General features: G+C 43.2%; 4 protein-coding genes, 2 long non-coding RNA genes and 1 pseudogene across 14 annotated transcripts; 2 read left to right on the top strand and 5 right to left on the bottom strand.

The window, feature by feature from the left end:
* The first annotated feature begins 4,652 nt into the window (after positions 1-4,652).
* Positions 4,653-6,564, top strand: LOC135520496 (putative nuclease HARBI1). The gene is made up of 3 exons (XM_064946100.1): positions 4,653-5,302; positions 5,584-5,695; positions 5,790-6,564. Exons 1-3 carry the CDS (start codon positions 5,234-5,236, stop codon positions 6,158-6,160), a joined length of 552 nt encoding a protein of 183 aa, XP_064802172.1. The 5' UTR covers positions 4,653-5,233; the 3' UTR covers positions 6,161-6,564.
* A 2,677-nt stretch (positions 6,565-9,241) lies between these two features.
* Positions 9,242-14,624, bottom strand: LOC135520497 (uncharacterized). 2 transcript variants are annotated; one of them, XR_010452395.1, is made up of 6 exons: positions 11,257-14,624; positions 10,790-10,930; positions 10,574-10,696; positions 10,422-10,485; positions 9,804-9,986; positions 9,242-9,445 (listed from the first exon to the last, which is right to left on the bottom strand). It is a non-coding gene; the product is annotated as an uncharacterized LOC135520497 (long non-coding RNA). The 2 variants fall into 2 exon arrangements; XR_010452394.1 differs by having other exon boundaries at positions 10,422-10,696.
* Positions 14,625-17,749: 3,125 nt separating this feature from the next.
* Positions 17,750-35,409, bottom strand: LOC135520494 (nonsense-mediated mRNA decay factor SMG9-like; annotated as a pseudogene).
* On the top strand, positions 34,670-43,192 carry si:dkey-79d12.4 (zinc finger protein 521). Of its 3 annotated transcripts, none has more exons than XM_064946090.1 (3): positions 34,670-35,017; positions 37,772-37,896; positions 39,229-43,192. In XM_064946090.1, the coding sequence occupies exons 1-3, from the start codon at positions 34,948-34,950 to the stop codon at positions 42,769-42,771; spliced, it is 3,738 nt and encodes a 1,245-aa protein (XP_064802162.1). In that variant the 5' UTR covers positions 34,670-34,947; the 3' UTR covers positions 42,772-43,192. The 3 variants fall into 3 exon arrangements, with proteins under 3 accessions (XP_064802162.1, XP_064802163.1, XP_064802164.1); XM_064946091.1 differs by lacking the exon at positions 34,670-35,017 and adding an exon at positions 36,698-36,781; XM_064946092.1 differs by lacking the exons at positions 34,670-35,017; positions 37,772-37,896 and adding an exon at positions 37,908-38,275.
* On the bottom strand, positions 43,171-94,869 carry kcnn4 (potassium intermediate/small conductance calcium-activated channel, subfamily N, member 4). 5 transcript variants are annotated; one of them, XM_064946093.1, is made up of 9 exons: positions 94,223-94,868; positions 87,227-87,322; positions 79,933-80,396; positions 78,483-78,618; positions 71,312-71,422; positions 68,498-68,619; positions 57,520-57,589; positions 56,513-56,679; positions 43,171-45,269 (listed from the first exon to the last, which is right to left on the bottom strand). In XM_064946093.1, the coding sequence occupies exons 1-9, from the start codon at positions 94,502-94,504 to the stop codon at positions 45,266-45,268; spliced, it is 1,452 nt and encodes a 483-aa protein (XP_064802165.1). In that variant the 5' UTR covers positions 94,505-94,868; the 3' UTR covers positions 43,171-45,265. The 5 variants fall into 5 exon arrangements, with proteins under 5 accessions (XP_064802165.1, XP_064802166.1, XP_064802168.1 ...); XM_064946094.1 differs by lacking the exon at positions 56,513-56,679 and having other exon boundaries at positions 94,223-94,869; XM_064946096.1 differs by lacking the exon at positions 56,513-56,679 and having other exon boundaries at positions 78,464-78,618; positions 94,223-94,869.
* Positions 58,530-68,488, bottom strand: LOC135520498 (uncharacterized). The gene is made up of 2 exons (XR_010452396.1): positions 67,699-68,488; positions 58,530-61,428 (listed from the first exon to the last, which is right to left on the bottom strand). It is a non-coding gene; the product is annotated as an uncharacterized LOC135520498 (long non-coding RNA).
* A 6,504-nt stretch (positions 94,870-101,373) lies between the features above and the next one.
* On the bottom strand, positions 101,374-113,505 carry si:dkey-79d12.5 (maternal B9.15 protein). 2 transcript variants are annotated; one of them, XM_064946099.1, is made up of 6 exons: positions 113,321-113,505; positions 107,625-107,716; positions 106,449-106,625; positions 104,618-104,755; positions 103,618-103,957; positions 101,374-103,408 (listed from the first exon to the last, which is right to left on the bottom strand). In XM_064946099.1, exons 3-6 carry the CDS (start codon positions 106,619-106,621, stop codon positions 103,205-103,207), a joined length of 855 nt encoding a protein of 284 aa, XP_064802171.1. In that variant the 5' UTR covers positions 106,622-106,625; positions 107,625-107,716; positions 113,321-113,505; the 3' UTR covers positions 101,374-103,204. The 2 variants fall into 2 exon arrangements, with proteins under 2 accessions (XP_064802171.1, XP_064802170.1); XM_064946098.1 differs by lacking the exon at positions 107,625-107,716.
* Positions 113,506-141,600: the final 28,095 nt, after the last annotated feature.

Genomic DNA, 141,600 nt, shown 5'->3' on the forward strand with positions numbered 1-141,600 from the left:
ACTCCCCCGGGGTAGATTATATTCTCTGTCGGCTCCCGAACGTAAGGCTCTCGAGGATTATTTGTCGGTTTCGCTCGACGCCGGTACCATAGTCTCCTCCTCCTCCCCCCCGCCGGAGCGGGATTTTTTTTTGTTCAGAAGAAGGACGGGTCCCTGCGCCCATGCGTGGATTATCGAGGGCTGAATGACATAACAGTTAAGAATCGTTATCCGCTTCCTCTTATGTCTTCAGCCTTCGAGATCCTGCAGGGAGCCAGGTTTTTCACCAAATTGGACCTTCGTAACGCCTACCATCTCGTGCGCATCAGGGAGGGGGACGAGTGGAAGACGGCGTTTAACACTCCGTTAGGGCACTTTGAATACCGGGTTCTTCCTTTCGGCCTCGTTAACGCTCCAGCTGTCTTTCAGGCACTAGTTAACGACGTCCTGAGAGACATGCTGAACATTTTTGTTTTCGTTTACATGGACGATATCCTGATTTTTTCACCGTCTCTCTCGATTCATGTTCAGCACGTGCGACGCGTCCTCCAGCGCCTTTTGGAGAACTGTCTTTATGTGAAGGCTGAGAAGTGCACTTTTCATGCCACCTCTGTCCCTTTTCTCGGTTCCGTTATTTCCGCTGAGGGCATTAAGATGGATCCCGCTAAAGTCCAGGCTGTCATTGATTGGCCCGTTCCTAAGTCACGCGTCGAGCTGCAGCGCTTTCTGGGCTTCGCTAATTTCTACCGTCGTTTCATCCGTAATTTCGGTCAGGTGGCAGCTCCTCTCACAGCCCTTACTTCTGTTAAGACGTGCTTTAAGTGGTCCGTTTCCGCCCAGGGAGCTTTTGATCTTCTTAAGAATCGTTTTACATCCGCACCTATTCTTGTTACACCTGACATCTCTAGACAGTTTGTTGTTGAGGTTGACGCGTCAGAGGTGGGCGTGGGAGCCATTCTTTCTCAGCGCTCTCTCTCTGACGGCAAGGTCCATCCTTGCGCGTTTTTCTCTCATCGCTTATCGCCGTCAGAACGTAACTATGATGTTGGTAATCGCGAACTGCTCGCCATCCGCTTAGCCCTAGGCGAATGGCGACAGTGGTTGGAGGGGGCGACCGTTCCTTTTGTCGTTTGGACTGACCATAGGAACCTTGAGTACATCCGTTCAGCCAAACGACTTAATGCGCGTCAGGCTCGTTGGGCTCTGTTTTTCGCTCGTTTCGAGTTTGTTATTTCTTATCGTCCGGGCTCAAAAACACCAAACCTGATGCTTTATCTCGTCTCTTCAGTTCTTCTGAGGTCTCCACCGACCCCGATGGGATTCTCCCTGAGGGGCGTGTTGTCGGGTTGACTGTCTGGGGAATTGAGAGTCAGGTAAAGCAAGCACTCGCTCACACTCCGTCGCCGCGAGCTTGTCCTAGGAACCTTCTGTTCGTTCCCGTTCCTACTCGTCCGGCCGTTCTTCAGTGGGCCCACTCTGCCAAGTTAGCCGGCCACCCCGGCGTTCGGGGTACGCTCGCTTCCATTCGCCAGCGTTTCTGGTGGCCCACTCGGGAACGTGACGCGCGTCGATTTGTCGCCGCTTGTTCGGTCTGCGCGCAGACTAAATCTGGGAACTCTTCTCCTGCCGGCCGTCTCAGACCGCTTCCCATTCCCTCTCGACCGTGGTCTCACATCGCTTTAGATTTTATCACCGGACTGCCTTCATCAGCAGGGAAGACAGTTATTCTTACGGTTGTCGATAGATTCTCTAAGGCGGCTCATTTCATTCCTCTCGATAAGCTCCCTTCTGCTAAGGAGACGGCTCAGATCATTATCGAGAATGTTTTCCGAATTCATGGCCTTCCGTCTGACGTCGTTTCCGACAGAGGTCCGCAGTTCACGTCTCAATTTTGGAGGGAGTTTTGCCGTTTGATTGGGGCTTCCGTCAGTCTCTCGTCCGGTTTTCATCCCCAGTCTAACGGTCAAGCCGAACGGGCCAATCAGACTGTTGGTCGCATTTTACGCAGTCTTTCTTTTCGTAACCCTGCGTCTTGGTCAGAACAGCTCCCCTGGGCAGAGTACGCCCACAACTCGCTTCCCTCGTCTGCTACCGGTCTATCCCCTTTTCAGTGTAGCCTCGGGTACCAGCCTCCGCTGTTCTCATCTCAGCTCGCCGAGTCCTGCGTCCCCTCCGCTCAGGCTTTTGTCCAGCGTTGCGAGCGCACCTGGAAGGGGGTCAGGTCGGCACTTTGCCGTAATAGGGCGCAGACTGTGAGGGCCGCTAATAGCGTAGGACCAAGAGTCCTAGATATTGTTGCGGTCAGAGAGTATGGCTCTCCACTCAGAACCTTCCCCTTAAGACAGCTTCTCGCAAGTTGGCCCCGCGGTTCATTGGTCCGTTCCGTATTTCCCAGGTCATTAATCCTGTCGCAGTGCGACTTCTTCTCCCGCGCTATCTTCGTCGCGTTCACCCGGTCTTCCATGTCTCCTGTGTTAAGCCTGTTCTTCGCGCCCCCGCTCGTGCCTCCCCCCCTCCTTGTCGAGGGCGCACCCATCTACAGGGTTCGTAAGATTTTGGACATGCGCCCTCGGGGCCGTGGTCATCAGTACCTAGTGGATTGGGAGGGGTACGGTCCTGAGGAGAGGAGTTGGGTTCCCTCTCGGGACGTGCTGGACCGTTCGCTGATCGATGATTTCCTCCGTTGCCGCCAGGTTTCCTCCTCGAGTGCGCCAGGAGGCGCTCGGTGAGTGGGGGGGGTACTGTCATGTCTTGTTATGTCTGTTCCTGTCCTTTCTCTTGATTCTCTCTCTCTGCTGGTCTTTTTAGGTTACCTTCTCTGTCTCTCATTCCTCAGCTGTTCTACATCTGCCCTAACTAGCTCTTTCACTCTTCACACCTGTTCTCTCTTCCCCCTCTGATTAGGTCTCTATTTCTTTCTCTGTTCCTGCTACTTTCAGTGTCTGATTCTTGTTTGTGTTTTTTGATGCCAGAAGCAAGCTGTCGTCTCGTTTGCTTCCACCTTGTCCTGTCCTGTCGGAGTCTGCCTGGCTGAAGCATCCTGCACTATACTAACGTTCTTTTTGTTCCCCTGACAACGTTGGAAGAGGATTTTTGCCATTCCTGTATTTTCATTAAAGAACTCTGTTTTCTGTTAAAACCGCTTTTGGGTCTTCACTCAAGTTCATAACAAAGTCACTCTGGATAATAATGTCAGCTAAATGACTGGAATGTAAATGTATTTGTCCAATAGAACAAAATTGAACATGTGCAAAGCATACACAGAATATACACAGTATTGCATCCTAATGAGTGATGAAGGGACAAATAAAAATGGGACAGGAAGCCAAGTAACACAAACGCATATAACACTTTGCCCTTGAACTGAAGGCAATATGTAAACGATTTGCAAATGATTTGGTTTGTGATAGTTTGTCACACTGCTGTTTTTACATTCACTTTCTCTGCAAATGAGCCCTTAAGTTTCTATTCCTTAAGTTACATTTCCAGTCAAAACTTCAAACCGAACCATGTGACAAGCCCTACTTTTGAATTGAGACACCCTGACCTACTTTCATTTCTTCCAATGTGTGGTCTATAACCCACATGTATTTAAGATTCTGTTTCTCTAGGTTGTGTTTTGTGTCATGAGCCTGTTTCACAACTTCCTGGGGCCTGTTGCACAAAAGTAGAATTAAGACATCCGGGATAAATGACAACCCGGCTTGTGGGAAGTGACAAGGAGCTCTAAAAGGACCAGGGCACAAATAATAATATAATAACAATCAATAATTTTGCTCTTTATTTCACCATCTTACATGTAAAACCTTACTTGTACATCGATAATTGTGAATAACTCACAACAGCTTAATGAGAAAGGTGTGCTTGAAAGGATGCACATAACTCTGCAATGTTGGGTTGTATTGGAGAGAGTCTCAGTCTTAAATCATTTTCCACACAGGCTGTGCCTGTATTTAGTTTTCATGCTAGTGAGGGCCGAGAATCCACTTTCACATAGGTACGTGGTTGCAAAGGGCATCAGTGTCTTAACAGCACAATTTGCCAAGGCAGGATACTCTTGAGCGCGGCCCAATCCAGAAATCTGTCAGTGGCTTCTGATTAAATTACATTTTCACATAAATGCTTCACGGAGCCCCACGCATTCTTACAACATTTGGGAGGTGCACGGTGATGAGAATGATGAGTTGCTTGAATCTATAGAGAAACATATACTTCATTGGTTATCTAAATTTCTCAATTCGTTATTATTGATAGGAGGGGACTTTAACATTACTATAGATAATTCAACTGATAGATGGCCCCCAGGTAGGCCAACCAATCAGAATTTGGGTTTAATACTTTTTATGGAAAAATTTGATCTCACTGATATATGGAGAGAGAGGTTTCCGGCCAACAGATCGCTCACTTGGAGTAACAAAACAGGTTCCAGACAGTCCAGAATATCTTTTTGGCTTATATCCAAATGTATTGATAGTGTGTTACTACAAATATTTGTACTACTCCCCTCACAGACCATAGGGCCATTTACATTGATATCAAAATATTTACCACTGGGGGCCTCCCGGTTGGCGCAGTGGTTAAGGGCGCCACCCGTGGATACCACGAAATTGGGGAGAAAAAGGGGTAAAAATTCAAATAAATAAATATTTACCCCTGATACTAACCTTGGTACTAACCTCTACCTCGGTCAAGTGAGCCATGACATATGAGCTCTTATTGTGAGCACACAGGACGGTGGCATCTTTCTAAGGTTTTTTTTATTTTCCCAGCAATCAGTACAACCAAGTCATCGTTATAAGGCATCGCCCTCTTTTGCCCACCCCCCCAGCACCAGGTGTGGCCACTAGCCTATATGAAGGCCCAAAATTGTGTGTTCCTTTCTGCTCTGACAATGGCATGCCCATTCGTGCGAGATGTGGTGGATGAAGAAGCACTTGTGCTGAGGAGAGCCTTCAGGCGAGAAAGGGTCTTCAGGGACCGGTTGGACCCACTGGCCTTCCCTGATGACCATCTATATGAAAGATACAGGTTTTCTGCAGATGGCATCAGGTATCTATGCAGACTACTGGGTCCCAGGATTAAGCACCGCACTGCACGGAGCCATGCACTGAGTGTGGAGCAAATGGTTTGTGTGGCCTTGCGCTTTTTGCTAGTGGAGCCTTCCTGTACTCAGTGGGGGATGCAGAACAGCTGAACAAGGCCACAATTTGCCGCACAATAAGGAGTGTGTGTCTGGCTATCAAAGCATTAGCAGATGTCTTCATCTCCTTCCCTGGCCACAGAAGACTCTGTGACATCAAAGAGGAGTTCTATAGGATTGCAGGTAAGAGGATCTACAAATTACAGGACAACTGTTAACACATAGTAGGATACTCATTACTTTGTGTGACAGGTTTCCCCAATGTCATTGGTGCAGTGGACTGCACACACATAAGGATAAAAGCCCCCTCAGGTGCCCATGAGGCCGATTTTGTGAATAGGAAATCCTTTCACAGCATTAATGTTCAGGTGAACATAACTTTTTGATATTGTCCATTGACGAACACTCTGCATTGCCAGTGATGTGCATTGATTGGTGTAATATTCCTCATCTTATGATTTCAGATGGTCTGCAATGCTGACTGTGTGATCAGCAATGTTGTGGCAAAATGGCCTGGCTCAGTCCATGACTCCAGAATCTTTCGGGCCTCTGAAATCTATCAGTGCCTATCACAAGGTAAGCCACACAACCCCTATTTATAACCATCATGGCTGTGTCAAGAATATCACTGTGTTTATGAGGTAGTAATGATGAGATTTTGTGTTGACAGGTGAATTCTCTGGTGTGTTGCTGGGAGACAGGGGGTATGGCTGCCAGCCTTTTCTCCTGACACCTTTCACAGACCCCCAGGAAGCACAGCAGGCCTACAACCATGCCCATGCCAGGACCAGGGCCAGAGTTGAAATGACCTTTGGCCTCCTGAAGGCACGCTTTCACTGCCTTCACAAATTAAGGGTCAGCCCTGTTAGGGCATGTGATATTACTGTGGCTTGTGCTGTCCTCCACAATGTGGCCTGCCTGAGGAAGGAGAGGGCCCCCAGAGTGCCACCAGCCATGGACTGGGACAATCCGGCAATCTTCCCTGATGACGACAGTGGTCGGCTGCTGAGGGACCAATATGTGTTGAATTATTTTAGTTAGTATGTGTGCTTTCAATTTTGGTTAAATATGTCCTGCGGTGGCAGAGGAATTTGGGTTTTTTTGGGTTCGTTTTTTGACGAATTTGGCCTCTTATGATGTTTGTGCGGTATACTGTGTGTAATACAAGGCTGCAGGGAGGCTACTGCATCCATTCATTTGTCTGTTCAGTTGATGTGTATGGATTTGTCCTGCATTTATTTTAGTGTGCAGACATGCAGGGTGTGTTATATACAGACCTTTGAATGTGTATGTATCATTTTGTATAATATGCTTGGATTCTGTGCTTTCCATCTTGTAGAGTCACTGTGACTTCAGTTTCGAAAGGAGCTGATGGTTTACCTGCTTTGTTTTGTCCTTATTCAATAAAGGAACATAATGTTACACATTGTGTTTTTATATTCATATGGAATGTGTATTTGTTTATATGACAGAGTACTAGGGCCACACTGAAGAAAAAGGATAAAGTCATACATTTATGAGGCTGGTTCTTTCTGCAGAAAAGCTACATATTGTTTTTACAGTTTTGATACTTATGACAATGTGATACTTAATATTCTGGCACATCAGCATGTCTTTGTTTATGAAACCATACTGAAGTACAATTTCACGAAATGCCCCACATCTGTCATTTTAACAACTGTCCTCCTTTAAAACAACTGGTTACAATAATATGACTTGTGTTTTTTTCCCCTCTGTGGCCCTAATATTCTATCATTTTATATATAGCCTTATAGTCTATGGGAAACTGTAAATTATCTAATGATAGCAACATCATCTAAAAATCATTTTTTATCCAAAATCATTGAAATTAATGATCACAAACGTTTAATAACAGTGGGTCTAGTTATATGTGATAACAATGTATAGTGAGCAGTGAAATAACTATTGGTTTCCATTTGTGGTGACTGCTGACTGACATTAGGGATGAGATTAAATAGATCCTGGAATTTAGCCTGGTCTGGAGCAGGCTAGCTCCACAGAATAAATCTCCATGGTAATTTATACCATAACATATCCTCCTGCCCCCTATCCATCTTTAGTGCAACCGGATTATGGATCAATTGAGCCAGGATCACCAAGATATCCTGGCTTAATCCCTTATCCTAGTTTTGTGCAACAGGCCCCTGCAAAAAATAGCGGGCTCTGTCTGTGTTGCTATTTGTTATTGTTTGAATCGGGGAAGACGATCTGGATCATAGAGTGATGATGGCACAGTGATGCCATCTGTTGGTAAATGTTGATTACTGCAACTCTTGTGTTTTACCGGGGTGCTTGAGATACCCGGATGTGTTGTGATGTACTGAACAAGAATGTTACTCGCATCAATGCCTCCATCTCGTCATTTAACATTCAAACAGATACAGGAGTAGTCTATAGTCTACAATAATAATGTAATTGAATGTGCTATAGTATATTTTTTTCATTAATGAAAACAATTGTAGATGGGGATGGGTAGGCTACTTCATTCAGTGAATACTGAATGTATTGCTATTTCTGGGAGTATGTTAATGTCGTATTTTCAGCTGATGCGCTATGGCAATGTCGAACTAATTTCTAAATCTTTATTTTAGTCAAGATGCGATGAGACAGAGTAACCAATCAGCTTCACTGCAGATGTTCAACCCACCACCCCCACTGCCCTCCCTCCACAAGTAGCCACATCCTCTTCTCCTGTTCAACTACTTTGTCACCACACTAAAAATCACTATTCTTATACCCCTGTGCCCATTTCAGTGGAACATGATCCGTCCAAGGCCTCAGCTGGATGCCTAAAATGTGAGAAATTTAAACAAGATAGTAGTGTATGTAGTTCCAAGAAAACACACGAGTGCCCCTCTGTGTCAATGTTGAAATGCCACACATGTAATATGTCAAAGGAGATAGTGATATGAGTGAGATCATATGAAAATAAAGACACCTTCGGATCTAAAATGAGTGTGGGATGCCCTCGTGTCTCATTTTTTGTCACTGCTGATCAAAATTGATGAAAGAGAGGAATGCAGCTAAAAAAGAAATGTACTTTTTTAAATTCCGTTTTGTACTGTTGAGTACAGGATGTGGGCAGTAGTACCCCAAATATGCATTTGTTTGTTTAATCGATTTCCCCCCCTTCCCCACCAAATACTGGTAATTATTTTAAAAACCTGTGGAACCACAATCTGGTGTTTAATATGTTATTTGTTATGTTTTGCTGTGCTTTTCAGAATAAAAAATAATTGTATACTTTCATCATAAAACAAATGCATCACAACACTCTGTCACGCCCTGATCTGTTTCACCTGTCCTTGTGCTGGTCTCCACCCCCTCCAGGTGTCACCCATCTTCCCCATTATCCCCTGTGTGTTTCTACCTGTGTTTTCTGTGTCTGTTGCCAGTTCAAGCCCACCAGCGGTTTGTCTCAGCGCCTGGTTTTCCCTCCCAGAACATTTTACATAAATGAAAGTGCTGAACAAAGTCAAATTGACTGAGTCAGTTTTGCAAAATACCTTGAGCACTGTTAAGTCTCTAAATTGTGAAAGACAATATTGAGAGGGTGCCCATCTAATCCACAACTTGATGTTTTAAAGAAAAGCACATTTCATATAAACATCTCAACTGAACCCACAGCATAACAGCTAAATTGTATCCATCAACCTAACATCTCAATTGTATTTTTGTATTAAAATATTCTACTTCAAAAATGGACATGATCTCAAAGAGATAACATTGTCGAATTGGTAAATACACTTTAGAATGTATGTTATCCATTATCCCTAAGGCATGACACCTATCGATCTAAGTAAAGCCAAATGTTGGGGCTTGAATTATGCCTTCCACCATGAACTTCTTGAATTGTTTGTAATTCTGGTGCATGGGTAAACGCATCACAACTCGCAAGTGTTTGCCTCAGGGTAGACCTTGTGTTCAGGCAGGAACTCTAATGTTGGCTGTGTGTCGAAGCCAAGTCCTGTAAATTTGACCAATCCGTTTCAAACAGGGTTCATTTAATCTGAACATCACTATATTGATACATTGACAATGTAGTTGTATCCAAATATTATATGTTTTCTCAGACAATAGCAATCATGAACTTACCATCGATCTCTAAGAGGAAGACCTCCAGCAGAATAGAACTAGTTCCTCCTGTCTCCTGCTGTTAGTACCCGCCGGGGAGCGTTTGGTAGGAACAGCTCCAAAAGGTCTTCAGATGTCAACGGCTTTGTGACACCAGCCACAAAAAGCTCACGAAGCATGTGTGGGTGTGCCCTCAGACATTCTAGAAGGGTCTTCAGCAGTTCTGTAAATCTAAAACAGGAATTTTTGATGGTGAATCCAAAAGATGACCAAATATTTAACTGTCATTTCTACATAACTACTTTATTTGTCCCCTGTACTCACTGCTTAATAGGTTCCTACAGTCTGTCAGTGAGAAATGCCTCTGTAGTTTATTTCACAAACCTGTCTCACTCTGTCAAGCTGGTAAGGTATTTGTACACCCCCAGCATTGTGAATGTGTCCATTGCTTCAAATGATGTCAATCTGGCCTCTTCCAGGCTTGTATATGTGAAGGAATGAATTCCCTGGGTTTTATTACCTATTAAATATGTACTTTAGGTAACCTTTCTTACACTGTAATGTTAAAAAAGTTCTCATTGAACTGAACCTTTTTGAGTGCATCTCAGAAGGTATCCTCCATAATGTCATCCAGTCCAGGCGGGGGGGGAATTAGGCAGCAGTGCCAGCAAACGGAATATCCATTCACTCAAGAAAGGTGATGCTGCTCCAGCTTGCACCAGACAGACTGCCACCATTGCCCCCAAAGTCTGGTATTGGCCAGACTCGCGTGCTACAGAAATAATAATGAAACAAACAAATATTGGAGGGAAGACAGGAAACGTCATGATATGGATCATACGATATATACACATATATATATAACATTAAACCAATAATCATAACACAAATTTCAGTGGATGATTTGCTTTACTTTGAATGATTGGCAACACTTGATGGTATAGGTATGATGCTTTGTAACACGAGCATAACAACTGTCATTTAATGCACATTCAGAAAGAAGTGTACCATAGCTTTGGTACAACATTTACATGAAAAACACTGTCTTTCTAAGACAATTCATAAATCCACTGCTGGGTAAATTAGATTCTATACCAAATTCAGATCCGTAGGCTTAGAAGCGAAATAGGCATTTAACTGTAGTTCCTCTTAATAAGTGTTGAAAATATCAGCTTTATTATGTATTGTAATTGAATAATGTACATACCATCTCTGTTCAGCTCCAGGGATTTGGAGTCCTCTTGCCCAGTGAACAAGCAACGATTTTCTCCCTTAGGAGAAGGAAGGCAAGCTCTCGAAGTGGTACACCATCAGATGGATTCCTCCCCATACATTTGTGTCTACAAACACTATGTTTACCTTGCAGGTGGCGTCGAGGATGGCAGGACCTGGCTCTGAGAAACATTTACCATATTGGCCAATGGGGTGTGTTCTCTGTCCACTTTTTTAGCCAGCCTGAAGAGTAGCGTCTTCAGAGAATTTCTTTAAAATAAAAACATAATAGCAAACATTATTAACCCAAAACATAGATCTCACAATTATTCAGAACTTTTGAATGGTTAATATCAAGCATACTCTTCATCAGTGGATGCCAAGGCAGGTGGGGACCTGGTGGGTGTAGACACTGGTGAGGCAGGTGGGGACCTGGTGGGTGTAGATACTTGTGAGCCAGGTGGGGACCTGGTGGGTGTAGACACTGGTGAGGCAGGTGGGGACCTGGTGGGTGTAGATACTTGTGAGCCAGGTGGGGACCTGGTGGGTGTAGACACTACATATGTTTCACAATGTAGTAGTAGCCCAGAAATAGCTAAACAAATTCACCAAGTATTGGCCTTGATTAGTAGCTGATTAATTTAATCTATTGTAGATTAGTTTAATCTATTGTAGTAACTCTAATATATAAAATACATGTAACGGCAAGGTGTCCCTGAGGTTTGACAACCACTGCCCTATGTTATTTTTTTCAGATATAAGCATGAAGGAGCACTAGTACATATGTCAGATTGTTGAATCCGTCTAAATGTGATAGTAGTCTACTCCACCTGATCCTCAGCCAGCGTCTATGAAGAAAACCGCATCTTTAACAATCCCGCTGTCCTCCACTGTTCCTGCCTGGGCACGTGTGTAACTGGCGGATGACAGTATCAGGGGCCCCAACGAACATTACTATGTCCTATAAGCATTGAGATAATTGCACATTAACAAGTTTAATGAGGTCCAAGACCTTTCCTGAGAGAAAGTGGATATTATCTTGTTGTACTGTACCTGAGAAGGTTTGAGAGAGGAAGAACCTCTTCCTCTGGCTTCCTCCATCTGCGTACTTGATGGTAACCAGTGTCCCCTCAGCTGGTTCAATAATTTGTGCAACAGCATGAATCCTTTCAGAAACAGTCTTTAATGACAACGAATCACAGAATAAATATGTCCCCATGTGCAGTTGCAAACTGTAGTTTGGCTTTTTTGGGGGCGGTTTTGGAACAGTGGATTCTTCCTTGCGGAGTCCTTAGGACTCGTTTTACTGTGGATATAGATACTTTTGTACCCGTTTCCTCCAGCATCTTCACAAGGTCCTTTCCTGTTGTTCTGGGATTAATTTGCACTTTTCGCACCAAAGTATGTTCATCTCTAGGAGACAGAACATATCTCCTTCTTGAATGGTATGATGGCTGCATGGTCCCATGGTGTTTATACTTGCGTACTATTGTTTGTACAGATGAACGTGAGAGGCAGCCCCAAAAATGTATTGGGAGGGGGAACACGGGGAGTGTGGCGAAGTCAGGTTGGAGACCTGCGCCAACTCCCCGTGCTTACCGTGGAGAGAGAGGGTGTCGTACTGGTCAGGCATCGTGTTATGCAGTGGAGCAGTACGTGTGCTTAGCCAGGTGCGCTACATCCCAGCTCCCCGTATCGGCCGGGCTAGAGTGGGCATCGAGCCAGGTGCCATGAAGCCGGCTCTGCGCATCTGGTCTCCAGTGCGTCTCCTATCGGCCAGCGTACATGGCACCCGACACGTGGCGTGGGTCCCCAGACCAAGGTCGGTGGCCAGGGTAGCCGCTCTAAAGAGGCCACGGAGGCGGGCTAAGAGGTGCAAAAAAAAACTATGGTGAAGTGGGGTCCACATCCCGTGCCGGGTCCACGTCCCGTGCCGGAGCCGCCCCGCGGACAGACGCCCACCCAGGCCCTCCCATATAGGTTCAGGTTTTGTGGCCGGAGTCCACACCTTTGGGGGGGGGGGGCGGTACTGTCACGTTCTGACCTTAGTTCCTTTGTTTTTGTCTGTGTTTTAGTATGGTCAGGGCGTGAGTTGGGCAGTCTGTTTGTTTTTCTATGTTGGTTTTTGAGTTCGGCCGAGTATGGTTCTCAATCAGAGGCAGCTGTCAATTGTTGTCCCTGACTGAGAATCATACTTAGGTAGCCTGGGTTTCACTTTTGGTTTGTGGGTGTTTGTTTCCGTGTGAGTGTTTGGGCCACACGGTACTGTTTCGTTTTGTTCACATCGTTTATTGTTTTGTTCCAGTGTTCAGTTTGTTTATTAAAAAGACATGAACACTTACCACGCTGCACCTTGGTCCTCCTCTCTATCTCCAGACGACATCCGTTACAACGTGGCACCTTCAGGCATTTGGAAATTGCTCCCAAGGATAAATCAGACTTGTGGATCTCTACAATTTTCTGAGGTCTTGGCTGATTTCTTTTGATTTTCCCCTGATGTCAAGCAAAGTGGCACTGAGTTTGAAGGTAGGTCTTGAAATACATCCACAGGTACACCACCAATTGACTAAAATTATATAAATTAGCCTAACAGAAGCTTCTAAAGTCATGACATAATTTTCATGAATTTTCCAAAGCTGTTTAAAGGCACAGTCAACTTAGTGTATGTAAACGTCTGACACACTGGAATTGTGATTATAAGTGAAATAATCTGTCTGTAAACAATTGTTGGAAAAATGACTTGTGTCATGCACAAAGTAGATGTCCTAACCGACTTGCCAAAACTATAGTTTGTTAACAAGAAATTTGTGGAGTGGTTGAAAATCTAGTTTTAATGTCTCCAACTTAAGTGTATGTAAACTTCCGACTTCAACTGTATAATAATATCCGACTGGTGTTAGACCTTATTGACTATTCTGATCTAATCCTCAAAGATAGTTTTATTGTCTTCTTAAACTTTTATAAAGCCTTTGATACAGTGAAACATGAGTTTCTATTTGTCTCCCTTGAGAAATTTGGTTGAGGAATAATTTTGTAGTACAATTAAATGTTTATATGAACAGGAACAGATCCTTTAAATTAAAGCATGGCACTTCTCCTAGATTTGATTTGAAAAGAGGAATTAGGCAAGGTTGCCCAATTTTGCCTTACCTCTTCCTGCTTGCAACCCAACTTCTTACAAGTTCTGTTAAATCCAGTGACATAAAAGGGATCTCTATTGCTGACAGAGATATTATCATAAATCAGCTTGCAGATGACATCACCCTCTTTTTGAAAGATGCTGACCAGATTCCTACGGCAATCAATGTGATAAATATATTTTCCAAATCATCTGGTCTTTGCCTAAACCTAAATAAGTGGGAATTATTTGCTGTTAAAGACTGTGATACCCTCTACAGTATATACAATATTCCAGTCAAGGAAAAAGTAACATACCTTGGGATTACCATATCTAAGAATCAACAGGAAAGGTGCTTATTAAATTTCATACCTATTATTGAAAAAACCCAAAAAGAAGTTGAACCATTGGTTGCAGAGGGATTTATCCTTGAAAGGTTGAGTATTGCTTTCTAAAGCTGAAGGTATCTCCAGACTTACTTATGCAGCCCAGTCCCTACATCTTGATAACAAAATAGGTAAAAGGGGTTGACCAGGTTCTTTTCAACTTCATCTGGGGGTAAAAATGATTTTCCTACTTTGGGCTAAACATTTCTTAAAGAATCCAACTTCAATTTGGAATCTCAGCCCTCATATCTTTTCCCGTTTTGGTGGCCTCAATTTTATGTTCCTTTGTAACTATAACATTGATAAGATTCCTACAACATTATCTGCTTTTCAAAGACAAGTATTCTTAGTGTGGTCGTTAATATATAAACATAATTTTCCCCCGCATAGGTATTTCATTTGGAACAATAAGGATATTTTGTAAAGAAACAAGTCTTTATTTTTTAAGAACTGGTTTAATAATCATATCCTACTCAACTTTTTAATGCAGAAGGATTGTTACTCAATTATGAGGAATGTTATCTCGTTACAATATCCCTGTTACACCTAGAGTTTGCTATAGTCTTTGATGCTATTCCATCTGGAACTCTCGTTGTTTAGAGGTGTAGCCAGACTGTCAGGATTTGGCCAGGGTTGTTCCGGGTTTTGGTCACTAGATGCCCCCATTGTGCTTTTTGACCTTATGTTTTTCCCTTGTTCCCCATTATTATTTGCACCTGTGCCTCGTTTCCCCTGATTGTATTTAAACCCTTAGTTTCCCTCAGTTCTGTGCTCTGTGTTTGTATGTTAGCACCCAGCCCTAGTGTTCTGTGTATTCTTGTCGTTTCCGGTGGATGCTCTTGTGGAATTCTGTTTTTGAGTATCTCTTGAGGCTTTTTTTGTGCTATACCTACCACCTTTTGGATTTGCCATTTTGTATTGAAGGACTTCTCCTTTTTACTTTATTAAATACACCGTCTTAAGTACTGCTGTGTCTGCCTCATCTTCTGGGTTCTGCTGACTATTCGTGGCTCAGTTGGTTAAGTGACTGTTTCTCACTCCGGAGACCCAGGTTCGTAACCGGGTCCTGACACAGACCTCACCTTCTTGACCTACCCTCGCTTAATCCAGTTGCCTCACCAATAGGAAACATTTGTTTCTCCTTGCTCCCTTTTTTCAAAGGGATATTGTATCCATTCCTTGTCACAACTTACTGGAATACATTGGTCACTAATATCTGTTGGAAAAAAGTCTGGTTATTACCACTCATACCTGCTTGTTAACAAGGTCAAAGAGGTCTCTTTCAGAATGATCCATAAGTATTGCCCTGCGAATCATTACCTGAAGAAACTTTAAAAAGACATTAACATTGACTGTCCTTTTTGTGTTGAGCATCCAGAAACAGTTTTGCATTTATTTTGGCATTGTCTCCATGTAAAAAAAAATGGAAAGATATTTACAGTTTTATAATTGTTAATATTCTTGATTAATTTTGTTTTGTTATAGGAGAATGTGCTGCTCGGTTTCCTTAAAATAAGGATGAAGAAAAACAATTTTACCTTGTAAATCTAATTGTGCAAATGGTAAAATGTCATATTCATAAATGTAAATTCACTAATAAAAACTCTTCAGTGTTTTCTATAAGGAATTTGAGCAAATAAAACACCCAAACCTGCATGTTTACTGTTCGCCTTTATATGTCAGAGACTTAGTTGTTATGATCATAACCTGTAAAATGTACAATTTATTTCCTCTAAGTATAATAATACAAGCAATTAACCTTTGCTAGCAAAATTCGCTGTTGTCAGAAATATAGGACCTGTTCAGCAGCCCTTACGAAAAAAGATTGCAGTCAGTGTGCAGTATAACTGCATTACGCTGCAAATACTGCATCCAAAATAACAGTTTTTCTTAATGCAGTAATTTTGCAGTGTAACTGCCGTTAGAGTGCAGTTTACTGCATCCAAAATACCACAGTTGACTGCAGTTACTGCACTTTTACTGCAGTTTCAAAACTGCAATCTTTCTGGGAGGGCTCAACGTTACAGAGCGGTACAATCATACTATATAACAACACTTAAAAATTGACCAGGAACATACCGATTAAGTATTACTTTTATTGCCAGCTAATGAATGTATGGCCTATACATATTGTAGCCACAGGAGGTTGGTGGCACCTTAATTGGGGAGGACAAGCTCGTGGTAATGGCTGGCGCGGAATGAGTGGAACGGTATCAAATACATCAATCACATAGTTTCCATGTGTTTGATGCCATTACATTCGCTCCGTTACAGCCATTATTATGAGCGGTCCTCCCGTCAGCAGCTTCCACTGATTGTATTAGTTTGTTGACCTAGGAATTGTTCATGTTACTGTACCAAATCTTAATATAACTCTGGAGATCCAATTGGTCTCCACCAAAATGGGAAAATGTCAATTTTGTTTTTTTTGCCTCTTATGTGTGGAACAATACACAGCATTCCTTAATTATTGATTGGAAACTTATGTTACAGAATACGATTGCTTTTCTTAAATATGTTTAATGTTGTGTATCTGCTGGCCTTCTAGGCAGAGTTGTAAAGAAAAAGCCATATCTCAGACTGGTCAATAAAAAGAAAAGATTAAGATGGGCAAAAGAACACAGACACTGGACAGAGGAACTCTGCTTGGAAGGCCAACATCCCGGAGTCGCCTCTTCACTGTTGACGTTGAGACTAGTGTTTTGCGGGTACTATTTAATGAAGCTGCCAGTTGAGGACTTGTGAGGCGTCCGTTTCTCAAACTAGACACTAATGTACTTGTCCTCTTGCTCAGTTGTGCACCGGGGCCTCCAAGTCCTCTTTCTATTCTGGTTAGAGCCAGTTTGCTCTGTTCTGTGAAGGGAGTAGTACACAGCGTTGTACGAGCTCTTCAGTTTCTTGGTAATTTCTCACATGGAATCGCTTTCATTTCTCAGAACATGAATGGACTGACGAGTTTCAGAAGAAAGTGCTCTGTTTCTGGACATGTTGATCCTGTAATCGAACCCACAAATGCTAATGCTCCAGATACTCAACTAGTCTATTATTGCTTTAATCAGAACACCAGTTTTCTAACGATCAATTAGCCTTTTAAAATTAAACTTGGATTAGCTAACACAACGTGCCATTGGAACACTGGCGTGACAGTTGCTGATAAATGGGCCTCTGTATGCCCATGTAGATATTCAATTTTATTTTATTTTTAAATCAGCCGTTTCCAGCTACAATAGTCATTTACAACATTAACAATGTCTACACTGTATTTCTGATCAATTTTATGTTATTTTAAATAGACCATTTTTTTTGCTTTTCTTTCAAATACAAGGACATTTCTAAGTGACCCCAAACCTTTGAACGGTAGTGTATATTAGGACTTATTTATGTACTGGGTTGTATTTTTTAATGTATACAGGGCTCTTGTAAAATAGTTTTATCTTAATATGAATTCCTGTTTAATTATAGGTTAATAAAACATGTAAATACATTCTACTGGGCCAAACCCTGATTGCAGACTAACTTTGATATTAGGCCTACACATGTAATAATATTGATAAGCCAATATTAATTGAGTAGGTTACAATTGTAGCATCATGGAGGAGCACCTTGTTGTCCTCCCTGGTCCCATTCCATATTGACAGGCTACAATGTATACCATCTACCATTGTGTTCTCTTGGCTCCACCAACTGCTGTATCTGCAGCTTTTCTGATTCATTGTACAACTTGTAGATCTGTCATAGTGCATGTTGAAGTTTATGCCATTAAACGATAATATAGGATAATTCTTAACAATATCCTCATAAAGCACAGACACAACTTGGAAACTGAAGAGGATTTATTATATAGAGATAAGTGGGGGAGTAGATGGAGAATGAGAGAGCTCCTTCACAGGTATAGGGACAGGAGTGGGCTTTAGGAGATGATGTGGTTTGTTCATTTTGTTGTTGGTTTCATTGCAGTGGCAGAAAATGGCGGCGCACCTGGGTCCACCTATCTACCAAGATAGGTCAAATGGAAGAATTCAACAAACTTTTATGTATATTTTTCTATAGATTGGAATGTCCACAGTGCAAGGTGTTCTACATTGGACGGACAAAGAGACGCCTTCAAGACCGCTTAGCGGAACACAAGTATGCCATACGGGTAGGCAATGTAGACTACCCCATGGCAAGGCACTACAAGTCCTTACACCATGGCATCCCTGCCTCCCTACAAGCTGTGGGTATTGATCATATTCCGGCCTCTATTAGGAAAGGGGACCGTCTTAAACAGCTAAACCAAAGGGAAAGTTTTGGGATTTACAAACTACAGGCCACTAAATACCCTGGTTTAAATGAAGATATGGATTTACAAACTACAGGCCACTAAATACCCTGGTTTAAATGAAGATATGGATTTACAAACTACAGGCCACTAAATACCCTGGTTTAAATGAAGATATGGATTTACAAACTACAGGCCACTAAATACCCTGGTTTAAATGAAGATATGGATTTACAAACTACAGGCCACTAAATACCCTGGTTTAAATGAACATTTACATTTAAGTCATTTAGCAGACGCTCTTATCCAGAGCGACTTACAAATTGGTGAATTCACCTTCTGACATCCAGTGGAACAGCCACTTTACAATAGTGCATCTAAATCATTTAAGGGGGGGGGGGGGTGAGAAGGATAACTTTATCCTATCCTAGGTATTCCTTGAAGAGGTGGGGTTTCAGGTGTCTCCGGAAGGTGGTGATTGACTCCGCTGTCCTGGCGTCGTGAGTGAGTTTGTTCCACCATTGGGGGGCCAGAGCAGCGAACAGTTTTGACTGGGCTGAGCGGGAACTGTACTTCCTCAGTGGTAGGGAGGCGAGCAGGCCAGAGGTGGATGAACGCAGTGCCCTTGTTTGGGTGTAGGGCATGATCAGAGCCTGGAGGTACTGCGGTGCCGTTCCCCTCACAGCTCCGTAGGCAAGCACCATGGTCTTGTAGCGGATGCGAGCTTCAACTGGAAGCCAGTGGAGAGAGCGGAGGAGCGGGGTGACGTGAGAGAACTTGGGAAGGTTGAACACCAGACGGGCTGCGGCGTTCTGGATGAGTTGTAGGGGTTTAATGGCACAGGCAGGGAGCCCAGCCAACAGCGAGTTGCAGTAATCCAGACGGGAGATGACAAGTGCCTGGATTAGGACCTGCGCCGCTTCCTGTGTGAGGCAGGGTCGTACTCTGCGGATGTTATAGAGCATGAACCTACAGGAACGATCCACCGCCTTGATGTTAGTTGAGAACGACAGGGTGTTGTCCAGGATCACGCCAAGGTTCTTAGCGCTCTGGGAGGAGGACACAATGGAGTTGTCAACCGTGATGGCGAGATCATGGAACGGGCAGTCCTTCCCCGGGAGGAAGAGCAGCTCCGTCTTGCCGAGGTTCAGCTTGAGGTGGTGATCCGTCATCCACACTGATATGTCTGCCAGACATGCAGAGATGCGATTCGCCACCTGGTCATCAGAAGGGGGAAAGGAGAAGATTAATTGTGTGTCGTCTGCATAGCAATGATAGGAGAGACCATGTGAGGTTATGACAGAGCCAAGTGACTTGGTGTATAGCGAGAATAGGAGAGGGCCTAGAACAGAGCCCTGGGGGACACCAGTGGTGAGAGCGCGTGGCGAGGAGACAGATTCTCGCCACGCCACCTGGTAGGAGCGACCTGTCAGGTAGGACGCAATCCAAGCGTGGGCCGCGCCGGAGATGCCCAACTCGGAGAGGGTGGAGAGGAGGATCTGATGGTTCACAGTATCGAAGGCAGCCGATAGGTCTAGAACACATATGTCAGAGTCAAGGCCCGCGGGCCACATCCGGCCCGCGAGAAGGTTTTTTACGGCCCCTGGGATGATCTTGATTTATTATTAGAACCGGCCCGCAGACCGCAGCAAGCCGGCAGCCCGCAGATCTTTTACACGCACCAATACTACATTTCCCACAATGCAACGGTGACGCACCGAGCAGTAGGCTGCTTCATTTCAACAGCGACAGGTGAGCTGACAGCTTATCATTGTATCATACACCAGGAAGCGTTGTGCGGTAAAGCCTTGAAAATGGAGCATGTAATGAGCATCATCACGCGCACAGTTAACTTTATCAGAGCCAAAGGTTTGAATCACCGCCAGTTCAAGGCATTTCTGACGGAGTTAGAAACGGAGCATGGTGATTTGCCTTATCACACAGAGGTGCGATGGCTAAGCCAGGGAAAGGTGCTTCAAAGATGTTTCGAGCTTCGTGAGGAGATTTGTCTGTTCTTGGACAGCAAAGGGAAAGACACAACACAACTCCGAGACGAAATGTTTCTGTGTGAAATGGCTTTTCTGTGTGACATTACGAGTCATCTGAATGCAATGAACTTGCAGCTGCAGGGTCGGGATCATGTCATCTCTGATATGTACAGTACAGTGAAGGCATTTAAAACCAAACTGACTCTGTGGGAGACGCAGATGCGGAAAGAAAATTTGAGCCACTTTCCCAGCTGCCAGACCATGAAAGAGAAGCTCTCTACCAGTGCGTTCCCGAGCGCACAGTTGGCTGATAAAATAGGTATGCTTGCCGCTGACTTTCGACGCCGATTTGCTGACTTTGAAGCACAAAAAAGCAGGTTGGAACTGCTCGGTAACCCATTTGCTGTTGACGTGGAAAGCTCACCACCAAACCTCCAAATGGAGTTGATTGACCTCCAATGCAATGATGCACTGAGGGCAAAATATGCGGCAGTGGGTGCTGCGGAGTTCGCCCGTTTCCTCCCCGACACAATGCCCCAGCTGCGCATCCAGGCTGCTCAAACGTTGTCTATGTTTGGCAGCACATACCTGTGTGAACAACTTTTTTCTTTGATGAACCTGAACAAAACATCACACAGAAGTCGACTTACTGCTGAACACCTCCACTCAATTCTGAGGATTTCCTCAGCTCAGAGCCTTACCCCGAACATTGATGAACTTGTGGAAAAGATGGGACACCACCAAGTATCACCCTCAACCTCAAACAAGTGAACATTACTGTGCAATCACATATTTAGAGTTTTTACTCAGTTCAAGTTTAAAAGTTAAAGTTTAATATTTGTTTTCACTGCATGTTACTTCTCCTTAAACAAAGTGTTGTTTTTGATTAATAGATTTTTGCACTTTATTTTATTGTATTTCAATCCAATTATATTTTAAAAATATTTCAGTTGAGTGGATGATAGAAAATTGCTATTATTGTTTTTTTCTTTGAAGTAAATTTAGCCCACTTTTGCTAAAATAGAAAATATAGGCTACTGATGGTGCCTTGAATACCGGTTTCTTTCATTTAATGTTCATGTTATGGGGATTTTTATATAAAGGAAATTTGTCTTTTGTGTCTGTTGAAAATTAAAGATTACTGACAGAGCCATAAGAAAATATTGCTTTATTTATCTGATCATATTGGAATATATTTGTTAGGTTTTCAGTAGGTTCAATTAGGTTCACTAGACTATATGCGTCATTTAAAAATTTTTCAATGAACATTCGAACAGTCCGGCCCTCGGCTTGTAGCTAAATTTTTTATTTGGCCCTCCGTCCATTTGACTTTGACACCCCTGGTCTAGAAGGATGAGAGCAGAGGAGAGAGAGTTAGCTTTAGCAGTGCGGAGCGCCTCCGTGATACAGAGAAGAGCAGTCTCAGTTGAATGACTAGTCTTGAAACCTGACTGATTTGGATCAAGAAGGTCATTCTGAGAGAGATAGCGGGAGAGCTGGCCAAGGACGGCACGTTCAAGAGTTTTGGAGAGAAAAGAAAAAGGGATACTGGTCTGTAGTTGTTGACATCGGAGAGATCGAGTGTAGGTTTTTTCAGAAGGGGTGCAACTCTCGCTCTCTTGAAGACGGAAGGGACGTAGCCAGCGGTCAGGGATGAGTTGATGAGCGAGGTGAGGTAAGGGAGAAGGTCTCCGGAAATGGTCTGGAGAAGAGAGGAGGGGATAGGGTCAAGCGGGCAGGTTGTTGGGCGGCCGGCCGTCACAAGAAGCAAGATTTCATCTGGAGAGAGAGGGGAGAAAGAGGTCAGAGCACAGGGTAGGGCAGTGTGAGCAGAACCAGCGGTGTCGTTTGACTTAGCAAACGAGGATCGGATGTCGTCGACCTTCTTTTCAAAATGGTTGACGAAGTCATCTGCAGAGAGGGAGGAGGGGGGAGGGGGAGGAGGATTCAGGAGGGAGGAGAAGGTGGCAAAGAGCTTCCTAGGGTTAGAGGCAGATGCTTGGAATTTAGAGTGGTAGAAAGTGGCTTTAGCAGCAGAGACAGAGGAGGAAAATGTAGAGAGGAGGGAGTGAAAGGATGCCAGGTCCGCAGGGAGGCGAGTTTTCCTCCATTTCCGCTCGGCTGCCCGGAGCCCTGTTCTGTGAGCTCACAATGAGTCGTCGAGCCACGGAGCGGGAGGGGAGGACCGAGCCGGCCTGGAGGATAGGGGACATAGAGAGTCAAAGGATGCAGAAAGGGAAGAGAGGAGGGTTGAGGAGGCAGAATCAGGAGATAGGTTGGAGAAGGTATGAGCAGAGGGAAGAGATGATAGGATGGAAGAGGAGAAAGTAGCGGGGGAGAGAGAGCGAAGGTTGGGACGGCGCGATACCATCCGAGTAGGGGCAGTGTGGGAAGTGTTGGATGAGAGCGAGAGGGAAAAGGATACAAGATGGATGAAGATGTGGATTTACAAACTACAGGCCACTAAATACCCTGGTTTAAATGAAGATGTGGATTTACAAACTACAGGCCACTAAATACCCTGGTTTAAATGAAGATGTGGATTTACAAACTACAGGCCACTAAATACCCTGGTTTAAATGAATATGTGGATTTACAAACTACATGCCACTAAATACCCTGGTTTAAACGAATATATTGATTTCTCACCCTTCCTGTAGGGTTGTGATGGGTCCATTTGCTGTCATCTAGTGAACATTTTGCTCAATTGTTTAGACGGTTGTTCATGTTTTGCTGTGTTCTAGTGTACTATGGAATATATTGCTTTCTTATTCTTGACACTTCTCCCAGTCATATTTAAGGTTAGAACTACCTTTCTAAGTGTTCTGATACTTCTAGCTTGGAGCTGTATTTTTATAATAACTTAGCTACAGTATTTCACTTTTTAATGTGTATAGTATTGCTTACTAGGTGTGTCCAATCCATTTTGTAACCACTCCCTCTTCAAATTAGGGCTAATTGGAATAGCTGTTCAAAAGAGGACATTGTATTATTTCTTTGTACTACTCCCTGACGAAGGCCATGCAGCTGAAACACGGTGGATTTTTAAAACCTTGTTTCTATTGAACATGCCATACAAATAAAGACATTTTAATTAAGTATATGAAGAGTGCCTTAGTCCTCCTTTCTTTTTGATGACCAATTCACCCCTTTTACCAAAGAGCACCTTCTGTCTACCAAAGTGTACTACTGTGTACCTTAGTAGCACTTCCCTTCCTCCTCTTTCTACTATTTTCACCTGTTTATTTTAAAATAACATCAATGTCACAACAGTTCTTTCCTTCCATGTTCTTCCCTTAGAACAGAATCAAACTAACCTCCCTAACTCTGGACTTCACCACTGTCTCCACTGTTCTTACACAGTTCCTATCCTTGCATTCTGAAAAAATATATATATATATATTTCAGTCATCATTCATTTTATTTTTACACAATAGAATGGTAATGTATTTTAATTGTTGCCTCAAACATAGCAATACATGCTGTTGATGACTTAAGTCAACTTTCACTGTCATTGCTGGTACGTATAGACCACCCTCTGCCCCCAGCTGTGCTCTGGACACCATATGTGAACTGATTACCCCCCATCTATCTTCAGAGCTCGTGCTGGTAGGCAACCTAAACTGGAACATGCTTAACACCCCAGCCATACTACAATCTAAACTTGATGCCCTCAATCTCACACAAATTATCAATGAACCTACCAGGTACCACCCCAAAGCCGTAAATATGGGCACCCTCATAGATCTCATCCCAACCAACTTGCCCTCTAAATACACCTCTGCTGTTTTCAACCAAGATCTAAGCGATCACTGTCTCATTGCCTGCATCCGTAATGGGTCAGCGGTCAAACGACCTCCGCTCATCACTGTCAAACGCTCCCTGAAACACTTCAGCGAGCAGACCTTTCTAATCGACCTGGCCGGGGTATCCTGGAAGGATATTGATCTCATCCTGTCAGTATAGAATGCCTGGTTATTCTTTTTAAATGCCTTCCTCACCATCTTAAATAAGCATGCCCCATTCAAGAAATGTAGAACCAGGAACAGATATAGCCCTTGGTTCTCTCCAGACCTGACTGCCCTTAACCAACACAAAAACATCATATTGCGTTCTGCATTAGCATCGAACAGCCCCGGTGATATGCAACTTTTCAATACCAATATACACAGGCAGTTAGAAAAGCCACGGCTAGCTTTTTCAAGCAGAAACTTGCTTCCTGCAACACAAACTCACAAAGGTTCTGGGACACTAAAGTCCATGGAGAATAAGAACACCTCCTCCCAGCTGCCCACTGCACTGAGGATAGGAAACACTGTCACCACCGATAAATCTGCTATAATTGAGAATTTCAACAAGCATTTTTCTACGGCTGGCCATGCTTTCCACCTGGCTACCCCTACCCCGGTCAACAGAGCAGCTCACAGATCACTGCACCTGTACATAGCCCATCTATAATTTAGCCCCAAAAAACTACCTCTCCCACTACTGTATTTATGTATTTTGCTCATTTGCACCCCATTATTTTTTCTCTACCTTGCACATTCTTCCACTGCAAATCTACCATTCCAGTGTTTTACTTCGCCACCATGGCCTTTTGTTTTTTTGCATTTACTTCCCTTATCTCACCTCATTTGCTCACATTGTATATAGACTTATTTTTATACTGTATTATTTACTGTATGTTTGTTTTACTACATGTGTAACTCTGTTTATGTCAAACTGCTTTGCCAGGTCGCAATTGTAAATGAGAACTTGTTCTCAACTTGCCTACCTGGTTCAAAAAAAGGTGAAATTCTTTCTTTTTTTTTATGAATAAACAACTAAGATAAAGTTATGTACTATAGAGATGACAGCCCAGACCCATATTGTGTGCAGTGACAAATTAAATATAGGTCCATGTACCTTTGCACTTATTTGGTTTCTGTCTTTTCTGGCACTCTGCAGTGCCAGTGTCCTCCTTCATGGTCACAATGGACACCTGCTTCTCTTCCACTGAACTTCAACCTGAATGAACACAAAAAAACTGAATTGAAACTCTTAGGTGGCACATACACATTATTTGCTGGTCCAAATTCACTCCCTATCCCTCCTCCCTGGCCCTGACTTAACTCTGATTTTCCTGAATGGTCTGGATAGGTATAAATCAGGAAAGTGGTGGAGCTTACACCGCATTGCTTACACATTTACAAACATCTAAGGGTTAGGGCCAAGGGAAAGAGTTAGGGAGTGAACTGGGAATGGCTGACCCCCGACCCCCCCTTTGTACACTGCTGCTACTCGCTGTTTGTTTATTACCTATGCATAGTCACTTCGCCACCACCTACATGTACAGATTACCTCAACTAGCCTGTACCCCCCGCACTGCCCCGATTCCGGTGCCCCCTGTATATAGCCTCGTTATTGTTACTCTTATTGTGTTACCTCTATTACATTTATTGTAGTCTACTTCTGGAGGCAGCTCTGCAGAGTGGTCATTAGCTGGCACAGCCACAACATCAGATTTTAAACCTAACCACACTGCTCACCCTAAATTAGGACAAAAATTGTTTTCATTAATTTCTTACAATATAGCCAGCCTATCTAAGGGGTGTCGCGGAAATTTCCTTAATTACCAAATGATGAGAGAGCAAATCATACACCAGTCAGAGTTGTGTGCTTAATCTTCACCTTTAATAATAATTAATCTTTTGCAATAGCATTTTGACTTTCAACAGTTCAGTATCTCTAATGAAAAGTTGAGAGTGGTCAACATAATGGCAACTGGGATCCTTTATAGCAAAGATCCACCCCCCCCTCCCCCTAGTCGACATGACAAACCACAGGTCATAGGAACTTACAAAAAAAGACTTTACTTCAGAGAGGAATATCCCATAGCCAGACAGAATTGGCTATAAATTATTGTTCAGTTTGGTCTCATAAACAAAGCTCTTATCTCATCCTTGGTACAAAATGGTACCAAGACATTACCCCCACTCAATGATATATATCAAATTGTCATTTTTGATACTCTCATTCTAAATACAACCAATTCTGGACAAGCTCACGGAGAGGAAAGTGAGCCTCTAGGTCAAGATAAGGAACATAGAATGGTTCCAGACTCTGCCATCCTCCTCTCCCCGGTGGGAAAAGTAGGGAGTGACTGGCACACAGACACAGTGGAGCCAAGAGATCATTTGTAAACATATATTTTAAACCATGTGAAGGGATGATTGATGGGGAACCAATTATGACACCTTGACCTCTCCCCTCTCTGCGGCCCAAGCAACTTAGTCCTGACAGAGAACAAATAACTGCAAATGGCCACCACTATAGTACAACAAAATACATTCTTATGAGAAATAACTCATAAGCATATCATGAAAATAAAACATCTTATCTATGTTACCCAACTAATTCTGATTAATCCCCAACAGGGGAAATCGTTCAGTTCTGCATCCAGGACAAGACTGATGTCAACATGCTTGTGAAGTTAATGTAAAAATGGTCTATTTCGTGTAAATGTGTTTAATTGCAAGCCAACAGTATGTATAGACTAGTGCTTATGAAGCAACGTATGAATGCAATGTTATTCTACATTTATAAACTCGATTGTTTCCGAATGATATCACATTGTCAGTGTCATTTTCTTAACCTTATCACCATTTTTGCTTACAGCTGATTTGATTGTACAGTTCAAATTAAGTGGTTAAAATTGATCAAATCTGGTTTAGAGATTGAGTGGGTTTGTAGAGAGTTCAAGGAATTGTTATGATCTTCCCTACTCTGCTAAGTAAAACATATTTTGAGCTGTAGGCTATGGTTTATCTGACAAATAGGCTGGATACCTATTTGAAATAAAATGCACCGGCTACTCATGTTTATTTAGATCATGGCATGTAGCTTAGGCTACATCTGGAAACTCCAGGAATGAGGTAACTTTGATTTCAAAAGAGAACACAACTCTTGGGCTCCCGAGTGGTGCAGCGGTGTAAGGTACCGCATCTCAGTGCTTGAGGCGTCACTACAGGCACACTGGTCCGATTCCAGGCTGTATACCAACCGCCTGTGATCGGGAGTCCCATAGGGTGGTGCACAATTGGCCCAGCGTCGTCCGGGTTTGGCCGTCATTGTAAATAATAATTTGTTCTTAACTGACTTGCCTAGTTAAATAAAAGGTTACATTTTACTTCTGTCGCACGTGGTTGACAGAGTCCCCAGTGTTATTTCTGCTCAAGATTCAGTTCTCTCGCTTAGCTACCCTGATTGGGACTCTGTCAACTTGCTCAATATAGATTTGATATCTTTCAAGTGTCTTTTATAGGGGAGTACATGATCCACTCCACGAACATGTGAGAATGCCAACCAACTGTTAATCAACTGTTGTTTACAAATAATTCATGTGTCAAGGATTAGAATCTAATTTTCAGTTTTGAAATACCCAATTCTAACATTTAATAATCTGACTAGAAAAGTTTTGTAAAACTTGGTCCCGTTGATTACTATAATTCCCAGCTGTGTCTCATTCTAGATAACTGCTGTCTGAAACCAGACATACACTGAAGAAGGTGGACAACGAAACGTTTGTGTTAGTTTATTCTCTGGCCTGCTGAAAAACAAAAAAATGAAAGCGGAAGTTGGGAGGTTTTGTATATTCTGTGTTCAAACCACCCTTTATTGGTGGTATATTGGTTTAACACACCAACATTTTTAGTTTGAGCGCAATGGTACATAGAAACATGATTTATTTTCATAAAGACTTCACTCATGCGCTGCTTATTCGGCGAGTGTAACATCATTAGTTATAAACTAAGTAAAGAATATTTGTGTTAATCTGCATCCATCCCTTATGGCACTTTATTCGGGTATTCCCTTATTGAGTCACATGATGTTGTAAAATGCTATGTTCTCATTGCAATATGACAATGTTGCATGTACTCTGAGTGTACAAAACATTAATAACACCTTCCTAATACTGAGTTGCACTTGGGCCATGGAATCTAAAATATGTCAAAAGCGTTCCACAGGGATGGTGGCCCATGTTGACTCCAATGCTTCCCACTGTTGTGTCAAGTTGGGTGGATGCCCTTTGGGTGGTGGACCATTCTTGATACATATGGGAAACTGTTGAGCATAAAAACCCAACAGCGTTGCAGTTCTTGACACACTCAAACTGGTGCACCTGGCACCTACTACTATACCCAGTTCAAAGGCACTTAAATAGTTTGTCTTGCCCATTCATCCTTTGAATGGCACACGTACACAATCCATGTCTCAATTGTCTCAATGCTTAAAAGTCCTTATTTTACCAGTCTCATCTCCTTCATCTACACTGATTGAAGTGTATTTAACAGGTAACATCAATAAGGGATCATAGCTTTCACCTGGTATGTCTACATCAGGGAAAGAGCAGATGTCCCGTACACTCAGTGTATGTAGACACTGGTAAGGTGCTGGTGTAGAATAAAGCCTTATGTTAAAAAGTGGCCCTTTTTTTATCACTGGACAAGTTAGTGGAAATACAGTTACTGTTGTGGTTGTACTGGTCTTCATTTTATATGCTTTGCTCAACTTAGGACTTCTAGTATCATGGTGTGGAGTCTCCTCAGGTCTTCCTCATCTCCAATTTCAGTACCTCTCCATGACTTCCCCAAACTGGTGGAGACAATGGAGAAGGAACTTTCTGTTCTCAAGAGGCATGTCCTGATGTTAGCCATTCCCAACATGAGCCTGAAAACCAACCAGAGGAAGAACGAGGCTCTCCAAGCCAACATATGGGGATCAGCTCTTGTATCTGGCTGTGGGGCAACAATACCAATTTCAGGTCTCTCCGTTAGTGTAGACATAACCATCTTGGTATGGGAGATCAGAATGTACTATCAGGCTTTTGGTCTTAATAATGAGTCTCTGCAGAGCCTTGCTGGGAAAACAAATGTGCCAGTGGAGGAGCTGAAAGCAGTCCTCAAGTCCCCTCTGAACAAGGAGATGAGCAAAGACGCATCAACATTCTGACCAAGGCAGCTGGGTCAACATTGATGGTCTGAAGATGTGCAAAACTTACTGAAGAAGGCCGATGAGTGAGATACTGTCAAAGAGACTGTTTTGATTATGTTTATCAAGATCGAGGGATGTGTTTTCATAAATGCCTTTTAAATATACAAGGAAACTATATCTTGCCCAAATATATACATAAAATACTATGCTTCCTTTTGCATATTCATACCAATTTAATCTCTATAACCTACAGCATGAAGTCTATTATCTTTTAAAGGATTCAATCACCACCATGACAGTCAAATTTGATGTTTTGAGATGATTGCGTAATCAAAAAATATTTTTTTGCTTCTGGATTTGAAAATAATCCTAGTTAAGATTAAGACTTAATCAATATTACTTGCCTGAAATGGAAAGGTTGTGGAATAGAAAGGATTTTATACTCTTTCAGAATGTTCTTACAGTATTCTAATGTTACTACATCAGAAGGGAGATAACAGAGTATATCTTTCATTAATGTTAATGATTATATCATTTTTATAAATTATTTTCAAGTTGCAGAAGTGTCTTGTAATGAATCTCAGCTCCATCTTTACATAATAAACCATCATAACATTTCAGGTGAACCGGTAACAAATACTTTAGACAATCACATATTTTGAAATAAAAATGAAACACCAATGTATGCTTCTACTAAATATTACTTTCACCATTTGCATCATGTTAGTCAGAATGTATCTTTCAAAGTCATTCCTTTTCTGTACCATCTGAATCTTCTGACACTTAGCAAGGTTATTTACTGTCACATTGACACCTGAATCTGATCAGCTGTCCCCTTTCTCCCTCTGTTACAAAGCCAGAGCCACCAAAGTTGAACTATCTGAGGTTCCATATGTTCCCAATGAGATGGACATCTCCTCAACATCAAGCACCTCACATCACCACTGACTGAACCTGTAAGCCCAATAAAACTGGCACTGTCCATCTCCAGACCCACCTCTCTCTCTGTCTCTTCTGGTCCTGGTGTAGGACAGGGACATCCATTTCCTCCAGTATATTCATAACAGGTTGACAGTGCTGCTAGGCCGGTAGACGACTGTATTCAGCAGACAGGGCTGAGGACTTCTTCACCCCGCCCCAGATGCGAACTGCATAGTGAAACCTGTCACAACATAACAGTCAAACATATTTTCGTGTACAGTTTTGCCTCATTTCCATATCTTTGCCTCATTTCTTCTCTGTGAGGATGGTGTGTGACAGCTGACAGCGGGACATGGACAGGATTTGGCTGCAGAGCTTGGAGACCTGAGAGAGAAGGTGGGGTGTCCTCTGTAGCCCGGGAGGAGAGAGAAGAGGGGGGCGGCCCCAGACCCTAGAACAAAACACCAAGACACAGACATGGGGAATCAATATAACAAAGGAATGAGAGAGGAGAACATCCCTCACTAGCTTTAAGCACCAGCTGTCAGAGCATCTCACAGATCACTGCACCTGTACATAGCCCATATGTAAATAGCCCATCCAACTACCTCATCCCCATACTGTATTTATTAATTTATCTTGATCCTTTGCACCACAGTATCTCTACTTGCGCATTCATATTCTGCACATCTACCATTCCGGTATTTAATTGCTATATAGTAATTACTTCGCCACCATGGCCTATTTATTGCCTTACCTCCCTTATCCTACCTCATTTGCACACACTGTATATAGCCTTTTCTACAGTATTATTGACTGTATGTTTGTTTATTCCATGTGTAACTCAGTGTTGTTGTATGTGTCAAACTGCTTTGCTTTATCTTGACCAGGTTGCAGTTGCTAAGACATGGTATTTGCTCTGACCTGCTTTGGTTAGCGCGTCCTCCCCCTCATTCTCCATGAGGGGCAGCAAGAACATGTTGACCTCTGTTTCCAGGTAGTCGCGGTCCAGTCCAGGGAAAATATAGAAACCAGAACATGATCAGTCAATACATGCTAACTAAACCCATGTCTGCACACTTTATGTTTTTTTTAAATGACATTTGTCACTGCTTTGCACTTTTCACCCTTCAAAAAGATGCACGTGCAGGAATCCTAATATAGAAACAACACAATAGTATAGTGTTTAAATATGTGAATGTTGTGATAAGCATGTTGGTACATCCTCTCCAATCTAACCTTTGTATTTCAGATGGGAGTGGACATCAGCTTGTCCGGATGCCATGTGCATCTTCTTCAGGTTTCTGGGACAGAACTCATCACGACGAGATTTGTTCTGCAGGAACACTAGACAACAGAACAATACATTATTGAGCATTCAGTACACTCAGCCGGAACTAGAGTGTGTGTGTGTGTGTGTCTGTCTGTTGCTGCGTCTGTCACCTATGTGAGTAGGTGTGGGTAGTACTCTGATCCCTCTTCGGTGCCAGAGGAGCCAGTGCTGTCATGACTGGCTGAGGGGGTGGAGGGCTTTAACATCTCTGCTGTCTGGAGAAACCTGGTCAGAGACAATATCATCATCACCACAGAGACACTTCATAAAACCTGGTCAGAATATTCACACAGCACATCAACCACTACAACGACAACATGAATATGATATCAGAACATTCTCAATGTTGTGACAGCACAATGGATTCAAGGGTGTAAAACCTTTCCATGGTGATGAGTGGAAAATGTAATGCCACAGCCAAAATACACTCAGACACAGGACACTACCCTCCAATGATGATCCTATCTATCCTATGCCCTGATTTGAAAACCCCATGATAACCATTAGTGAATCAGTGCTAATGGACTCTTGTTTCCCAGACAGGTGGGGTGGTTACCTGTAGATGTTGATGTCAGTGAACCAGTATTGAATCAAAATGACCACGTGGCACACTGTGAACAGGAAGGCAGTGATCTGAAGAGAATGATGAAAAAATTAATCATGAGACTGGATCAGATGAGACATAAAGTAGCTCTCCTTTAGAGCCTCTGTTGCCCAGTGCCCTCTGCTGGCCCCTCACTGACCTGCATCTCCACGTAGGTGTGAGGAAGATTGTACTCTGGAGGCAGCTTACGTTCGTTGTTGATTAGGCGATCCAAAATGGAAGGGCTAAGAATGGGCTGGAGGAACACATTTGTATAGAAAATAACATTGGAGCAAGAGGAATGGTATATGAATAAATACAACATTTGAGATAAAGTGAATCGCCTTAACCGCTGATGCTTTAATCTGACCTGTGTGTCCAAGATGACTCTTTCCTGGGTAATGTAGAAGTCAATACCCGTACTCTGGTTCCCTCCTCTCTCTTTGATCTCCTGAGTCTGAGCCCTGAACACATAGCCCCTACACAAACACACATAGACCTGTCAGACATAGACACAATACAACCATATGTTACTGTTAACTTTAAAATTGAATTACATTCATTTACAATATAAAGTACAATATACAACACAATATTCCCTGTCTTTATAGATGGAAAGAGCTCCATGTAAGGAGGTGCCAATAGAACAATACCTTTGGTCTTCTTCAGGTGCGTTGGCAGACAGGAGAGACATGATGGTGGATTTCCCTGTTCCCTGCAGGCCAATGACTCCCACTACCAACATGCCTGTCTGGTCCCTTAGGTACTGTAACACAGGACAACACAACTGTTACACAACATGTCTGTCTGGTCCCTTAGGTACTGTAACACAAGACAACACAACTGTTACACAACATGTCTTTCTGGCTCCGTGTTTCCTCTGGAAAAATGTGTACCAGTGGGGAAAAAGGTCGCAGTGGAAGGGGTTAAGAGGGGGGTCCGGTCTCCCCGGATATTTTTTATGTATAAGGACTGAGAAGCACAGTTCTTGCGATTTTTTAAAAGGTCATTCTTCTCCAAAATGAATGAAAATAAAATTATTCTGACAGCATCTGAATTTTTACATTTTAAGATATTGGACCATGCATAGTCCATATTATCAGATAAGCTATTAGCAATAAACATTATCACCTGTAGCCCAACCAATAAAAGGCATAATGGCTAGAAATGAATTGGCTGAATCATGGTGTCGCTATCTGCATTTACCCTATTGATCTAATCATTAGCTAGTGGGATATTTTAACTAGTTAGCATCATATTGATTAATTTTGTGCCCCCCAAAAATATTTTTGAGGTAGGGTGGCGTTTTACCTCAAGCTACCCTAAAATTGACCCATGTTATATTCAGGCCCCCTTTTCCCTATGCACTCACAAAAAAAAGTGTTGAGCAGTAAGGTGCTTAACCATTGAGCTCCTAAAAACTCTGGGTATAAATGGTACAGTTCTTGCATATTTAGGAGTTGATAAATAAATAAATAAAGTTGCACATGTTACACATATGTATGGCATGACAACGATACTCAGAAGAGCTTTACCTCCATGGCGCTGTCACACCATGGCGCTGTCACGCTTCATCTTCTCAGGGGGGGACGAGCTTGGTCTGGACAATCACAGCTGTAAGTAACATACATATGTTAGAGATTGTATTCACTGCTACAGTAAATAAATGCTTATAATGGCTAGGGTAATGCTGGTGAACAGTAGACATGTCCTGCATCCATGGTGGTCTGAGGCCTTTCTTTTATTGTCTGTATTATGTCTCTGGTCACTGATGACACTAGTAAAGAAAGCAGTGGTCTTTGACCAGTATTGACTCACGGTCCACAGCACCGCTGGAAGCAGCTGCTCCCATGCCTCTGTTTTGGATCTGGTAGACAGGTTGGGCTTTGAGGCCCCAGAGCCAGAGGCCGGAGAAGCCACCTCAGGAGGGGTCCCTGGTTTCCCCCCATCCTCCCTGGTCTTGATGAGCATGATGGGCTTCTCCAGAGCCTGGCCTCCACTGATGGGTACACTCTTGGAAGGCTTGGACTGAAACAAAACAAGAGTCAATGCATTATACTTGTTGTTGTATTTACTGTCAAGACCCATGCATCTGAATTCAGTAAAAACCTTCAGTCATCTTACAGACAACAACCTTCAGCGAGAGCATCTCTCCTTACACGTTCTCCAAGGGGTTTGGCCAGTATGATGGGGGTCTTCTGAAGGAGTGGTCCTGGAAGCTCCTCACTGACATCCTTCAAAGACCAGATAAGAACTACAATAAACTAAAGAAGCCCATAGAGATAATTTTCCTGCATAGGAAAGCCGTGCATTCTTGTTCTTACCCTGCGTTCTCTGGGGATATATTCTCGACCGGGACCAGAGAGGTTTTGCCCCGGGGGACCCACATCTCTGTCTCGGTGTCGCCTTCTCCTCCGTCCCTGTCCATACATGCCGGGTTGACTGTGGCCAGATTCTGACATGTTGCACACTGTGGTCAACTGTCAAAATAAAATGGGAACAGATAGCTACAACATCAGTTTAAATGTAATGGATACTGCTCTACTGATATGCAGCAGCTAGCTACAGTAACAAATATATTTGGTTGGAATGGATCTGAAGAGTGGCTATATACACAATTCCTGGCTCTTAAAAGCGGAAGTAGCTGCAGGTGGGTCGACGCACTTCCGGCAACAGAAATGCCAATGGCGGGCTCGAAAAACATACGTGTTTGTAGTGTCCCGCAGTGCTCAAATTCCAAATAAAAACAGTCATATATCCCCTGAGCATTGATGAATTGAAGAAGAAGTGGGGGCATGCAATTAGAAGAGACGTCGAGGAAGCACATTCTATATATTTGCAACTTCGTCAGACCGCAAGGGTCTGAAGCAGTGGGCTGTTCCTAGACGTTTCCAATGGAACGACTATCATCCCGCAACAACGCGGGAATCTGGATATTAAAGGCTCGTCTTGGAGTTGATGTTCGAGAAACCGAGAACCAGGAGCCGGACACTTAACTTTGACCACGACAATACGAAACCTCCTCTTGGTAAGTGGTGAATGTCTATTATTAGTATTAGCTAGATCAACTCGATGTTCAGGTAAAGTGGACAGGAACATTCTAAATAGACGATATACCTACTACACGAACAGCCATGAACAAACCATGGAAATTGCCATAGTTGTAGCCGGGAGAATTACAATGATTGAATGAACGCCAGTCTTTACAGGCCAACGACGCATATATTTAAAACACTTTCACTCGTCATTCATTTTACAATACACATAGTCCTTTCGTTAACACTTACGTTATGCGATTAATTAGGTTTTCATGAAGGATTAGCTACTTGCTTTCCAGATAGAATCCACAAAACGGAAGCAAAAACAGACGGTAACGCTGAAATCTTTCGTTGGGAAACGAATCCAGCTGACTAGGCTACATTAGTTCCGGGCAGTTCAGTGTGGTTTTGCTGCACGACAGGGGATTATCCATTATGCCAAAAACGTTTTCCGTTTTGCAACGAATACGAGAGTTTCTATTGGACAAATTCAAGTAGGTATGTGCTAGGTCCCTCCCTGTTTCGTTCCGTTTGGTTCTTAAACGTTAAACTGTTACCGTTGCAAGACGTAATGAATACAACACATAATTCCATGTTTTGTAAACTGATTGGAGTTCTGACGTTTGTAAATGCTGTGTGAAATTTGGTTAGTAAATTGTTAGTAAATTAGTCAATTGTAGCACCGTTCATGTAGTTCAGGCATACTTTAACTAATCATACTCATATATATATATATATATATATATATATAACAGGGTGTCACATGTTGATGACAATAATTTCTGATGGATTTTGAAAAGACCTCTAAATGAACCTAGAATAAATCATGTGAATTGGCTTCAGTGCACAGACTTCAAAGCAATACATGCATGTGTGATGAGCCAGTGTGATGAGCCAGTGCCCTGAAAACATGTTTTTTGTTGTAGATGGTACTTAGATGGAAACCCATTTAACTTGGATTTTTTTTATTCGGTACATGGGGATTTAACAATAAATATAAGTTTTATGTGCACTGCGTCATCACGCACAGTATTTTATCTGCTACAAATCAATTTGTTTGAAACATCTCTGGGGTGGGAAATTGCGCACATTGTTTTTATGCGGATATTGCCTAGCTAGTGATGCAAAACGGAATAAATAATAATCAAATAGAACCACGTGTTTTTTTGTATGCCTATATGGTATGATACCATATACTAATGCAGAAATGTTTCATGACTTTATTATTGCCGTTAGATTGTCCCATTAAGCTGTGGAGAAGAAAAGTGTCCTACAAATACCCTAAAAAAAGTAATTTAGCTACCTAACAACAATATAGTCCTATTTTTACTCATTTAAATTCCCCACTTAGCTAATAAAATAGGCCTAATAATTAATTAATTACATAATAAAAATGGCATAATTGAAATGGCATCAAAACTTGGCATCACATTTAAATCATAAATTAAAGTAGGACCTTATGGACAGAGGTTATATTATGGTAAACAAAGGTACAGTGTGTCATTTCTACAGCAGTATGTGTAGCCTAATTATGCATTTGTTTATTTGGTTGTTTTTTGCAAATGTGTGGAAATCGTTAAGTATAATATGAATACTGGGAGTTGTAGTATAGCGTTTACAAAGATGGCCACTGGTGCATACTGGGAGCTGTAGGCTTCACACTGACTCCACCCATTCCTGTTAAAACAGGAAATAGAGAATAAATGATGGAAGCCAAAGCAAGGAATTTTAACGTTTTAAAAGGGACATAAAAGGTAATTGTTTTACAAATGTTGTTATAGTTATGTACAATTCGTAGTAGGTGTTAGCTAGGGAATTTAAGTCCAAAAATAAACGAATCAATGCCAATTTCGCACGTGCACCAAACCTACGGCATTATCGAATGGGAGAACGCGCTCTCTCTCGATCGATAACAACAGCATTGAGCGCGTCATTACATTGGAGATACATTGTAACGTGATCCTCACATTTGAGAGTTAACTTGTACGTTCGTGAGCGATCGAGCTACACACCTGTGTAGTCTGAAGTACATAATTTGAATAACTGGTTGTCTCATATCTAGTTAGGGGGGTATTCATGACGCTATTCTGTTACAAATCGTTTCGGAAACGGAAGCAAACAAAACGGGGCGGGACCTACCAGAATTTGTCCAATTTGCAACTGTTTGCACTAATGATTACACCCTAGATTGTCTGAATAAAAACATATATTTTTGATAACTTTAGCCTAGCTAACGCTAGTACCAGCAGAGAGGAGATCTAACCTTTATTTAACTAGGCAAGTCAGTTAAGAACAAAAAAATGATGGCCTACCCCGACCATACCCGGATGCTGCTGGGCCAGTTATGCGCCGCTCTATGGGACTCCCAATCACGGCTGGATGTTATATAGCCTGGATTCGAACCAGGGACTGTAGTGACGCCTCTTGCACTGAGATGCAGTGCCTCATCCATTGCGTCACTCGGGCACTTAGCTGGACAATATCATGGAAGTTAACAACCCCCTTGGCCAATATTAGCAACATTTTGCAGAAAGTGACATTAGAACTAATGTTTTGCCTTTGGGAGTTTAACTATCACAGTCTACACAGTAATGTCAAACAAACTGGCAACTAACCCTTCTTCTATCTGTGGTAATACTGTAGCAAGTTATTCTGACTTTCTCCATGTCACTATATCATGTGTGTCTGTCAGTCACTGTCTGTGTGGACTTCTTTTTGCTTACTTTGTGTCCCTCAAAATGTAGGGAGCCAGTATACGGTTGCTATGGAGATCCCTTCGGAAGACATAGTGATTCGGGAGACCTTGGGGGCAGAGGTAGAGGTGGAGATACTGGAGGACGTGATCAAAGCCCACAAGCAGAACCCACCGGTGAGTTGTTTTAAACAGAGTTGATACAGGCCAGAGACTACAGTTATCAATGATATCCTATCAGTGTTCCCAGTGGGATGTCATCCATCCCAAATTATGTACAGCGGGAGAGTACATATCATTTTGATGGCTGTCAATTTTGATAATTTGTTTGAGGAATTTTTCATTGTTTACCCCAAATTCCCTTTCAATCAATTCAGCCTGGCATGGAAATGGAATAGTCTCTGTATCAATCTTGAATGTATCCCTATCTATACTTCTCTCTTTCCTCTCTCAATGCCCTCTCCATTGGCTGCCTTGTTATTTTCTCTCTTTTTTTCATCTGCAGGACAGGGAACCCTCTGAAAATCTCAGTTTTATTTCTACACCTGTACACTTGGTAATTTTATATGTTTTCCTTATGTAGGCTATTAAAGGAGAAGTTCACTCTTTTGAACCAAATACTATATACTTCCTCATGCTTGTTCAGCAGTTTCAGGGGCATTATAAAACATGAAAAAAGGCTCCAAAAACACCTAAGTACGTATGTTTTTGAAAAATAGCAACTCTCTCAGTATAGTGTGATTCCGAACTTTATCCGCAACGTTATATTCCATTTTGTGTGACTCGAGCGATACTTCTCCGTGTAACCCATGATACTTCTCCGTGTAACCCATGATACTTCTCCGTGTAACCCATGATACTTCTCCGTGTAACCCATGATACTTCTCCGTGTAACCCATGATACTTCTCCGTGTAACCCATGATACTTCTCCGTGTAACCCATGATACTTCTCCGTGTAACCCATGATACTTCTCCGTGTAACCCATGATACTTCTCCGTGTAACCCATGATACTTCTCCGTGTAACCCATGATACTTCTCCGTGTAACCCATGATACTTCTCCGTGTAACCCATGATACTTTTCTGTGTGCATATGCACAGGCTACATGGAGAAGTGGCACAGATTTATAGGGAAAACTGCTCGAGTCTCACAAAAAAAAGGTGTGATTAATGTGTGATTAATGTTAGGAATGACAGAATGTCATGTGCATTGCTGGTGGGGTAAGTTTCTCAAAAACAAGCGAAATCACAAAGTGTCTGCATACTTCTATAAAATGCCATTTACAGAAAAAAATACAGAAAAACTACTCTGGCTGTTAGGCTTTGAGTATGCTGTGTTTTTCTGTAGACTGTTTCCAGGGCTCTATTTATTGACGTTCACCAGTGTCTGCCTCATATGTACAATAAACAATAATATATTTGTGGTCAGTCAACAGTCATCACTTTGTAAACTATTGATTGATTAAATTACTCACTTTGTCTCTAAGTCATTTTGCTGTGAATTGCAGGAGATCCCCAGGTTTTCTGTGCCACGTCCGTTCTCTATGCCAGAGGACTCGAGCGACGATGACTGTGACCTGTCAGGGAACAGCATCTCTACTTACGGCATGCATTTCATGGAGCTGGGGGGAAAGTGCTGGGAATGTGGCGTGCAATTCAGGTCTGGCCAGGAGTTGATCGAACACTTTGAGAGCCACAGGTCCAAGGTCTCAACGTCCTGCAACATCTGTCGGGTGACTTTCAGTCGCACAGTATCACTGGCTATGCACCTAGTCAACGCACACTCAAACTCAGTCCTCCATTGCAGCAACTGCCAGCTGCATTTCAGCAACTTGTGGGATCTCAACAAGCACATAGGAATACACTTGTTCACTGAGTTGTTAAATACACCCCTTGGGGACATCTCAAATAATGTCTTGAATAGCAGTGAAGAGACTTTAAAGGGACAGTATACTCTTCCTTCAGCCTTGGCCCTCAAACATGATGACAACTCAAATGATGGCTTGAATGGAAGGGAGGAGACTTTAAAGGGACAGCATACTGTTCCTTCAGTGGTGGCTCTTGACCATGAGGACACCTCAAATGATGGCTTGAATGGAAGGGAGGAGACTTTAAATGCACAGTGTACTCCACCTTCAGTGGTGACCCGAGACCATACATACAGCATGGAAAGCAATGGGAGAGTGTCAAAGACAAGACATAGGCTGGAGGAATCGGAGGAGGGGGAAGATGTCAAACCAGACCCCTCCACTCTGACTCCCTCACTGAGGATCCGTGTCAAACTGGAGAGAGGGGTTGAGGTTGATTGTGCCCCCCTCCAGTGGGATGAGGGGATGAACGATGGAGAGGGGGGTGAATATAGCAAAGACACTGAGAGCGCTGGAGGAACAGACAACAACAGGTTAACAGAGAGCAGCGGGGAAACAGATATCGATGAGGAGGACATCAGGCTGAGTGAAGAGGAGGAGGAAATTAAAAGCAAACAGGGGGAGGATAGGAATAATGACATCCACAGCGAAGAAGAGGACGAGGATGCTGAGACGCTTATTGACCAAGAGGGTGAGCCCTCCTCGTCTGAGCGGGAGTCAGAATTTGACCCAGAAGAGTTATCAGATTCTGACTCGAGGTCCAGCAGCACTGGGGAATCCAGTGGGTCTTCTTACACTCCTGTACGCACACGGAACGCCAAGACCCGGCCATCCCGGACTACGCAGCACAAGACCAAGTTGTCCCAGGTCAAGCCTTATTATTGCATCTATTGTGCCAAAGGACCGTATCATAATATGGACTTTCATGTGAAGACCTGCAATATGAAGAAGGACTTTCAATGCTCTTTATGCCAAGCCGTCTTTCCTACCGAGATGGCCATGTTGGACCATCAGGTTCGGACTCACTCTGAAGCCATATCGGGCCAAATGTACGCCTGTGAGTTCTGCCGCCAGGTCTTCCCCGATCTGGCCATCTACAAAAACCACAACTGTCCCAAAAAAGACACACCCCCGCCATATGTCCCTGATCCCACTACGTGTATCTATTGTGGAACAGGGCCATTCATTAATATGGACGTTCATTTGAGAGGCTGCAGTTGGAAAGGCCTTACATGCACTGAGTGCAGGGTACTCTTCCATAATAGGAAGGCCCTGCAGAACCATAACGTTTCAGTTCACGGACAGCTTTCCACTATGTGTGCGGTTTGCGGCAGAGGGCCATTCACTGATATGGACTTCCATTTGAGGAGCTGCTCTAGGGATTGGTCCTTCCAATGCTCTGAGTGCAAAGTCCAATTTCCTTCTGAGAAATCTCTGGTGGACCATAATCTTAAATATCACAGTGCCACATCAAAGACCTCTGACCAAGGTGTCTGTGTTTATTGCGGCAGTGGACCATTCACTAGTCTGGACATCCACATGAGGACCTGCTCTAAGCAGAAGGGCTTAAAATGCTCTGTGTGCAAAGTTTTTTTTCCTACTGAATCGGTCCTGGCTGATCATATGGTTTGTTATCATAGCACCCCATACCATGTCCATAGCACCCCATACCAAGTCCAGAGCATCCCATACCAAGTCCAGAGCACAGACTCAGAGACCCCTGAAGGTACCTGTCTCTATTGTGGCAGAGGTCCATTCACTAATCTGGACAACCACATGAAGACCTGCTCTAAGAGGAAGTGCATCCAATGTTCTGTGTGCAAGTTGTTCTTTACTAGTGATGTCCTGGCCAACCATATGATTTCCTATCACAGTACCAAATTCCGAGTTCAGAGCCCAGTCACAGAGATGCCTGACAACGGTGCCTGTGTCCGTTGCGGCAGAGGGCCCTTCACTAGTCTGGAACATCACATGAAGTACTGCAATAAGCAGAAGGGCATCCAATGTGTTATGTGTAAAGCTTACTTTCTTACTGAGGGCAGTCTGGTGGACCATATTGTTTTAGCTCACGCTGACAAGCTGGTCACCCAAGCTGGTGGGTCCTCCGCTACCACTTTCTCCTTCGTACCCATGACTATCTCTACCACCTCAGGCCAGCAGAGCCCCAGTAGCTCCACCCTGATGTGTTGCAGTAGTGGAAATAAGGAGCTGAAACGACTGGCCCCAGTCCCAGTGTCTGATCAGGGCCACTGTGCAGTTGGCCAGCTAACACCTGCTGGACAGTCTGTTTCTCTGCCTAGAGTAATGCTGTCTACCACCACCTCTTCCCAGCCAGCCATTCCTGTGGTGGCCACCTTGCTCATTGACAACACTGGTGGTGGTCCAGCGAAAATTGCCAGGCTGGTCCCAGTTGCCCCACAGACCAACCCCCCCAAAACGCAGGTCACAGCACCCACGCATACTAATACAGCAAAGCCCCTTGGGCAGTTCTCTAACCTTCTGCAACAGACTGTCCATCAGGAAAAATCTGTCCAACAGCAGACACCCAGGCCCACTGCCCTAGCCATGGACCCTATCAGATCCCCCACCACCCCATCCCCTAGACCTGCCTCAGCCTCTGCCCCGGGGAAAATCACCATGATCCACCTCTCACCTGTCCATACCCCCCCTCTAGCGCAGTCTTCCCCCCTTACCCTTGCCTTTGCCCCAGCCCCTCTAAGCATCATGTGTATGTTTGTGAATAGAAGTAAGGAGCTGGCCCTGGAGAAACGCATGAAGATGAGCTGGCGTTCCAAGTGCACCTACACCTGCCGCCAGTGCGGCGCCGTCTCGCAGCAGCCCTCGCTCAGTGTGAAGCACCGCTACCTCCACCGGGGCTCCCGTCGGTACCGCTGCCACTGTGGTAGGTCGTTCCTGCGGCGGCTGCACCTCCTGCGCCACTACCTCCAGCACGCCCAGGCCACCCGCTACATATGCACTGCCTGCGGGGAGACCTTTGACGGGGCAAAGTGCCTCGCACAGCACATGGTTGGAGCTTCCAACACGACTCGATGTCCAGGTGACAGCATAACTTTGAAGCTGAGGAAAGAGTGCCGGATGCCCTTCTCCTGTCACTGTGGGCAGGTGTTTTGTAGGCCCGCTGCTTTTCTCTGGCACAAACTGAAAAACACCCAAAGGACTTAACACTGAAATGGACCCACAGCAGGGCCCAGTCTAGGCCCTATTCAAAGCAGTGGTTTTTCCATGGCTCACGCAGGCAGGCAAGCCTATCATTTACTATGTTACGGGTAGAAGAGGACAATGCAGTTTGTGGACTTGCTTGACTTTTTTCACTGAATGAAAGATGATTCCTTAAGAAATAATCTATGTATGTATTGGTTTAAAATGTGTTTTCACTTCCACTAAAACATTGTTTTCACCAAAAGAGCAAAAATACAATCATATTAAAATTAAATATTTTACTTGAGTTGTCTTTGTAAGAGGTCATAGGGTACATTTGGAAGACTAAAGAATTATCATTAATGGCCATATTATCGTTAATATTATAAGTAGGTTATGATTTAGCTGGTAGAACAATACTCATTCAAATACTTCCACTCACCAATGGCTTTTAATTGTCAGGAAGACCAGAAAATGTATTTACAATGCATGGCTTTATCATGTGCAAAAGAAAAGCTGTAAACGCAGTTATCGTTTTTGCAGAATCTATCCTTTTGTAAGCCGATTTCACAATATTACCTCTACATGTTATCCTCATGTTAAAAAAACGAAATATATATATTTTTAAATTACATATCTTAACTCCAGTTAATGAAAATTCAGAAGTCCAGTTTAAATACAACCATGGGAATAGTTGTCCTCACAAGGTGCTTGATTTAGTAATGCCCCAGATTACCAGCCTTACCATTGGGGCTGGAGAACGGGTACAATTTGTGGATTCACAAAGTGAATGACATAAATTATGCATATAAGACAATGCAGTGCCCCTGACCCATATTTCCCCGTTCACACTTGAGTGCAACATCTATTGAGAGCTGTGTTCTAAAAATCCACCCTCATTTAAAGACTGACCACTTTTAATCCTACCTGTGTACTAAATATAATTTGGCTGTTACTAGTCCAAAACAATCCATGTCACAAGTATTGTTTGGTAAAAGATTTCAAACGTTTTTAGACTGATAATGTATTACCCATAGGCTGTCACAGAGACCCAAGAATATGATGTTTGACATTCATTCATGTCTATGACTGGTGTGTGATTGTCATGCATGTACATATCCTCTGGGGGGAACTATCACATCAGAATAAGAATAACAGTGAGCAATGTCTCCATGTACTTTATGCAGGTTGATGTTTATTGTCGTGAGTCTTGCCCTGGAGGCAGAACTGAGCGGTTTCCACTAAATGGGTGACTTACAAATTCAAAGTTGGCTATATTGTAAAAATTAATAAAAACAACAACAATTTGGCATTATGTTTAGCAGCGTGGTTGGGTTTCAAATCAAATTGTATGACTGGCTGTGCCAGCTAGTGACCACTGCAGAGCTGCCTCCAGTACATGAGTCGTCCCAATAAATATCAGCCTGCGTACTTTATTAGGCTATGCCACTTGTCTTGATCGTTATGAGAACAGCTTAACTATGTAAACTGACTGCTTCCCCATACAATCATCCTTAAAACAACAATATATGTCAGGCCTTAACAGTCTAGATTAGTTCTTTATGCGAAAAGAGTCTCTGTTAAATTCAGTCTACTTTGGTAACTCCACAGTACCCTAGGGAGTGTTTGAGTGGGCGAGCGGGCAGCCCTTGAGACATGGCAACTGACTAGCAGTTTATCCCTCTGACTGAGGCCATGTGAAGAGAAATTGTTTTATTTCCTAATCCAACAAAATCTAGAGGATTAGAACAGTAAGAGAACAGAGATGTGTATTTTATAAGTGACCAGCAGCTCTCTCTAGTAATAAGGCAGTTGTCTCATACACTGGTGCCTCTGAGGATGTCACTGCTTTATACTTCCTGTTAGGAAAAACGTGTGGAATAACCGTTGTGTTTTACTTGTGGAAAAAGGTATGATTGAAAGATGCTTTGAGGGAGGCTGTCAATACTGAGTGGCATTCAAAGTTCCCCTCACATTTAAAAACAGTGTTTAAACCTCTCGTTCCATAGGAACCAGGCATTATGTTTAGGAGACTCCAATGTAACTTGTAACACTAATAGCAGGAGTTAGGGGACATACTTTACAGAGCCATCAGAGGGTGAACCCATAGATCCCCTCCCTCTGAGATGACACAAGCTACATAACCAGAGGCCATGTTACTGGAGTTCTTAATTGAGATTGTTAACGCAAAATTTTCTACATTAAACGCATCGGATAAAAATACACCAGTCATCTATATCAGACCCCGCTGTAGTAAAATGAAGTCCTTTTTTGTTTTACAAGTACGAGTCATTGTGCGTAGGGTCCATTCAGCCGCTGGGTCAGAACATGATGCCAGCCGTGGTCCTGGCAGTAGTCCAAGTGGTGCAGCAGGCCAAATGTTAAATGCAGCTTTGGGGGGGAAGAGGATTCCCATCCCGGTCTGATGGAAATTACAGAAGGCTGGTAGCATCCATATTTAGTCTTTGGGAAAGGCCTGCAGCGAGTGTGGTTCACCCAACCACCACACAGCCACGAGTCACCTGGAGTGAGAGAATAGTTAGAATCAACAGTGCAGGTTATTCTCAAGCATGTTCATATCAAGTTTGGTTGTGATAGTTAAAGGTGCTAGACATTTTTTATTTTATTTTTGCATTGTAATGTCAGAAAATGTACGTAATATATCTGGCACTAATAGTGGAATGATAGTGTTTCACACTATTACTTACCCACCAGTGTTGTGATTGGCAGGAATATTCGGCTATTGATTTCTACTGCCGGAGCGGCATCTGTTGTCAAACTGTGAAAGCTGTTCGGACTTTGGCTGTGTTATCTAGTTGACACAACAAGCACTGAATAGTGTAGGGAGTCATTGTACCATCTAAATGTTGTGAAATATATTTTCAATAATACAAAAATATATTTTTTTACAACTGTTTAAAGCTGGTGGACCAAAACCGGAAGTAACAGTAACAATATTTTGTTATTGAAAATATATTTCACAGTGATTTAGTGCCATGATTCCTTATACTATTCAGTGCTTGTTTTCTCACATAAACAGAAAATGCAACCAGGAAATGACAGAGCGATTTCCACTAGATAACACAGCCATAAAGTCAGAACAGCTTTGACAACAGATGCCGCTCTGGCTGGAGAAATCAATAGGTTAATATCACAACACTGGCAGATAAATAATACTGCGAAACACTATCATTTAACAATTAGTGCCAGATACTGTATATTATGGACATTTTCTGAAATTACACAAAAAATCCCTATTTGTAGCACCTTTAAAGGTCTACTGTAAAAACTGCTTAGTTTGTGGTTGTGAAATGGTCTAATCTCAGGGTTGTGTTTGGGTTGTGGTTGTCTTACAGTATACACAGTAACGGTTGTGGTGGTGTGAGCTGTAGCTGATAAAGTTCTGTATTTGTATTTATTAAGGATCCCCATTAGCTGCTGCCAAGGCAGTAGCTACACTTCTCGGGGTCCAAACAAGATGAAGGCGATTACATCGCAAAAAATAAAACAGTACATCATACAACACATTATTACACCACTACTCTATCACGACATTCAGTATCTACAAAACAAAATGGATAATACCACAATACAACAACATTACAATGTGTGTGCGTCTCTTCACAGTCCACATTGTTCCATAAGGTGTAGATTTATCTGTTTTTCAAATCAGATTTTTACTGCTTGCATGAGTTAATTGATGTGCAATAGAGTTCCATGTAGTCATGGCTCTGTGTAGTACTGTGCCTTTATCAGTGTCTGTTCTGGACTTGGAGGCTGAAGAGACACCTGGTGGTATGTCTTGTGGGGTATGCATGGGTGTCTGAGCTGTGAGCTAGTCACTTGAACAGACAGCTTGGTGCTTTCATTATTTCATCATCATACCTCTCACAAAGACAAGTAGTACTAGTGATGCAGTCAATCTCTCCTCCACTTTGAGCCATGAGAGATCGACATGCATGTTATTGATGTTAGCTGTCTGTGTACATTAAAGGACCAGCCGTGCTGCTCTGTTCTGGGGCAACTGTCATTTGCCGATGTCCCTCTTTGTGGCACTTTACCATATGACTGGGCAGTAGTCCAGCTGCAACAACTAGGGCCTGTAGGACTTGTTTTGTTGATAGCGATGACAAGAAAGCAGAGTAGTGCTTTATTACGCACAGACCTCTCCACATTTTTGCTACCGTTGCATCAATATGTTTTGACTGTGACAGTTTCTAATCCAGATTTACACAACGCAGTTTAGTCTCAACTTGCTCAATTTCCACATTATTCAATTACAATATTAAGTTGAGGTTTAGTGAATGGTTAGTCACAAAGTTTTTGAAATATTTAGGACTAGCTAATTACTTGTCATCCATTTGAAAACTGATAGCAGGTCTTTGTTGTGTTGCAGTGATTTCACTTGCAGTGGTAGCTGATGTGTACGATGTTGATTCATCAGCATAAATAGACACACAGGCTTTGCTCAGTGCCAGTGGCATGTCATTAGTAAAGATTGAAAAAAGTAAGGGGCCTAGTCAGCTGCCACTATTTTTTTCCAAAAGTCTACTAAGGGTTGGTAGCAGGCTGATTGGTTGCCTGTTTGAACCAGTAAAGGAAGCTTTGCTATTCTTGGGTACCGGAATGACTTTTGCTTCCCTCCAGCCCTGAGGGAACACACTTTCCTGTAGGCTTGGATTGATGGCAAATAGGAGTGGCACTATAGTCCACCATCATCCTCAGTCATTTTCCATCCAAGTTGTCAGACCCAGGTGGTTTGTCATTGTTGATAGACACCAATTAATTTTTCACCTCTTCCACGCTCACTTTACGGAATTCAAAATTACAACGTTTGTCCTTCATAATTTAGTCAGTTATTCATGGATGTGTAAGGGCAGAGTTTGTTGTTGGTTACATGCCTACATTTTCTAATCTTGCCAATGAAAAAATCATTAAAATAGTTGGCAATATCAGTGTGTTTTGTGATGAATAAGCCATCTGATTCAATGAGCTGACTTTGGCTTTTTGCCCAAAATTTCATTAAGGTGCTCCAAAGCTTTTTACTGTCATCCTTTATAAAATGTATCTTTGTTTCATAGTAAAAAATGTTTTTATTTTTGTTTAGTTAAGTAACATTTTTTATTTAACCTTTATTTAATTATGCAAGTCAGTTAAGAACAGATTCTTATTTACAATGTTAGCCTACCAAAAGGCCTAATGCGGGGACGGAGGCTGGGTTTAAAAATATAGGACAAAACACACATCACGATGAGAGACACTACATAAATAGAGACCGAAGACAACACATCATGGCAGAATCGCATGACAACAAGACTCAATTTATAGTAAGTTTGCCAATCGGCTGTGCAGCTAGACTTATTTGCCATTCCTTTTGCCTCATCCCTCTCAACCAGGGATTTAACCGTTTTTTACATTCATTTTCCTAACGGGTGCATGCTTATTAGTAACTGGAATAAGCAATTTCATAAAGTGCAATGTCCAGTTGCTCCTCATTACAAACCACAGACCAGCAAATATTATTTACATCTTCAACATATGAATCATTACAAAACCTCGGTAGGATCTCTTATACACTATATTAGGCCCAGCCTTTGGTTTTCCTCGATATAACTTCTATATTTTGATCACTATATCTGATGAATGTGTAGATTTCTGCAGCATCAGTAAAGATGTGATCAATACATTTGGATGATTTCGTTCCTGTGCTGTTTTGTAAATACAGTGGTAGGTTGATTGATAAGCTGAACCAGGTTGCAGGCACTTGTTATAGTTTGAGGCTTTGTCTTGAGTGGACAGCTTGATGAATGCCCGTAAATTTTTAGGTTACCCAGAAAATATACCTGTCTGTTGATATCACATACAGTGCCTTGCAAAAGTATTCGGCCCCCTTTAACTTTGCGACCTTTTGCCACATTTCAGGCTTCAAACATAAAGATATAAAACTGTATTTTTTTGTGAATAATCAACAGCAAGTGGGACACAATCATGAAGTGGAACGACATTTATTGGATATTTCAAACTTTTTTTAACAAATCAAAAACTTTAAGTTAATACTTTGTAGCGCCACCTTTTGCTACGATTACAGCTGTAAGTCGCTTGGGGTATGTCTATCAGTTTTGCACATCGAGAGACTGAAATTTTTTCCCATTCCTCCTTGCAAAACAGCTCGAGCTCAGTGAGGTTGGATGGAGAGCATTTGTGAACCGCAGTTTTCAGTTCTTTCCACAGATTCTCGATTGGATTCAGGTCTGGACTTTGACTTGGCCATTCTAACACCTGGATATGTTTATTTTTGAACCATTCTATTGTAGATTTTGCTTTATGTTTTGGATCATTGTCTTGTTGGAAGACAAATCTCCGTCCCAGTCTCAGGTCTTTTGCAGACTCCATCAGGTTTTCTTCCAGAATGGTCCTGTATTTGGCTCCATTCATCTTCCCATCAATTTTAACCATCTTCCCTGTCCCTGCTGAAGAAAAGCAGGCCCAAACCATGATGCTGCCACCACCATGTTTGACAGTGGGTATGGTGTGTTCGGGGTGATGAGCTGTGTTGCTTTTACGCCAAACATAACGTTTCGCATTGTTGCCAAAAAGTTCAATTTTGGTTTCATCTGACCAGAGCACCTTCTTCCACATGTTTGGTGTGTCTCCCAGGTGGCTTGTGGCAAACTTTAAACAACACTTTTTATGGATATCTTTAAGAAATGGCTTTCTTCTTGCCTCTCTTCCATAAAGGCCAGATTTGTGCAATATACGACTGATTGTTGTCCTATGGACAGAGTCTCCCACCTCAGCTGTAGATCTCTGCAGTTCAGCCAGAGTGATCATGGGCCTCTTGGCTCGTTCTCTGATCAGTCTTCTCCTTGTATGAGCTGAAAGTTTAGAGGGACGGCCAGGTCTTGGTAGATTTGCAGTGGTCTGATACTCCTTCCATTTTAATATTATCGCTTGCACAGTGCTCCTTGGGATGTTTAAAGCTTGGGAAATCTTTTTGTATCCAAATCCGGCTTTAAACTTCTTCACAACAGTATCTCGGACCTGCCTGGTGTGTTCCTTGTTCTTCATGATGCTCTCTGCGCTTTTAACGGACCTCTGAGACTATCACAGTGCAGGTGCATTTATACGGAGACTTGATTACACACAGGTGGATTGTATTTATCATCATTAGTCATTTAAGGTCAACATTGGATCATTCAGAGATCCTCACTGAACTTCTGGAGAGAGTTTGCTGCACTGAAAGTGAAGGGGCTGAATAATTTTGCACGCCCTATTTTTCAGTTTTTAATTTCTTAAAAAAGTTTGAAATATCCAATAAATGTCGTTCCACTTCATGATTGTGTCCAACTTGTTGTTGATTCTTCACAAAAAATATCTTTAAGTTTGAAGCCTGAAATGTGGCAAAAGGTTGCAAAGTTCAAGGGGGCCGAATACTTTCGCAAGGCACTGTACATTATCAAGCATTTCACACATATTGTCCAGATAGTGACTCTTAGCACTTGGTTGGATTGTGGTTGGGTTAACTGTACCTTATATACAGTATGTGATGTGGTTATGTTAGCTGTACCTGATTTCAGGGTTGGGGTTGTTAGCTATACCTGATCTCAGTGTTGGGGTTGTGTTAGCTGTACTTGATTTCGGGGTTGGGGTTGTGTTAGCTGTACCTGATCTCAGGGTTGGGGTTGTGTTAGCTGTACCTGATCTCAGGGTTGGGGTTGTGTTAGCTGTACCTGATTTCGGGGTTGGGGTTGTGTTAGCTGTACCTGATCTCAGGGTTGGGGTTGTGTTAGCTGTACCTGATTTCAGGGTTGGGGTTGTGTTCGCTGTACCTGATTTCAGGGTTGGGGTTGTGTTAGCTGTACCTGATCTCGGGGTTGGGGTTGTGTTAGCTGTACCTGATTTCAGGGTTGGGGTTGTGTTAGCTGTACCTGATCTCGGGGTTGTGTTAGCTGTACCTGATTTCAGGGTTGGGGTTGTGTTAGCTGTACCTGATCTCGGGGTTGTGTTAGCTGTACCTGATTTCAGGGTTGGGGTTGTGTTAGCTGTACCTGATCTCGGGGTTGTGTTAGCTGTACCTGATCTCAGGGTTGGGGTTGTGTTAGCTGTACCTGATCTCAGGGTTGTGTTAGCTGTACCTGATCTCAGGGTTGTGTTAGCTGTACCTGATCTCAGGGTTGTGTTAGCTGTACCTGATCTCAGGGTTGTGTTAGCTGTACCTGATCTCGGGGTTGTGTTAGCTGTACCTGATCTCGGGGTTGTGTTAGCTGTACCTGATCTCGGGGTTGTGTTAGCTGTACCTGATCTCGGGGTTGTGTTAGCTGTACCTGATCTCAGGGTTGTGTTAGCTGTACCTGATCTCAGGGTTGGGGTTGTGTTAGCTGTACCTGATTTCAGGGTTGGGGTTGTGTTAGCTGTACCTGATCTCGGGGTTGTGTTAGCTGTACCTGATCTCAGGGTTGGGGTTGTGTTAGCTGTACCTGATCTCAGGGTTGGGGTTGTGTTAGCTGTACCTGATCTCAGGGTTGGGGTTGTGTTAGCTGTACCTGATCTCAGGGTTGTGTTAGCTGTACCTGATCTCAGGGTTGTGTTAGCTGTACCTGATCTCAGGGTTGTGTTAGCTGTACCTGATCTCAGGGTTGTGTTAGCTGTACCTGATCTCAGGGTTGTGTTAGCTGTACCTGATCTCGGGGTTGTGTTAGCTGTACCTGATTTCAGGGTTGGGGTTGTGTTAGCTGTACCTGATCTCGGGGTTGTGTTAGCTGTACCTGATCTCAGGGTTGGGGTTGTGTTAGCTGTACCTGATCTCAGGGTTGTGTTAGCTGTACCTGATCTCAGGGTTGGGGTTGTGTTAGCTGTACCTGATCTCGGGGTTGTGTTAGCTGTACCTGATCTCAGGGTTGGGATTGTGTTAGCTGTACCTGATCTCAGGGTTGTGTTAGCTGTACCTGATCTCAGGGTTGTGTTAGCTGTACCTGATCTCAGGGTTGTGTTAGCTGTACCTGATCTCGGGGTTGTGTTAGCTGTACCTGATTTCAGGGTTGGGGTTGTGTTAGCTATACTTGATCTCAGGGTTGGGGTTGTGTTAGCTGTACCTGATCTCGGGGTTGGGGTTGTGTTAGCTGTACCTGATCTCGGGGTTGTGTTAGCTGTACCTGATCTCAGGGTTGTGTTAGCTGTACCTGATCTCAGGGTTGGGGTTGTGTTAGCTGTACCTGATCTCAGGGTTGGGGTTGTGTTAGCTGTACCTGATCTCAGGGTTGGGGTTGTGTTAGCTGTACCTGATCTCAGGGTTGGGATTGTGTTAGCTGTACCTGATCTCAGGGTTGTGTTAGCTGTACCTGATCTCAGGGTTGTGTTAGCTGTACCTGATCTCGGGGTTGTGTTAGCTGTACCTGATTTCAGGGTTGGGGTTGTGTTAGCTATACTTGATCTCAGGGTTGGGGTTGTGTTAGCTGTACCTGATCTCGGGGTTGGGGTTGTGTTAGCTGTACCTGATCTCGGGGTTGGGGTTGTGTTAGCTGTACCTGATTTTGGGGTTGTGTTAGCTGTACCTGATCTCGGGGTTGGGGTTGTGTTAGGTGTACCTGATTTCGGGGTTGGGGTTGTGTTAGCTGTACCTGATCTCGGGGTTGTGTTAGCTGTACCTGATTTCAGGGTTGGGGTTGTGTTAGCTGTACCTGATCTCGGGGTTGTGTTAGCTGTACCTGATTTCAGGGTTGGGGTTGTGTTAGCTGTACCTGATCTCGGGGTTGTGTTAGCTGTACCTGATCTCAGGGTTGGGGTTGTGTTAGCTGTACCTGATCTCAGGGTTGTGTTAGCTGTACCTGATCTCAGGGTTGTGTTAGCTGTACCTGATCTCAGGGTTGTGTTAGCTGTACCTGATCTCAGGGTTGTGTTAGCTGTACCTGATCTCGGGGTTGTGTTAGCTGTACCTGATCTCGGGGTTGTGTTAGCTGTACCTGATCTCGGGGTTGTGTTAGCTGTACCTGATCTCAGGGTTGTGTTAGCTGTACCTGATCTCAGGGTTGGGGTTGTGTTAGCTGTACCTGATCTCGGGGTTGTGTTAGCTGTACCTGATTTCAGGGTTGGGGTTGTGTTAGCTGTACCTGATCTCGGGGTTGTGTTAGCTGTACCTGATCTCAGGGTTGGGGTTGTGTTAGCTGTACCTGATCTCAGGGTTGGGGTTGTGTTAGCTGTACCTGATCTCAGGGTTGTGTTAGCTGTACCTGATCTCAGGGTTGTGTTAGCTGTACCTGATCTCAGGGTTGTGTTAGCTGTACCTGATCTCAGGGTTGTGTTAGCTGTACCTGATCTCAGGGTTGTGTTAGCTGTACCTGATCTCAGGGTTGTGTTAGCTGTACCTGATCTCGGGGTTGTGTTAGCTGTACCTGATTTCAGGGTTGGGGTTGTGTTAGCTGTACCTGATCTCGGGGTTGTGTTAGCTGTACCTGATCTCAGGGTTGGGGTTGTGTTAGCTGTACCTGATCTCAGGGTTGTGTTAGCTGTACCTGATCTCAGGGTTGGGGTTGTGTTAGCTGTACCTGATCTCGGGGTTGTGTTAGCTGTACCTGATCTCAGGGTTGGGATTGTGTTAGCTGTACCTGATCTCAGGGTTGTGTTAGCTGTACCTGATCTCAGGGTTGTGTTAGCTGTACCTGATCTCAGGGTTGTGTTAGCTGTACCTGATCTCGGGGTTGTGTTAGCTGTACCTGATCTCGGGGTTGGGGTTGTGTTAGCTGTACCTGATTTTGGGGTTGTGTTAGCTGTACCTGATTTTGGGGTTGTGTTAGCTGTACCTGATCTCGGGGTTGGGGTTGTGTTAGGTGTACCTGATTTCGGGGTTGGGGTTGTGTTAGCTGTACCTGATTTCAGGGTTGGGGTTGTGTTAGCTGTACCTGATCTCGGGGTTGTGTTAGCTGTACCTGATTTCAGGGTTGGGGTTGTGTTAGCTGTACTTGATCTCAGGGTTGGGGTTGTGTTAGCTGTACCTGATCTCGGGGTTGTGTTAGATGTACCTGATTTCAGGGTTGGGGTTGTGTTAGCTGTACCTGATTTCAGGGTTGGGGTTGTGTTAGCTGTACCTGATGTTGGGGTTGTGTTAGCTGTACCTGATGTTGGGGTTGTGTTAGCTGTACCTGATCCCAGGGTTGGGGTTGTGTTAGCTGTACCTGATCTCAGGGTTGGGGTTGTGTTAGCTGTACCTGATCTCGGGGTTGTGTTAGCTGTACCTGATTTCAGGGTTGGGGTTGTGTTCGCTGTACCTGATCTCAGGGTTGGGATTGTGTTCGCTGTACCTGATCTCAGGGTTGGGGTTGTGTTAGCTGTACCTGATCTCAGGGTTGTGTTAGCTGTACCTGATCTCGGGGTTGTGTTAGCTGTACCTGATTTCAGGGTTGGGGTTGTGTTAGCTATACTTGATCTCAGGGTTGGGGTTGTGTTAGCTGTACCTGATCTCAGGGTTGGGGTTGTGTTAGCTGTACCTGATCTCGGGGTTGTGTTAGCTGTACCTGATTTCAGGGTTGGGGTTGTGTTAGCTGTACCTGATTTCAGGGTTGGGGTTGTGTTAGCTGTACCTGATGTTGGGGTTGTGTTAGCTGTACCTGATCTCGGGGTTGTGTTAGCTGTACCTGATTTCAGGGTTGGGGTTGTGTTAGCTGTACCTGATTTCAGGGTTGGGGTTGTGTTAGCTGTACCTGATTTCAGGGTTGGGGTTGTGTTAGCTGTACCTGATTTCAGGGTTGGGGTTGTGTTAGCTGTACTTGATCTCAGGGTTGGGGTTGTGTTAGCTGTACCTGATCTTGGGGTTGGGGTTGTGTTAGCTGTACCTGATCCCGGGGTTGGGGTTGTGTTAGCTGTACCTGATCTCGGGGTTGTGTTAGCTGTACCTGATCTCGGGGTTGTGTTAGCTGTACCTGATTTCAGGGTTGGGGTTGTGTTAGCTGTACTTGATCTCAGGGTTGGGGTTGTGTTAGCTGTACCTGATCTCGGGGTTGGGGTTGTGTTAGCTGTACCTGATCTCGGGGTTGGGGTTGTGTTAGCTGTACCTGATTTTGGGGTTGTGTTAGCTGTACCTGATCTCGGGGTTGGGGTTGTGTTAGCTGTACTTGATCTCAGGGTTGGGGTTGTGTTAGCTGTACCTCATCTCGGGGTTGGGGTTGTGTTAGCTGTACCTGATTTCGGGGTTGGGGTTGTGTTAGCTGTACCTGATTTCGGGGTTGGGGTTGTGTTAGCTGTACCTGATTTCGGGGTTGGGGTTGTGTTAGCTGTACCTGATTTCGGGGTTGGGGTTGTGTTAGCTGTACCTGATTTCAGGGTTGGGGTTGTGTTAGCTGTACCTGATTTCGGGGTTGTGTTAGCTATACCTGATTTCGGGGTTGTGTTAGCTATACCTGATTTCAGGGTTGGGGTTGTTAGCTGTACCTGATTTCAGGGTTGGGGTTGTGTTAGCTATACTTGATTTCATGGTTGGGGTTGTGTTAGCTGTACTTGATCTCAGGGTTGGGGTTGTGTTAGCTGTACCTGATTTCAGGGTTGGGGTTGTGTTAGCTGTACCTGATTTCGGGGTTGTGTTAGCTATACCTGATTTCAGGGTTGGGGTTGTTAGCTGTACCTGATTTCAGGGTTGGGGTTGTGTTAGCTGTACCTGATTTCAGGGTTGGGGTTGTGTTAGCTATACTTGATTTCATGGTTGGGGTTGTGTTAGCTGTACTTGATCTCAGGGTTGGGGTTGTGTTAGCTGTACTTGATCTCAGGGTTGGGGTTGTGTTAGCTGTACTTGATCTCAGGGTTGGGGTTGTGTTAGCTGTACCTGATCTCAGGGTTGGGGTTGTGTTAGCTGTACCTGATTTCAGGGTTGGGGTTGTGTTAGCTATACTTGATTTCATGGTTGGGGTTGTGTTAGCTGTACTTGATCTCAGGGTTGGGGTTGTGTTAGCTGTACTTGATCTCAGGGTTGGGGTTGTGTTAGCTGTACTTGATCTCAGGGTTGGGGTTGTGTTAGCTGTACTTGATCTCAGGGTTGGGGTTGTGTTAGCTGTACTTGATCTCAGGGTTGGGGTTGTGTTAGCTGTACTTGATCTCAGGGTTGGGGTTGTGTTAGCTGTACTTGATCTCAGGGTTGGGGTTGTGTTAGCTGTACTTGATCTCAGGGTTGGGGTTGTGTTAGCTGTACTTGATCTCAGGGTTGGGGTTGTGTTAGCTGTACTTGATCTCAGGGTTGGGGTTGTGTTAGCTGTACTTGATCTCAGGGTTGGGGTTGTGTTAGCTGTACTTGATCTCAGGGTTGGGGTTGTGTTAGCTGTACTTGATCTCAGGGTTGGGGTTGTGTTAGCTGTACTTGATCTCAGGGTTGGGGTTGTGTTAGCTGTACTTGATCTCAGGGTTGGGGTTGTGTTAGCTGTACTTGATCTCAGGGTTGGGGTTGTGTTAGCTGTACTTGATCTCAGGGTTGGGGTTGTGTTAGCTGTACTTGATCTCAGGGTTGGGGTTGTGTTAGCTGTACTTGATCTCAGGGTTGGGGTTGTGTTAGCTGTACTTGATCTCAGGGTTGGGGTTGTGTTAGCTGTACTTGATCTCAGGGTTGGGGTTGTGTTAGCTGTACTTGATCTCAGGGTTGGGGTTGTGTTAGCTGTACTTGATCTCAGGGTTGGGGTTGTGTTAGCTGTACTTGATCTCAGGGTTGGGGTTGTGTTAGCTGTACCTGATCTCAGTGTTGGGGTTGTGTTAGCTGTACCTGATCTCAGGGTTGGGGTTGTGTTAGCTGTACCTGATTTCAGGATTGCGGTAGCACAGGGCCTGTGCTAGCAGCTCAGAGGTCTGTTGGAAGCAGTGGCTTAGCTCATCTAACTTCTGCTCCATGGAGATGATGCGCTGCTCCAGCTCCCGGTAAGAGTTATTCCAGTTTGCACTCAAGTCGCACATGATCATCTGCATCTGTTCACCATCAATCAACCAACCAAACAAACATGATCATCTGCATCTGTTCACCATCAACCAACCAAACATGATCATCTGCACCTGTTCACCATCAATCAACCAAACATGATCATCTGCACCTGTTCACCATCAACCAACCAAACAGACCATTCACCCAATGCTAGTTGTTTTGTGTTTTTTATCGTTATTTGTCATAACAACACAAACATGCCAAACAAAATCCAAACATGGAAATCAGATAAACCCAGACTTAACCCCAGATGAGCTGAGAGTGACAGTGGCAACTCTCTTGGGGGAAACAACTCCCTAGGGTAGTTAAAACACTGAGGGGAACCACATATGACACATGTACATATCTCCCTCCTAAAAACTGTCTCCTGTGACCGTTTCTTCCTCATAAACACTGGTTCCTGTGTTCGATATACATATGAGCTGGACTTGCACAAATATATTGATCAATTTAATTAATAAAAGTGCTCACCACCCATTAACTATAGCCATTTTCTATAGTTGTGCATTCTTTGCCAGGTATACTGCCCATTAGGTAAAAAGCTCTGACTCTAGGATTACATCACAGAGTGACTTGAACCTTCTGCTAGAACTCATGGCTGTTTTATAGAGTTTTATGTGTCTTTTACAGACATTTTATGTGTCTCAACACCTAGTAATAAATTACACAGCAACTTTAATATACTGGATAATGGTCTGTGTAAGACTGTGGTTATTACCTGGATCTGGGTTATCCTGCGCGTGGTGTGTGTGTGTGTGTGTGTCAAATACGTCGACACAGCTCTGCCGTGAGTTGTTCTTGCCTACTGTATGGTGTGGTTGGTTTACCTTGGGCAGGTCGACCATCTCACTGGCGTAATCTCTCAGCTTCCTTTGTTTGAGGCGCAGGTGCCGGAATCTGTCCAAAACAGACAAAGGACATAGCAACATCTTAGTATGATAACAGTGTGATAGAGACCTTAAATAAATGCCTGGGCCTGAAGTGAGAAACTGTCATTACTGCTACTTCTACCCATTACAGTTTAGATTTGATTGGGTAGTGTGTGCGCTATAGAGGGTCCCCTTCACTGAACATACACAACACCCCATATACTAACAATTACACAATCCTTTGGCTTTGAGAAAGGCTGAGGTACATAATAAACAGTTGCTTCAGGCTTAAAAAGGCAATCCGCTATAGAAACAAGAACATGGTGTTCTCCCTCCCCCTGTTTCGGTAAAAATTTGAGGGAAGGAGCTGTAGAAATGAAACCACTCTCATTCATAGACAGGGCTATGGATGCAAGAAGTGACCATCCATGCTATCAAAACTATAGTTTTAACTTATGTTTACATTTACTTTGTTTAAAAACATTGGAGCATAACTAGCTTATATTTTGGGTTCTGATGAGGCACAACAGTTGAACTAAACTGATGAGGCATTTCTAAGTCATACTCTTCAAGAATCAATGGTTAGGGGAGACCAGGGTTGGTTGTCAAACATTATACTCTTGTGTGTATTTCTCAGCACTAGTATATCTTACAAGATTATTTTTTAATATTAGGAGAAGGACCAAGGTCTTCGGTTGAAATGGGGACCCTTTTTATCCTCATATCTTATTCTAACATGGAGTTCTAAGCCATCAAACACACTCTGTCCACCTGTGACAACCAGCCCCATCGTGGGGTTGGATGTCACACAGTATGTTGTTGGTTTTCACAATGTTTGCTAGTAGTTTATTCATTTTGTAACAGGAAATGGAGCAAAATAGCATACAGTCTAACAAATAGCCTTTCTTTGAACAATATTCCTGACCAAATTCAGCATTTTATGTCGTGAGAATATCATATGACATGAGTAAAAGTGTATGTACGTGTGTTTATTTTAGTTCACTAAGATCCCCATTAGCTACTGCACATACAGCAGCTACTCTTCCTGAGGTCCACATAAAACATACAAATACATGACAAAGTACAGAACAGTTGCTCTCAGGACAGCCTCAATTCATCAAGGCATGGACTCTACAAGGTATCGAAATAATTCCACAGGGATTCTGGCCCATGTTGACTCCAATACTTCCCACACTTGTGTCAAGTTGGCTGGAAGTCCTTTGTGTGGTGGACCATTCTTGATACACAAGGGAAACTGTTGAGCGTTAAAACCCCAGCAGCGCTGCAGTTCTTGACACAAACTGATGTGCCTGGCACCTACTAACATACCCCGTTTAAAGGCACTTAAATATTTTATCTTGCCCATTCACCCCCTGAATGGCACACATACACAATCCATGTCACAATTGTGTCAAGTCACCTCCCCTTCACCCTACTGATTGAAGTGAATTTAACAATTGACATCAATAAGGGTTCATAGCTTTCACCTGGATTCACCTGGTCAGTCTATGCTATGGAAAGAGCAGGTGTTCTTAATGTTTGTATACTCAGTGTATATTCATATTATTATATACAGTACAGTTAAATCAGATCTTTAGAAAGAGGAGAGGCGCTGTGATACAATACTGTATGTTTATTATCAGTTTTTTAAAGCTAAACTTGCTTTTTGCCTGAGTAACCTCCGGTGGCAGAGCATTCCACTATGACATGGCGCTATACATAACTAAGCAACGGATAAAATCTGTTTTTGGTTTGGTACCGTGAAGAAAACCCATAGTGACATGTCTGGTGGGGAATGTGTCTTTTTCAAGTGTATGTAAATAGATTATACAAGTGGTTAGGCATATTGCAACACACAAATGTTTCTTCAAAAGACTCGACGAGAGTAGTCAATTTCTCCTCAACCATGAGACCATCATGCATGTTGTTGATGTTAGTTCTGTTTGTGCAGTTAAGGGCAAGGCACACGGCTTTGTTTTGAGCCAGCTGCAGCTTTGCTAGGTCTTTGCTGAACCTGACCATATCACCAGACAGTAATTAAGATGGGACAAGATCAGAGCCTGAACAACGAGTACAGTTGATCTTTGTGCCACAAACGCAGAACATATTTTTATAACAACTTTGTCAATATAACTTGACCTTGATAACATATGTTACTCCCTGGAGTTCAGCTTCTTCAACTTGTTCAATGGTTACATCCTGGTCACATCCTGCACGACTCCAGTTGAGGTTTAGGTGTAAGAGAATGCTTTGAACCAAATACAATGCTTTTGGTTGTAGATGTATTTAAGGCCAGTTTATTGTTAATTACCCACTCTGACTGTAGCTCTTTACTAAGAGCTTCAGTGAGCTCACTGGCTGTAGGTGCTTATGTGTAGAGTGTCCATTCTTGTAAACAAGAGAATAGTAACAGCCCAAGGCAACTGCCATGATGGATACCGCACTGTACATACAGTTGAAGTCGGACGTTTACATACAGTCGTGACCAAAAGTTTTAAGAATGACCCAAATATAAATTTTCACAAAGTTTGCTGCTTCAGTGTCTTTAGATATTTTTGTCAGATGTTACTATGGAATACTGAAGTATAACTACAAGGCTTTTATTGACAATTACATGAAGTTGATGCAAAGAGTCAATATTTGCAGTGTTGACCCTTCTTTTTCAAGACCTCTGCAATCCGCCCTGGAATGCTGTCAATTGACTTCTGGGCCACATCCTGACTGATGGCAGCCCATTCTTGCAAAATCAATGCTTGGAGTTTGTCAGAATTTGTGGGTTGTTGTTTGTCCACACGCCTCTTGAGGATTGACCACAAGTTCTCCATGTGATAAAGATCTGCGAAGTTTCCTGGCCATGGACCCAAAATATCGAGCCACTTAGTTATCACTTTTGCCTTATGGCAAGGTGCTCCATCATGCTGGAAAAGGCATTGTTCGTCACCAAACTGTTCCTGGATGGTTGGGAGAAGTTGCTCTCGGAGGATGTGTTGGTACCATTCTTTATTCATGGCTGTGTTCTTAGGCAAAATTGTGAGAGAGCCCAATCATCTTGGCTGAGAAGCAACCCCACACATGAATGGTCTCAGGATGCTTTACTGTTGGCATGACACAGGACTGATGGTAGCGCTCTACCTTGTCTTCTCCGGACAAGCTTTTTTCCGGATGCCCCAAACAATCAGAAAGGGGATTCATCAGAGAACATGACTTTACCCCAGTCTTCAGCAGTCCAATCCCTGTGCCTTTTGCAGAATATCAGTCTGTCCCTGATGTTTTTCCTGGAGAGAAGTGGCTTTTTTGCTGCCCTTCTTGACACCAGGAAAACCTCAAAGTCTTTGCCTCACTCTGTGTGTAGATGCACTCACACCTGCCTGCTGCCATTCAAATCAAATCAAATTTATTTATATAGCCCTTCGTACATCAGCTGATATCTCAAAGTGCTGTACAGAAACCCAGCCTAAAACCCCAAACAGCAAGCAATGCAGGTGTAGAAGCACGGTGGCTAGGAAAAACTCCCTAGAAAAGCCAAAACCTAGGAAGAAACCTAGAGAGGAACCAGGCTATGTGGGGTGGCCAGTCCTCTTCTGGCTGTGCCGGGTAGAGATTATAACAGAACATGGCCAAGATGTTCAAATGTTCATAAATGACCAGCATGGTCGAATAATAATAAGGCAGAACAGTTGAAACTGGAGCAGCAGCACGGCCAGGTGGACTGGTGACAGCAAGGAGTCATCATGTCAAGTAGTCCTGGGGCATGGTCCTAGGGCTCAGGTCAGTTGAAACTGGAGCAGCAGCACGGCCAGGTGGACTGGGGACAGCAAGGAGTCATCATGTCAGGTAGTCCTGGGGCATGGTCCTAGGGCTCAGGTCCTCCGAGAGAGAGAAGGAGAGAATTAGAGAACGCACACTTAGATTCACACAGGACACCGAATTGGACAGGAGAAGTACTCCAGATATAACAAACTGACCCCAGCCCCCCGACACATAAACTACTGCAGCATAAATACTGGAGGCTGAGACAGGAGGGGTCAGGAGACACTGTGGCCCCACCCCCACTCCAGGAAGGATATAACCCCACCCACTTTGCCAAAGCACAGCCCCCACACCACTGGAGGGATATCTTCAACCACCAACTTACCATCCTGAGACAAAGCTGAGTATAGCCCGCAAAGATCTCCGCCACGGCACAACCCAAGGGGGGGCGCAACCCAGACAGGATGACCACATCAGTGAATCAACCCACTCAGGTGACGCACCCCCTCCAGGGACGGCATGAGAGAGCCCCAGCAAGCCAGTGACTCAGCCCCTGTAACAGGGTTAGAGGCAGAGAATCCCAGTGGAAAGAGGGGAACCGGCCAGGCAGAGACAGCAAGGGTGGCTCGTTGCTCCAGAGCCTTTCCGTTCACCTTCCCACTCCTGGGCCAGACTACACTCAATCATATGACCCACTGAAGAGATGAGTCTTCAGTAAAGACTTAAAGGTTGAGACCGAGTTTGCGTCTCTGACATGGGTAGGCAGACCGTTCCATAAAAATGGAGCTCTATAGGAGAAAGCCCTGCCTCCAGCTGTTTGCTTAGAAATTCTAGGGACAATTAGGAGGCCTGCGTCTTGTGACCGTAGCGTACGTGTAGGTATGTACGGCAGGACCAAATCAGAGAGATAGGTAGGAGCAAGCCCATGCAATGCTTTGTAGGTTAGCAGTAAAACCTTGAAATCAGCCCTTGCTTTGACAGGAAGCCAGTGTAGGGAGGCTAGCACTGGAGTAATATGATCAAATTTTTTGGTTCTAGTCAGGATTCTAGCAGCCGTATTTAGCACTAACTGAAGTTTATTTAGTGCTTTATCCGGGTAGCCGGAAAGTAGAGCATTGCAGTAGTCTAACCTAGAAGTGACAAAAGCATGGATTAATTTTTCTGCATCATTTTTGGACAGAAAGTTTCTGATTTTTGCAATGTTACGTAGATGGAAAAAAGCTGTCCTTGAAATGGTCTTGATATGTTCTTCAAAAGAGAGATCAGGGTCCAGAGTAACGCCGAGGTCCTTCACAGTTTTATTCGAGATGACTGTACAACCATTAAGATTAATTGTCAGATTCAACAGAAGATCTCTTTGTTTCTTGGGACCTAGAACAAGCATCTCTGTTTTATCCGAGTTTAAAAGTAGAAAGTTTGCTGCCATCCACTTCCTTATGTCTGAAACACATGCTTCTAGCGAGGGCAATTTTGGGGCTTCACCATGTTTCATTGAAATGTACAGCTGTGTATCATCCGCATAGCAGTGAAAGTTAACATTATGTTTTCGAATAACATCCCCAAGAGGTAAAATATATAGTGAAAACAACAGCGGTCCTAAAACGGAACCTTGAGGAACACCGAAATTTACAGTTGATTTGTCAGAGGACAAACCATCCACAGAGACAAACTGATATCTTTCCGACAGATAAGATCTAAACCAGGCCAGAACTTGTCCGTGTAGACCAATTTGGGTTTCCAATCTCTCCAAAAGAATGTGGTGATCGATGGTATCAAAAGCAGCACTAAGGTCTAGGAGCACGAGGACAGATGTAGAGCCTCGGTCCGATGCCATTAAAATGTCATTTACCACCTTCACAAGTGCCGTCTCAGTGCTATGATGGGGTCTAAAACCAGACTGAAGCATTTCATATACATTGTTTGTCTTCAGGAAGGCAGTGAGTTGCTGAGCAACAGCCTTTTCTAAGATTTTTGAGAGGAATGGAAGATTCGATATAGGCCGATAGTTTTTTATATTTTCTGGGTCAAGGTTTGGCTTTTTCAAGAGAGGCTTTATTACTGCCACTTTTAGTGAGTTTGGTACACATCCGGTGGATAGAGAGCCGTTTATTATGTTCAACATAGGAGGGCCAAGCACAGGAAGCAGCTCTTTCAGTAGTTTAGTTGGAATAGGGTCCAGTAAGCAGCTTGCAGGTTTAGAGGCCATGATTATTTTCATCATTGTGTCAAGAGATCTAGTACTAAAACACTTGAGCGTCTCTCTTGATCCTAGGTCCACGCAGAGTTGTGCAGACTCAGGACAACTGAGCTTTGAAGGAATACGCAGATTTAAAGAGGAGTCTGTAATTTGCTTTCTAATAATCATAATTTTTTCCTCAAAGAAGTTCATGAATTTATCACTGCTAAAGTGAAAGTCATCCTCTCTTGGGGAATGCTGCTTTTTAGTTAGCTTTGCGACCGTATCAAAAAGGAATTTTGGATTGTTCTTATTGTCCTCAATTAAGTTAGAAAAATAGGATGATCGAGCAGCAGTAAGGGCTCTTCGGTACTGCACGGTACTGTCTTTCCAAGCTAGACGGAAGACTTCCAGTTTGGTGTGGCGCCATTTCCGTTCCAATTTTCTGGAAGCTTGCTTCAGAGCTCGGGTATTTTCTGTGTACCAGGGAGCTAGTTTCTTATGAGAAATGTTTTTAGTTTTTAGGGGTGCAACTGCATCTAGGGTATTGCGCAAGGTTAAATTGAGTTCCTCAGTTAGGTGGTTAACTGATTTTTGTCCTCTGGTGTCATTGGGTAGACAGAGGAAATCTGGAAGGACATCAAGGAATCTTTGTGTTGTCTGTGAATTTATAGCACGACTTTTGATGTTCCTTGGTTGGGGTCTGAGCAGATTATTTGTTGCAATTGCAAACGTAATAAAATGGTGGTCCGATAGTCCTGGATTATGAGGAAAAACATTAAGATCCACAACATTTATTCCATGGGACAAAACTAGGTCCAGCGTATGACTGTGACAGTGAGTGGGTCCAGAGACATGTTGGACAAAACCCACTGAGTCGATGATGGCTCCGAAAGCCTTTTGGAGTGGGTCTGTGGACTTTTCCATGTGAATATTAAAGTCACCAAAGATTAGAATATTATCTGCTATGACTACAAGGTCCGATAGGAATTCAGGGAACTCAGTGAGGAACGCTGTATATGACCCAGGAGGCCTGTAAACAGTAGCTATAAAAAGTGATTGAGTAGGCTGCATAGATTTCCTGAGCAAGCTCTGTACTGGTGGTGTACTGGTGGCTGCATAGATTTGCTCATTCCTGAGCAAGCTCTGTACTGGTGGTGCCCTGATCCCACAGCTGACTCTTTATCCCTCAGCTGACTTTAGGAGATGGTCCTGGTGCTTGTGGGGCTTTCTTGGGCGCCCTGAAGCCTTCTTCACAACAATTGAACCGCTCTCCTTGAAGTTCTTGATGATCTGATAAATGGTTGATTTTGGTGCAATCTTACTGGCAGCAATAACCTTGCCTGTGAAGCCCTTTTTGTGCAAAGCAATGATGATGGCACGCGTTTCATTGCAGGTAACCATGATTGACAAAGGAAGACCAATGATTCCAAGCACCTCCCTCCTTTTGAAGCTTCCAGTCTGTTATTTGAACTCAATCAGAATGACAGAGTGATCTCCAGCCTTGTCCTCGTCAACACTCACACCTGTGTTAACGGGAGAATCACTGACATGATGTCAGCTGGTCCTTTTCTGGCAGGGCTGAAATGCAGTGGAAATGTTTTTGGGGGACTCAGTTCATTTGCATGGCAAAGAGGGACTTTGCAATTAATTGCAATTCATCTGATCACTCTTCATAACCTTCTGGAGTATATGCAAATTGCCATCATACAAACTGAGGCAGCAGGCTTTGTGAAAATGAATATTTGTGTCATTCTCAAAACTTTTGGCCACGACTGTACACCTTAGCCAAATACATTTAAACTCAGTTTTTCACAATTCCTGACATTTAATCCTAGTAAAAATTCCCTGTCTTAGGTCAGTTAGGATCACCACTTTATTTTAAGAATATGAAATGTCAGAATAATACTAGAAATAATTATTTATTTCAGCTTTTATTTCTTTCATCACATTCCCAGTGGGTCAGAAGTTTACATACACTCAATTAGTATTTGGTAGCATTGCCTTTAAATTGTTTAACTTGGGTCAAACATTTTGGGTAGCCTTCCACAAGCTTCCCACAATAAATTGGGTGAATTTTGGCCTATTCCTCCTGACAGAGCTGGTGTAACTGAGTCAGGTTTGTAGGCCTCTGTGCTCGCACATGCTTTTTCAGTTCTGCCCACAAATGTTCTATAGGATTGAGGTCAGGGCTTTGTGATGGCCACTCCAATACCTTGACTTTGTTGTTCTTAAGCCATTTTGCCACAACTTTGGAAGTATGCTTGGGGTCATTGTCCAGTTGGAAGACCCATTTGCGACCAAGCTTTAACTTCCTGACTGATGTCTTGAGATGTTGCTTCAATATATCCACATAATTTTCCTTCCTTGTGATGTCATCTATTTTGTGAAGTGCACCAGTCCCTCCTGCAGCAAAGCATCCTCACAACATGATGCTGCCACCCCTGTGCTTCGCGGTTGGGATGGTGTTCTTCGGCTTGCAAGCCTCCTCCTTTTTCCTCCAAACATAACGATGGTCATTATGGCCAAACAGTTCTATTTTTGTTTCATCAGACCAGAGGACATTTCTCCAAATAGTCCGATCTTTGTCCCCATGTGCAGTTGCAAACCGTAGTCTGACTTTTTTATGGCAGTTTGGAGCAGTGGCTACTTCTTTGCTGAGCGGCCTTTCATATTGGACTCGTTTTACTGTGGATATAGATACTTTTGTACCTGTTTCCTCCAGCATCTTCACAAGGTCCTTTGCTGTTGTTCTGGGATTGATTTGCGCTTTTCGCACCAAAGTATGTTCATCTCTAGGAGACAGAATGTGTCTCCGTCCTGAGCAGTATGATGGCTGCATGGTCCCATGGTGTTTATACTTGCGTACTATTGTTTGTACAGATGAACGTGGTACCTTCAGACGTTTGGAAATTGCTCCCAAGGATGAAGCACACTTGTGGAGGTCTATATATGTTTTTCTAGGGTCTTGGCTGATTTCTTTTGATTTTCCCATGATGTCAAGCAAAGAGGCACTGAGTTTGAAGGCAGGCCTTGAAATACATCCACAGGTACACCTCCAATTGACTCAAATGATGACAATTATCAGAAGCTTCTAAAGCCATGACATAATTTTCTGGAATTTTCCAAGCTGTTTACAGGCACAGTCAACTTAGTATATGTAAACTTCTGACCCACTGAAATTGTGATACAGTGAATTATACTGTAAGTGAAATAATCTGTCTGAAAACAATTGTTGGAAAAATTACTTGTCATGCACCGACTTGCCAAAACTATAGTTTGTTAACAAGAAATGTGCGGAGTGTTTGAAAAACTAGTTTTAATGGCTCCAACCTAAGTGTTTGTAAACTTCTGACTGTATCTGATGTTGGAGAAGCTTCCACTGAAGAAAACTCTCTGAGTTATATTTGATTAGTAACTCTCAAACCGTGTAATGGCAGGTGATGTAAAGCCATAACACGTTTTTTCAATATGAATGATGATCAATAACATCAAAGGCTGCACTGAAATCTAATAATACAGCTCCAACTATCATCTTACGATCCATTTATTTTAGTCAATCATCAGCCATCTTAGTCAGTGCAGTACAAGTTGAGTGCCCTTCCCTATATGCACACTGAAAGTCAGTAGTTAACTCCCCCTGGGGGGACTGGATGTAGCATCTGCAGGTTGACCCTTTTAAGTTTATCGTGTTTGGCTCTTAGATACTGTCGTCAACTCAACATCCAGGAGCCCTGCTTTGTGCTCAGAATGGGTAATTGGAGAAATGTCTGTTGCTCCAATGTTTTTAACGTTTAGGGTTGAAAAGAAACTACATTTAGATTCTAAGTTGGATGAAACCAGAACTGCCCCAGAATAAGAAAAACGGGAACCAATATTGCAGGGAACTTCCATCAAGCACTAAAATGTCCTAGTGGGGTTGCCAGAGCCAAAGAACCGATGCACAAAAACCTGAAAAAGTACAAACAAAATTAGTCTCTAAATAGAAACTTAACTGATTTGGCTCTGTCTCCATTCCAAGGTGCTGGAAGTGTCTCCTCATGCTTTCTTTCCACCATGTATTTATAGTTGATCTGCTAACTGTACAACAGGAAATGTAACCCCTCCACCCTAACAGGCATACTCTTTCTCTCACACACACACACACACACACACACACACACACACACACACACACTATTATGAAGTCCTGCTGCCTGATAATAACTCACATATTCACACGTCTAAGCTTCCTTGATCTCCAGTGAAAGAAGTCAGGCAACCCCACACCTCACTCCACTTGTTATTAGCAGGAAGGCTAGAATACATTGTCAAACAACATGGATGAACAACAATGAAAGTAGACATGAGGAAGCAGGCAGAGGATGTCAAAGTTCCCAAGTGCTATTATGGAGAAGGAGCTGTCATTCAGATTTGTTTTTTCGTCAAAACACAAGCAGTTTTTCGTTAACTTTTCCGGTGTTTCTTAGTTGTGATTTGACTTCACGTGATGGAAGTTCTTTCTTCTGAATTCCGTGTCAAATAAACGTTTCACTGTTTGTCAGATGTCCATTGTCCAGTTCTTTTAGTCATGAGAGCTTTTGTAAGAGTGAGACTATGTTGTATGCTTTACTCTATTCTAAAATCAAACTGTACTAATGTCAGTGAGTGTATCCACTTGATTGATGTCTAAAGTCGATTTTACATAGTGGCCTAATCTTTTACTGAAGGGGTGGAATACCAAGCTTGTTTTGCTGGACAGTAGCATCCAAACAAAATAGACTCCGTTTAGTGTTGACAAAGAGTTAATGACCCATTAAAAGCATCACAACACACACACTTTTGACGGCTTAGTGTTCTGAATGGTCTCTAAATGTATTGCTATTCTTCTGTTCTCCAGTGTTTCTGCAGAACAAATCTAGTCTAGATGAGTTGTGTCCCAGAAACCTGAAGAAGATGCATACAGCAGTGGACAAACTGATGGCCCACTCCCATTTGAAATACAAAGGTTAAACTGTGATGAGGACTTACACTCTGATGGCCTCCAGTAGGCACCTCTGGTGTCTGCGGTGCTCTCCACTGTTGCCCTTGGTCAGGTTGTTGCGGTGCAGCAGCCAACACTCCCTCAGCACGTTGGCAGCAGCATGGCGGATCTGGGACAGACAGAGCACCAACATCTAGAACAAATCAATAAAACCTGCAGCCCTAATGTGTACGTGTGTGACACACAGTCCTTTGTTCAGAATGACTGTCCCAGCTGGAGATAAGAGTATATGGAACAGTCATTAAGCTAACACTCATGCGTATAGCAGGATTAAGTTATAAAGAATTACTGCACTAACCGGAAGGATGACAGCATGTCATAGCATGGTGCCATCTTGGGGGTATGTTTATATCATGGTGCCATCTTGGGGGTATGTGTATATCATGGTGCCATCTTGGGGGTATGTGTATATCATGGTGCCATCATGGGAGCATGTTTATATCATGGTGCCATCATGGGAGCATGTTTATATCATGGTGCCATCATGGGAGCATGTTTATATCATGGTGCCATCATGGGAGCATGTTTATATCATGGTGCCATCTTGGGGACATGTTTATATCATGGTGCCATCTTGGGGACATGTTTATATCATGGTGCCATCATGGGAGCATGTTTATATCATGGTGCCATCATGGGAGCATGTTTATATCATGGTGCCATAATGGGAGCATGTTTATATCATGATGCCATCATGGGAGCATGTTTATATCATGGTGCCATCATGAGAGCATGTTTATATCATGGTGCCATCTTGGGGACATGTTTATATCATGGTGCCATCATGGGAGCATGTTTATATCATGGTGCCATCATGGGGGCATGTTTATATCATGGTGCCATCTTGGGGGCATGTTTATATCATGGTGCCATCTTGGGAGCATGTTTATATAATGGTGCCATCATGGGGGCATGTTTATATCATGGTGCCATCTTGGGAGCATGTTTATATCATGGTGCCATCATGGGAGCATGTTTATATCATGGTGCCATCTTGGGGGTATGTTTATATCATGGTGCCATCTTGGGGGTATGTGTATATCATGGTGCCATCTTGGGGGTATGTGTATATCATGGTGCCATCATGGGAGCATGTTTATATCATGGTGCCATCATGGGAGCATGTTTATATCATGGTGCCATCATGGGAGCATGTTTATATCATGGTGCCATCATGGGAGCATGTTTATATCATGGTGCCATCATGGGAGCATGTTTATATCATGGTGCCATCATGGGAGCATGTTTATTTTCTGATTAAACTGCTGTTATGAAGTGAGAGGTCGTCCATGGTTAATGTTGATGAAAACAATGTTGCCTAGTGCAGAACTGGGTCAGGCGGGATGGGCTGTACACTAATGTTTGCTACACGCAGTGTTTGCTAAAAACACAAACGGATGTATACGTACCCGTCATACAGGGAAAAATATTTGAGGATGTGAATAGGCATCAGTGGGCCATATGTCGGTTACGGAAACATATTCCTCTTGTTTCTCTTTGATTCTATTAGTGTCTGCTCTCCTTCCTGACGAGGACACTGTAACTGCCCTGCTATCTGAGCTTGGTGATGTCACTACAGCCAGGCCTTGTCTTGTGTTGTCCTCTGTGTGGGGTTATTATTAGGGGCCGTCAGGGGCCGTGCCCAGATGTCTTTCCTTATTCTTCCTGTCAACGTAAATCAGGGCAATGACGAACAGCTCCGCAGGGACGCACACACACACACACACCAAACAACTACAAACAGACGTAAGGATGCACCCAGTGAGAGGATGTGTTCAGTGCCAGGGAGGAAGTGGTTATATCCTCAGCAGACCTACAACCTCACATCCTCACACTGACAACACACTGCAGCCAGCAGCCAGGTATAGCCTACACCCTACACTGCCAACCTAACGCTCAGCTAATGCTCAATCAGGTCAGTGGATTTCAAAGAATCCTGCCATACACTACTTACATATTAGAGAATGATGGATATTGGGAAATGGATATGGAAATCATGCATCTTCTGTTGTGCTCCTTTATTTTCAGGTTGTTGATTCTTCTTCCCGGCGATAAGCAAACAGATGGATCCTGTCCGAGGCTTCAACATGAAGTAACCCCTCACCAACATACGCTTGCTCACTGTGTCCTCAGTTACGGCAGTGAGTACACACACACGACACACACTTCATCTTATCCAGTTTCCTGTCGTTCCGAGCTCCCCATCCTGGCAGTCCCTTTCCTGACAGGGACACGATTATTTCCTCCTTTTGACGCCTTTTGGAGGCTAATAAGAGATTGGTGGGCCCCACCTCCCAAGCCCCCCCCCCCCCCCCAGTCCTTTTCCCACACTATCCTGTCCTCTGGAATGGCCTATTTAAGGAAAGAATAATATTATAAAAAGACTCCAAAATCATAACACGCGTGCGATGTGGAAAATATCGCTGCATCCAACCAGAAGGCCTCATCTGTTGTGTCAAGGGTTTTGTTTTTCTTGTGAGACCGAGGGAACCTTTTGAAGGGAACAGGCTGCTTCCGGTTATCAATGCAGGACAGTGGTTTGAATCTTCACAGTATGTTTTTCTTGTCATTCAGTTATTGGAAATATGGGGGAAAGTGACTCCTTGAACTGAGAGACACCCACAACAGGCTCATTCATTACTGTCATTATAGAGCCAGGTATTTTTACTGACCATGTGACCACCTGACCAGGAAAAACTCCCAGCCCTTGTAAAGGTTAGAACTAGGGCCCAGAGTTTTCCTGACTAGGTGGACACATGGGATATGGAAAAACTCTGGTGCAGTCATTTTCCTCGTCTCACCCGTTTGGAGATCTGGATGTCCATCATGAAGAAGTGCACGTGTTTCTCTCCTTTGTTCAGTGCCAGCTTCTTGGTCATGACGGCCACCAGCATGGCGGTACAGGCCACACCCTATGGACAAACACACAGACAGCCACACCAACGTCACCATGGTTACCACCATCGCCATTTGTCATCCTCCTCGTGTCCTCTTGTGACCCGTAAGAGCGGGAGTCAGTCGGAATTCACAAAATGATCATGTCAACATTCAAAATCAGCCCTACAGCTTCAGGTTTGTTTGGCCAACATCAAGATAGACATCGCAATTTCTTTTCAAGAAGTTATGACATAGTTGTGACTTGCTATAACTTGTACAAATATGGTGGGCCTATTTCGCCTAATAATACCAGTTACACTGAATTGACCTTATGTTTATGTGAGAGTGAAATGGTTAATCATATGCCACTGTGCCACTGATATAGTAGTATGGTTTACTCTGAGAATAGTAAACCATAAGGTCAACATTGTGCTATTGCTGGATAGGGAACAACTAAATGCTGACGAATGCTCAGGAACCCCACAGAGTGAATCTGTCACGTTCTGACCATAGTTCTTTTGTGTTTTCTTTGTTTTAGTGTTGGTCAGGGCGTGAGCTGAGTGGGCATTCTATGTTGTGTGTCTAGTTTTCCCATTTCTATGTTTGGCCTGATATGGTTCTCAATCAGAGCCGGGTGTTAGTCATTGTCTCTGATTGGGAACCATATTTAGGTAGCCTGTTTTGTGTTGGGTTTTGTGGGTGGTTGTTTCTTGTCTTCTGTCTTTGTGTCTATGCACCAGATAGGAAGGACTGTTTCGGTTTCACATTTGTTGTTTTGGGTTTTTGTAGTGTTCACGTCTTTATTAACCATGTTGAACTCTAACCACGCTGCGCTTTGGTCCGATCCTTCGTCCACAGAAGAAAACCGTTACAGAATCAGAGTGACTTGGCACTAAAAGTGACTATATTTCAGTATGGTACAATAGTCTCAACACACTAATTCTTACTGTGTAATCTTAGATTACAATTCTAACCTATGGGGAGGTTTAACATAGTTAATTTACCATTGAGTGCAATTTTATATCAATATGTACTGTAATTGCACAAAGCTCACAGTTGTACCAATGTTTATCTACCTACAACGTAATTGCATTGTACCTGCCAGTGTAATTACTGTGGAAATACAGTACATGGTTTTAGAGACACAGTGTAATCATATAATTTAAAGATTAGACTGGTTTGAAAATGAACACCAATTTTTACCTGTTTTCCTTCCCTTGTTTGCATTAGTAAAAGAGAGAGAGAGAGAGAGAGATCAAAGTCTGATTAAAAAAGAACAATCATATTAGCATGCAGGCCAAGGCTCACAATGAAACACGGTTTACAGTCTGGACACAGAGATAATGCTAAGAGCCATTTTGATGGATAAATCACAAATCCTGCACTAGTCCCCTGTCCCCTCCGAAGAGCTCCCAAAATACTCTGCTGGCTTCCTAACATCAACCAGCCCACTCACTGGTACTGATATGGGCATGACTGGAACCAAAGAATCCATGTGAATCTGCACCAGTGTAATCTGGGAATTCTAAGAGGCACAACATCCTTTCCATGGATCCATCCACACCCCACTGATAGGACGTGTGGTGAGCACGCTGCTCTGCTCACCTCCCCAACACAGCTGGGACACTACCAGAGAGGCAGGCTAGCCCAGGGTAGATGTGCTGAGCCTAGGGGTCATTGACAGCCGAGCACTACAGGTGTGAGTACTGCTTCACTCATTGTCCTAGAGAGCTGCCCTGTTGGGAGTAGGAAACTTTTTTTTTCTCGAGTCATTGGCACAGGTTGGCACGCCCTCCTGTTCCAGTGGTGCCAAAGGCTATAAACTACCTAAAAATGGAAATGGTGGAAAGTTTCCCCTTAAAGAAGGGGAAAGCTTATAAAAACAAGGGGAGAGGGAGAGAAATAGGAGTGAAGGATAATTTTCCACTGTGTTAGGGAGGTGTCTCGGCCTGGCTCGCGCCCCTCTGCCGGTCTTGTGACTCTCCGTCGCTTATCTGCTCGGATCGGAAACGGACAGAGCTGAGGTGAGGCAGAGAGCCAAGTCCTTACAGCACCTCCCTCTCTCTCTCCCTCTCTCTCTCCCTGTACTAGTCACATGGTCCTAAACCCTTCAAAGTGCAAGATCCTGTTGGTAGCATGTATGAGAAACCTGTCCCCTGCATGTCCCCTTATGATATATGGGAAAAACCTGCAAGTCTGTGGAAGTGTGAAAGTCCTTGGAGTCATTGTGCAAAACAATCTGCAGGGGGACAAACAAATAGATTCAATGATTCGCAAGGGAAGCAAAAGGTTGTTCTTCCTACGTCGACGTACCACAAATGGACCTGGTAGCCATCTGCACGGGCTATGTTCAACCCTGCCTGGAGTATATTGCAACATCTTGGCACAGCTCCTTGACTCAAACCCTCTCTGAACACCTCGAGCCCATACAGAAGCGTGTTTGCAGAACCATCCCTGGCACGGCATATCCTGGAAACAACAATGCTCTGACATCACTATCACTGCCCTCACTTCAAGAGGAAAGAGAGAAACTGTAACTTGACTTTCCTTTTTCCCTGTTCAAGTCCCCCTTCAGAGAACAGTTACCTGTCTGCTGAGGACAAGTGTCAGGCAGATCCACCTGCTCTCTATTCCACATGCCAGGACTGAGAGATATACAAGTCGCCCATTCCATACCTATGTACAGTACGAGTCAAAAGTTTGGACACACCTTCTCATTCCAGGGTTTTTCTTTATTTTTACTAGTTTCTACATTGTAGAATAATAGTGAAGAAATCAAAAGTTTGAAATAACACATATGAAATCATGTAGTAACCAAAAAAGTCTGAAACAAATCAAAATATATTTTATATTTGAGATTCTACAAAGTAGCCACCCTTTGCCTTGATGAGAGCTTTGCACACACTTGGCATTCTCTCAACCAGCTTCATGAGGTCGTCACCTGGAATGCATTTCAATTAACTGGTGTGCATTGTTAAAAATGTATTTGTGGAATTTCCTTCCTTCTTAATTTGTTTGAGCCAATCAGTTGTATTATTGGGTGGTATGGGTGGTATAAGGAAGATCGCCCTATTTGGTAAAAAATAATAATAATTATGGCCAGAACAGCTCAAATAAGGAATGACAGTCCATTATTACTTTAAGACATGAAGATCAGTCAATGGGGAACATTTCAATAAGTTTCTTCAAGTGCAGTCGCAAAAACCATCAAGTGCTATGAGGAAACTGGCTCTCATGAGGACTGCCACAGGAAAGGAAGACCCAGAGTTACCTCTGCTGCAGACAATAAGTTCATTAGAGTTACCAGCCTCAGAAATTGATGCCCAGATAAATGCTTCACAGAGCTCAAGTAACAGACACATCTCAACATCAACTGTTCAGAGGAGACTGTGTGAATCAGGCAAATTCATATTTGAATTGCTGCAAGAATCCACTACTAAAGGACACCAATAAGAGACTTGCTTGGGCAAAGAAACACAAGCAATGGCCATTAGAAAGGTTGAAATCTGTCCTTTGGTCGAATGAGTCCAAATTTGCGATTTATGGTTCCCACTGACGTTTCTTTGTGAGACGCAGAGTAGGTGAACGGATGATCTCCACATGTGTGGTTCCCACCTTGAAGCTTGGAGGAGGAGGTGGGATGGTGTGGGGGTGCTTTGCTGGTGACACTGTCTGTGATTTATTTAGAATTCAAGGCACACTTAACCAGCATGGCTACAACAGCATTCTGCATCGATATGCCATCCCATCTGGTTTCCACTTAGTGGAACTATAATTTGTTTTTCAACAGGACAATGACCCAACACACCTCCAGGCTGCCTAAGAGCTGTTTGACCAAGAAAGATAGTGATGGAGTTCTGCATCAGATGACCTGGCCTCCACAATCACCCAACCTCAACCTAATTGAGATGGTTTGGGATGAGTTGCACTGCAGAGTGAAGGAAAAGCAGTCAACAAGTGCTCAGCATTAGTGGGAACTCCTTCAAGACTGTTATAAAAGCATTCCAGGTGAAGCTGGTTGAGAGAATTCCAAGAGTGTGCAAAGCTGTCATTATGGCAAAGGGTGGCTACTTTGAAGAATCTCAAAAATAAAATATGTTTTGATTTGTTTAACACTTTTTTGGTTACATGCTTCTATTTGTGTTATTTCATAGTTTTGATGTCTTCGCTATTATTCTACAATGTAGAAACGAGTAAAAAATAAAGACTACCCCTTGAATGAGTAAGTGTTCTAAAACTTTTGACTGGTACTGTAGAAAACATAAAAAAATAAAGAAAATCTCTTGAATGAAATGTGTGTGTGTCTAAACTTTTAACTGGTACTGTAAATTAACAAAACAAAACTTTGAGTCTCCTGAATGTACATATTGTCTTGAATTTCTCTTGTGATTTCAACTTCAAAGTTTTGTTGTGTATGTATTGTAATATCCAATCAACTATGATTTGATATCCATGTATTTCAGTTTCATTGACTGCCATGTGGATTTGAGTAAAAATGAAATCTCCCTCTGTCTCTCCCTCTACTTCTCACTCTGCATCTCTCTCCCTCTGTCTCCCTCGCCCTCTCCGTCTCACTCTCCCTCTACCTCTGAATCTCCCTCTGCATTCCACTCTTCCTCACTCTCTCTACTCTCCTTTTCACTCCCCAGCTCCCTCTTACGCTCCATCTTCCACCCCCTCCAACCTCCCACCTCTCACTCTCCCTTTACTCTCCATCCCTGTCCATCTCCTTCTCAATTATTTTGTATAAACCTATCAACTCTTTGTACTCAGCATCAACCTACTTAACTGAGATATTGGACTATATTCCTACTGGTGAGGATCCATTGTTTAGTAAACAATGGCAGTTGAATATGACAATATATCATAGTGAAACTCCTTTGTTCTTTTCTATGACAGGACAACACCTGAAGTGTATTATTTAATGTCATTTCCATGGCACCAAGACTGCTTGACCATAAGAGTCGCAGCACTTTCACAAATTTCAAATATGCTTACAGTGTTTCAAATGAGCTTTTTTTCTACTGCGTGTACCTTTCTTACCAGTGGGTGTAACCAAAGTGTTTGAGTCACAGACATAACAATACATGAGTCAATGACCACACTGCTTTCGTCGTTGGACAAGAGAAAGGTCATATGTTATCATGTAGAGCACATTGGGGTTGCATTCTGTTAGAAACATGCTATGAAAATAAAGTTCAATATTATCAGTGCCTGTACTCTTTGAGTTCACCCATATAACCCACTGTAACCTTTCACATCTCCCCACCTCTGCTCAGTGCCGAGACATCTACATAACAACTACTCCAGTGTGTGTGTGTGTGTGTGTGCGTGCGCGTGCGCGTGTGTGTTTGTACGTGTGCGCGTGTGTGTGATGAGAGAGTGCCTGGTACCAGAGAATCACTTCTCTGACCCATAAACAACCAAGACATCATCAGGCATTCTCCCCTGAACATGTCAAATATAGGCTGATAGTGGGGTAAATAATAATAATATTACAGTGGTACAGTAGTGTTACATTTTCAGGATAGAATAGAAAAGCTTCAATATGAAAACTACAGCTACTGCACTTTAAGACATCATAGCATGCACTGGCAACACACAGGGGGCACATGCTGACATTGTAAGAATGCCATCATGGAAGATAATAGAGAAAGAAGCCAAGACAAGAGAGATCGATGGGAGTAGCGACAGGCAAACAATGAGTCAGTACTATACATGGCGTTCTCTGTGCATATACCCAGCAACTAACCGCCAGCATCAAAGTCAATATCGGGACTGGGTGGCACCAAGCACCACTGTATTTCTACTGTAAGTAAGTCACTTTCTGCAGCCACTTCAACGTAATGGGTACTTACACAACAACCAACTAGAGAGCACTGACTAGTGTTTCAGTTTCCCTCTATTCTTCTTCACTTGATCACCCTGTTGCAGAATAACCTTCCTGCAATGCAGTGTATCTGAGGTTTAAAAAGGCTTCTGAAGTTTGTCATTTCCACCTTGAAATTTCAGACATGACTTTCCCTTACGAAAAATGTATCAACCCTTACAAAAATGTCCATTAATTATAATCCATATAATAATTCACATTTCCTGTTGTTGCAGGATTATTTCCCTGCTGTAGAAAACTTGCTCAAATTTTGATCATACATCTGTACACCTGCAGAGGCATGAAGCCATGTACAGTACATGTACAGTTCCTTGCAAAATGATTCATCACCTTTGTAGTATTTCCTATTTTGTTGCATTACAACCTCAAAATTAAATGGACATTTTTGGACATACACAAAATAGTCCAAATTAGTGAAATGAAATTTTAAAAAATAACTTGTTTAAAAAAATTAAACAAATTAAAAACTGAAAGGGTAAAAAAAAAACACGCCCTGTTAAGAACTCTTTATTTTTTAAATATTTTTTATATATATATTTTATATATGCTGCATATTCACCCCCTTTGCTAGGAAGCCCCTAAATAAGATCTGGTGCAATCAATTACCTTCAGAAGTCATATAATTAGTTAGATTGTACACAGGTGGACTTTATTTAAGTGTCACACGATCTCAGTATATACAGTTGAAGTCGGAAGTTTACATACACTTAGGTTGGAGTCATTAAAACTCGTTTTTCAACCACTCCACATCGTTCTTGTTAACGAACTAGAGTTTTGGCAAGTCAGTTAGGACATCTACTTTGTGCATGACACAAGTCATTTTTCCAACAATTGTTTACAGACAGATTATTTCACTTATAATTCACTGTATCACAATTCTTATTCCTTGTTATCATCACAATTTAAAATATTTTGCATCTTCAAAGTGGTTGACATGTTGTGTAAATCAAATTATACAAACCCTCCAAAAATATATTTTAATTCCAGGTTGTAAGGCAACAAAATAGGAAAATTACAAGGGGGTGAATACTTTCGCAAGCCTCTGTATGTCATTTAGCCTGTCTACTTTACAGTAATGTTCTGCTTTAAAAAGCCATTGTAACCTTTAAGATACAAGCTTTATCATACTTTGACACTCAGACTAGAAATGTTATTTTCCCTATCTCTCCATTCCCCATATAGTTACCATGACTCCATATAGTTACCATGACTCCGGTGAAGAGGCACACCACTTTGCCACAGCTGGTTTTGGGGGACACGTCCCCGTATCCCACGGTGAGGAAGGTGATGGCAATGAGCCAGAGAGCTGTGTCCATACGACCAGTCTGCTCCTGTGTCTGCCTGTGGAGGGCCACACACCCTGTGGTCACTCACTACATACACAGATACATATGTCTTACATGAAGATATTCATAGATTTTATCAATATTATCTAGACATTACATTACTAACAGGATCAGACCCATGGGTAAGACAAAAGCAGATATATTAAGTTGTCAAATCTGATTGTCAAGAACTCAAGTCACCCAAGTCATAGACTGTTCTCTCTGCTATCGCACCGTAAGCGGTACCAGAGTACCAAGTCTAGGTCCAAAAGCCTCCTTAACAACTACCCCCAAGCCATAAGACTGTTTTACAATTAATCAAATGGCCACCCAGACTATTTGTATTGAACCCCCCCCCCCCCCCATTTAGTAGATATTTTATTACTCTATTTTCTTAAAACTGCATTGTTGGTTAAGGGCTTGTAAGGAAGGATTTCACGGTGATTATCTGTTTATATAGCAGTGGCTGTGGGGTCAGGGAAGGTCCTGTTTCAATTCCAGGAAAGAGAAAATAGAAGTTGAATTGTCTGGACAGATGGTGAAACTGACTCAAAAATGAGCTGACTTTTGTAAGTTGTTGTCTTCTCAGAATCTATTTCAAGACCATTCCAATTCAGTGTTCATCTTAAGTCTTCTATTGCCTACAGGGAAGTTATAATGCATTATACCTGTCGGGTGTTACTCAGAAGTCTTACAATCTGTCAATCATCAGATCGTATAACCAAAACGTCAGTTTGTTTAACATGCAGCTTGATTAATTAACACGTTTGATTTCTCTATGTAACTGAGATCTAAGAATCCCATCCCATTCTAGTTTCAGCCTAAACAAATGACCTCACATTGGCCACAAGCCGACTTCAGAGGCCTAGGACGGTATGTGTTGGCTCGCAATGAAGAGTAATTTGTCGGAATAACTCAACAGAAAACGATCTACATTGAATCTGTTATTAGACATCCTTTCTGAATGGGGAACTCAAATTGACCATCAATATTTGAAGTAGAGTGAGCAATTGATTGCCCCGGTCTGTTTGTAATAAACTGTGTAGGGGTGTATGTGTATGTGTGCGTGTTTCTGTGCTGGCAGTAGTAATGTGTTATATTTATATTTAGGCAAACTGTTTTTATCTCTCACTGTGTGTCCTCATTTTCTGTTCTGTCTATCACACAGACGTCTGTTTGTGCTTGTGTTTCTCAAACAGGAGAGTGTGTGTGTCATGCATGAGATGTGTATGTGAGAGAGAGAGAGAGAGAGAGAGAGAGAGAGAGACGTGCGTGAGTCGTGCGTGTGAGCATGAGTGTGTGCCAGCATGTGCACGCCCCTCTACCCTACCTCTCACACAGCGTGAGCATCCAGGAGGCGATGAGCCAGAACAAGAAGATGAACACCATCAGCGTGCGTGCCGGGTATTTGTTCATCAGCACCTTGAGCACGAAGCGAAACGTGAAGTTGATGTTGTTGAGCGAGCCGATACTCCTATAGGAGGCACTGAGCAGCACCTTGCTGTGCAGTAGGATCGTCCTGTGGATCAGGTACAGCCTGAGGAACATCAATGCCGACAGTAGCAGCTCTGTGTCCAACAGCACCTCCCCGTGGCGGAAGGACACACACAGCGGCGCCGAGTTGGAGGAGTTGACCTCTACCCCCTCCCTGGCGATGGGCGCAGGGACACCCACCTCCCAGTAGGTGCCCACGGGATGGATGGCACAGACCAGCAGCTCCAGGGAGATGCCCAGCACCCTGCGGCTTGTCATGGCGATGCGCCAGTCCACCTGGTTGTGGTCAATGATGAAGAGCTGGAGAAAAAAGAGAGGGGTCAGGACAGGCTCGAGAGAGAAAAAGGGATGAGGGCAAACGGAAGAGCCAGAGGGAGGAGGAGAGTTAGAGGGAGAGAGGTGGGGAAAGAGAGTGAAAGATAAATAAAAATAGAAAGAGAGAGAGAGAGATTGCAAGAGGGAAAGGGATTGAGTGGGGGAGAGAGCGCGAGATAGGTAGTAAATGAAGAATGTCAACGGAGAATTGTTCATTTGATTTGAAGCATTAAGGGAAAAAAATGTTTTATTTATCCGTTATTTTACCAGGTAAGTTGACTGAGAACACGTTCTCATTTGCAGCAACGACCTGGGGAATAGTTACAGGAGAGAGGAGGGGGATGAATGAGCCAGTTGTAAACTGGGGATTATTCGCTGACCGTGATGGTTTGAGGGCCAGATTGGGAATTTAGCCAAGACACCGGGGTTAACACCCCTACTCTTACGATAAGTGTCATGGGATCTTTAATGACCTCAGAGAGTCAGGACACCCGTTTAACGTCCCATCCGAAAGACGGGACCCTACACAGGGCAGTGTCCCCAATCACCCCTGGGGCATTGGGATATTTTTTTAGAGCAGAGGAAAGAGTGCCTCCTACTGGCCCTGCAACAGCATCTGGTCTCCCATCCAGAAACTGACCAGGACCAACCCTGATTAGCTTCAGAAGCAAGCCAGCAGTGGTATGCAGGGTGGTATGCTGCTGGCATGATAATGAAATGATGATGATTAACTAAAGGTGGGAATTGGAAGAATGACAGAAACATGATGCCAAGGCAAACAAAGACCCACCCAAGCAGATACGGAGCCAGTGAAAGTCAAGATTGTGGGGGTTGTAAGCGACATAAGCCCTCTGACTCACAAGTCTCTTAGATGATGAATATAATCCTGTCTGAACCTAGTCTGACATGACACAAGTCCAAGATATCACTTTATTATATCACTAAAGACAATGAAAACCAAATCCCACGCTGGCCACAACCTCCAATTCCTGTTGCTTTGAGGTTTCTTTGTAACTCTTGATATTTGAAACTGCCGTAAGCATATTAGAACACTCAGTTCATAGTCTTTCTGCCCTTGACTGACTTTCCCATTGCCCAATCACCCAGCCACCCAGTTCCTGCAGCAGAGGGGTAACTTAAGCCACACCCTTCCCCTTTATATTGCCACACTCTTCCCTTGATATTGACACACCCATCCCTAGTTATCACCACACCTTCCCTTGATATTGCCACAACTTTCCTTTGATTTTGTCACACCCTTGCCTTGAAATTGGCTCACCTGAGGCTTTTGTTGCAAGTTAATTTCCTTACCTTTCACCTGCATTTATAGAAATTCAACTGTACCTCCATCATCTGTGTTCTTATAGACTAACCTCCAGGGCAGAGCAAGCCAACCTCAAAATACAGTTCTTGGCCAACCAACCCTAACCAGTTTTTACATCCTTCGAGCCAGATCGAGCTATCGTGGTGGAAAGGACAACAATGGAGTACAGATTCCCATCTGACTGAGGGCTCATCTTCAGATAGAGAATGGGGGAGATTACACATCAAATCAAGTATATGGAAACAAAGAAACCATCCATCCCAGGCCCACTCCAAGCCGCATTTCAGAAATGGATTTGTCCAAAACTCTACTATTACCTATTCACATGAGCTCAAGACTAAACTCCAGTTCCCTGTGCTCCACCATTCCTAGCCCAACTGCAGTACCCTTTCAGACTACAACTCCATTTTCACTGCTGTACCCTTTCAGACTAGAACTTCCATCTCCACTGCAGTACCTTGTGCAGTCTCAGATCTAACTTAATAATGCCAAGTTTGTCAGGCCTGCAGTAGTCCATGGAGTCACCCTAGCTCCAGTTCCAGGGACCAGCCAGGCTCCCGTACAAGATTACCCTGTGCACCCTAACACAGAAGACACAGTACCTCCAGTGGCCAGTGGGGCAAGCTAACCTCACTGTGGCTGGTGGCCCATTCCAGTTCCTGTGGACAATGGCCAACACCTCCACCAGTGGCCATCAAGCCAAGACCTCCACCAGTGGCCATCAAGCCAAGACCTCCACCAGTGGCCATCAAGCCAACACCTCCACCAGTGGCCATCGAGTCAACACCTCCACTAATGGCCATCGAGTCAACACCTCCACCAGTGGCCATCGAGACAACACCTCCACCAGTGGCCATCGAGTCAACACCTCCAACAGTGGCCATCAAATCAACACCTCCACTAATGGCCATCGAGTCAACACCTCCACCAGTGGCCATCGAGACAACACCTCCACCAGTGGCCATCGAGTCAACACCTCCAACAGTGGCCATCAAATCAACACCTCCACTAATGGCCATCGAGTCAACACCTCCACCAGTGGCCATCGAGACAACACCTCCACTAATGGCCATCGAGTCAACACCTCCACCAGTGGCCATCGAGTCAACACCTCCACTAATGGCCATCAAGTCAACACCTACACCAGTGGCCATCGAGTCAACAACTTTACCAGTGGCCATCGAGTCAACACCACCAGTTGTGATCGAATCAACACCTCCACTAATGGCCAACGAGTCAACAAAAGCGCATATAAGCTTGGTATATCAACCACTCAAAGTTGGCCTTAGTGGGAGTGACCATAGAATTCTATAGGAGTCACTGACTGAGTAAAGTATTTGCCATCATTTAATTTTAGTGAATCACACTACTGCGAGGCGTGGCTCTGTTGTGATGTGCTAGTGTAAGCGGGAGGGTTAGGGGGAAGTTGTTGTGGGAGATGATTGGTTGGTAGATTAAGCTGAATGCCTGCGCGCTGGGAGTTTCTGGGGAGTGTTTGGAAATGTTATTCATCTATGGCTAATCCGTGTGGCAGTCTGATAAACATTACAATTAATTTCAGTTATTTTTTGGTGCAAGTTCTTTTCCTTGTCTTTTATCTTTGGAAACGTTTATAGAAATTCAATTGTACCTCCATCTCATGTGTTCTCACAGACACACCACCTGGGTAGCCCACACCCAAACCACCAGCAAGCCAACGTAAAAATACAGTCCATTACCAACTAATCCTAACCCTACATTTTTACAATAAGAAAGTCTTGTTCTTATTTGTACATTTTAGTTATACAGTATATACCGGCAAGCAAATGCAATTTGCTTGGAACATGTTGAAGATGTACAAAGAATTACACATTTTCAATTCCTGTGTGTAAACACTACGCACCTGTGAGCCTCATTAAAAGTATGTCGCACACAGCAGAATGAAATGAGGCCCTCTGGTAATGCAAATGATCTGCCACCAATGAAGAGGGGTCTTTATATGTAACTGAAAGGGGAGGGAGTATAAGTGCTACTCATACTGGAATGTATCCAAGCCAGCAGTTAGGCCTGCCACTGTACAAGCAGGGCCATCGGAACCCAATGGGAATGGGAGCTGGGAAGAGGCTTAGGGTTGGGGATCATGTAGAGACAGGTGATGATATTGACAGCCCATACCCCTGGGAATGTGTGTTTACTAGTGCTTGGGGACCCCAGCCACATATCACTCTCTCCGCCTGCATACCGTCCTGAACAATGCTCACATGATAACTAAGAGGGGGACATTTTAGGTGACCCATGATATGAGGAAATATCAGCTGGGTTCATTTTTCTCTGTCCATTTTCCAATTTTGGAGAGAGAGTTAGAGGAAGAGGAGTGAGAGGAAGAGGAAGAGGACAAGGACGAGGATGAGGACAAGGACAAGCCTATTTGTTTATCTTCTACTGTATTTGTTTTGTCTGTTCATCCCATTTTACTGTTCATCCCGAAATCTGGATGAAAATAAAATGTTTTGTGAAGTAAATAAATTGTATTTTCCCCCTCTTGTATTTCTGTTTATAGTGCAAATATATACTGAATATGCATACATACGGTATACATTTGTGCACATACATGTACGTGTGAGTGCTATGACAAACTGCGGTGGACTCCACTGCACACTGAACATGCAAAAGACACAAGATTGTAGTGTTTTACATTTTTCACATCCATGTGTAGTTGGCGTGTATAAGAGCTAATCATTTAATGTTTTGTGGAAGAGTTTTGATGCTAAAACACCATTTGAGAAAAGTTAAAATAGTTTTGAATGAAGTATTTAGTTTTACAAGAGATGTGTGACGTTTTGCATGTTGTGTGTGTGTTTTGGGGTTTTGTGGGTAGAGTCTAGAGAAAAGGAGCCATAGTTTCAGAAATCATGTGTAAGAAATTGGCAAAGATTGTAATCATATATTGCACTGAGTGGTACATAAAATATATCTACTTCTGCACAGTCTTCACACCTTGCACTAACCTGTTTATCATATAGTACCTTGTTGACTTCTATACTGAGCAGTAAGGATATTAACATATTGCATTTCAGTATCTTCACTAAAGTCCTGACACCTTGTGCATTGACAAGGTATTACAGAGCGAGGATGAAAATAGACGACCAGAGAACTGTACAGGTCTCCATGGATTCGAGTGTAATCAGGGGGAACGTGCATGTGAGTGTTAGTTACTAAGAAGTCCTGCTGACAGTCTGTGTGTGTAATCAAGATATCATCAAGGCAAATCAGCATCAGACTTTTTTGTGACCAATCAATGAACAAACCAACAGCTGAATGTTATCAAAGTGAGGTTGGTAGGACAGCCACAAAATTGGAGCAATTCACTTCCAGATCAAATAAGAAGTATGTAAAACAAAAAACACTAATGGCAAATTAAAAAATGCAGCCTCCCCAAAAAAAGACGTCTTTTCCAGACGTTGAAGTTAGGTTTAATTTAGGTTCTGAATGAAAGTTAAAGAGGTATTTACCATATGTTTAAAATAAATATTTTCCAGGTCGTTGAAAAGGCATATTTTCCGGACGTTCAAAAATATGTATTTTCCAGACATTGAAATCAGGTTAATTTTCGGTTCTGAATGAAAGTTGAAAAATTATTTTATAGATGTCTATGTTTGGGCCAAATTAAGGCTGGTCCAGACCCTACAAAATCTGAATCAAACATAGACGTGTATGATTGGTTTAGATTTGGTCCGGGCCGCACCAAAAACCAATGTCTGTGGATGTGGAAATCACGGCCGGCAGCATCTGCACCAAAAAGATGTCCTAAAGGCGTCGAGCTGAGCTTACTAAGGTGTAGCCAACAGTTTTGCCTGAAATTGAATTGTATGAATGCCAATCTATGTGGTAAGCTTACCATTTGTAAAACACCCCCAAAAAGACATCCTGACAGGACCAAAAAAAGACATCCAAAAGACGTCGGCTTGTGCTTACTGGGATGTAGCCTAGAATGTCGGCCAGCAATGTAATTGTATGAATGCCCATCCATGTGGTCGGCCCACCGTTTGTAAAACAGGCCATTGCATTGGCTGTATTAGTCCTGATTCCTGTGACTAATCAATTTGGTTATTTACAGTTTTTGACAATTGCTTACACATGATTTCTGAAACTATGGCTCCTTTCTCTAGACTCTACCCACAAAACCCCAAAACACACACACAACATGCAAAACGTCACACATCTCTTGCAAAACTAAACACTTCAAAACTATTTAAACTTTTCTCAAAATAGTGTTTATGCATCAAAACTCTACACACAAACCATCAAATGATTAGCTCTTATACACACGGATGTGAAAAATGTAAAACAATACAATCTTGTGTCTTTTGCATGTTCAGTGTGCAGTGGAATCCACGGGAGTTTGTCATAGCACTTATGCGTACATGTATGTGCACAAATATATACAGTATGTATACATATTCAGTATATACAGTATTTGCACAATAAACAGAAATGCAAGGGGGGGAAATAAAATGTATTTATTTCTCAAAACACTGTATTTTCATCCAGATTTCAGGATGAACAGTAACAGACAAAACAAATATTCTCTCTCCAAAATTGGCCTCCATTGATGTCCCAAACCAAGAAAGCCAACCTGAAGCCTATTTATAGTGCTCAAGCTCTGATTTATAAGTGAAGAAATTAGCTATAAGTGTTTTCAAACATGAACACTGGGTGCAGGTATTCGGTAAATGAGTGTGGCATTTGGAATGGCAGTGTTTTTCAAACGAAACACAAGACCTGTTGGTTTTGAATGATGTGTCTAATGTTGAGAACTGTGTTTAGTGTTTTGTAAAAAGTGTGTTTTACAATTGCAAACTGATTGTAAAGCAGATAATGTGCTTGCAGTTTTGCAGACTTGGTCTGAAGATTAGGTAGTACATGAGATAATAGTTTCACTGAGTGTGCCTCTACCACTTTTAGTGTGTAAGCGATATAAAAAACTGTAAGCTCTGAATATCAGATACCCAACTTTATCAGGAGTTATCTCAAGCCTATTTGCAATGTGTTTACACAGCAGGAAAAGTATTTTATTTTTTCGCTATGATCAGCTTGTCAAAAATGGACCGATACAAACTTGAAACCACTGATCATGACAATGAGGTGAAACTCCTGGACAACATTTGTGATTGTACATTCCATATTGTCCATTTTACTTTGACCTCTCCTGTTTTTAGGATATGTTGTTTGTTAATTTGATTGAGCACCATTTAGGTTAGGCTATTTGATCGGAAAAACCTGCATGACGTAAATAGTGTCTGTCTGATCACATTATCATACTTGTTATCTCTCGCCTGTAGGCTACAGGTGGCCGCCTAATCCTGCTTACCTTTAACAATTAGTGATTTAATGTAACCCCTGCCTTCAGCTCCTATGTTCAAAGAGTAACTAGCACAGTTCTTTCCAGTGATAGAGAGCTGGGCTGCACAGTCAACAATGGGATCAGAGGTCAGAGAGAACACACACTCACCCTAATGTCCTTATAATGGAAGGCTACGATGAGAATCAGAAGACACCCAGTGGATATGCTGATGGAGCAGTTGATGATAAAGGCGTAGCGGGAGCCCTGGGGAGAAAGAGGAGGACAGACAAGTTAAAGACATTAAAGGGAGGTTTAAAGTTATTCAAACAGTGCTTCTGTTTTCGATTCTTTTCCGTTTGGCGTTTCCAGTAGCAGTGTGTTAGTGTTAGTGGAATGCTCTGACCTTCAGCCTCCACTGGACACGCACACTGATTTGGTGACAACTTTATAATGTGTGTGATGCACATGCACACTCGTGAACGCACGCACACACTTGGGCGGCATTAGATCAAGTAGGCATATTGACCTGGCATGATATGAAGTATTGACTTCAAGTGAACCACCAGGTCGCGCAACCAAATAAGATGAGTGTAGGCCTACAGAGCTCTTAGCTGATGCATTAAAACAATCTTTATAAACTAGCAGAGCCGGCCCTAGCCACTAAGCGACATAAGCAAGCGCTTAGGGCCCTGCGCCTACTAGGGTGGCCCGACCCAAAATAAGTATATTTTTTTGTTTATTGGTTATTTTAGGAACTTAGTCAGGGTCTCAACTTACTGTTGAGAGATAGAATAGTAGAATACACAAGGTGCAATTTGGTGCAAGGTACACAAGGTACAATCAAAATCTGGTTGTGTATAAGCAGTTTTTCTACAGTTATGTCAGTCACTGAGACTCACTGAATTAGCACGTCAGCTAACTTTTTCTATATTGGTCTAGACAGCTATGTAAACTAGTAATTGTGTAAAAGTGGTTCAATTACCCAGGGGCCCTGATCTCCAGGGGGCTCCCATTGAATTTGTTATTCGCTCTCACTCAGATATCATATTAACATGGTATAAGTCAGTGCAAAACACTACAAACATTTCTCTCCTCCCTATAGCAGAATTTGTAGAATTCCATGAAATCAGTTATAAAATTGGTAAATATTCTCTCTGCCCTCTGGCGAAATGTGTAAAATTGCAGCAAATGTCTCTAAAACTGTAAGTCACTAACCAGGTGAGAGGTGACATGCTATCCAAGTTTCCTAAATCAGTTTATCATCTTTACCCTGGACTGCAGCAAAACCTAAAGATCATGGTACATTTAGTTAGATGAAAGAAAAGGGAACAGGATTTGGCTTCTGTAGCAATGAACATAGCCGCTGGAAGTGAGAGTGCTGAGGGTGTTGTAGCAGCCCCTGAAAAATCTGAATTAAAAAAAACATATATTAATACAAATAAAAAATACAATTTGAAAACCAAAAAATATATATTATCACAAAAGTAGTGCACTGGGACGATATAGACATCTGTAGCATGGGCATACATTTTTTTTTCAGTATCTCCACTTTGTCAAAAAAGGTAGTTGTATAATAATGGTTTTCCACAGTTGTTTACACACGTTTGCTGAATCTTTGGGCCATTTTCCCAAAACTCTAAACACAAAACCACAAACACAAAATGCAAAACTCTACAAATATCTGGCAAAAGCAAACACTGCATTCAAAACTGTTTTATCTCTTTCCAAAGTGTTTTTCTGCATCAAAATGACAGACACACGCGTCATATGAATAGATCTGTCTACCAACCAACAACAGACTGATGTGCTCAACACAAAACACTACTATGAATATCTCATTAGTGTTGTGAGTTCAACAACTAAGCCGGTTGTAAAAGATTGTTACAGTAATGTAAACCTACTCAAATATACATAAATAAATACACACAAATACAATACAGTTGCCAATTGGTTTATAGAGCTTGGCATTGTGATTGGCGTTGCTTTCCAATGGGACAAAAGAGATTTTAATTTTGAATGTTGTGCCTAATGTAGAGATCTGTGTGTAGTGTTTTGCAAAAAGTGTGATATAGAATTTAAAACTGAGTGTAAAACAGGAATTGTGCTTGCAATTTTGAAGAATTGGTTTCGGGATTTAGTACACGAGTTTCAGGTTTCAGTGGTTGCGTTTCAAGTTCCAATTTTAGTGTGTAAACAATTGGGGAAAAGAACAATCTTGCAGGATTCAATGGTTGTAATTGTAAGAGTTGTTGCCCTGTCTTTTTCTCAGCGATTGTCATTCTAATAGAACCCAGAAAGTCTGTCTTCAAATATTTCTATCACCATAAAGAAAAACAAAGTGCAATACAGTACATTGAGACATCAAGTGGTTTATGATGATGTGGCTTAGTTGTTGAACTCACAACACTAGGGTTGTGAATTTCAATTCCCACAGGGGACCTGTCATGTCTTGTTATGTCTGTTCCTGTCCTTTCTCTTCATTCTCTCTCTCTGCTGGTCTTTTTAGGTTACCTTCTCTGTCTCTCATTCCTCAGCTGTTCTACATCTGCCCTAACTAGCTCTTTCACTCTTCCCCACCTGTTCTCTCTTCCCCCTCTGATTAGGTCTCTATTTCTCTCTCTGTTCCTGCTACTTTCAGTGTCTGATTCTTGTTTGTGTTTTTTGATGCCAGAAGCAAGCTGTCGTCTCGTTTGCTTCCACCTTGTCCTGTCCTGTCGGAGTCTGCCTGGCAGGAGCATCCTGCACTATACTAACGTTCTTTTTGTTCCGCTGACAAACGTTGGAAGAGGATTTATGCCATTCCTGTATTTTCATTAAAGAACTCTGTTTTCTGTTAAAACCGCTTTTGGGTCTTCACTCAAGTTCATAACAGGACCTGTATGAAATTATACTTTTTTTAAACTAGGCAAGTCAGTTAAGAACAAATTCTTATTTACAATGACAACCTAGGAACAGTGGGTTAACTGCCTCGTTCAGGGGCAGAACGACAGATTTGTACTTTGTCAGCTCTGGGATTCAATCTAGCAACCTTTTGGTTACTGGCCCAATGCTCTAACCACTAGGCTACTGCTGCGCCTGTATGCATTCACTACTATAAATTGCTCTGGTTAAGATCTACTGAAAGGTCAAACGAATGAATAGACCGTTTCAATTTACACATAGAAATAAGTTGCATTTGCAAGGTATATCAAGAAAATGGAAAACATATATCAAACACGTATTTTTATATTCCACAAGTACAGTATTATCAGATTAACTGTTTTGTACAGATTATTATCAGACTCAAGTTTCAAATGCTGGTAAACACTCAAATACAAATAGATTTAGTTTAAATATTTTCACAAAAGTAGTGCACTAGGCCTTTACTAGTCCTGTATTAGCAGACCTTCAGCGCGGGCATACTACTTCCCGCGAATTATGCAATGATATTACAACCCATCTGATAAGTAGGCTGAGTGTCTTAATAATTAACCCCGTGAGTAACTATCACTTGACTTCACTGTACTTGAAACGATCGTCTCGACAGTAGGCTAAGTAGGCTGAGTGATAAAAGTTGTGCTGTTTATTGCCATGACGTCCACGCAGGCAACTGATGTAACCTCGATGAAAGTTTTAACGGGGAGTTAATTTAATGATGGGTGGTTGGAGTTTACAGTCTGAAAGTTATAATTGCAAATTTTCAGACAACGCTAGGGAAACTTCAACGCGGAGAGGTGGTATGGTGTGACGTGCATTGGCAACTTTGATTGTTTTCCACAATTTCACTTGTAGCATCTGCATCATGTCTAATTTTATCCCAAGCCTAATTGGACTCCACATCAGCGTAACGTTAATTTGACTACATTATTAGACATATCACATGGAGACCACAGCTCTGAGTGTCTAAATTTGTTTTGGAATATTTTCCCTTTGGAAAGAGTCATTTCAAGCCTTTTTGAAACGACCTAATTTATAGTAACTCTAACACCGTTGTTTATCTAGGCCTTGGACAGACAGGAAGGCCACCCAATGCAGGCCAGAATCCATCCCATCAGCCTTCAGACAGAAGCTGTGAGGAGATGATGTGAGTAGAGCCTGAAACATTCATCATAATTCTGAATTAATTATTAAAAGAAAGAAAAAACCCTTCTGTTGGTCACTTTTGATAAGGTCTAGTTCATTTGCAACAATGTCCTCTGTGTGCTGTGTTCAGTGACAATGGCACACCCAAATAGTTGCTAGGCCGTCGCTAATAACATCAATAATCATTGTTGTTTGTTTTGTTTTTACAATCACAATATGATGGTGTTGTATCGGCTTTACTATAGAAACGCATCCTCTTGGCACACAGTCAAACCTGACGCCATTTAACTCTGGATAAACACAGTGCAGATTAGCTGATGTAACTAACTAGATGGTCACACTCAGTCATATCAGTCTGGCATGCTGGCCCAAAGACCTTGACAATCAGCCCAGCCTCAGCCCAGCCCCCCATCTCCAGGAGAGGTGAAACTCTTGCATTATTCAAACACTCTAATGAAACACAAATGATGTGGAAAGATCCAAAATGACCGTGGGCAACCTGAGAAACACTAGCTGTGAAGGGAAACAAATACAATGTGGAAAAAGTACCACAAATAGCACATTTTCCTCATCCTGTATAACCTGGTTTCCAAGGAAAAGTATCCTTAAATACACTGTCATACAGAGAGGGTATACCAGTCTTCTAGCTATTTCTGAGCATCCAGTTATCTCACTCATCATGTAGCCTATGTTTTTTTAAAGTTTTGATACAACTTATGCATTTCCAAAAATAATAGTTTGGCAAACTCAATTGGTTTTCAAAATCAAGATAATGTATAGGGAAAAATGCATGGAAATGCCTGCCCGGGTAATTGCCAGATACATCAGCATATGGAGCTGTTTGAAACATCAACTTCCTCCAGACCCAGGCTTACACTGCGTGTCAGCCTAGTTGGAAATCAATATTTGATCAATCATGACAATCATATTAATCAAACAAACAGATTGGATCTCCTTTCCCTGAAATCAGCCTGATTTAAACAGCCTGCCTGCTGCACTCAGCAGTTTTCACTTCACTTGCCCTAGGATCATTACATGGAGGAATTAGATCAGCTGGACAGGGACTATAGCTTGCTCATCTAGCTGTAATTACCTCAAAGTATAGGGACCTCAGATTGGATCTCCTTTCACTGGACGGCCAGGCAGGTATAACCAGGCTGACCGATTGTTTCACTCCATTGTTTTCACTTCACTTGATAAGTGAAAGTGAATTGAAAACAATGTCGAGTGCCATGGTCAGGCTGGTACACCAGGGTAGGAAACACCTACCTTACAGTGTTAAGGTGCTCTGACATTTGGTTGCATCATGGGTGAGCTGCTGAGAGCCTCTTTTCTACTTATGGAACTGGCACGTATATTCTAGAACTTCAGTGGGACGGAGTTAAAAACGGCTTGATTGTGTGGACTGGTGTTGTTATCCACCCTAATCTGTATGTTGCTGTGAAGAGACGGCAGTACCAAGCTGTGGGTCTGGAAATGGGCTCATAATCAGAAGGTCACCGGGTTCAAATCCCAGGTGTGGGTTATGCTATTATGCTGCAACGCAAGTCATGCTTGTTTAACGGGTCTGTTAATCAAGGAAATGGTTACGACAACAATTAGACACGCCGTTCCGTTCTCTTCCTATGAATGGACTGGATATAGTATTTCTGTACATAGATTAATTCAAGGACTTTGTGGTAGAGCTACAGGGCACATGTAGGTTGATAATAGCATTCATGATCTTTATGTTGTATCAACAGCACCTGTTTTCTGTCTGACTGACCTCTTCATGTTAAAGGGATACTTCGAGATGTTGGCGATGATACCCTTTCTACTTCCCCAGAGCGTGCTAGCAGTTACCCATAGCCTTCCAGTCATTGCGCTAATGCTAGTTAGCATTGCTCGTGAAACTACATCCAACTTCCTTCATACTAGACACAGAGACATAAAAATAACATCCACAAGTTCATCTGACTGTGGGGAAGTAGATAACGGGCCTCATTGCCAAAATCCCAAAGTATCCCTTTAAACATGTTAATTATCAATGCAGAGGTTGAAACTCATTCTTCACACAAGGGGGGTGACATTCACTCATTAAAAAAAACACAAATAGTGTTCAGTAGGTCTGTGACCTATTCTCAGACAGACTCTCTTTCTTGAGCAGCCGAGTCAGAGTACTAGAGGTATACACAGGATATCTGGTTCCCTGAGATAATTGCTACTATTCAATGAATTTCTGTGGTGGCTTGGCCAGCAGTAGGTCAGTTGATTCCTGCAGGTTTCAGTTGTATTACATGCTGCTGTTGAGGCCTGCATTGCTGGTCATTTTATCATTGGTCAGGTGGGGACAAGGTATTGAACCCTAAAGAGGTCTGTAGCGCACCAAACCAACATGGTCCCTGTGGTGTCAAACAGGTGTAGTTAACGATTAGGTAGAGAATCAATCTGATTTATTTGACTTATTACAAGGACAACATTGGTGTTCTCACCACTAGCCTATTCAACAGTAACTTGATAATCATGATGGCATTTGCTGTTCTAAGGGGAATCATATATTGTGAGCTTTCCAAATACAATGTACCACTGACTTTACTCTCTCTCTCTCTCTCTCTCTCTCTCTCTCTCTCTCTCTCTCTCTCTCTCTCTGGCATGTGGCTATGACAGGTCAACAGGTGTCTTAGACTAAATCACTTTTATGGCACATGATAACTTGTCTCTTGATTAATCAAAATATGTGAGCTGAGAACTGATGAATATTCTGTATATCCATAATGGCCTGTACAACTCGGCAATAGTGGCATATGTTTGACACCTGTCTTTGACCCACTTTGAATGTTAGCATTCTGAGGGAAGCCTTGTACTTTAAGTTCACTGTCTTGATCTTATAATTTTTAAATGGAAACAGCACTTTCAGTTCTTCTCTTTCAACTTGAGAGTTGCAAGACTATAATGTAGGTCCACTTTATTTCACTGAAACTGAAAACCAACAGCAAACAACTTTAATTGCCAGGGATTTGTTATGCTTTCCTTGATAAATTTGTTAGCATTATTATATTTTAACAGTCTTGTTGGTAGTTGAAAGTGAATTTTACGGAATGTGACGTGACCAAAATGACTTACCGGTTGGTAAATAAACGGACACAGCTCCGCGTGCAGTATCATGAGCAGTGTCCCAAGCAGCGCGGTGCCCAGAGCCCATGCGCACAGACACTTTTTGTTCTCCAATAAAACTTTTCTATCTCGCAATCTATAAAGATTGCCCTCCTCGATTTGAGGCATACGCTTCCCAGAGTGGGACAGAGGCACAGATATCTCCGTCATGTCACCGCCATTTCTGTTGATCACTCCATCGCAATTGTCAACTTTGGAGTCGAGGTGCAAATTGCGGGTTGTCATCTCCATGTCGCGATGGGTTCGGCTGTGTCCGCTCTCGGTGTTGTTGTCCTCTGATGCCTCGTCCTCTCACTGTCCCGCCTCTGCCCTGTCCGTGCTCTTCCCTGGAGTGCGGGAAAGTATACCACGATGGGCCAGCTGTGTCCCAGGTCCTCCTCTCCGTGGCTCATGAAAGTAGCGGCATAAGGACTGTATAACTCACTGTATGAGCTCACCTGAACACGAACATCGAACACCTCCACGAGCGGCATGTGATACGCTCACCACTGACAGTTGACTGGGGCGCTATTCTTATTTGCAAGGGTTATGAGGATATACTGTATGAGAGTGCGCCATAAAAAAAGTATCTCGCTCTCTCTTTCTCTCGCTCTCTCTTTCTCTCTCTCTCTCTCGCTCTCTCTGTGTGCGTGCATGCAGTGGTGGAAAAAAGTACCCAATTGTCATACTTGAGTAAAAGTATAAATACCTTAATAGAAAGTTACTCAAGTAAAAGGTAAAGTAACCCAGTAAAATACTAATAAAGTCTAAAAGTATTTGGTTCTAAATATACTTAAGTATCAAAAGGAAAAGTACAAGTATAAATAATTTCAAATTCCGTCTTTTAAGCAATTTTCTTTAGGAATGTATTAAAGTAAAGCACAGATACCCCAAAAAAACGTTCTTTTTACGTTTTTAAAAGTATTTTTACTTAAGTACTTCACATCTGTGTGTGTGTTGGGGGGGGGGTCCTCACGCAGATGTAGGCTAGCCTACTCATTGGATAATTATAGAGGCTGGTAATTGCATAAGATACAGGATGTAAGGGTTTTATGACAGGATGATCAAATATGATAATTTCAGATGGTGAGGGTCAATCACCAATTAAGTGGGACAGCTATTTTAGCTTGTCGCTCTCTTTTTGAAATACCATTTTGATGGGCATTTCAGTGATGTGTTCCATTAATTACAGTACTGATAAAAAATAGATTTTTTTTAAATCCAGCAATCCCTGTCAAAACAAATTGTTTTAAAAATTCCACAATACTGTGTGCTCCCAAAATTCTATTCTGTAGCCTTCTAGAATTAATTAATCAATTTTGGCATTATCAATTGCAAATAAGCTGTCACATAGGCCACCAATAAAAAGCACATTGTAGACTAGTACTGTTGTTATTTACCTGTGCATTGACATGGTGAGCCTATTCTCAAACAACACTTTCACAGCTCCAGGGTAACCTCTGGTGGACAAAGGAGTAGGGTGTTTATTGAGATTTAGGGACAATGTTATACAGTATGTAGCCAACTATTTATTGTCAGACACACATTTATATGAGAGGGATTTTCAGGCTCTCTTGAATGAAACTGCATTGTTATTATTTTACTGTTAATAAACGTCCCATGGAATGTAGACGTCACCTCGTAATTGTTGTATTTTGTTTTGTACTGGTCTCAGATGTCTCAACCTCTAAACTCTAGAGATCGTTATCTCTCCCCAACAAACTGATGCAATAAGTGACATTTAGATAACTATCCCGCCCCCCCACCTTCCCCAGACACCGAAGTAACATTCCTCAAAAATCCTTGAGCTATAGTGTAGTGAACACAATCTCTCACCCCATTTCCTAGGTTCTATGCCTGGGAGGAACAGCGTCATGACCTTGGGCCATGTGACGCATTCACCCCACACGGATCCTTCCGACAAGGTATCCTGTCCTGGGCTGCTGCTGACGACAGTGTCACTACTCTCACGGCTCTAAGTGACTGGATGACCGCCTCAGAGTGGCTTTCTACTGGACCTGACCTGGTATCTGTATCACGACCTGACCTGACCTGGTCTCTGTATCAGTGTCCGGGAGAGGTTGTGAAAACAGGGTTATGGTTAATTGGTGGAGACTGATTTGATAAATACTGGGCCCAAGGCCAACATAGTACACTATATATATATACAAAAGTATGTGGACACCCCTTCAAATGAGTGGATTCTGCTATTTAAGCAACACCCATTGCTGACAGGTGTATAAAATTGAGCACACAGCCATGCAATCTCCATACACAAACATTATTGCGGGTGTAGCGACATGCTTGTGTTCCTAGCTCCAACAGTGCAGTGATATCTAACAATACACAACAATACAGACAAATCTAAAAACTAAAATAATGGAATTAAGAAATATAGAAATATTAAGACGAGCAATGTCAGAGTCCGGAGTACACTATATATACAAAAGTACAGTACCAGTCAAAAGTTTGGACACACCTACTCATTCCAGGGTTTTCTTTATTTTTACTATTTTCTACATTGTAGAATAATAATGAAGACATCAAACTATAAAATAACACATATGGAATCATGTAGTAACCATAAAAGTGTTAAAAAAATTGAAATATATTTTATATTTCAGATTCTTCAAAGTAGGCACCCTTTGCCTTGGTGTCAGCTTTGCTGGATTTGTTTTTCCTTAATGCGTTTGAGCCTATCAATTGTGTTGTGACATGGGTGGGGTGGTATACAGAAAATAGCCTTATTTGGTAAAAGACCAAGTCTATATTATGGCAAGAACAGCTCAAATAAGCAAAGAGAAATGACAGTCCATCATTACTTTAAGACATGAAGGTCAGTCAACACAGAACATTTCAAGAACTTTGAAAGTTTCTTCAAGTGCAGACGCAAAAACCATCAAGCACTTGATGAAACTGGCTCTCATGAGGCTCGCCACAGGAAAGGAAGAGCCAGAGTTAGTTCATTAGAGTTACCAGCCTCAGAAATTGCAGCCCAAAGAAATGCTTCACAGAGTTCAAGTAACATACACATCTCAACATCAACTGTTCAGAGGAAACTGTGTGAATCATGCCTTCATGATCAAATTGCTGCAAAGAAACCACTACTAAAGGACACCAGTAAGAAAAAGAGACTTGTTTGGGCCAAGAAACATGAGCAATTGATATCAGACTGGTGGAAATATGTATTTTGGTCTGATGAGTCCTAATTTGAGATTTGGGTTCCACACCCGTGTCTTTGTGAGACGCAGAGTAGGTGAACCAATGATCTCTGCATGTGTAGTTCCCGCCGTGAAGCATGGAGAAGGAGGTGTGATGGTATGGGGGTGCTTTACTGGTGACACGGTCAGTGATTTATTTAGAATTCAAGGAACACTTAACCAGCATGGCTACCACAGCATTTTGCAGCAATATGCCATCCCATCTGGTTTGCGCTTAGTGGGACTATCATTTGTTTTTCAACAGGACAATGGAAAATCATTCCAGGTGAAGCTGGTTGAGAGAATGCCATGGGTGTGCAAAGGTGTGCAAAGCTGTCATCAAGGCAAAGGGTGGCTACTTTGAAGAATCTCAAATATAAAATATATTTGGATTTGTTTAACACTTTTTTGGTTACTACATTAGTGTGTTATTCACCATTATTTTTCAATGCAGAATATAGTAAAACTAAAGGAAAAACCCTGAAATTAGTAGGCGTGTCCAAAATTTTTACTGGTACTGTATGTTGACACCCCTTCAAATTAGTGGATTCAGCTATTTCACCCACACCCATCTCTGACAGGTGTATAAAATCGAGTGTCTTCAAATCCTCTCAAAATTTTTAGAAAAGGCTGTTGTGCAGCAACTCACTGCCTTCCTGAAGACAAACAATGTATACGAAATGCTTCAGTCTGGTTTTAGACCCCATCATAGCACTGAGACTGCACCTGTGAAGGTGGTAAATGACCTTTTAATGGCATCAGACGAGGCTTTGCATCTGTCCTCGTGCTCCTTGACCTTAGTGCTGCTTTTGATACCATCGATCACCACATTCTTTTGGAGAGATTAGAAACCCAAATTGGTCTACACGGACAAGTTCTGGCCTGGTTTAGATCTTATCTGTCGGAAAGATATCAGTTTGTCTCTGTGAATGGTTTGTCCTCTGACAAATCAACTGTAAATTTCGGTGTTCCTCAAGGTTCCGTTTTAGGACCACTATTGTTTTCACTATATATTTTACCTCTTGGGGATGTCATTCGAAAACATAATGTTAACTTTCACTGCTATGCGGATAACACACAGCTGTACATTTCAATGAAACATCGTGAAGCCCCAAAATTGCCCTCACTGGAAGTCTGTGTTTCAGACATAAGGAAGTGGATGGCTGCAAACATTCTACTTTTAAACTCGGACAAAACAGAGATGTTTGTTCTTGGTCCCAAGAAACAAAGAGATCTTCTGTTGAATCTGACAATTAATCTTAATGGTTGTACAGTCGTCTCAAATAAAACTGTGAAGGACCTTGGCGTTACTCTGGACCCTGATCTCTCTTTTGACGAACATATCAAGACTGTTTCAAGGACAGCTTTTTTTCCATCTATGTAACATTGAAAGAAATCAGAAACTTTCTGGCCAAAAATGATGCAGAAAAATTAATCCATGCTTTTGTTACTTCTAGGTTAGACTACTGCAATGCTCTACTTTTCGGCTACCCGGATAAAGAACTAAATAAACTTCAGTTAGTGCTAAATACGGCTGCTAGAATCCTGACAAGAACCAAAAAATTTGATCATATTACTCCAGTGCTAGCCTCCCTACACTGGCTTCCTGTCAAGACAAGGGCTGATTTCAAGGTTTTTACTGCTAACCTACAAAGCTTTACATGGGCTTGCTCCTACCTATCTCTCTGATTTGGTCCTGCCGTACATACCTACACGTACACTACGGTCACAAGACGCAGGCCTCCTAATTGTCCCTAGAATTCCTAAGCAAACAGCTGGAGGCAGGGCTTACTCCTATAGAGCTCTATTTTTATGGAATGGTCTGCCTACCCATGTGAGAGACACAAACTCGGTCTCAACCTTTAAGTCTTTACTGAAGACTCATCTCTTCAGTGGGTCATATGATTGAGTGTAGTCTGGCCCAGGAGTGTGAAGGTGAACGGAAAGGCTCTAGAGCAACGAACCACCCTTGCTGTCTCTGCCTGGCCGGATCCCCTCTTTCCACTGGGATTCTCTGCCTCTAACCCTGTTACAGGGGCTGAGTGATGCTCTTTCATGCCGTCCTTAGGAGGGGTGTGTCACTTGAGTGGGTTGAGTCACTGATGTGATCTTCCTGTCTGGGTTGGCACCCCCCCCCCCTTGGGTTGTGCCGTGGCGGAGATCTTTGTGGGCTATACTCGGCCTTGTCTCAGGATGGTGGTGGTTGAAGATATCCCTCCAGTGGTGTGGGGGCTGTGCTTTGGCAAAGTGGGTGGGGTTATATCCTTCCTGTTTGGCCCTGTCCAGGGGTATCATCGGATGGGGCCACAGTGTCTCCTGACCCCTCCTGTCTCAGCCTCCAGTATTTATGCTGCAGTAGTTTATGTGTCGGGGGGCTAGGGTCAGTTTGTTATATCTGGAGTACTTCTCCTGTCTTATCCGGTGTCCTGTGTGAATTTAAGTATGCTCTCTAATTCTTTCTTTCTTTCTCTCTTTCTTTCTCTCTCTCGGAGGACCTGAGCCCTAGGACCATGCCTCAGGACTACTTGGCATGATGACTCCTTGCTGTCCCCAGTCCACCTGGCCGTGCTGCTGCTCCAGTTTCAACTGTTCTGCCTGTGATTATTATTTGACCATGCAGGTCATTTATGAACATTTGAACATATTGGCCATGTTCTGTTATAATCTCCACCCGGCACAGCCAGAAGAGGACTGGCCACCCCTCATAGCCTGGTCCCTCTCTAGGTTTCTTCCTAGATTTTGGCCTTTCTAGGGAGTTTTTCCTAGCCCCCGTGCTTCTACACTTGTTGTTTGAGGTTTTAGGCTGGGTTTCTGTACAGCACTTTGAGATATCAGCTGATGTACGAAGGGCTATATAAATAAATTTGATTTGAGTACACAGCGATGCAATCTCCATAGACAAACATTGGCAGTAGAATGGCCTTACTGAAGAGCTCAGTGACTTTCAACGTGGCACCGTCCAACAAGCCAGTTCATCAAATTTCTGCCTCGCTAGAGCTGCCCCGGGCAACTGTTAGTGCTGTTATTTGTGAAGTGGAAACATCTAGGAGCAACAACGACTCAGCCGCAAAGTGGTAGGCCATACAAGCTCACAGAATGGGACTGCCGAGTGCTGAAGCGCGAAGCGAGTAAAAGTCATCTGTCCCCAGTTGCAACACTCATTGCCGAGTTCCAAACTGCCTCTGGAAGCAACGTCAGCACAAGAACTGTTTGTCGGGAGCGTCATGAAATGGTTTTGATGGCTGAGCAGCCGCACACAAGCCTAGGATCACCATGCGTGATGCGAAGCATCAGCTGGAGTGGTGTAAAGCTCGCCGCCATTGGATTCTGGAGCAAAGGAAACGCATTCTCGGGAGTGATGAATGAATCATGCTTCACCATCTGGCAGTCCGACGGATGAATCTGGGTTTGGCGGATGCCAGGAGAACGCTACCTGCCCCAATGCTAGTGCTAACTATACAGTTTCGTGGAGGAGGAATAATGGTCTGGGACTGTTTTTCATTGTTCAGGCTAGGTCCCTTAGTTGCTATAGTGTACAATAAAATTTTGCGCTTCTAACTTTGTGGCAACAGATTGGGGAAGGCCTTTTCCTGTTTCAGCATGACAATGCCGGTGTGGAAGAACTTCACTGGCCTGCACAGAGCCCTGACCTCAACCCCATCAAACACAATTGGGATGAATTGGAACGCCGACTGCGAACCAGGCCTAATCACCCAACATTAGTGCCGACTTCACTAATGCTGTTGTGGCTGAATGGAAGCAAGTCCCCGCAGCAATGTTCCAACATCTACTAGCCTTCCCAGAAGAGTGGAGGCTGTTATAGCAGCATGTAAATATATACATATTCTCTCAATACAGTATTTGTCTGTGTGAAACAGTACAGTATACACAAGGTAACAGATTGCAAAAACACAATTTCATTTTATAAATCGATTGATTTAATGATATGTGCTGACAAAACAGAGAGATGATATCAGTATAAAAACTGACACAGCTTAACATAAACATTAGCATGGACAATTGTCTATCAAATACAGTAAGAATCGTGTGAATAGAAAGTACTGCTCTGTACTCAGAACAAGTGAAAAGGCAATTCATAAAATTGAATAAATATACATCCAGAGCAGACCAATGGGCCAATAAAAGCCAGTATAAAAATAGAGAATATAGGTATTAAGTTATGAAAACATCTATTCATATTAAAGCTAAACATTTGGATCACCCAAGCATTTTTAATTTCCAATATATAAAACTATTTACAGTAAATCCATGGAAGACTGATTATACAGGAGTGTATACAGTTCAGTGCAGACCCATTTTATCCCATCAATCAATCACATTTATTTATAAAGCCCTTTTTACATCAGCAGATGTCACAAAGTGCTATACAGAAACCCAGCCTAAAACCACTAACAGCAATCAATGCAGCACGAACCTAGGAAGAAACCTAGAGAGGAACCAGGCTGTGCCGGGTGGAGATTATAAGAGTACATCACAATTGTGATGTTCTTCAATCTGGGCTTTAGCAGACTAAAGATTTATAAATCAGGAAATGATAAACAAAGAACTTTTAAAATTATACATGCACCAACACTACAAACTTTATCAAGATATGTAAAATAAAGAATATCCATAAAAATGCATGGAATTTGACTTTACAACAGTGATTTTGGTACCACCCACCGGTGGAAAAATAAATTACAACAAATTCAAAAAGCAAATGTGGTTGATAATTACTATTTGTTAACAGGTTACAGTATGTACAAAAAGCTTCTGGTTGGTCTGTTAATTATTATAAAATAGAGAGAGGTTTGTACTTGACAGGTAAAATATACAGGTTACAATCACAGTGAATTGTCAAAAATAATAAGACCATTGTCTCGTATTGATACATTATATTGTAATGATGTGCAGTTAGATGCAGCTTCAGAGAACTCAAGAGACACGGTACGTATGTTACTACATGTAACTGCATTTCACTACAGTCTACGGGCTGTCCAATCTAGGTCCTGATACACTACTAGTTTTCATCCTCTCCTTATCAGGGACTAATTCAGACCTGTGACACCAGGTGAGTCCAATTAACTACCAGTAGAAACAAAAACCAGAAGTATTTTAGGCCCACCAGGACCATGAACTGCTCTGTATCTTACAGTTCATATTTACAATGTTGATGCTTAGAGGTGACAGGTGAAAGGTAGTCTATAATATTTACAAAAATATCTAAAATCATCAAAGAAGCTTTGTTTTTCAGCTTATTACTGAGGATTCCTGAGATGTTATGAGCACCCAATGAAGGAATACAGCCCTCAAACTACACTCTGTAACTCAAAGCCAGTTCCACTGCTTTTTGTCAATACGAATCATATGAATAGACTACTTTTAATCAGTGGATTACCCTAACCCCACTGGTAGCCCTTAGGGAAGTGCCTGTAGCAATATTTACTAAATGCTTGCTTTAGTATAATCCCTGTTTACTTCAGTGGCAATTCTACCTAAGAAAGTTACATAGAGGAAATCCCCAAAACTGATTGTCACCAAAAAGAAAATAATTAAGTGTACGGCAATCAAAAAATGATATAATGAATCAAGTTCTGCTCCTCGCTAACCCTTCAAATATTTTGTCAAACTATCTTAATTGCGCCTCACCCACACCTTCAAAAACCTGCACAGACCCATTGTGATTGGCTTAATGCGTGATCGGCTCATATGTAAAATAGCAGTTTAACCTCCCCCTCTCCAACCAGTTGGTTTAGTTCTTCACAGCCCCCCATGGCTGCAGAGTGGCATAAGGCATGATGAACTGCGGGGGTGGCTGGGGCAGGAGGTAGTAGCCGAACACTGGAGGAGGTGGAGGCGCATACATTGTGGTGAGGAACACAGGACCCTTCTTCTTGTATGTTGTGGGCCACACAGGGGCAGGGTGGTAGAAGTAATGCTGTGAGGTGGGCTGGAGCTGGAGAACATAGGGAGAGAGAACTTAGATAGGATTTTGATTATAATTCATCTTCAATTCAATCAGATAGTACTTAGAGATCACTTCCTCTGGATGTGTAGGATCTGGTGCTACGTGAATCCACGTGTCCATAGTGCTACATTGTGGATGTCAGAGAGGGAGATTTGGTACCACATTAAGGTGATGTAGATTAACCAAAAAGTTCTTACCAGTGTTTTGGTGATCTTCTGTTGAGCATGCTCCCCCCGGAACCTGTCCCGAACCCTGGGCATCATGGCAATCACATAAGGTTCGCCCTCCGCCTTCTCCTTCTCTTTCTTTCCCTCTTTCTCTTTCGTCTTCTCCCCATCTTTTCTTCCGTCCGTCTCTCCATCCTTCCCCTCCTCCTCTGTATCGCTGGAGACAGCAGAGCCACAGTCAGATGAGCTGGCAGAGTGGTAGTCAGACGTATCCAGGTCAACATCTTTGTCTCCTTTCACATCTTCCTTATCCTCCTCTTCTCCTTCTTTGAAACGTGCTACTGTGAAGTACCTGCAGTTCTCCCCTGACCTGTGAGAGAGGAAAGAGAATACATTAGTTTCTGTAAGAAAACACATTGGAATGACCTATAAACCACCTTGTAGCCATTTCCTGCAGTCAAATGACCTAGTGGCCTCATGGGTGGAATGTTATTCATATTTTTCATAATTTCATAATCATAATCGAAAATCTGGTGTTTCTATGTCAAACGTTATTTTAATATTTCAGTCTTCTGTGATGTATAGAAAGTGCAATCTTGGGATGCAAACTCATAATGTAATACAACTCTATATCTGACATGGTACAGATGTCTTCTTCTTTAAGCCCATAACCATGTGTGTGAGGTGTATATTTTGTTTCACAATAGATATGTTTAAGACTACCAATAATCACTGTGACTGTGATTTAGCCCACTGCAGTAAAAGTCTCCCTCAGGATCATTCCCTCATTGTAGTTGTTGTATTTTCTCACCCTCCTCCTACCGTAACTTGATGAGTCATCACATAGTGGGCAGGTTTGTACAACACATGCATCATGATGATAAATATGGTACCTCCAGAGAGCTGACTGTATGACTGTACAATGAATGATGAATGAAAGCTTTCTTCCTCTGCCTTCTGAGACTGAGTATGTCACTGTCTCACTGTGTGTGTACATCTGTGCACGTGTGAGTAACATAGTGTGACTCACCGTGCGCACACCTCCAGTGGGTCGATCCACAGCGCAATTTCGCATGGGAGGCCCAGCTCGCTGGGTTTGAGCTTGCTCTCCTCACACGCTCTCAGCACCTCCTCATCATACACCACCCCCTCGCTTACCCTGATGCACCTAAGAGAGGTCAAAGGGCAGAGAGCTGTTCACCTGGACCTCAGTCAACTTATCATATACAGTGCTGTGAAAAACTATTTGTCCCCTTTGTACATTTGTCACACTTAAATGTTTCAGATCATCAAGCAAATTTTAATATTACACAAAGATAACCCAAGTAAACACAAAATTTAGTTTTTATGTGATAATTTTATTTATTAAGGGAAAAAAGCTATCCAAACCTTCATGTCCCTATGTGACAAAGTAATTGCCCCCCCTTGTTAAATCATGAATTTACTGTGGTTAATCACATTTTTTGGAAAGCAGTTCAATTTCACTAGCCATACCCAGGCCTGATTACTGCCAGACCTGATGAATCAAGAAATTACTTAAATAGAACCTGTCTGACAAAGTGAAGTAGGCCAAAAGATCTCAAAAAGCAAGAAGGAACAGATGAGAAACAAAGTAATTAACATCTATCAGTCTGGAAAAGGTTACAAAACCATTTCTAAAGCTTTGGGACTCCGGCAAACCACGGTGAGAGCCATTAACCACAAATGGAAACATTTGGAACAGTGGTGAACCTTCCCCAGGAGTACCCGACCTACCAAAGGTCACAAAAGAACCCACAACAACATCTAAAGAACTGCAGGCCTCACTTGCCTCAGTTAAGGTTGGTGTTCATGACTCAACCATAAGAAAGAGATGAGGGAAAAATGGCCTCCATGGCAGAGTTCCAAGGCAAAAACCACTGCTGACCAAAAGGAACATAAAGGCTTTTCTCACTTTTGGCAAAAAAACATCTTGATAATCCCCAAGACTTTTGAGAAAATATTCTGTGGACTGACGAGACAAAAGTTGAACTTTTTGGAAGGTGTGCGTCCCGTTACATCTGGCGTAAAAGTAACACAGCATTTCAGAAAAAGAACATCGTACCAACAGTCAAATATGGTGGTGGTAGTGTGATGGTCTGGGGCTGCTTCGCTGCTTCAGGAACTGGGCGACTTGTTGTGATTTGACGGAACCATGAATTCTGATCTCTACCAAAAAAATCCTGAAGCAGAATGTCCGGCCATCAGTTTGTGACCTCAAGCTGAAGCACACTTGGGTTCTGCAGCAGGACAATGATCCAAAACACACCAGCAAGTCCACCTCTGAATGGCTTAAAAAAACAAAATGAAGGTTTTGGAGTGGCCTAGTCAAAGTCCGGACTTGAATCCGATTGAGATGCTGTGGCGTGACCTTAAAAAGGTGGTTCATGCTCGAAAACCCTCCAATGTGGCTAAATTAAAACAATTCTGCAAAGAAGAGTGGGCCAAAATTCCTCCACAGCGATGTGAAAGACTCATTGCCAGTTATCGCAAATGCTTGATTGCAGTTGTTGCTACTGAGGGTGGCACAACCAGGTATTAGCTTCAGGGGGCAATTACTTTTTCACATAGGGCCATGAAGGTTCGGATAGCTTTTTCCCCTTAATAAATAAAATCATCACTTAAAAACTCAATTTTGTGTTTACTTGGGTTATCTTTGTGTAATATTTAAATTTGTTTGATCTGAAACATTTAAGTGTGACAAATGTGCAAAAAAATAAGAAATCAGGAAGGGGAAAAATACTTTTTCACAGCACTGTATATGTATCTTCTCATAGACATCCACACGAAATAACAACCCAGTTACTTCAATTCTTTAATATTTCACTTCCCTTGTTGTTTACCTGAATGCCTGTCCTTTGTTGGGGTTGTCGGGGTACCAGTGGTCTTTGAATTTGTCGCACAGAAGTTGCCGCAGCTTTCCAGCAAAAGCGTCAGCTTTGGTTCCATCTAAGCCACCCCGCTCCACGGCTAGGCGTCTCAGGAAATTCACCCCGGCGTTGACCTCTCTCTTCATAGTTCTGTGAGGAAATAGGTGCAGAAAACATTAGTCTATCCTGTAAAGCTACTCAACTAATTTAGAAGATTTTAACCAACTGTACAGCGTGAAAAAAATATTCCCGAAACTACAGCGTGTGTACAATTCACAAGCTACCACCACTGTCAACCAAATGTCAACCACAGTTCCTCAAACCCCAGAATAGCCCTATTTCATAGTCAGCCTTTCAATCTCGTGTTGGGCAGGAGGAAGTCAGCTCCTCGGATAAGACCATTTCCTAGGGTATTTAGCCACTGTGTGTTTTCTATTATCATTACCTTCAGACTACACTAGAGGTGTATGTTCAATGTACGCAAGTCAGACTGGCCTTCTGTTGTTGAAACAAACTGGGAGCCAAAGGTCATAGGTCGTAGTTTGTATACAGGCAAACAAGATGCAAATAGACTCATAGGCCATGTTGGCATTTCAATATGTTGCATACGCAAAACATGTCAGATTCAGTTACAGACAAAAGGTACAGTATGTGCCTTCTGATAGATAGTGTCTGTTTCTTCTCAATAGTGCCAGACAGTGTCAGATTGACACAGGGGAGAAGGTACAGTACAACCCCTGCCTACAGTACAGGTCAAAGAAGTGTAATGTTTGCCAGCATAGCAGAAACGCTGAGCCAGTGTATCTGATTAGCCATCATGAAACTACGTATGTGAGGAGTGCAAGTGTGTTGACTTCCTGCTCTAGTTTTGTCGAGGTGCGAGGGTTAATTGTTGTTGTTAGTGTAGACCTGACATACAGAGAGAGTCAGGGAGATTTTGAAATAAACATTAGTTGCATCAGCTTGAGGAAGGCGTGACAATTATATTCCACCTTAAGCATCTTCCCGGAGGTGACAGACTTTGTCTGGTGACACAAATATGTACTAATGGCATTACGTAAACTGTTGAGCAATTATACAGAAACAATTTGTTTCTACAGTTCACAAGATGTTAATTTCCCTTAAGACCAACATAACAAATAGCTTTACCGTACAGTCCCACTGGGCACAGATGTCAGTTCAATGTCTAGTTTTGATTTACATTTTGTTGAGTGTCAACTAGCCTGAATTCAACATCAAATCTGAAGAGAGAAGAAAAATTGCGTCATTGGATTTAGGTGGAAAAAAATACTAAATACCCTTACGTTGATGACTTGATGCAAATCCAATTAGTTTCCCACGTTGATTCAACATCATCACATTGATTTAGGTGGTTGAAATGATGAGGAAACAATGTTGATTCAACCAGTGTTGCCCCAGTGGGGTAGGTTCAGTGAGCTTATACAGTTAGTAACCACGTTGTCACTCAGTTGTAGAGAAATACCAGGTGGTGAGGGAACAAAGTCCTATTCAATACATTATTATTTCACAATATTGCTTTCAAATGCTTTTGATGATCACATGGTACTGTGATTGAATCTTATTCAATAACAGAATGCATTTTTCATTAGAACTCTACCAGTACACAGTCACAAGTCCTTGAAGAACTCAGTGTGCCTCAGGATGTTATGTCGAGACTCTCTCCCTCTATCTCTCTTTCACATAAACACACACGCAGACAGACACAGATACACACTACAAACAGTACCCCTAGTCTGAAGACAACTCTCTACACCCAGCTGACAATGGTTTTTCAGCTAGGATTTCCTGTTTCAGATAGCTGGCATAACTGAAAAGCATTTGCAGGTGGTGCCTCTAGTCTGCACTCTTAAACTGCCTTGTCCCACCACCGGTGGAAAGAAAGAATGTTAGATAGGCAACAGGATATTTACAGGGGGGGGTGACAGAATGGTATTCCTTTTTACCTTAGAGGTATACAGAAGAAGGGTAGACTATTTGGTTATACATGTGATTTCGTCTAAAAACGTGACATGGACCAATTTGAATAGACTGAAAAAGATTGTTTTCATCACCACGTTGAAACCCAATTGGAATGTCAGTGAGAAGTTACTGATGTAGGATCTTAATTTGAGTTTTGCTATAGCAGGAAAACAATCCTGCAGCACCAGAAAATGTGAATTATTATGTGGATTATAATTTATGTATGTTTCTGTAGGGGTCACATTTGTAAGGGAAAATCAAGTCTGAAATTTCGAAGTGGAAATTATCAACTTCAGAAGCCTTTTTAAACCTCAAATACACTACAAATTTAAAATGTCCTGCTATGCAGGAAGGTTCTCCTACAACAGGGTGACCAAATAAAGATCCTACATCTTTGCAGAAATACAGTAACACAGACTGTTACAGACACAGACTACTGACTCATCACATTGTTCTGACCGAGTTGTTCCCAGTCTGACCACTTCTCTAACTTCACAGCCACATAATGTCTTTCAGTCTAATAATATCGACCACAACTATCGCCACATGTTTGTTCTTTTTCAGACTGCACAGCAACATATAGATGTAGGATCTTAAATTTGACCTGTATTGTCACAGCAAAATAATCCTGCAGCGACTGGATTGGAACGTTAAGTCAATAATGTTGCTTGATCGGTGGTTAGGACATCAGCTCGCCAAAGGTAGGCTACATGAAAAGTGCAATATTGTTAATATGTGTTAGTGTGCTCCCCTGCATTTCCTGCGGTGTATTTCAGCAACAACAGAGTGATCAAATTAAGATTCTACAACTGTAGAGCCATTTCTCAAAAGTGTAACTAACAGACACATATTTTGGCCACTGCTGTACATCACTGAGGACACTGAGAGGCAAATTGAGAGACATGAGCATCTCTGAACTTAGTAATGTGGTTCTTGTGGAGTATCTAGGCCAGGGCATGTAATGGCGAGGGTTATGAAGTCAACAGGTGGTGAGAAGTTTCATTCTGTGCAATGCTCCACTCCACTCTGCAGTCTAGTGTGAAACCTCTTACAGCTCAGAGAGCTGACCTCATGTTAGATGATGGCCCAGTCATTTACTGGTTGCCTCATCTGACATCATAAACTTTGCATATTAAAGTGCCATTATCGCTGTCATGACTAAATCATTCACTACCTTATTTAGACTGGATTGATGTGGACGTTGCTTGTGATTAGATTAGAATATGTTAGGACCACCGAGACCAGAATTAAACATCTTCCTGTCTATAAATTAAATTTTTCAGTTGAAAATAGTCAAGATCTCACAAAGCACAAAGGGGAAAAGCCGTCTAAATATGATCCCCAATCAGAGACAACGACAAACAGCTGCTTCTGATTGGGAACCATACCTGGCCAACATGGAAACATAATCCCCTAGATGACCCACCCTAGTCACACCCCGACCTAACCAACATAGAGAATAAAAAGCTTTCTATGGTCAGGGCGTGACAGGTCAGCGCACTTTCAAATGTAGTTTTTTTTTGCCATCATTGTAAGCCTGCCACACACTATATGATACATTTATGAAACATAAGAATGAATGTGAGTTTTTGTCACAACCCGGCTCGTGGGAACTGACAAAGACGTCTTATAGGACCATGGCACAAATAATAATATGATAATAATCAATAATTTTGCTCTTTATTTAACCATCGTTCATATAAAACCTTATTTGTTCAACGAAAATTGTGAATAACTCACCACAGGTTAATGAGAAGGGTGTGCTTGAAAGGATGCACATAACTCTGCAATGTTGGGTTGTATTGGAGAGTCTCAGTCTAAATAATTTTCCACACAGTCTGTGCCTGTATTTAGTTTTCATGCTAGTGAGGGCCGAGAATCCACTCTCACATAGGTACGTGGTTGCAAAGGGCATCCTAGATTCAGATCATTCAGGTGAGAAAAAACATAACCCAGATAGGCCAGTCATGTGAGAAACTCGTCATCATGCAAGCGGTCAGACAAGTTAAAATTATGGTCAGTAAAGAAAACTTTAAGCTTGTCTCTCAATTAAAAAAATGTGTCATTACTTTGCCCCTTGATAACCAGCGCACTTATTCTGTATGTTGTAAGTGTTACATGGTCGCTGCCCATTTCATTGCATAATGCAGAAAATACACGAGAGTTCAGGGACCTTGCTTTAACAAAGTTAACCATTTTCACTGTAGTGTCCAAAACGTCTTTCAAGCTGTCAGGCATCTGAGCTCCAAGAGTGTCCGGCTCTCTTTTATTTTCAAGCTGTCAGGCATTCCCTTGGCAGCAAGAGCCTCTCTGTGTATTCTACAGTTTAACGAAGTGGTGTCGGGAGTAACTGCTTGCACGGGCATTACACTCCACTATGTCTCCCTGTCATGGCTTTTGCGCCATCAGTACAGATACCAACACGAGCAGCAGCTACGCTTGGCTACATACGGATCATTAGTGGAATTCCTACGAGAGATTTGTGATTGGATGTTAATTATATGATTAGGCTAACCGTACGTGACATTGTGTTGTTATTTTGCTGAACACTAGATGGATTACTTACATTTTTGGCAGTGAAACGAGGCTACTCAGACGAGAAAGAAAACTTACCCAAATGTATAGCCTCGTTGGAAAATATAAATGAACAGTTCGAATCACATTTTTATTTGGCATATCCCCGACGGCATTGTGTGTACCCCCGTTTGGGAATACCTGTTCTAGATCAAAAGCCCTCACACAGAAGTGAGGTGGAGAGCTATGGTGGATGCCCTATGCTCCCAAGGGGGCCAAGAGGTTTATAGAAGCACTCAGGCTATTTTTGAACTTTTCCTGTTAAAAAAGAATATCCAGAGTATAAATAGAGCAATGTTCACACCAATGGTGGCTGGTGGCACTTTAACTGGGGAGGGCTCATAGTAATTGCTGGAACGGAATAAATGGAATGTTTGATACCATTCCATTCGGTATTATGAGCTGTCCTCCCTTCACCAGCCTCCTCTGGTACACACACTTAAGGTTAAAACAATAAGTTTGGAGAAAAATAATGTTTTCTTCAACACAACTGCAAACTTCAAGGAGTTGGTCTGATGTGATTGGCATCCTCTCTCGCTTGAGGGGAAAATAGAGGACATCAACCACCCGAGCCGCGGCCTGTTCACCCCACTATCATCCAGAAGGAGAGGTCAGTACAGGTGCATCAAAGGTTGGACCGAGAGACTGAAAAACAGCTTCTATCTCAAGGCCATTAGACTGTTAAATAGCCATCACATGCTGGCTACCACCCGGTTACGCAACCCTTTACCATAGAGGCTGCTACCCTATGTACATAGATATGGAACCACTTTAATAATGGAACACTAGTCACTTTAATAATGTTTACATACTGTTTTACTCACTTCATATGTATATACTGCATTCGGTATATACTATATACCATATTTACTGTATTCTAGTCAATGCCACACTGACATTGCTCATCCTAATATTTATATATTTCTTAATTCCATTGTTTTACTTTTAGATTTGTGTGCATTTTGCTACACCCGCAATAACATTGCTAAATATGTGTATGTGCCCCCCCCTGTTCCATGTCATACCTGGACCTCCTATTGAGATGTCCCTTTCGGTAAGTAAATCAGGTGATAAAGAGGTGAAAAGGAGCCGGGGTATATTGCATTTACAAGCAGAGCAACCGTTCCAGAAGCAGAGTCTATGAGTGACAGTACACAGTGGCCCATTGCCTCTAACAGACAAAGCAGTAACACTGAGGTGTTGGTATTGCAGCAACCCCTGTATTGATCTTTGTGTAAAGACCGAGACATGACCTCTCTACAGCCCAATAACAACATACATGTCAGTCCATGTTGTGCAAGGGTGAGAAAAGTTCAATAACCTATATAATAACCAATAATTGTATAATAACTAGTTCCTATTAAGATGAGTGAACACTGGCAGTGAGAAGCTTCTGTGTTATACATGCTGTCTGTATTTATTTGACACCAGTTAATGAATATGTTTGTTGTTGTGTAATATGGCTGCTTGGAAGATTATGGTTATAGCACAGTAATGTTATAGCAGCATATACAATACATTAGATTGTTGGCCCATGCCATGTGGTGAGTCTTGTTGATAGCAAGTTCATGTAAATTGCAAGAAAACCACTGAAACTTCAGATCTAAAAGAGTGGATTTGAGTGTCCTATGAGCCTATGAAAAGAGTCCACACTGCAGAGATTGGATACATTTTAATACTTGAACTCAAGTGATTGCTATAATGTAACTTGTGAAGAACATTAAATTGTTATCATTATCATATAGATCACACATCCTGTAGGCTACACGTCAAACAGATTTCAGATTGGGTTTTCCGTTCAGCCCGTGGTTTTTGTAATTTTCCGCGTTGTGGCGCAGACTTTCTTTTTTTTTTGCCTCTTTCGAAAACATTGTGAACAGGGGAGTGGGTTCTCAACGCGGAAATCCCCCCATGTAATTGGAAATTCTAAATGTTTCCTTGAATAGATTCCGCGTTTATCCTAAAGATGAAGTCTAAATTGTTTAAAATATACAAACTTAAATAATACTTCGATTTGGGAATAAAAAAAGCTAAACAACAATTATACTAGGCTTCAATTAAATTGTTATATGCTACAAGGATTGTCGTGGTGAGTAGGCTGTTGTAATTGCTGTAATTTCTAGTCATTAAGCAACATATTCCCTAAATAATAAATACATGTACAACGTTTGTAATAACCAAGTTATTTAAAGCACGTGGAAAGAGCCAACATTTGTTTATAAAATTATTTTTCAATCTCATCAAATGGTTGACTTACAAATATGGTACACTTCTCAATATTTCTCACTTACCTGTATAATAACCGCAGTATTTTAAATATCCAGTACAATTACTATTTTCTCTATTTCCTTTCTATATTGCTGTGATCATATTACTTGTATAGTTATCGGCACATGTTGCTTCCTTGTTCTCTTTTTCGTACATTCAAAGCGATCCACGTTCCTGGTTTTGCGTTGGTCTGTGGGAATATCTCAATTGCAAACTCCTCGCGTCCTCTCTCTCGCCTTTTCTCAAAACCCATTGGATGAGAAAGCAATAAGTCCCGCCCCTCTGACCTTCTCCTCCAATGGGTTATGACAAGGTTAAGAGGAGAGAGGACGCGAATGATAATGCAATTGAAATTTCCCTGTGTTGCGTAGTGTTGCAAGCGAGAAGTTACACCGTAAATATGACTCACTTCCTTATTCGGAGCTATGAGCAATATGCTGACTCCCTTTTACTACAACCAGAGACTCCCACTACAGACCAAATATGGTAAGCCCCGGTGAACTGATAGTCTTCTACTATCACAGGCTATCATTCAAAAACATGTAAGGATGAAATGTAATTCTCACCATGTTATAACCTTATTATAGTCCTCACCTATTATTATTATTATTTATATTGATGAATAGTAGGCATAAAAACACATGGCTTGTAATACTACCATAACAACAACAGCCCCTCAAAGTAAAATGCCAGTCTACTCAAACTTGAAATTCACCTGTGGTAAGCTTCCACGTTAATTTCAAAGTGACTCCATAGGCCTGCATGTTGGTGTCATCAGTCGTCTCTGACAACCAGACGTTTTGACACAACAAGAAAACACGTCTAAAGGCCTAAGGCATGTTTTTATATGTCACGTTGCGTAATTTGTCTAACATACAGTACATAAGGGCAATTATTCTTCCACTCGGGAATCATTGATTAAGTTAAGCGCTTATCAATCATGCCTATAGCATCTTGTAGGCTTCACCACTGATGTATATTTAACTTAGGACAGGTAGTCACAGTTTACCTAAGAACGTCCGGGGGCACATTCATTCTTTCATCAAAATAATAATGTTCTTGTCAACCAAATTCAAGACACTACATTTTAGGCTTGTATTCAAAAACATCCTCCAGACTGCTACAAGAAGAAGCCTTGAAATTCCTGAAGGCCCTCCTGGATGGCTGCTTACAGTGCTCTGAGTCAATACACCATCTATAAATGCCAGTGGCTCACAGCAACACATTAAACTGAAGGACTGCATCTTGTGTCACTGTGTTGAGGACTTTCATTCAATAGCAACACTGGCACTGTAATTGATACACAGGCTGCATCTCAATAGTAGCTAGCTAGGTCAAGCAATACATCATCGTGAGTAACCTAGTTATAGCTAGCTACGTCAAGCAATACATCATCGTGAGTAACCTAGTTATAGCAAGCTAGGTCAAGCAATACATCATCATGAGTAACCTAGTTATAGCTAGCTAGGTCAAGCAATACATCATCGTGAGTAACCTAGTGATAGCAAGCGAGGTCAAGCAATACATCATCATGAGTAACCTAGTTATAGCTAGCTACGTCAAGCAATACATCATCGTGAGTAACCTAGTGATAGCAAGCGAGGTCAACCAATACATCATCGCGAGTCACCTAGTTATAGCTAGCTAGGTCAACCAAGTATTTGAGCGCATACATCCTACAAAAATGTAGAGGGTCAGTTCATGGCTTGATCAGATTAATGTGGTTAGGGAGATGTTTGTTGAGATGGAGTCTGATGATGATCTTGTAGAGGGCGACTCTTGGAACCAGCCTGAGTCATGTAGCCACTGGACTTCTCCTCCTTCACAATGTGTAGCAACCACTTGGGTGATGCCTTAGCAGCTCCAGGCGCCAGAAAGTTTACCACACGGTTCAGAGTGGTAGCCAGTCGTCCTCACAACGAGCCCTCTGCCTCAGCACTGCTTTCCTCCACTGCATCTCCTTTTCCTCTCAAGCTTCAGGTGACTCCTCAATTGATGTTTTGCATTTTAACACTGGAACTCAAGTCATTTCTATAATGTAACTTGTGAAGAACATTGAGGTATTCAATGAAATGGTTATCATTTAGAGATCACATATCCGGAAGTCTACAAACAGATTTCAGATTGGGTTTTCCGTTCAGCTCGTGGTGTTGTCATTTTCTGTGTTTTGGTGCCGACATTCTCATATACCTCAAGCATAATTGACTCTTCCATTTATGTTTTCAAAAGATCAGGCACCGGCAGCCAGGTGAAACAAAAAAGCTGGTACAGTGTCCAAATGCTGGTACAGTGTCCAAATCATCCAAAGAAAATAATTATTAGTCAGCTAGCGAGCTAGCCAAGACAAAAACCGTTGACTTGCCAGTCTGTCTTCAAATCTGTAAAGTTTAATGTTAGAAAAAACAGCATAAAGCAAAATATACTGTACCAGTCATGAGTTTGGACACAACTACTCATTCAAAGGGTTTTCTTTATGTTTTACTATTTTCTACATTGTATAATAATAGTGAAGACTAAATATGATCCCCAATCAGAGACAACAACAAACAGCTGCCTCTGATTGGGAACCATACCTGGCCAACATAGAAACATAATCCCCTAGATGACCCACCCTAGTCACACCCCGACCTAACCAACATAGAGAATAAAAAGCTTTCTATGGCCAGGGCGTGACAAATGCCAAAAGTGTGCAAAGCTGTCACCAAGGCAAAGGATGGCTACTTTGAATATTCTCAATATGTACAAATGTATGTACAAATGTACAGGAACTCTGTGCTTAGGCTGCTGCTAGGGCGCCATGGCAACTAATGAGCTGCTGTGACCTATTGGTCCTCACTGCTGGAGCTGTGGGTCTGATTTCTGATAGATTTTTACAGGCTACACTCTCAAACTTTCTTTTTGACCAGCAGAGGGCAGACTGGTCTGAGGTGTCCCATGTTTCTCTCTCTCTCTCTCTCTGTCTCTCTCTGTCTCTCTGTCTCTCTCTCTCTCTCATCTCTAATTCCTATCACCCCCCACCACACACACACACACTTAATCTCTTCACATTCAAATTCTAGGGTGGCTCAGCAATGTCGTCACCTTAGCAGGAGCTGGCCAGAGAACAGTGTGTTAGACTGCTGTCTGGTCTCTCCTTTACTCTCCCACCCCCTGCTTCCCTCCCTCCATTGGATCATAGTCCCTGTCCCAGATGCCAAGTCAAGAGGAAATGATCGCAGAGAGAGAGAGATGGAGGGAGGGAAGGTGGGATGGGAGAGTATATGAGTAGGAATATTAATTAACGACAAAAGGAATATTGAACAAAGTCTCTCTCACTATCTCTCCTTCTCCCCTCTGCTATCTTCCCTCTGCTCTCGGCTCTCTGCATCTCTCTCTCTCTCTCCCCATACATTTTCTTAGCCTACGTCTCAGTGGGTCATTCCGGTCATTGACGGCAAGACTGATTGCATTTTTGTCTTGATGCCTTTAAACAAGCAATTAATTTGACCAAAGAGCCACGGGTTGTTTGGCTTCCTGTTACAATCAGGACTGACAGAGAGTGTTGAAAGCCAAGACTGGTCTGGCTCCTTAGAGCTCTTAGAGTAAGGCCCTCCACACAGCTTGAGGGAGAGGTGGGGATTCAAGAGAGACAAAGTAAGGTTAAGTTCACTCAAGTACATTTAGGCATCTCATATATTGTTACACAGTTGACCCATGGTACCCGGGGTGTAGGAACGGGTGGGCCTGGGTGGGCACACACTTATATATTTTTTTTAATTCTCTACTTGTCGGTGTTCCAAACAGGACATTATTTTTATTTTTACCTAATCACAGTACTTGAGTTGGGCAGGAGCTCCCCAGAACTGACTACTGGCACCTCAAATTTTCTTCTGCTTGAGTTCCTGCACCTCCCATAGAATATTAGCTAAAGAGTATTGAGGGGTTTCTGCACCTAATTATAAACAGTACCGGCACCCAAAATGAGTACCGGCACCTATTTCAGTCCAAGTCAAGCACTGGCCTAAACATGCATACACCATCAAAAAATCTAATACGTTTTATTTTTTATTTCTCTCATACACATATTTAGCAGATGTTATTGCGGGTGAATCAAAATGCTTTTGTTCCTAGCTCCAACAGTGCAGTAATATCTAACAATATACTGAAATCTAAAAAATAAAAGAATGGAATTAAGAAATATATAAATATTAGGACTGGCAATGTCGGAGTCCGGAGTATAAATATGTATGTATGTACATGTCACGCCCTGGCCATAGAGAGCTGTTTATTTTCTGTGTTGGTTGGGGCGTGATAGTGACTAGGGTGGGTCATCTAGGTGATTAGTGACTTATGTTGGCCTGGTATGGTTCCCAATCAGAGGCAGTTGTTTATCATTGTCTCTGATTGGGGATCATATTTCGGCAGCCATTTCCCCATTGTGCTTTGTGGGATCTTGTCTATGTGTAACGGTTTTCTTTTGTCGAAGGAGAGGCGGACACCCCAAGGTGCGGACTCTGGCCGCAAAACCTGAACCTATTGGGGAGGGTCTGGGTGGGCATCTGTCCGCGGTGGTGGCTCTGGTGCTGGACGTGGCCCCCACTTCACCATAGTCTTAGTCCGCCCCATTGTCCGCTTCCGTGGCCTCCTAACCACAGCGACCCTACTAAATGACCCCACTAGACAGAGGGGCGGCAGCTCGGGACAGAGGGGCGGCAGCTCGGGACAGAGGGGCGGAAGCTCGGGACAGAGGGGCGGAAGCTCGGGACAGAGGGGCGGAAGCTCGGGACAGAGGGGGGCAGCTCGGGACAGAGCGGGGGGGGCAGCTCGGGACAGAGGGGCAGAAGCCCTGGCGCCTCTGGGCTGAGGGGCTCTGGCGCCTCTGGGCTGAGGGGCACTGGTGGCCCCTGTCTGACTGGCGGCACTGGCTGCCCCTGGCTGACTTGCGGCACTGGCGGCCCCTGGCTGACTGGCGGCACTGGCGGCCCCTGGCAGACTGGCGGCACTGGCGGCTCCTTGCAGACTGGCGGCGCTGGGCAGACTGGCGGCACTGGCGGCGCTGGGCAGACTGGCGGCTCAGGCGGCGCTGGGCAGACGGGTGGCTCAGGCGGCGCTGGGCAGACGGGTAGCTCAGATGGCGCTGGGCAGACTGGAAGCTCCGGCAACGCTGGAGAGGAAGGCTCTGGCAGAGCTGGACTGAGTAGCTCTGGTGCCTCTGGAATGAGGGGCGGGAGCTCTGGCAGCGCCGAACAGGCGGGAGACTCCGGCAGCGCTGGAGAGGAGGAAGGCTCTAGCAGCGCTGGAGACGCGGGAGACTCCGGCTGCGCTGGAGAGGAGGAAGGCTCCGGCAGCACTGGACAGGCGGGAGCACCTGTAGGGATGAGACGGAGAGATAGCCTGGTGCGGGGGGCTGCCACCGGAGGGCTGGTGCGTGGAGGTTGTACCGGATAGACCGGACCGTGCAGGCGCACTGGAGCTCTTGAGCACCGAGCCTGACCAACCAATGCTCCCGGTTGCCCTGCCAGTGCGGCGAGGTGGAATAGCCCGCACTGGGCTATGCAGGCGAACCGGCGACACCGTACGCAAGGCTGGTGCCATGTAAGCCGGCCCAAGGAGATGCACAGGGGACCAGATGCATAGAGCCGGCTTCATGGCACTCATGGCACTCTTCATCACACACATGCTCACTCTAGCCCGGCCGATACACAGAGTTGGTATGTACCGCACCGGGCTATGCACCCGCACTGGGGACACCGTGCGCTCCACAGCATAACACGGTGCCTGCCCGGTCTCTCTAGCCCCCCGGTAAGCGCAGGAAGTTGGCTCAGGTCTCCCTACCTGGCTTCGCCATACTTCCTGTGTTCCCCCCAAGACATTTTTGGGGCTGCCTCTTGGGCTTCCTTGCCAGCCGTGTTCCCTCATATCGCCGGCTCCTCTCTCCGGCTGCCTCTGCTCTCCCGCCAGGATCTCCTCCCATGTGTAGCAACCCTTGCCGTCCCATGTCCATTCCTCTTTGTGCCGCTGTTGCCCGTTACCACGCCGCTTGGTCCTGTTGTGGTGGGTGATTCTGTAACGGTTTTCTTTTGTCGAAGGAGAGGCGGACCAAAGCGCAGCATGGTTATTTTGATTCATGTTTAATAAAGCACTTCACATAAACAAAATAACAAAACAAGAAATGTGAAAACCCAAAACAGCCCTATCTGGTGCAAACACAGAGACAGGAACAAACACCCACACACCCCAACACCAAACAGGCTACCTAAATATGGTTCCCAATCAGAGACAATGACTAACACCTGCCTCTGATTGAGAACCATATCAGGACAAACATAGAAATAGACAAACTAGACATGTAACATAGAATGCCCACTCAGATCACACCCTGACCAAACAAAACATAGAAACATACAAAGCAAACTATGGTCAGGGTGTGACACTATGGATAGTTGCCTGTTAGCACTATTATTTAGCTTCACGTTTCGTTTGGTATTTTGTTGTTTTTGTTCGGTGTTCATTTAATAAAGGAAAATGGACGCCTACCACGCTGCACCTTGGTCCACTCATTCTAACGAGCGTGACAGAAGATCCAACCACAAACAGACCAAGCAGCGTGGCCAAGAGGAGCAGACATCATGGACATTTGAGGATATTTTGGACGGTAAAGGATCCTGGACGTGGGAAGAAATCATGGCCGGAAAGGATCACCTTCCAGGTGAGCAGACGGAATCAGCAAGGGAGCATCAACGATGACTCCGGGGTTCGCAACCACGACGCAAGCACAAGAGGCAGCCCCAAAACATTTTTTTGGGGGGCGGCACACGGAGTTGTTGGCGGGAGGCACACGGAGTGGTTGGCGGAGCCAGGTTTCAGACCAGAGCCAATTCACCGCACTCGCTTTAAGGAGCATGTGACCATTCGGGCACCATGTTATGCGGTGATACGCACTGCGTCTCCAGTGCGCATTCACAGCCCAGTACGTCCTGTGCCAGCTTCACGCACTTGCCATGCGAAGGTGGTCCTTTGTCCAGGACGCGTTGTGCCAGCTCTATGCTCCAGTCCTCCAGTGCGTCTCCACGGTCCAGTATATCCTGTGCCGGCTCTACGCACTGTGTCCCCAGCGCGCCTCCACAGTCCAGTACGTCCTGTGCCTCCTCCCCGCACTCGCCATGAGGTGCGTGTCACCAGCCCGGTGCCACCTGTACCGGTCCCACTCATCAGGCCTATGGTGCCACTCCACAGTCCAGTAAGTCCTGTGCCTCCTCTCCGCACTCGCCCTGAGGTGCGTGTCACCAGCCCGGTGCCACCTGTACCGGTCCCACGCATCAGACCTCCAGTGCGCCTCCACAGTCCAGAGCTTCCAGCGACAGTTCCCATTCCAGAGCTTCCGGCGACAGTTCCCAGTCCAGAGCTTCCGGTGTCAGTTTCCAGTCCAGAGCTCCTGCGACGGTCCACAGTCCGGAACCTCCAACGACGGTCTACAGTCCGGAACCTCCAACGACGGTCTACAGTCCGGAACCTCCAACGACGGTCTACAGTCCGGAACCTCCAACGACGGTCTACAGTCCGGAACCTCCAACGACGGTCTACAGTCCAGAACCTCCAACGACGGTCTACAGTCCGGAACCTCCTGAGATGGTCTACAGTCCGGAACCTCCTGAGACGGTCTACAGTCCGGAACCTCCTGAGACGGTCTACAGTCCGGAACCTCCTGAGACGGTCTACAGTCCGGAACCTCCTGAGACGGTCTACAGTCCGGAACCTCCTGAGACGGTCCACAGTCCGGAACCTCCTGAGACGGTCCACAGTCCAGAACCTCCAACGACGGTCTACAGTCCGGAACCTCCTGAGACGGTCTACAGTCCGGAACCTCCTGAGACGGTCTACAGTCCGGAACCTCCTGAGACGGTCTACAGTCCGGAACCTCCTGAGACGGTCTACAGTCCGGAACCTCCTGAGACCGTCTACAGTCCGGAACCTCCTGAGACGGTTTGCGGTCCAGAGCCTCCAGTGACAGTCTGCAGTCCAGAGCCTTCAGCCTTCAGCAGGGGTTCCCAGTCCAGAGCCTCCTGCGAGGTTTCCCAGTCCGGAGCCACCGGCGACAAGCCACGGTCCGGTGTCTCCGGCGAAAACCCACGGTCCGGTTCCTCCAGTGACGAGCCACATTCCGGTTCCTCCGGCAAGGATCCATGGTCCGGAGCTTCCTGCGACGATCCCCGCACCAGAGGATGCGCCATGGAGGATGACGATCCCCGCGCCATGGAGGATGACGTATCTGCGAGCAGAGTGGGTACGCCCCGCACCAGAGCCGACACTAGACCCCCCCCAAACCCTCCCTTTTGGTTTCAGGTTTTGCGGCCGGGGTCCGCACCTTTGGGGGGGGGGGATACTGTCATGTCCTGACCATAGAAAGCCTTTATTTTCTATGGTGGAGTAGGTCAGGGTGTGACTGGAGGGGTGATCTAGTTTATTATTTCTATGCATAGTCTAGTTTTTGTATTTCTATGTTGGCCTGGTTTGGTTCCCAATCAGAGGCAGCTGTCTATCATTGTCTCTTGATTGGGGATCATATTTAGGTAGCCTTTTCCCACCTGTTGTTTGTGGGATCTTGTTTTTTGTATGTTTGCTTCTGAGCCCTACAAGGCTGTACGTTTGTTTGTTTGTTTCTCTTTATTGTTTTGTTGCTGGTTACGTTTAAAATAAATATGATGTACCCAAATCACGCTGCACCTTGGTCTACCCATTATGACGATCGTTACAGTACACTACCGTTCAAAAGTTTGGGGTCACTTAGAAATGTCCTTATTTGTGAAAGAAAAGCACATTTTTCGTCCATTAAAATAACATCAAATTGATCAGATATACAGTGTAGACATTGTTAATGTTGTAAATGACTATTGTTGCTGGAAACGGCTGATTTTTTATGGAATATCTACATAGGCGTACAGAGGCCCATTATCAGCAACCATCGCTCCTGTGTTACAATGGCATGTTGTGTTAGCTAATCCAAGTTTATCATTTTAGAAAGCTAATTGATCATTAGAAAACCCTTTTGCAATTATGTTAGCACAGCTGAAAACTGTTCTTCTGATTAAAGAAGCAATAAAACTAGCTTTCTTTAGGCTAGTTGAGTATCTGGAGCATCAGCATTTGTGGGTTCGATTACATGTTCAAAATGGCCAGAAACAAAGAACTTTCTTCTGAAACTCGTCAGTCTATTCTTGTTCTGAGAAATTAAGGCTATTCTATGCAAGAAATTGACAAGAAACTGAAGATCTCGTACAACGCTGTGTACTACTCCCTTCACAGAACAGTACAAACTGATTTTAACCAGAATAGAAAGATGAGTGTGAGGCCCTGGTGCACAACTGAGCAAGAGGACAAGTACATTAGTGTCTAGTTTGAGAAACAGATGCCTCACAAGTCCTTAACTGGCATTAAATAGTACCCGCAAAACACCAGTCTCATCATCAACAGTGAAGAAGCGACTCCGGGATGCTGGAGTTGCAAAGTTAAAGTCATATCTCAGACTGGCCAATAAAAAGAAAAGATTACGATGGGCAAAAGAACACAGACACTGGACAGAGGAAGATTGGAAAAAAGTGTTATGGACAGACGAATCTAAGTTTGAGGTGTTCGGATCTCAAAGAAGAACATTCGTGAGATGCAGAGAAAATGAAAAGATGCTGGAGGAGTGCTTGACCCCATCTGTCAAGCATGGTGGAGGCAATGTGATGGTCTGAGGGTGTTTTGGTGGTGGTAAAGTGGGAGAGTTGTACAGGGAAAATAGGATCTTGAAGAAGGGAGTCTATCACTCCATTTTGCAACGCCATGCCATATCCTGTGGACGCTGCTTATTTGGAACAAATTTCCTCCTACAACAGGACAATGACCCAAAGCACAGCTCCAAACTATGCAATAACCATTTAATGGAGTGGCCAGCACAGTCACCGGATCTCAACTCTATTGAGCTGTTGTGGGAGCAGCTTGACCGTATGGTAAGAAGCGCCCATCAAGCCAATCCAACTTGTGGGAGATGCTTCAGGAAGCATGGGGTGAATTCTCTTCAGATTACCTCGACAAATTGACAACTAGAATGCCAAAGGTCTACAAGGCTGTAATTGCTGCAAATGGAGGATTCTTTGACAAAAGCAAAGTTTGAAGGACACAATTATTATTATTATCATCAGGCTGTGGCTTGGGTGGCTGAGGTCCTTGATGATCTTCTTGGCCTTCCTGTGACACCGGGTGCTGTAGATATCCTGGAGGGCAGGCAGTGTGCCCCTGGTGATGCGTTGGGCAGACCCCGCCACCCTCTGGAGAGCCTTGCGGTTGCGGGCGGTGTAGTTGCCATATCAGGATGGTACGTGCTCCCTCTGCTGTCTTCTGAAGTCCACGATCAGCTCCTTCATTTTGTTGACATTGAGGGAGATGTTATTTTCCTTGCAAGACTCCACCAGGTGCCTCACCTTCTCTCTGTAGGCTGTCTCGTCGTTGTTGGCAATCAGGCCAACCACTGTTGTGTCATCCGCAAACTTGATGATTGAGTTGAAGCGGTGATGGGTGAACAGGGAGTGCAGGAGGGGGCTGAGTATGCACTCTTGTTGTGTCCCTGTGTTGTGAATCAGCGTAGTTGAGGTGTTGTTGCTTACCTTTACCACCTGGAGGTGTGGTGAAGGAAAAGCATTCCAGGTGACTACCTCATGAAGCTGGGTGAGAGAATGCCAAGAGTGTGCAAAGCTGTCATCAAGGCAAAGGGTGGCGACTTAGAAGAATCTAAAATCTAAAATATATTTTGATTTGTTTAAAACTTTTTTGGTTACTACATGATTTCATATGTGTTATTTCATAGTTTTGATGTCTTCACTATTATTCTACAATGTAGAAAATAGTACAAATAAAGAAAACCCCTTGAATGAGGAGGTGTGTCTAAACGTTTGACTGGTACCATATATTAATATGCTTTGAGTGTTGCTAGTGCATGCATGTAATAGCAGGCATTCACAAACAAATAGAATAGTTGAATCTGCTCTTTTTGATACAGTACTATATAGACATCAACATGTCTTACCTGCTTGTGACTCTGTAGGAGAATTAGCATAAGTCACTTTCTGGCACTCCTTTTTTGGCTTTCCGTTTCACCTCCCTGTCAATACCAAGCTGAGCTGTTCATCCTTCATATACAGTGCCTTGCGAAAGTATTCGGCCCCCTTGAACTTTGCGACCTTTTGCCACATTTCAGGCTTCAAACATAAAGATATAAAACCATATTTTTTTGTGAAGAATCAACAACAAGTGGGACACAATCATGAAGTGGAACGACATTTATTGGATATTTCAAACTTTTTTAACAAATCAAAAACTGAAAAATTGGGCGTGCAAAATTATTCAGCCCCTTTACTTTCAGTGCAGCAAACTCTCTCCAGAAGTTCAGTGAGGATCTCTGAATGATCCAATGTTGAGCTAAATGACTAATGATGATAAAAACAATCCACCTGTGTGTAATCAAGTCTCCGTATAAATGCACCTGCACTGTGATAGTCTCAGAGGTCCGTTAAAAGCGCAGAGAGCATCATGGAACAAGGAACACACCAGGCAGGTCCGAGATACTGTTGTGAAGAAGTTTAAAGCCGGATTTGGATACAAAAATATTTCCCAAGCTTTAAACATCCCAAGGAGCACTGTGCAAGCGATAATATTGAAATGGAAGGAGTATCAGACCACTGCAAATCTACCAAGACCTGGCCGTCCCTCTAAACTTTCAGCTCATACAAGGAGAAGACTGATCAGAGATGCAGCCAAGAGGCCCATGATCACTCTGGATGAACTGCAGAGATCTACAGCTGAGGTGGGAGACTCTGTCCATAGGACAACAATCAGTCGTATATTGCACAAATCTGGCCTTTATGGAAGAGTGGCAAGAAGAAAGCCATTTCTTAAAGATATCCATAAAAAGTGTTGTTTAAAGTTTGCCACAAGCCACCTGGGAGACACACCAAACATGTGGAAGAAGGTGCTCTGGTCAGATGAAACCAAAATTGAACTTTTTGGCAACAATGCAAAACGTTATGTGTGGCGTAAAAGCAACACAGCTCATCACCCCGAACACACCATACCCACTGTCAAACATGGTGGTGGCAGCATCATGGTTTGGGCCTGCTTTTCTTCAGCAGGGACAGGGAAGATGGTTCAAATTGATGGGAAGATGGATGGAGCCAAATACAGGACCATTCTGGAAGAAAACCTGATGGAGTCTGCAAAAGACCTGAGACTGGGACGGAGATTTGTCTTCCAACGAGACAATGATCCAAAACATAAAGCAAAATCTACAATGGAATGGTTCAAAAATAAACATATCCAGGTGTTAGGATGGCCAAGTCAAAGTCCAGACCTGAATCCAATCGAGAATCTGTGGAAAGAACTGAAAACTGCTGTTCACAAATGCTCTCCATCCAACCTCACTGAGCTCGAGCTGTTTTGCAAGGAGGAATGGGAAAAAAATGTCAGTCTCTCGATGTGCAAAACTGATAGAGACATACCCCAAGCGACTTACAGCTGTAATCACAGCAAAAGGTGGCGCTACAAAGTATTAACTTAAGGGGGCTGAATAATTTTGCACGCCTAATCTTTCAGTTTTTGATTTGTTAAAAAAGTTTGAAATATCCAATAAATGTCGTTCCACTTCATGATTGTGTCCCACTTGTTGTTGATTCTTCACAAAAAAATACAGTTTTATATCTTTATGTTTGAAGCCTGAAATGTGGCAAAAGGTCGCAAAGTTCAAGGGGGCCGAATACTTTCGCAAGGCACTGTACAATTTAACAATTGATAATATTCTCACCAATCAGACTATTGTCATTTGAACCTAGTCTTTAAACGAACTATATTGTCATATGTGTGAAATGAGTTTCGATATAGTTTAGGTGTAGTTTATATGGGTCATCATCAGCTGCAGATGCTGGACGGGAAAGGGGGAAAATGACACATTCTGTTTGTGATATTAAGATTCTAACAATACTAGTGTGTTAGATTAGATTTATTTAGTTCTAGTCTCATAGTCTATTAATTATAGGCTTTTGGTTTATTCCGTGTAGTTCTATAATTTGACCAGACAAGGTCTTCCTCAGGCATGGTTTGGATTGCCATCGTCACACTGTAGCTCTCTTTGGGTTATCGTATGAATTACTTGTGGTTCTCTTCTGTATTTGGTATTTCTTTGGCGAGTAACCCTGTCTTTGTTTCATTACAATGAAGGAATGCAAAACATGTATAGCATCTCCCTGTGCATTTCTCGCCGGATCACAGATCCTTGATCTGGTACTTCTAAACAACTGCTGGGAATTTGGAGACCTGACCTCAAATTCAGATCATTTATCTGCCATAGTTTGGGCATCAGCCACTCTATGAATCTGCCTGGTATCAATGAAGCCCACGCGCACACTGCCATATGCAACCTGCTTCGCCTTTAAAAACATATTGATTTCTCCAATTCGCAGAGAGCTTTAATGCGATCGATGGCCCTGGCCTTCCAAGATCAGCGGCTCTATAAGCATCCCTTCCCCTAACAAACACGCCCGTCTCTCTTCCCCTCAGGTAATGATTGTCCTTGGGCAGGAGAATAGTTTGTCTGCATTAGGAGTGAAGTGTTTCTAATGGAATTGGGTCTCTCTCCTCCCCCACCCTCACCCACCTCACCCCTCTTCTGGGTCTGTAGTAATGTGGTTATGTTCAGTGTGTATATATCGCTGCTTTAATAAAGGTGAGAGGGATTGGGGCACACCTCTCCTTTGACCTTTAACATCCACTTGGTTTTCCATCCATCCCTCGCTCCTTCCTTCCCTCCTCCCCCGCCCTCCCTCTCTCCCCCAGACTCTCTGTCAGTATGGATCGATAATAGTTTGTATTTGCAACGCATTAGAGGCCTGCCTACCTCCGTGCTACATTGACAAAGGAGGCTGCCTGCTCATTTTGATGCTGTGCGGTCAAATCACACCACCCAGATTGAATAGGTGATGTGTGTTCCAGACGTTGTTCTCAATGATCAGACTCTATATTATGTTTCATAATGTTCACACCTAGTTTATATTATAGCTCCTCCACTGTTCCTATCCATCCTGTTGTTATCTTATTTCATCCTCCAAACTTGTTCCCTGTTCCTCTGACCCAGTCTTATCCCTCAATGGTCAGTATGGGAAGGGAAGGTGGTAAAGGGCAACATGTATTAATGAACATTGGAACTACTAAGAGATATATGCTGGTCTTTGCTATTCCTGTTTTTATTAGAATGTTCCTCAACAACAATTTCTTAGCACCAATCCAAACACTCTATAATGTACCTGTGGAGAACACCCTTCAACCAATCAGAATGAAGTATGCAACAAAGCCGTAGTTAGAGCCTATCATCATCGGCTGATTTTACAGGCTGATTTTATATGCATGTTTATCAAAACACATGAATGTAAAAGTACACACCTAGTGCCCCTGACATGAACCCTTTACATAAAAAGCAGTTGTTACCATGGTGATCTAGTGCTGTTTCACAAGTTACGGATAGCTTTTCTGTAAAATGTATGATTCCATTTAGTAGTTTTAAACACACAAGTAGACATAGCATATTGTCTTTTTTCCCACCAGAAAGATTATTATGTCAACACTAAACACATGTACCCTCACACACACCCGTGCGCCCATATAACACGTGCACACGCATTCACACGCACGCATGCTCATACACACACACACACACGGAGTCACAGACCAGAGTTTTGTTCAGTTGGGCCTTCTGAGTAAAATGACTTAAATTAAATACAGAAAAATGGATATGAATAAGAAAATGTACTGCTTGTAAACTTAACCTTGGGTCTTGAGTTGTATTTTTTTCCTAAATTGCACTTTGTTTTTGATGTCTAAGTTTTTCTTTAAATAAATATGCGATACTTCAATGTTGTAGATGGACATCCTTACAACTTGATGATCCAAGATAGTGACATTTCCTGAGTAGTTGACCTGGTTTCAGCCATAACCTTGAATTCATGTTGACAAACCTTTCCCCTCCCCCAATCTGTAGTTCTCCCTGTCCATTTTTGCCCCTCCGTCTCTTTCTCTCTTTCTCGGTCTCATTCTCTCTTTCTGTTTCTCTCTCTCTCTCTGTTTCTCTCTCTCTATGTTTCTCTTTCTCCCATTCTCTCTATTTTTCTCCTTCTCTCTCTCTTTTGCTCTCTCCTCTGTCTGTGACTCTTATTAGCTCACCCCCTGCCTGCTGGCTGTGTGTTAGAGTGTGCTGGGGGGCCAGCAAAGGGGAAATCGACTGAGGAAAGCTTTCAGAGTTCAAGTGCACGGCCAGAGAAGTGTTCCTGAGTTGGACAAAGGGAGAGAGGAAGGGAAGGAGAAACGGGAAGGCGAGAGGCTGAACTACTGACAAAGCAGCTGAGGACGGGGGAGAGAGCATTAGGGTCGTTTTAAAAAATGGGTGAAATTGGAGAAAAAATTGTGAACGGAAAATAGAGAGAAAAAAATGTCCATCCCCTCCCCTTCCCTCTCTCCACTTATACACTCCTCTTACCCTCCCCCTAAGATATTATTTTCAGAACCACCCCTTTTCTCTATTTCTCTCGCCCTGTCCCTCCCTCCCTCTCTCGCTCTCTCCTCCATTCCTACCCCACTTGCACACACACACACACTAGATGACTGACGCCCTCTTACCCTCCCTCCGTCTCTCGCCCTCATTTTCTCTCTCTCTCCATGCTCTCTCCGCTACACCACCAATACTTTTTTCCCTGGCTGTGGCGTGTTTGTGCTTTAGCGAGTGTACAGCGAAACCCGTTCTGTGCTGATCCAGCATGTGCTATCCCATATACAGAGCCAGGAGCAGCGTACCTCTTGCCAACAGCCTGCCTCCACTTTGCTGCCTTTTCTGCTTTGATTTCCTACTGTCTGCTTTTCTACCAGACCTTTTCTTTCTTTAACCCTCTGCTCTCTTCCAAGAATGATCTAGGAAGAGGGGAAAGAAATAAGAGAAAGGTGTCTGCGTGAAGGGAGATGAGGAGGCAGAAAAGGAGAGAGAAAGGGGAGAGGACTAGAGAAGCCTGGAGTTAGGCTGCAACACGAGAGGCAAAGCAACGAGGAGAGGGAGAAAGAAGAGAGCAACAAGGATCGAGGGATGATCGAGGTGAAATCGGGCAAAAACGCAGGAAAAAGGGGGAAAATATTGCCAGACTCATCCGACCTCTGCTGGTATTTTTTTCATCCTTTTGTTATTCACATACTTTCTTTTTAAGGGTTTCTGATTATTATGTTTCTCTATCTATCTCATGGGTTTCTCTTTCCATGTCTTCTAGGGTTTTCAGCATTGCTTGTGATTCCTCTTGTTTTTAAAAAGTGTCTATGTCCATGTGTGTTCTTTAGAACCCTTTCCTTCCTCCCGCTCCCATTGGAAGGTTTTCCTCCGTCCTTCCACGTTTCTCTCTCGCCCAAATGAAATGCCATGATTGCTTTTTTAAATTGTACGTTTTGATATTTTCGCTTGGATTTTCCCATTGAAAACTATGTTGGAAAAGGTGAAACTGAAATTGGGGCCCAGTAGTGAGGCCGAAAGGGAGGGAAGAAGGGTGGGGGGGGGTAATTTTCCTCCGTTTTTTTGTTTGTTTAATCTTCGTGTGTATGGGTATGTAAGTGTTTTATCGTCGTAAGCTTCGTTCAATTATTGTATGCATATTTTCTGCACAGTTTGGAGTCATTATGATGAGTTTGACATAATATTTAACTGGTAAAAGGCGACATTGTGAAGTGAATGTAGTTCTATTATAGAGGTATCCCCATCGACACTCTCTCTCTAACTCGCTCCTCGTTCTCCCCTACTTCCTGTCTGTTTGTGTCCTCAATACATCTGTCTGTTAGGCTGTACATAAACACATCTCTTCTGAATGTGCTTCTCTATTTATCGACTAATACGGACGGCAGTCTAACTTACAGCAATCTCTGTGGGCCTTCTCTGTCCGTCCCCATGCTATTGGCTTCCACCCTCGCTTCCACTGTTAGATTTACACAAGTCGGTGTGTCCCTCCATTCATACTTAATTTCAGAGGCCAGAATGTGTTCTGTGTGTACATGGATGTGTGTGTTACATTCTCATTCCATCCCAGCTCTTAGCCGCCCTGTACATCTCCATGGAGACCCGCTATGTTCTCTCGGCCCCCGTACCTCGGCCTCTTCGCGGGCGCACAAAGACACCCCCGGACGTCGCCCTGCCAGGGTGTAAAATTGGTGAAGGGACGGAGAGGAGGGTACCCCGATTGGGAGTTGTCGGAGGGTGACGGCGGGGATGGACGTGGTCCTGATAGCCATGGCTAAGGGGCTTTGTGTCTGAATGGAGGTTAAGCTGGGGACTTAAGTATGGAGCTCAGGCCTAGACACCCCACTGCTAGGCGCCTGCAGGCTTGGTTAATAGTGGGTAGAAGGGCTGAAAGGAAGGCCTGGCTGACTGGCTTTCTGAAAGGCCTGACTGAGATCTCTACTCTATTGTCTTATCAGGTGGACTGAAAGCACGGCGTAACGGTGCTCTCTTGTCCTTCCCCCAGTCTCGCTGAAGGTGATAGTCTAAATGGTTTATACCATCATCTCAACACATAAGCAAACTAAGGCTTTATAGTTTAAGGTTTGTGTAAAAACAAAAGACTCAGAGTAGATAATCATATGTTTACTGTATTTGCCGTTCTGTATTTTCATCTTGATGAAAAGGCATTGTACACTGTAGTACTTTTTGGAAATTAAAATGTGTTGTTTGCTAGTCCAAAATCGCACAGTATCACACTATGACGACATGGTGGATCCACGGTCTCACACCTCATATGACAATAGAAATAAATGATAGAGAGGTCAGTCAGTGCTGCTAGACATACAGCCTGTGATGATGGAATGCCACAGATCAGTTACCAGCCGTTAAATATTTGAACCGGCTCTAGTTTGACGTCAGTTCCTCAGGCCCTCCCAGCCGTCTCAGCATCAGTGCTGCGGTGGAGGAGGCCAGTAATGTGCTTCCCTTTATGAAGCATTACTCATCCAGCACTATCAATTATACACCTAGTACTTGTCTGCCTCTGAGAGAGGGTGGGCTACTAGCCTGCTACAGAAGGTACAACAAGCCACTGGGTCCACTATGGAGGGAATGACTGACTGACTGACTGGGGCATAGATAGAAAAAAGCAGCATGTGACCATCATTGATGTATTCCCACTCTCAGGGTCCGGGTGAGAGAACCCCCCCCCCCCCCCCGGAATCATTGTTCCAGTTGTGTCACTATGTGTCTGCTTCAGCTTGACAAGGACACAGACCGCTGAAACAAGGCAGAACCAGACGAGCTGTGAGTTCTATTTTGATTCATATTGCCTAATAGGGGCCTTTTTCATAAATACTGAATTATTTGTGGGGGGGTTTTTGTGCAGTGCTTCCGTCCTCCAGTGTCTCTGTGTGTCTGTCGCCGTGGGTAAATGGAGTTACTCACTCATATGTTTTAGAGCACTCAGCAGCACACCTCGTTTCATCAATAAAATGAAACCCAAATTATTTTCAATTGAATTTGATGTGTCCATATTGTATATTGTACTAACACTTAAGTCCAAGCTATATTTGAGTACATTGATGTATAAGAGTTTTGACATCAATTTGTGCACAGCAATCAGCACATATGAAAGACCCAGGAGTGAGAGGTGTGTGTGTGTGTGTGGGTGGGGGGGGTCTGTTGGGGTTCCAGTACATTCTGGTCTGGGTTGGTTTAGGTTAGGTTAATTAATGGGTTAGTTAATAACTTAGACTTAGGCTGGAATATACTTTACGTATATATCAGGGTATATACTGTATGTCCATCCCAGTATGGAATGAAAGCTAATATTTTGAAATGTTTTGATTAACCAAATCAATTTCAGCCTACTAATTATTCATTCTTAGTTGAGATAATAGTCCATTCTTACTTTAAAGGTGAAAAGGTAATATGATAAGTCAGGTATTATGTATCCAGAATGTTTTACATTTTGATAGAACTAGAAAGCCTCTTTAACTATCAACTCTTCATACCTCTTCTGAAGTATTTATGCCATTGTGTTCAGTAATTGATGTTCTAATACCTTCAAAAATGTGTTTTACCTTGAATTACACACATCACTTCAAATTACACCATTGTCATTGTTCGGACACAATATTACCTTCTCTCGAAGTCAGAGTCTTTCCCCTCATGGGCGACCCCTCGTAATTTGATGGGTGTATGAATGGCTACATTCTGGTGATACTGTACAGTTTTTACATTTTTGTGAAGATTGTTTAGTGTAGTTTTGTCCTGTATTTGCACTGTAGATTGAGGCAGTGGGAGTGGTGGTGGTGTGGGGGTTAAACTGTACAGGCGGGAGGAATGTGTTTCGAGTCAGCAGTGAGAATTCCTCAGTTCTGCATTAGTAGGTCACAGCTTTGCCTCTTACCTCGGCAAACTCTCTGCTCTCTCTTCTCCCTCTCCACCATGTCTGTCTCTCTCCTCCCCCACCCGGCCTCCCTCCCTCCTTCCCTCTCTCTCCTGATCCTTCTCAGTCTCACCATGTTTCCTCCCCCTTCCTCCGTCCCCCTTTCTTTCTTTCTTTCTTTCTTTCTTTCTTTCTTTCTTTCTTTCTTTCTTTCTTTCTTTCTTTCTTACTTTCTTTCTTTCTCTCTGTTCCCTTCTCTATTTCTGATCCTAATCCTCTCCCTTCTCCCTCTCTCACAGACATCTAAGGCCCGGGGTGTTGGGGGTGGGTTGAAAGGGAAGCGAGACGGGGAGACTGTGTGTGTGTGTGTGTGTGTGTGTGTGTGTGTGTGTGTGTGTGTGTGTGTGTGTGTGTGTGTGTGTGTGTGTGTGTGTGTGTGTGTGTGTGTGTGTGCTGGTGCGCATGCGTGTGTTATATAAATCTAGGAGTACAGCTCTCACTCCTGCTTACAGTGCTTCTAGTCCTCTATGATTAATTGAGCTGGGTTCCTGAGGAAGGGCCATTGTCTATGTCATCAGATTCTACCTGTTTTTATCATCTAGTTTACATGACATCTTCCTCACATGTCCCGCTGGTCTATCATGGTCAGTCACCACTGATTCAGCTCCTACTAACATTGATATTCATATTGCTGATCGTCACATGCCAGCATACCTTCCTGCTGAGGCAAAAATTCCAGAAGTATCTCGGGTCCTCCACAAGACTGTCTGACAGATGAGGGGAGCTCCCAGAGAAGCTTTCTGTGAAGCAAACACAGAACATTATTAAGATAGCACACGGAAACATATACAACCATAAACATAGCATACACAGGCAGCGGCCGATACTGTCTATCCGATAACTCATGGCGTGTAGCGTTGGTGTGGTGTGACTGTGAGTCAGGCCTGCTGGCTGGCTGTCTGGCTGCCATATTGACACGGCTCACAAGCCTTCACAGTCTACCCCTGTTCTCTGCTCAGCTATGCTCTGCTCTGCAGTACCATTGGTGGCGCTAGCAGGCCGTATTTACAGAGCAACACCCTTTGGTGCTATGGGCCCTAGTGCCAGACGGAGAGAGGAGGGGAGGCGAAGAGGCAGAGGAAGGGTGGAAGGGAAAAGAAGGGTGGAGAGGAGGAAGGAAGGAGGGAAGGCGAAGAGGCAGAGGAAGGCAAAGAATGGTGTCAGAAGCACATGGAGGTAGTGCTGCTCAGTTGGTAGAGCATGGCGCGTGCAATGCCAGGATAGTGGGTTCCATTCCCACAGGGGACCAGTATGGAAAAAAAGTTAATGTAAGCACTCACTACTGTAAGTATCTCTGGAAAAGAGTGTCTGCTAAATTACTAACATGTACAGTGGGGCGAACAAGTATTTGATACACTGCCGATTTTGCAGGTTTTTCTACTTACAAAGCAGGTAAATGTCTGTAATTTTTATCATAGGTACACTTCAACTGTGAGAGACGGAATCTAAAACAAAAATCCAGAAAATCACATTGTATGATTTTTAAGTAATTAATTTGCATTTTATTGCATGACATAAGTATTTGATACATCAGAAAAGCAGAACTTAATATTTGGTACAGAAATCTTTGCTTGCAATTACAGAGATCATACGTTTCCTGTAGTTCTTGACCAGGTTTGCACACACTGCAGCAGGGATTTTGGCCCACTCCTCCATACAGACCTTCTCCAGATCCTTCAGGTTTCGGGGCTGTCGTTGGGCAATACAGACTTTCAGCTCCCTCCAAAGATTTTCTATTGGGTTCAGGTCTGGAGACTGGTTCGGCCACTCCAGGACCTTGAGATGCTTCTTATGGAGCCACTCCTTAGTTGCCCTGGCTGTGTGTTTATGGATGGGTTCAGGTCTGGAGACTGGTTCGGCCACTCCAGGACCTTGAGATGCTTCTTATGGAGCCACTCCTTAGTTGTGTGTTACTAATAGTGTGTTACTAATGGTTTTATTTGAGACTGTGGTTCCAGCTCTCTTCAGGTCATTGACCAGGTCCTGCCGTGTAGTTATCAGCCCCTCACCTTCCTCATGATCATTGATGCCCCACGAGGTGAGATCTTGCATAGAGCCCCAGACCGAGGGTGATTGACCGTCATCTTGAACTTCTTCCATTTTCTAATAATTGAGCCAACTGTTGTTGCCTTCTCACCAAGCTGCTTGCCTATTGTCCTGTAGCCCATCCCAGCCTTGTGCAGGTCTACAATTTTATTCCCGATGTCCTTACACAGCTCTCTGGTCTTGGCCATTGTGTAGAGGTTGGTGTCTGTTTGATTGAGTGTGTGGACAGGTGTCTTTTATACAGGTAATGAGTTCAAACAGGTGCAGTTAATACAGGTAATGAGTGGAGAACAGGAGGGCTTCTTAAGAAAAACTAACATGTCTGTGAGAGCCGGAATTCTTACAGGTTGGTAGGTGATCAAATACTTATGTCATGCAATAAAATGCAAATTAATTACTTAAAAATCATACAATGTGATTTTCTGGATTTTTGTTTTAGATTCCGTCTCTCACAGTTGAAATGTACCTATGATACAAATTACAGACCTCTACATGCTTTGTAAGTAGGAAAACCCTGCAAAATCATCAGTGTATCAAATACTTGTTCTCCCCACTGTACATGTAGTGGGGTCGAGACGGAGGGAGGTTATGGTAAAGAGGAGAGAACAACTAGAGAGACGGAGAGGTGATGTCAGACCCCGCCACCTCATTTCCCTCCTGATCCACATTGCATTGTGTCCCAACAAGTGCTCTGCGTTTGATGTCTGTGTTTTCAGACAGACACCGCTCTCTGAACTACATGTATATCTCTCTGCCCTAATCTAGATCTACCCTAATAACTATGCCAGTGTGTGACTGTGTATATCTTATAGTGGCTGGCTGGACTGCCATGGACACTGGCCCGTTTCTGAGTTCTAACTTCCAGTTCCCACTGTCATGGCTGCAGAATCCCCAATTTAAAAGACTGTTGTGATACCCACTGTACAATATTGTGACGAAGCAAACCAACTTAGTAGTAATTGATTGTGAATAGTGAAGTAAAGCCTCCTGCGTGTGTCTGGGCGGTTGGTTGTGGTGGCAGAGGGGCTATAGGAGTTTCTGTGGGGGTCAGGGCTGGGAGATGAAACGAGAGCCTGGGGTTGGTCGCTTCATGCTTCAGAGGTTCCTCAGAGAGAAGGAGAGGTCAGGAAAAGACCCCAGAACAAACACCAGGCGCATTGTTCAAGTTCAAGGTAAAGTTGAATGGCACTTTTCATTCCGTCTATGCAGCTGCCCTCCTCCGGCTGTGGGCTTTTTTGTAAAAGTGGTATTAATTGGGGGGAAATTGTGCTGCTGAGTCAAATCAGACATTTGTGTTATGATAGCATAATTGAGAAGCAATTAGGTCAATATTAATTGCATTTACACATTTTACTATTTACAATAGCATGAGGGCTTGACCATGTAGCGTTTGGATGGCTACTTGGCTCAAAAAAGCCAGACAATTACATTTGAAAGTGTGTCTGAAGTCAAAAAAGGTCAGCATTTTACTTTTAGAATAGCTATGGAAATAGATTTATTTCCAGAGATTTGATTGGAAATCTGGCTTTGAAGGGGACAGGCCTGGCCCTCCCTCCACGAGGGCTGACCCGTGCTCAGCTGCAGTGTGTCTATGCGTGCCCTCCCAAACCTCCCAGACCCCAGACAATGGGTCAGATGTCAGGCTGGGAAATACAACACTCCCCTTCCCCTCCTCTTCTCTCCTCCTCTACTTCCTCCTTCCCCCTCTTCTCTCTTCTCTCTGTTGTGTCTAGTGGCTCGTCAGGTGCTGTTCATTAACCCTTCACAGGGGACTTCCCGTCCCGTCCCCATCCCGCCCTCTGTCCGAAAATATAACCTTTCTATTTAGCAATTTGATATTTTGTCTTTCAGGAAATGTACTGCATTGTCTAGGCCTGTTCAAGATGACTATACTATAGGAGGATAAATCACCAAAGAACAGAACCGTATAGATAAGGTAGAATAGACCCCAACCCCCTAAATTCCGCACACTGCTTATGTATGTGGTAAGGCCATTGCTTTTCAAGGCTGTAATTGATGGTTTTGTACTCTCTGACTCTGTGCACTGTGCACACACACACACACACACACACACACTGAGGCACATAATTCTGGGTCTGAGTCACCTCTTTAACAGAAAGTCAATAACAATACAGGAATGATTAATCAGGCCCTTTATTCCCCTCCTCCACTCTCCCTCCCTCCCTCTCACTCCCTCACTTCTCTCAACCCCACTCTCACCCTTTCTCAGCTAACTATTGATCTGAATGCATTTGCCTCCCATTTATCGCTCTAAACTCCCCCCTACACTCCCCTCTAAAGTCCCCCACTGCCACTGCAATGAGCAGCAACAAAGACCCTCTCACTCAAGAGAGTCTGACACACGCACACATAGACACATGCACACACTCCATATGTCAATTTGTGTGTAAAATCGTGTTAATTGCATTTGATGTGATATTATGTATTTTTTTGCCCATTTACTAGTCCAACTAAAGCAGCATGTTCATATAGGATGTTTGCACAGCCACACATATGCACAGATTGCTGAGGGAAAGTGTGAGGGGAGTAGTCAGAAAGTCCAGTAGTCAGAAATCGGCTGTATGTTAATAGTATAATATAATACATGCCACTTAGCAGACACTTTTATCCAAAGCGATTTACAGTCATGCATGCATACATTTTACATATTAAGAGGGTTAAGGTTAACTTCTGCAGTGTAGTGAGCACTCATCACATTTTTGTGTGAAACACACTAAGCTTTATATCAAAGTAACTACCTATGTGATCCTCATTTTACAGACTTGTAAGTCTAGTTATACATTACTACCTAATTCAGAAATCATTTGTATTAAATAAGACGTTTAGTAGAATGGAGACTGATTTATAAAGCTTTACAATGTTTCGGGGATGCAGGTGGACTCTAAGCCTCTATGCAGGCATGTGTGAGTGCGTGTGTTTCGCCTCAACCTTTGAAAACCTGTTGCGGGATTGGAAATGGTTTGACTGACAGCTCCTTTGACCCTCCCCCTCATCCCCTAACCATTCTAGATGGTGGCAGTCAGGTTGCCATGACACCAGACTGTTTTGTCTGCCCTTTGACCTCCCGAAGGGGTGCTGTGGTCAATCAGGCATTACATTTGAGGGGCGAATGGGAGGGGGAAAGAGGCAAGGGGCGAGGGGCAAGTAGTCGAAGGAGGGGGGCAGGGGGGTGCATTTCCTCTCTAAAACCGAGGTACAAAAGGTTCCTCTATACATACGCTGTGTACACAGACATGGAGATGGAGAGCCGTGGAGGGGGAGGGAGGGGGGAGGGAGGAATACTGAGACAAAGACACATGTGCACAGACATGAAAGCTCGCTCACTCTCTCTTTCTTTCTCTCTCTCCCTCCCTCTCTCCCTCTCTCTTTCTCTCCCTCCCTCCTTACCTCTCTCTCTCTCTCTCTCTCTCTCTCTCTCTCTCTCTCTCAGGGAGGAGGGTAAGTGAACTAGGATGTGTGTCCCAGGTGGTGGAGGGGTTATTATAGTCATTGTGCCTCCCAGTCCGGCCAGCTGAAACCGTTTGGCTGCTGTGCCGTTTGAAGTTATATTTATCAAGCACAAGCAGGAGGCTCAGCTTATACACCGAGATCTGTGTCTTCTAATTATTGAGAATGGGGAGGAAAGACACGTGTTTGCTTAGACGGTAAAGTGAGGCTTATTTTGATATTAGGGATTGGACATGTGTGCAGATATGTGCCCAGATGCTTTCCTGAAAGATCAAAGAGGGAGAGGAGGTGTGAGACAGATTATATTTCAACACCCTACATTTATGATACTTCAAATACCATGAAATATCTGTTTTTTAATACCTATTTATTTGACCAAAACATCCCATGTCATTCCCTGAGTGGTACTTTCAAATTTGCGTATGATTGTCAAAATTCTTCAAGTGGCCAATTAAATCTGGATAGCCTGTACAAAATATTGCCATTTTGCATTGTGCTGAATTAACCAATGATTAAGTAAATCAACCTGGCTAAATTTGATAAATGCATTAATGAAAGCACTTGAACTGAATGAGACAGGCACTGTAGATGCTGAATGTGGATTTGGGTGAAGTTCTGCATGTGACGTTTATTGTGATTCATTTATAGTGCTGTATTTATGACCTCCTTGTACAGATCACACAGTGTAGCGTTGATAGATGATTGTTCATTTCATTATTTTGCCTGTTTATTTACTGTAGATGGTGATAATTGATTGTGTAATTTAATCATTTTAATTGCAGCTGTGTTTGCCTGATTTTCATTTCCCTCATTAGCAATGACCTTTTTCTGACCCATAGAAAATAGGGCATGGAACGTTTCTCTGCTCTGAGCCCATATACTGGTGTCAAAATATTGACATTGACTATTAAAAGTGCACATCACCACCATGGCCCGAATCTGTGTACGTTTAACATGCCGTGCCAGATGTTGAGACAAAGAAAACCTGTCAGAGCTCAGGAAGTCAGAGGAATACTGATGTATACTGTAATGTGTCGTACTGAACCATGCGTTTATCTATCTTCTGAAGCTGAGCAGTTAGAGGAATACTGATGTATACTGTAATGTGTCGTACTGAACCATGCGTTTATCTATCTTCTGAAGCTGAGCAGTTAGAACTGACGGTGATATTTAAAATGTCACACTGTCATCATAATCACTTCAAAAAACTGGCAGTGGTATTTGAATGTGTGTATTACGTTAAATAGCTGTGCAATTACTTACTGGACACTTGGATGAAATTGAAGCTGTTATGATTCATATGTTAATAATCTGTTGTCTGGAATATCTACCTCATTCAAGTAGAAATATCTCACTCATCGATCATATGACTGGAAAACAACACTGTGTTTTTCCACAGCAGCTATAGTGCTGCACCTCTACAGTACGTCTCTCTCTAAGCCCTTGTGACTCTTTGTGTTTCAGTGTGGGGACCGGACCCATCACCTGACTGCCCTCTCCTGTCTTCCTGGTCCTCAGCAGAACAGCCATGAGGTAATATCCTCTCCTCCTCTCTACCTCCATCCATCATTCCATCCCTCACTCCCTGCACCCTGGGTCTGGGTCGTCATCATCCCTTCTAACACCCATCAGTCTTTTAGGTCTCCTGTTTCTCAATCTGTTTTATCTTCTATTTTCTGTCTGACAGACAGCTGTCTTGCTGCCTCTATAGAAAAGCTCTACTATCCCATCTGCTTTATGGCGAACCAGGTCTCTTCACCTCCCTGTTTCTGGCATTTCTGGCATTGACTCATTGTGCTGTGGTGACTACAGTTTGCTTGTAAGACTCCTGTATTCTATGGTTTTAACATAGCTGTATATAGTCCATGTACAACAACTAGACTCCTGTATTCTATGGTTTTAACATAGCTGTCTATAGTCCATGTACAACAACTAGACTCCTGTATTCTATGGTTTTAACATCGCTGTATATAGTCCATGTACAACAACTAGACTCCTGTATTCTATGGTTTTAACATAGCTGTCTATAGTCCATGTACAACAACTAGACTCCTGTATTCTATAGTTTTAACATAGCTGTATATAGTCCATGTACAACAACTAGACTCCTGTATTCTATGGTTTTAACATAGCTGTCTATAGTCCATGTACAACAACTAGACTCCTGTATTCTATGGTTTTAACATCGCTGTATATAGTCCATGTACAACAACTAGACTCCTGTATTCTATGGTTTTAACATAGCTGTCTATAGTCCATGTACAACAACTAGACTCCTGTATTCTATGGTTTTAACATCGCTGTCTATAGTCCATGTACAACAACTAGACTCCTGTATTCTATGGTTTTAACATAGCTGTCTATAGTCCATGTACAACAACTAGACTCCTGTATTCTATGGTTTTAACATCGCTGTCTATAGTCAATGTACAACAACTAGACTCCTGTATTCTATGGTTTTAACATAGCTGTCTATAGTCCATGTACAACAACTAGACTCCTGTATTCTATGGTTTTAACATCGCTGTCTATAGTCCATGTACAACAACTAGACTCCTGTAATCTATGGTTTTAACATAGCTGTCTATAGTCCATGAACAACAACTAGACTCCGGTATTCTATGGTTTTAACATAGCTGTATATAGTCCATGTACAACAACTAGACTCCTGTATTCTATGGTTTTAACATAGCTGTCTATAGTCCATGTACAACAACTAGACTCCTGTATTCTATGGTTTTAACATAGCTGTCTATAGCCCATGTACAACAACTAGACTCCTGTATTCTATGGTTTTAACATAGCTGTCTATAGTCCATGTACAACAACTAGACTCCTGTATTCTATGGTTTTAACATCGCTGTCTATAGTCCATGTACAACAACTAGACTCCGGTATTCTATGGTTTTAACATAGCTGTCTATAGTCCATGTACAACAACTAGACTCCTGTATTCTATGGTTTTAACATCGCTGTATATAGTCCATGTACAACAACTAGACTCCGGTATTCTATGGTTTTAACATCGCTGTCTATAGTCCATGTACAACAACTAGACTCCTGTATTCTATGGTTTTAACATCGCTGTCTATAGTCCATGTACAACAACTAGACTCCGGTATTCTATGGTTTTAACATAGCTGTCTATAGTCCATGTACAACAACTAGACTCCTGTATTCTATGGTTTTAACATCGCTGTATATAGTCCATGTACAACAACTAGACTCCGGTATTCTATGGTTTTAACATCGCTGTCTATAGTCCATGTACAACAACTAGACTCCTGTATTCTATGGTTTTAACATCGCTG

This window comes from Oncorhynchus masou, chromosome 29 (genome assembly GCF_036934945.1).
Source record: "Oncorhynchus masou masou isolate Uvic2021 chromosome 29, UVic_Omas_1.1, whole genome shotgun sequence".
Lineage (NCBI taxonomy): Eukaryota > Metazoa > Chordata > Actinopteri > Salmoniformes > Salmonidae > Oncorhynchus > Oncorhynchus masou.

Excerpts from the sequence above, each read along its gene's own strand:
- LOC135520496 (XM_064946100.1), top strand. The coding sequence starts at position 5,234 with ATGTCTTCATCTCCTTCCCTGGCCACAGAAGACTCTGTGACATCAAAG. Across the intron at positions 5,303-5,583 it reads GGAGTTCTATAGGATTGCAG|ATGGTCTGCAATGCTGACTG; the intron begins GTAAGAGGATCT and ends TTATGATTTCAG. Across the intron at positions 5,696-5,789 it reads CTATCAGTGCCTATCACAAG|GTGAATTCTCTGGTGTGTTG; the intron begins GTAAGCCACACA and ends TTGTGTTGACAG.
- si:dkey-79d12.4 (XM_064946090.1), top strand. The coding sequence starts at position 34,948 with ATGTTCGAGAAACCGAGAACCAGGAGCCGGACACTTAACTTTGACCAC. Across the intron at positions 35,018-37,771 it reads CAATACGAAACCTCCTCTTG|GGAGCCAGTATACGGTTGCT; the intron begins GTAAGTGGTGAA and ends CTCAAAATGTAG. Across the intron at positions 37,897-39,228 it reads CCCACAAGCAGAACCCACCG|GAGATCCCCAGGTTTTCTGT; the intron begins GTGAGTTGTTTT and ends TGTGAATTGCAG.
- kcnn4 (XM_064946093.1), bottom strand. The coding sequence starts at position 94,504 with ATGGAGATGACAACCCGCAATTTGCACCTCGACTCCAAAGTTGACAAT. Across the intron at positions 80,397-87,226 it reads TCCATTATAAGGACATTAGG|CTCTTCATCATTGACCACAA; the intron begins GTGAGTGTGTGT and ends TTTTTTCTCCAG. Across the intron at positions 56,680-57,519 it reads AGATGGTCGACCTGCCCAAG|ATGCAGATGATCATGTGCGA; the intron begins GTAAACCAACCA and ends GATGGTGAACAG.
- si:dkey-79d12.5 (XM_064946098.1), bottom strand. The coding sequence starts at position 106,621 with ATGAAGAGAGAGGTCAACGCCGGGGTGAATTTCCTGAGACGCCTAGCC. Across the intron at positions 104,756-106,448 it reads AACAAAGGACAGGCATTCAG|GTGCATCAGGGTAAGCGAGG; the intron begins GTAAACAACAAG and ends GACCTCTCTTAG. Across the intron at positions 103,958-104,617 it reads CCACTGGAGGTGTGCGCACG|GTCAGGGGAGAACTGCAGGT; the intron begins GTGAGTCACACT and ends CCTCTCTCACAG.